The sequence below is a fragment of the Ranitomeya imitator genome, chromosome 1 (genome assembly GCF_032444005.1).
Source record: "Ranitomeya imitator isolate aRanImi1 chromosome 1, aRanImi1.pri, whole genome shotgun sequence".
NCBI lineage: Eukaryota > Metazoa > Chordata > Amphibia > Anura > Dendrobatidae > Ranitomeya > Ranitomeya imitator.
The window spans coordinates 340,100,770-340,222,665 of NC_091282.1; the positions used below are offsets into that span (position 1 = coordinate 340,100,770).

Below are 121,896 nucleotides of genomic sequence, written 5' to 3' on the forward strand. Positions count from 1 at the left end.
GGCTACTATTTTCAGAAAAGGTCTTTCTGAAACCCTTAAAGATGTTATGGTGGGCTTTCCTACGCCTGCCGGTTTGAGAGAATCTATGTCTCTAGCCATTCAGATTGATCGGCGTCTGCGCGAGCGCAAAGCTGTGCACCATATGGCAGTATCCTCTGAGCAAAGTCCTGAACCTATGCAATGTGATAGGATTTTGACTAGAATAGAATGGCAGGAATTCAGACGTCAGAATAGGCTGTGTTTTTACTGTGGTGATTCGGCTCATGTTATCTCTGATTGCCCTAAGCGTACTAAGAGAGTCGCTAGGTCTGTTACCATTAGTACTATACAGCCTAAATTTCTCTTATCTGTGACCCTGATTTGCTCATTGTTGTCCTTTTCTGTCATGGCATTTGTGGATTCAGGCGCTGCCCTGAACTTAATGGACTTAGAATTCGCCAGGCGCTGTGGTTTTTCCTTGCAGCCTTTGCAGAGCCCTATTCCTTTGAGGGGTATTGATGCTACACCCTTGGCCAAGGATAAACCTCAGTACTGGACACAGATGACTATGTACATGGCTCCTGCACATCAGGAAGATTGCCGTTTACTGGTGTTGCATAACCTGCATGATGTTGTTGTACTGGGATTTCCATGGTTACAGGAACATAATCCGGTGCTGGATTGGAAAACTATGTCGGTGACTAGTTGGGGTTGTCGAGGAGTACATAGTGACGTTCCTTTGATGTCAATTTCCTCTTCCCCCTCTTCTGAGGTCCCTGAGTTTTTGTCGGATTTCCAAGATGTATTTGATGAACCCAAATCCAGTTCCCTTCCTCCACACAGGGACTGTGATTGTGCTATTAACTTGATTCCTGGTTGCAAGTTCCCTAAGGGCCGACTTTTCAATCTGTCTGTGCCAGAGCATGCCGCCATGCGGAGTTATGTTAAGGAGTCTTTGGAGAAGGGGCATATTCAGCCCTCTTCGTCACCATTGGGAGCGGGTTTCTTTTTTGTTGCTAAGAAGGATGGCTCCTTGAGACCCTGTATTCATTATCGTCTTCTTAATAAGATCACGGTCAAATTCCAATACCCCTTGCCTTTGCTTACTGATTTGTTTGCTCAGATTAAGGGGGCTAGTTGGTTTACTAAGATTGACCTCCGTGGGGCATATAATCTTGTTCGTATTAAACAGGGTGACGAATGGAAAACTGCATTTAATACGCCCGAAGGCCATTTTGAATACCTTGTGATGCCATTTGGGCTCTGTAATGCTCCATCTGTGTTCCACTCTTTCATGCATGATATTTTCCGCAATTATCTTGATAAATTCATGGTCGTATATTTGGATGATATTTTGATTTTTTCCGATGATTGGGAGTCTCATGTGAAGCAGGTCAGGATGGTGTTCCAGATCCTTCGTGATAATGCTTTATTTGTGAAGGGGTCTAAGTGCCTATTCGGAGTTCAGAAGGTCTCTTTTTTGGGTTTTATTTTTTCTCCCTCGTCTATAGAAATGGATCCTGTTAAGGTCCAAGCTTTTCATGACTGGAACCAACCCACATCTGTGAAGGGTCTTCAAAAATTTTTGGGCTTTGCTAATTTCTATCGCCGTTTCATTGCCAACTTTTCCAGTGTGGTTAAGCCCCTTACTGATTTGACGAAGAAAGGCGCTGATGTGACGAATTGGTCCTCTGAGGCTGTTGAGGCCTTTCAGGAGCTTAAACACCGATTTACTTCTGCCCCTGTGTTGCGTCAGCCGGATGTTTCTCTTCCTTTTTTTGAGGTTGAGGTCGACGCTTCTGAGATTGGGGCAGGGGCCGTTTTGTCTCAGAGGGAGTCTGATGGCTCTTTGATGAAACCGTGTGCTTTTTTTTCCAGAAAGTTTTCGCCTGCGGAACGCAATTATGATGTCGGCAATCGGGAGTTGTTGGCTATGAAGTGGGCGTTTGAGGAGTGGCGACATTGGCTTGAGGGAGCTAAACACCGTGTTGTGGTTCTGACCGATCATAAGAATCTGATTTACCTTGAGTCGGCCAAGCGGCTGAATCCTAGACAGGCTCGATGGTCCCTGTTTTTCTCCCGTTTTGATTTTGTGGTCTCGTATCTTCCGGGATCTAAGAATGTTAAGGCTGATGCCCTCTCTAGGAGTTTTTCACCTGATTCTCCTGGAGTCCTTGAGCCAGTTGGCATTCTTAAGGAGGGGGTGATTCTTTCTGCTATCTCCCCTGATTTGTGGCGGGTGCTTCAGGAATTTCAGGCTGATAGGCCTGACCGCTGTCCAGTTGGGAAGCTGTTTGTTCCTGATAGATGGAAAAGTAAGGTTAATTCTGAGGTTCATTGTTCAGTGTTGGCTGGTCATCCTGGGATTTTTGGTACCAGAGATTTGGTTGCTAGGTCCTTTTGGTGGCCTTCCTTGTCGCGCGATGTCCGTGCTTTTGTGCAGTCCTGTGGGACTTGCGCCCAGGCCAAGCCTTGCTATTCCCGCGCTAGTGGGTTGCTTTTGCCTTTGCCGGTTCCTGAGAGGCCCTGGACGCATATTTCCATGGATTTTATTTCGGATCTTCCTGTTTCCCAGAAGATGTCTGTTATCTGGGTTGTTTGTGACCGGTTCTCTAAAATGGTCCATCTGGTACCTTTGCCTAAGTTGCCTTCCTCCTCAGATCTGGTTCCATTATTTTTTCAGCATGTGGTTCATTTGCATGGCATTCCGGAGAATATTGTGTCTGACAGAGGTTCTCAGTTTGTCTCTAGATTTTGGCGGGCCTTTTGTGCTAGGATGGGCATTGATTTGTCTTTTTCTTCGGCGTTTCATCCTCAGACTAATGGCCAAACTGAGCGAACTAATCAGACCTTGGAGACCTATTTGAGATGCTTTGTGTCTGCTGATCAGGATGATTGGGTGTCTTTCTTGCCGTTGGCCGAGTTTGCCCTTAATAATCGGGCTAGTTCGGCTACTTTGGTTTCACCTTTCTTTTGTAATTTTGGTTTTCATCCTCGTTTTTCTTCTGGGCAGGTTGAGCCTTCTGATTGTCCTGGTGTTGATTCTGTGGTGGACAGGCTGCAGCAGAATTGGACTCATGTGGTGGACAATTTGACGTTGTCTCAGGAAAGGGCTCAACGTTTTGCTAACCGCCGTCGGTGTGTTGGTCCCCGGCTTCGTGTGGGGGATTTGGTTTGGTTGTCTTCTCGTCATGTTCCTATGAAGGTTTCTTCTCCTAAGTTTAAGCCTCGGTTTATTGGTCCTTATAAAATTTCTGAAATTATTAATCCGGTGTCTTTTCATTTGGCTCTTCCAGCCTCTTTTGCCATTCATAATGTTTTCCATATATCTTTGTTGCGGAGATATGTGGTGCCCGTTGTTCCCTCGGTTGACCCTCCTGCCCCGATGTTGGTTGAGGGAGAATATGAGGTTGAGAAGATTTTGGATTCTCGTTTTTCAAAGCGGATTCTTCAGTATCTTGTCAAGTGGAAGGGTTATGGCCAGGAGGATAATTCTTGGGTTGTTGCCTCCGATGTCCATGCCACCGATTCGGTTCGTGCTTTTCACTTGGCTCGTCCTGACCGGCCTGGGGGCTCTGGTGAGGGTTCGGTGACCCCTCCTCAAGGGGGGGTACTGTTGTGAATTCCGCTCTTGGGCTCCCTCCGGTGGTTGTAAGTGGCACTTTTGTGAGTTCTGCTCTTGGGCTCCCTCTTGTGGTTTCTAGTGGTATGGCTGCTCCTAGGAGTTAGCTGTCTTCAGCTGCCTCCACTTATCGTCTCTTCTGCTCGGCTATTTAGGCCTGGCTCTTTCTTCAGCCAGTGCCACTTGTAAATGGTTCCTGGTTGGATTCACATCTCTTTGGAGTTCCCTGTTATCCTGACCAGTTCAGCAAAGCTAAGTTTTTGCTTGCTCTTTTCTGTCCATAGATTGTGGACTTATCCATTCTGTGCTTTCTATGTTTGCCCAGCTTATCAGTGTGAATTATTTCTGTCTTGCTGGAAGCTCTGGGAGGCAGATTTGCCCTCCACACCTTTAGTCAGGTGTGGAGATTTTTTGTAAACTCTGCGTGGATTTTTGTAGTGTTTTATACTGACCGCACAGTATTCCATCCTGTCCTATCTATTTAGCTAGACTAGCCTCCTGTGCGCATCCTGGTTTCATTCTGTGTATGTCTTTTCCCTCTCCACTCACAGTCATTATTTGTGGGGGGCTAATCTATCCTTTGGGGATTTTCTCTGAGGCAAGATAGCTTTCCTGCTTCTTTCTTTAGGGGTAGTTAGCTCTTAGGCTGTGATGAGATGCCTAGGGAGAGTTAGGAGCATTCCACGGCTACTTCTAGTAACATAGTAAACATAGTAACATAGTTAGTAAGGCCGAAAAAAAGACATTTGTCCATCCAGTTCAGCCTATATTCCATCATAATAAATCCCCAGATCTACGTCCTTCTACAGAACCTAATAATTGTATGATACAATATTGTTCTGCTCCAGGAAGACATCCAGGCCTCTCTTCAACCCCTCAACTGAGTTCGCCATCACCACCTCCTCAGGCAAGCAATTCCAGATTCTCACTGCCCTAACAGTAAAGAATCCTCTTCTATGTTGGTGGAAAAACCTTCTCTCCTCCAGACGCAAAGAATGCCCCCTTGTGCCTGTCACCTTCCTTGGTATAAACAGATCCTCAGCGAGATATTTGTATTGTCCCCTTATATATTTATACATGGTTATTAGATCGCCCCTCAGTCGTCTTTTTTCTAGACTAAATAATCCTAATTTCGCTAATCTATCTGGGTATTGTAGTTCTCCCATCCCCTTTGTTAATTTTGTTGCCCTCCTTTGTACTCTCTCTAGTTCCATTATATCCTTCCTGAGCACCGGTGCCCAAAACTGGACACAGTACTCCATGTGCGGTCTAACTAGGGATTTGTACAGAGGCAGTATAATGCTCTCATCATGTGTATCCAGACCTCTTTTAATGCACCCCATGATCCTGTTTGCCTTGGCAGCTGCTGCCTGGCACTGGCTGCTCCAGGTAAGTTTATCATTAACTAGGATCCCCAAGTCCTTCTCCCTGTCAGATTTACTCAGTGGTTTCCCATTCAGTGTGTAATGGTGATATTGATTCCTTCTTCCCATGTGTATAACCTTACATTTATCATTGTTAAACCTCATCTGCCACCTTTCAGCCCAAGTTTCCAACTTATCCAGATCCATCTGTAGCAGAATACTATCTTCTCTTGTATTAACTGCTTTACATAGTTTTGTATCATCTGCAAATATCGATATTTTACTGTGTAAACCTTCTACCAGATCATTTGTTGTGTTGTGTTGAGCTTAGGGACTGCGGTCAGTACAGTTACCACTTCCTTCAGAGCTCGTTCCATGTTGCTCCTAGACCACCGTATCATAACAGATCCCATATATATACAGTGGGGCAAAAAAGTATTTAGTCAGTCAGCAATAGTGCAAGTTCCACCACTTAAAAAGATGAGAGGCGTCTGTAATTTACATCATAGGTAGACCTCAACTATGGGCGACAAACTGAGAAAAAAAAATCCAGAAAATCACATTGTCTGTTTTTTTATCATTTTTTTTGCATATTATGGTGGAAAATAAGTATTTGGTCAGAAACAAACAATCAAGATTTCTGGCTCTCACAGACCTGTAACTTCTTCTTTAAGAATCTCCTCTTTCCTCCACTCATTACCTGTAGTAATGGCACCTGTTTAAACTTGTTATCAGTATAAAAAGACACCTGTGCACACCCTCAAACAGTCTGACTCCAAACTCCACTATGGTGAAGACCAAAGAGCTGTCAAAGGACACCAGAAACAAAATTGTAGCCCTGCACCAGGCTGGGAAGACTGAATCTGCAATAGCCAACCAGCTTGGAGTGAAGAAATCAACAGTGGGAGCAATAATTAGAAAATGGAAGACATACAAGACCACTGATAATCTCCCTCGATCTGGGGCTCCACGCAACATCCCACCCCGTGGGGTCAGAATGATCACAAGAACGGTGAGCAAAAATCCCAGAACCACGCGGGGGGACCTAGTGAATGAACTGCAGAGAGCTGGGACCAATGTAACAAGGCCTACCATAAGTAACACACTACGCCACCATGGACTCAGATCCTGCAGTGCCAGACGTGTCCCACTGCTTAAGCCAGTACATGTCCGGGCCCGTCTGAAGTTTGCTAGAGAGCATTTGGATGATCCAGAGGAGTTTTGGGAGAATGTCCTATGGTCTGATGAAACCAAACTGGAACTGTTTGGTAGAAACACAACTTGTCGTGTTTGGAGGAAAAAGAATACTGAGTTGCATCCATCAAACACCATACCTACTGTAAAGCATGGTGGTGGAAACATCATGCTTTGGGGCTGTTTCTCTGCAAAGGGGCCAGGACGACTGATCCGGGTACATGAAAGAATGAATGGGGCCATGTATCGTGAGATTTTGAGTGCAAACCTCCTTCCATCAGCAAGGGCATTGAAGATGAAACGTGGCTGGGTCTTTCAACATGACAATGATCCAAAGCACACCGCCAGGGCAACGAAGGAGTGGCTTCGTAAGAAGCATTTCAAGGTCCTGGAGTGGCCTAGCCAGTCTCCAGATCTCAACCCTATAGAAAACCTTTGGAGGGAGTTGAAAGTCCGTGTTGCCAAGCGAAAAGCCAAAAACATCACTGCTCTAGAGGAGATCTTCATGGAGGAATGGGCCAACATACCAACAACAGTGTGTGACAACCTTGTGAAGACTTACAGAAAACGTTTGACCTCTGTCATTGCCAACAAAGGATATATTACAAAGTATTGAGATGAAATTTTGTTTCTGACCAAATACTTATTTTCCACCATAATATGCAAATAAAATGTTAAAAAAACAGACAATGTGATTTTCTGGATTTTTTTTTCTCAGTTTGTCTCCCATAGTTGAGGTTTTCCTATGATGTAAATTACAGACGCCTCTCATCTTTTTAAGTGGTGGAACTTGCACTATTGCTGACTGACTAAATACTTTTTTGCCCCACTGTATATATATATATATATATAATGTTTTTCTGCTTTTAAATAATAAAAACAATGTTATCGATGAAAAAAAAAGGATTCCTGCACATTCCCTCTTCAAGACCAGTGTGAGTAATAATGGTTTTGCGCCCTTAATCTTTTTCAGTTGTGTCACTTACACCTCTACCTGTTCAGCCCTGGAAGATATTTTACAAGAATGTCTTCACAAGAACAACTTTTTCCTGATTTATTGGTTAAGATGAAAAGTCAGTCTTTGTGCACAGAAGACATTGGGCAGAAGAAAATGAAGAAAATGATGGAAATGCCTAGCCATGTTGCTGCCTCTGAAAGCCGTGGTTGTGGGGGCAATGGTGGTGGTATTAGCACTCTGAGTCAGAGCAAATCTAAATTTGTAAATTGGCTTGAGGGCAGGGAGCCTAGGTCATTTCCCCAAGTGAGACAACTGTGAGCCGAGTTATGGATAATGCTAAAGATGATTGAAAAGCAGATCATGGTGCCAAGGAGGTGATGTCATCAGAGAGACAGGGTTGTGGAATCAGCAATGAAAAGTAGAGCCGATGTCTAGCCTTCAGAACTTCTGGAGAAAGATCAGTTCAGAAGTAGGTGATCTTGTGATTGATGTTAGTGCAGAAGACTTGACAGTGCAAGTAAGCTCTAGAGGTTGTTGTGGTGGGTGTCAAGTCCTACGTGTTGGCATCTCAGGTGTGGGAATTCTTTTGCCAGTTGTCATCAGTTAGCCTTTTGTGTGCCAAAGAAATATGCGTTCAGTTGTCTGTTTTTCTGAAAACTAAACTCCCACATGTCCAAGTTCACCGCTATTGATGCAGAATACTCTGGATTGTGCTATCGTTCATGAAAGAATCACTTGCACTTATCCTCAATGGAAGACACATAGCTGTTATAATTTATTGAATAAAGTAATCTCTGCTTTATACTGTTTTCTTCAAAGGACATCTCCAGCGATAGGGTATACCATTGTATCAAATTTCAATCAGAATGTCTCCTAGTTAACTACAACTGGGCCACCATGTAAGCGACAATGCAAGAAACATCGTGGCTGCCATATAATTAGGCACCGTAACACATGCTTGTAGCATGGTGCACTGCACATACTTAATTTGGCTGTGCAATATTTTTTTTAAATAAATACCCCCTGGAAAAAAGTTGTGCTCATTTCCAGAAGAATGTGTGGGCACCTTAACCATTCTTAGATGGGGTTAAAGGCCATCAGGATTTACAGCACAAGTGTGGTAAGACTGAGCCACCTGCTGATTTGCAAAATTGAAACATGATGGAATTCAGCACTGCATGTGTTACAACATAAGTATAAGCAACATCAGATGGGCGGTGACATGATGGATAATTTTGAGTTGGCCCCTATGTAGGAAATTTTAGTAATTCTCATGACCTTAAAGACATTGACAGAATAGTGTGCCTAATCAAAAAAGACTATGACAGATAATTTTAGGACAGTTTCTTTTTGAAAGAATGGATGAAAACTCTGTCTGTGCTGTGTGTGATTAAGACTGTTGGTTACCTCCTGTAAGGAGGGCAGGAGTCCTTAGGGCAGAGTCAAATGACCATATATAATTAAGAGTGAGATTGAAACGCAGTGCACGGACTGGCTGGCGGCTCTCCTGACCTGAGCATGACAGCTGTATGTATTTCTAGGTGTGGCTCACTCTGCCCATAGCCATCTGTATGCTGAGTTTACTTAGACGTTACTAGGGCTGTGTTTGCATTGCGGAACGAAAAAGGGGTTAAATTCAGTCCTAGGAAACCTCTGAGTGTTACACACATCTTTTCCTGGCAGTTAGCAGTGTTGAGTATCGATTAGCTGCAAATCAAATTTTTCTGAAAACTTCATCAACCCAAGCTAATTTGAATTTAAAACGATTTGATAATCTCTAAATATTTCTGTTATGTTATTATTATGTCATCTTTTTAGAATTATGTAAAATTACATAATGAGAAGAACATTACAGATGAGAAGAACAGTGCAGTGACGCATAGTAACAGGCTAAAACTAAATTCACCATCCATCAGAGCATTGTGATTCTCCAACAATTACTTCTGTATCTAGTCAGTGGTCTTTGAATACCATGATGTCTTACAGATGTCATGCGACTTCCTGTGTCAGTTTAGGAGAACAATGGTAATACTAAGAAGCATGGAATATGAAGAATAAAGAGTTGCTTCTCAAATCAAAAATGTACATATATCCTAGTCAGTGTTGCATGGATGCATTTTGCTTCAATGTCACAATCATATTTTTATAATATTCACTAAATATGATTTCCAATACATATAAATATTATTCCTTTCCTCCATGTTTTCTACCGTTCCTATCAGCTCTTTCATTTGCCCGAAAAATGTCTATTCATGTATGCCTTACATCCATGTGTCAGCATAAAAGCTAAGGCCGGTTTCACTCAAGCATATTATGTATGCACTTTTGGTGCCTATATTATGGTTTAGCGTTCAGCCTGATTGCGGGTTTAATGAATTGAACTGACAGATGTTTTAAAAATGAATTATTCCACAAGATAAATTTTTGTTATTGTCCATAAGGTTTAAAAGACCCCCAGTGGATCACCATTTTGATCTAATTTTGTTTTCTACTCAGTTACACCAGGAGCCCCCTTAAAAATCACAGGGTCTCCCACTGTATGTTTATGATTTGCTAAGTGATCAAAAACACTTCCTATTCAATTTAATAAGTAATAAGTTGTAGAACTTAGCAGCAGCCAATTAACCAAGCACAGATACACGATGTGCTTCCCCATGCATTGCTCCCAGAGCAAATTTCAGCTGATCTGCTGGGGGTGCAGGGTGTTGACAACCGTACTCGCTTCACAGGATCTCAAATTGATAGGATATGTCATCAATTGTTTACCTTTTGCGCCTCGCTTGCTTAGAGCTTGGGGTCTAAGGGGTAACTTGGAGAGTAAAAAGAAAATGATTCAGCTCACCCTTGTGATGGTATTCTCACAGCCCATGAGAAATTTGATCCGAGAATGGAAACGTCACTGCTTGATGCCAGGAACTTGTGCCTGAAAATGATGGTATCCAGCTCAGGAAATAAAATCAAAAGTCTTAATTTGGACAAATTTAAAAAGTAAGCTGCTTGACAAACCAGTGCATACTGGAGGAAGGAATGTCTTGAATAACTGGACGCGTTTCGAACACGTATAGTGCTCTTAGTCCTCTGGAATTTAAATCCCACCAAGGACAACATCTGTAAGGAGTTTGTATGTTCTACCTGTGTTTGCGTGGGTTTCCTACTGGTCTTCTGGTTTTCTCCCACATTCCAAAGACATACTGATAGGGAATTTAGATTGTGAGCCCCATTGAGGACAGTGATGATAATGTACGGAAAGCGCTGTGGAATCTAATAGCACTAAATAAGCAAAGCATAATAAATAATAATAATTATTATTTAATTCAGAGTACCATTGACTGCATGGTGCTGTACATGTGAAATCAGTCAGAATGAGTGTTTTTAATTATTCAACCTAAAAATATGACTTCATTAATGGAAAAATGTCTCAGTCTGCCACTGAGGGCACAAAATATTGAAGTAACATGTTTTTATTGTGCAAAAGTAGAAAAAAAACACAAAAGAAAATAAGTTAGGTATTGCCATATTTGTTCTGACCATGAAAAGTAAGTGACATTTATTCATGACAATCAACACTGTTAAAAAAACAGAATAATTGTTTTTCTGTTGCGCTCATCTTTAAAAAAAAAACATAAAAAAACCTGGAAAATGGAACCAATGAAAATAACATCTTATCCTGCAAAATTCCAGGCCTAACATAGCTCTGTCAAAAGAAAAATAAAAAGATATGGCTCTCAGAACATGGCGACACAAAAACAAATTAGTTTCCTTCCAAAAGTGTTTTATCAGCATAATAGCTTCAATTCCATAAAAAGGAAGAAGAAACTATAGAGAAATTGCTTTTTTTTTTTCAATTTCCAACAAAATAAACTAATACTATTTTTCAATACATTTTAAGCACCCTAAAATGGTGTTGTTAAAAAGATGTCAACTGAAGATGAAGTCAACAGGAGGTCAACCTAGTGGAGCAATAATGATACCTACTTATCCTTGTAATGAGGTCTATGGGTAGAAAGTAATGTAGTATTCTGGAAGAACTTTTAACCCCTTAACCCCCAAGCGTGGTTTGCACGTTAATGACCGGGCCAATTTTTACAATTCTGACCACTGTCCCTTTATGAGGTTATAACTCTGGAACACTTCAACGGATCTGGATGATTCTGACATTGTTTCCTCATGACATATTGTACTTCATGATAGTGGTAAAATTTCTTTGATATTACTTGCATTTATTTGTGAAAAAAAACAGAAATAAAAAAAACAGAAATTTGGTGAAAATTTAGCAATTTTCCAACTTTGAATTTTTATGCCCTTAAATCACAGAGATATGTCACACAAAAAACATAATAAGTAACATTTCCCACATGTCTACTTTACAGCAGCTCAATTTTGGAACCAAATTTTTTTTTGTTAGGGAGTTATAAGGGTTAAAAGTTGCCAAGCAACTTCTCATTTTTACAACACCATTTTTTTTTAGGGACCACATCTCATTTGAAGTCATTTTGAGGGGTCTATATGATAGAAAATAACCAAGTGTGACACCATTCTAAAAACTGCACCCCTCAAGGTGCTCAAAACTACATTAAAGAAGTTTGTTAACCCTTTAGGTGTTTTACAGGAATTTTTCACAAAAAATTTATTTCAGCTCCAATTTGTTTTATTTTACCCAGGGTAACAGGATAAATTGGACACCAAAAGTTGTTGTCCAATTTACTAAGAGAACTAAGTAATGTAATAGATAAACCATTATTTCTTATTTTTAGTGACTCTATAGCGACAGGGTCTGTTCCGCAGGACTGGCGCATAGCAAATGTGGTGCCAATATTCAAAAAGGGCTCTAAAAGTGAACCTGGAAATTATAGGCCAGTAAGTCTAACCTCTATTGTTGGTAAAATATTTGAAGGGTTTCTGAGGGATGTTATTCTGGATTATCTCAATGAGAATAACTGTTTAACTCCATATCAGCATGGGTTTATGAGAAATCGCTCCTGTCAAACCAATCTAATCAGTTTTTATGAAGAGGTAAGCTATAGGCTGGACCACGGTGAGTCATTGGACGTGGTATATCTCGATTTTTCCAAAGCGTTTGATACCGTGCCGCACAAGAGGTTGGTACACAAAATGAGAATGCTTGGTCTGGGGGAACATGTGTGTAAATGGGTTAGTAACTGGCTTAGTGATAGAAAGCAGAGGGTGGTTATAAATGGTATAGTCTCTAACTGGGTCGCTGTGACCAGTGGGGTACCGCAGGGGTCAGTATTGGGACCTGTTCTCTTCAACATATTCATTAATGATCTGGTAAAAGGTTTACACAGTAAAATATCGATATTTGCAGATGATACAAAACTATGTAAAGCAGTTAATACAAGAGAAGATAGTATTCTGCTACAGATGGATCTGGATAAGTTGGAAACTTGGGCTGAAAGGTGGCAGATGAGGTTTAACAATGATAAATGTAAGGTTATACACATGGGAAGAGGGAATCAATATCACCATTACACACTGAACGGGAAACCACTGGGTAAATCTGACAGGGAGAAGGACTTGGGGATCCTAGTTAATGATAAACTTACCTGGAGCAGCCAGTGCCAGGCAGCAGCTGCCAAGGCAAACAGGATCATGGGGTGCATTAAAAGAGGTCTGGATACACATGATGAGAGCATTATACTGCCTCTGTACAAATCCCTAGTTAGACCGCACATGGAGTACTGTGTCCAGTTTTGGGCACCGATGCTCAGGAAGGATATAATGGAACTAGAGAGAGTACAAAGGAGGGCAACAAAATTAATAAAGGGGATGGGAGAACTACAATACCCAGATAGATTAGCGAAATTAGGATTATTTAGTCTAGAAAAAAGACGACTGAGGGGCGATCTAATAACCATGTATAAGTATATAAGGGGACAATACAAATATCTCGCTGAGGATCTGTTTATACCAAGGAAGGTGACGGGCACAAGGGGGCATTCTTTGCGTCTGGAGGAGAGAAGGTTTTTCCACCAACATAGAAGAGGATTCTTTACTGTTAGGGCAGTGAGAATCTGGAATTGCTTGCCTGAGGAGGTGGTGATGGCGAACTCAGTCGAGGGGTTCAAGAGAGGCCTGGATGTCTTCCTGGAGCAGAACAATATTGTATCATACAATTATTAGGTTCTGTAGAAGGACGTAGATCTGGGTATTTATTATGATGGAATATAGGCTGAACTGGATGGACAAATGTCTTTTTTCGGCCTTACTAACTATGTTACTATGTAATTTGTCCTGAGTACGCTGATACCCAATATGTGGGGGTAAACCACTGTTGTGCCTAAGCATTGAAACCCTCCACAAGTGACACCATTTTGGAAAGTAGACCCCCTAAGGAACTTATCTAGATGTGTGGTGAGCACTTTGACCAACCAAGTGCTTCACAGAAGTTTATAATGCAAAGCCGTAAAATAAAAAATCATATTATTAAAACAAAAATTATATTTTCACCCCCAATTTTTTATTTTTCCAAGGGTAACAGAAGAAATTGGACCCCAAAAGTTGTTGTGCAATTTGTCCTGAGTACGCTGATACCCCATATGTGGGGGTAATCCACTGTTTGGGTGCATGGCAGAGCTCGGAAGGGAAGGAGCGCCATTTGACTTTTCAATGCAAAATTTACTGGAATTGAGATGGGACGCCATGTCGCATTTGGAGAGCCCCTGATGTGCCTAAACATTGAAACCCCCCACAACTGACACCATTTTGGAAAGTAGACCCCCTAAGAAACTTATCTAGATGTGTTGTGAGAACTTTGAAGCCCCAAGTGTTTCACTACAGTTTATAACGCAGAGCCGTGAAAATAAAAATTATTTTTTTTCCACAAAAATTATTTTTTAGCCCCCAGTTTTGTATTTTCCCAAGGGTAAGAGGAGAAATTGGACCTCAATAGTTGTTGTCCAATTTGTCCTGAGTACGCTAATACCCCATATGTGGAGGGGAACCACCGTTTGGGTGCATAACAGAGTTCGGAAGGTAAGGAGCGCTGTTTTGAATGCAGACTTAGATGGAATGGTCTGCAGGCGTCACATTGCGTTTGCAGAGCACCGATGTACCTAAACAGTAGAAATCCCCACAAGTGATCCCATATTGGAAACTAGACCCCCCAAGCAACTTATCTAGATGTGTTGTGAGAATTTTGAACCTCCAAGTGTTTCACTACAGTTAACAACGTAGAGCCGTGAAAATAATAAAACATTTTTTTCCACAAAAATTATTTTTTAAACCCAGTTTTGTATTTTCCCAAGGGTAACAGGAGAAATTGGGCCACAAAAGTTGTTGTCCAATTTGTCCTGAGTACACTGATACCCTATATGTGGAGGAGAATCACCGTTTGGGCGCATGGCAGCGCTCGGAAGGGAAGGAGCGCCGTTTGGAATGCAGACTTAGATGAATTGGTCTGCAGGTGTCACATTGCATTTGCAGAGCCCCTGATGTACCTAAACAGTAGAAACACCCCATAAGTGACCCCATATTGGAAACTAGACCCCCCAAGGAACTTATCTAGATGTGTTGTGAGAACTTTGAACCCCCAAGTGTTTCACTACAGTTTATAATGCAGAGCCGTGAAAATAAAAAAAAAAAATTTCCACAAAAATTATATTTAGCCCCCCAAATTTTTATTTTCCCAAGGGTAACAAGAGAACTTGGACCCCAAAAGTTGTTGTACAATTGGTCCTGAGTACGCTTATACCCCATATGTTGGGGTAAACTCCTGTTTGGACACACGGCAGAGCTCGGAAGGGAGAATTGGATGGAATTGAGATTGGACGCCATGTCGTGTTTGGAGAATTCTGACTGAAACCCTAACCCAAACACACCCGTAAACCTAATCCCAACCCTAACCATAACCCTAATCACACCCTTAACCCAAACATGCCCCTAACCCTAATCCCAACCACACCACTAACCCCAACACACCCCTAACCCTGACACACCCCTAACCCTAATCCCAACCATAAATGAAATCCAAACCCTAACTTTAGCCCCAACCCTAACCCTAACTTTAGCCCCAACCCTAACCCTAACTTTAGCCCCAACCCTAACTTTACACTCAACCCTAACTTTAGCCCCAACCCTAACCCTAACTTTAGCCCCAACCCTAACCCTAATGGGAAAATGGAAATAAATACATTTTTTTAATTTTATTATTTTTCCCTAACAAAGGAGGTGATGAAGGCGGGTTTGATTTACTATTTATAGCGGGTATTTTAGTGGATTTTTATGATTGGCAGCTGTCACACACTAAAAGACGCTTTTTACTGCAAAAAATAGTTTTTGCGTCCCCACATTTTGAGAGCTATAATTTTTCATATTTTGGTCCTCAGAGTCATATGAGGTCTTGTTTCTTGCAGGACGAGTTGCTGTTTTTATTGGAACCATTTTCGGGCACGTGACTTTTTTATTGCTTTTTATTCCAATTTTTGTGAGGCAGAATGACCAAAAACCAGCTATTCATGAATTTCTTTTGTGGGGGGCGTTTATACCATTCCGCGTTTGGTAAAATTGATAAAGCAGTTTTATTCTTCAGTTCAGTATGATTACAGCGATACCTCATTTGTATCATTTTTTTAAAGTTTTGACGCTTTTATACAATACAAAGTATTTTATAGAAAAAATAATTGTTTTTTTCTTTATTTAGGAATTTTATTTTTTTTACACGTGTATATTTTTTTTAACTTTTTATCTTTGTCCCAGTGTGGGACATCACGCTATAGTGTCAGATCGCTGATCTGACACTTTGCAGTGCACTGTGTCATATCAGCGATCTGACAGGCACTGCAGAAGGTTTGCAAGCCGCTTCCCTGCAGGATCCGGAAGGAGCCCCGTGGCCATTTTGGAGCCAGGGCCTGCAGGGAGGAGGTAGGAGACCCTCGGAGCAATGTGATCACATCGCTTTGCTCTGAGGGTCTCAGGGAAGCACGCAGGGAGCCCCCTCCCTGCACGATGCTTCCCTGTGCCGCCGAAGTGCTGCAATCATGTTTGATCGCAGTGTACCGGGGGTTAATGTGCCAGGAGCAGTCCGTGACTGCTTCTGGCACATAGTGCCGGATGTCAGCTGCGATAGTTGGCTGCAACCCGGCCACAATCGGCTGAGCTCCCCCCGTGAGCGCTGCTAATCGCGCTGGACATACTATCCCATCACTGGGAATTAAGTCCCAGGTCACCTCGATGGGAAAGTACATCCAATGGGATTAAGGGGTTAAGATTCAAAAGGTGTCCAATAGATAACTGACTATATCATATTGTTTTTCACTCCAATACATAATGATCCCTCTTGCATAAATGTCACAAATTTAACTCTCACTGTGTTAGAGCTAGCGGAATGCACCAAGTATAGGAAGGAAACAACAAGGTGCATTCGCAGCCCGGGGTCCACCGTGTACAGATATCTGCTGCAAAGTAATTGGCGGCACTATATGGTGGTATAAGCGAACTCTGTTAACTTCACAGAATTGCAAAGATATGAAAACGCTGTGCCCTGTTAACCTCACAGAGGATCACAGCTACCTAACTGAGCAAAGCAAAGAGTGGTCATGCGGTCAGCATAGCACACAAACAACTCCTCACTGGAGGTACCGGTATTCTAGGGGCTTATTTAAGCCGGGCCCTGAATCCAAGCATACAAAACTCCTCACTGGAGGTGCCGGTATTCTAGAGGCTTTTTTCAGCCAATCCTGACCACATGCAGACATGACCACCAAGTAGCAAATCTCATAAGATAGGCTGGTACTAGCGGCCATGCGAACCTTATATAGCTGCAGCAGACAAGGACCTTCCTAGTGGTCCAATTAGAGCTCTTACAGGACCTGAGCGTGTGACCCCGACCTCCAATGAGAGGTCCTCCTGTGGGCATGCTCAGTGTGTGCAAAGCAGGACTTCTTGCCAGAAAAGCCTGCTCGCCGCTGACCAGTGCTGGCTACAAAAGCAGAGCCTGGAAAGGCAGCAGTAACCCTTTGCACAGTATCAGGCTGAGCGAGACGCTGCAACTGACTTCTCTGCTAAGCAGGCTCCACTCCGGCTGATACAGAATGGGAGACTGCAGCAGACATGGCTCGAGATTCCCCCTGTGCAGCGGTGGGAACTGGACCCCTAACACACCGTTTGTCATTTGCCAAGAAATAAAGGATATAGCTAAGCTAGTATAACTAGATTGGCATCCATCTTTTCCAAGTCGCCAGATCTCCTTATTAATTTAAATCATAGATCATGATCCTTACCTCTGTCTTACAATTTCCATTATCTGCCTCTTTCTGTCTTGTTTTTTCCCATGTTTCCTTCTCTTTTCGTCAAGTTTTACTGTGTCACTATTTATTTTTTATTAAGTTTTCTTTTTATGTTTAATTCCATTGCTAGGACATTTGACAGTATATCTCTGTCCAACGTAACCTTACTTAACCCCTTCACAGCATCCGCCATACATGTACATGTGTCGTAAATGGGTGTATGGAACAGACTCACAGGGTGAGCCTGCCTCATACCTGGCAGGTGATGACTGTGTGCTACAACTAGGACTGCCAATAACAATCACGGGTGTAGAGGAGCTCCGCCTGCAATCAGTATCCCATTAAATGCTGCTGTCAAACTCTGACAACGGCATTTAACACGTGCTGCTATGACGCCCCAGGGTCCTGGTTGTCACAGTGGCATTGCTTTCCTCACAGGGAGAGTGATGTCATGCTTGGAAGTAAGGGAAGATCTCTTCTCTCAGGTAAACACATACATGCAACATGTTCGCGCTCCAGGCCAGAAGGGGCAGCTCTGAACCCGGCTTTCCAGGGAGCTGCTCTTGATATATATTCTGGCTGGAGGGGAAGTCAGTGAGCAGTCTGTCAGGAGGACTGGAAGAGAGCAGTCAGACAGTGAGTGTTGGAAAGACTGAAGGGGCCGTATAGCCAGAGTTGCTACAGCTCCTGGAGAAAAAGAACTGAGAAGGAAAGGACAGTTTGTAGAAAGTGTGCAGGAGAGCAAAGCACAGGAGAGAGACATCAGGGGAGGATAGCTGTGACTGGGCTACCTCCCTGGCAGAGCGCAGATTCCGGTAGCCGGGAGACCGAGGTTCTGCCGAACTCTAAGAGGGACAGCAGAAACCGGCAGGACAGCTGGATTACATATCACCTACCTGCCCTAATACCCACAAGGCACAGTGGCACATAGAGCCCGGGTCAAGATAGAGACCCTATAAAAAACCTGTCATACGGGTGTGTGTCCTAACCTATATGGAGGACAGAGAAAACTGTGAGGACCTTGCCAGAAGCCATAGGCAGTAAGGGACTACAATACCACCACGCTAAGAGGAAAGCTTTCATCTCCACCTGGTAGAGGGGACTCTGAACTTGCTTCCAAGCCAGCCAGACCTTGCCTATACCTGTGATCTGGTGCCCTGTACTGTGGATACCTGAAGTCTTCAGTAAACCAGGGAAAGAGACTGCAAACCTGTGTCCTCGTTCTTTACTGCACCACTCACCATCCTCATCTACACATCAGGAGCCCTGGGGACCTACTTCACCTGTGGGAAGTTATACCATCTAGCTGCCATAACATCACCCCAGAGGACCCCTTTAAGCAGCGTCGGTCCCTACTGACCGAATACCACAGGTGGCGTCATGAACACAAACTTTATTACCACTCCCTTTAAAAGACCTTTCCCCTTTAACTGGATGCCCAGGGTCACGGACTGGGTCACAGCCACAGTCACATCCCCTTTAAGTATCGGACCCGGTACCGAGTACCCCACAGCCCTGGCAGGCGACTTACCGGCATGGTGGTGTGTCATTCCATTTGCCCATCGGCATGCCCATGACTTGATCGCAGGTTACCGATGGGTTGCCATGACAGCTGAAGGTCTATTGATGATCCTCATGCCTGTCATTACAGAGCTCATTTGAAATCCTACCTTTGGCCAGGCTTCAATGGAGATGATGATTTCTGCTATAAACTGGCATTGCTGTGTATAACACAAGAGATGATGATCGCAGTTTCAAGTCCCTTAAGAGAACTAACAAGAACAGTGAAAAGTAAAAACTTTTTTAAATATGAAAAATATAACAAAACATAAATCACCCTTTTCCCTCATCTACTATATTATTGTCTAAGGGTCACTTCCGTCTTTCTATCTGTCCTTCTGTCTGTCTGTCACGGATATTTATTGGTCGCGGCCTCTGTCTGTCATGGAAATCCAAGTCGCTGATTGGTCGTGGCAAAACGCCCACGACCATTGCCACGACCAATCAGCGACGGGCACAGTCCGCCGGCAAAATGGCCGCTCCTTCCTTCCCGCAGTCAGTGTCCCGCTCCATACTCCCCTCCAGTCAGCCCTCACACAGGGTTAATGCCAGCGCTAATGGACCGCGGTGTAACGCACTCCATTAACGCAGCTATTAACCCTGTGTGACCAACTTTTTACTACTGATGCTGCGTATGCAGCATCAATAGTAAAAAGATCTAATGTTACAAATAATAATAATACAAAAATGTTATTCTCACCCTCCGACGTGGCGTCCTGTCCTCGGCAGTGCAAGCGGCATGTTCCGGTGCCAAGGATGCTATGCGAGAAGAACCTGCCATGACGTCACGGTCATGTGACCGCGACGTCATCACAGGTCCTGCGCTCATACCAACCCTGGGACCGGAAGCTGCACACAGGTGCCAGGGACCTGGCACACAGGTGCCAGGACTACAAGGGCTCCCTCGGAAGGTGAGAATATGTTTATTTTTTATTTTAAGTCTTTTTTTAACCTGCTACATATGTGGCTGGGCAATATACTACGTGACTGGCCAATATACTACGTGACTGGGCAGTATACTACGTGTCTGTGCTGTATACTACGTGGCTCTGTGCTGTATACTACGTCGCTGTGCAATATACTACGTGGCTGGGCAATATGCTACGTGGCTGGGCAATATACTACGTCACTGGGCAATATACTACGTGACTGGGCAATATACTACGTGACTGGGCAATATACTATGTGGCTGGGCAATATACTATGTGGCTGGGCAATATACTATGTGGCTGGGCAATATACTACGTGACTGGGCAATATAGTACGTGACTGGGCAATATACTACATGGCTGGGCAATATACTACGTGGCTGGGCAATATACTACGTGGTTGGGCAATATACTATGTGGCTGGGCAATATACTACGTGGTTAGGCAATATACTACGTGGACATGCATATTCTAGAATACCCGATGCGTTAGAATCGGGCCACCATCTAGTTAAAAATAAAAATGTTACAAAAATTAAAATACACATATGTGGTATTGCAGCATTCAGAAAAGTCCAATCTATCAAAATATAAAAATAACTAACCTGATCGGTAAACATCGTAAATAAAAAAAAATTCAAGGGAAACAAACAAAGTTCCCTTCTCGCTCTGATTTTATTTCAGAAGGTAATCATATTTTCAGAATGGAGCAATTGATAGGTCAAAGCACTGGAAAATTCAGACAAGATCTACAATATATGGACACCTTGGATTGCATTTTGGAGGCTGAGGAACGGACCGTCTGGTTAAATAAAATGGCATAACGGAAGAAAACTAACTTATGCTTTTTAATACTCCCTAATGTGAAAATTTAGACCATGACTAGTAGTAATAACTACAGAAACAAGATGTGTTGAACGAAAAACCAGATCTTTCCCCCACCTTCTCCTCCTAAACCCCCTTGCTGTCACCCAATTTCTCCTGCTACTATACCCCTTTCTCAACTATCTCTAGCCTATTCTACTCCATATTTTTTTCTCATCCCCCCCCTTTTTTTTCTTCATTTTATTTTTATTTTTTATATTTTTTTAAATAAAATGCCCATTTACTTATCGTTTAATTATAGCTCATGCCATTTCTAGTGATAGTTTGTTAGGGGAACATACTTATTAAAAGTTATAAAGTTTTTGAAGTATTCTATAAATCTTCAGTTACACTTCTTCTGTAACCTAATAGTTGAACAATAGATATCTGACTCAAAATACACAGTAGAGTCGATGTTGTTATCTCAGGATTTCCTTTATTGATTTCATTGCAAAACATGTTATATCAATGACTAAGAGGTTGTGTTACATAGATGTTAAATATAAATCTACTTTCTGTCAGAATTGCATTTTTTTCTCAATTTCTCCTCACTTGGAATTCTTTTTTACATTCACCACTACATTATGTTTTAAAATTAATGGTGTCATTCAAAAGTGCAACTCGTCTTGCAAAAAAAGCTCTCATATGGCTATGTGGACAGAAAAATAAAAGTTGTGGTTCTGGAAAAAAGAGGGGCTAAAGTCTCAGGGTGTGTTTCCACGTTCAGGAAACGCTGCGTGTTTGACGCTGCATAGAGACGCAGGGTCAAACACGCAGCGTCCAGATGTTACAGCATAGTGGAGGGGATTTAATGAAATCCCGTCTCCACTATGCGTGGTAACACGCATCCGGCGGCCCTGCGATTCCGGACATGCGGCTGGTCTTTTTAGATTGCAGCATGTCCATTTACCTTGCGGCGACGCTGCGACGCCGCAAGGTATAACACAGGGCCCTATGTGTGGGGTGCGATGATACCGGATGTGTGCAATGAACACATCCGGCATCATCGCGTCCCCAGAAGGGCGAGGAGCTTTGGGCAAAGCGATTTTGCCGCTCCGTCCAATCCACCGGCCATCCTGAACGTGGACACGTACCCTAAGCTTGCTTCAAAATCATCATTCTGGGCAGCACATTGTCATGTGTAAAACAGGACCTGTGCTACAATGATACAAGGTGCTACAATATCCAATGCACACAGAACAATCATGAACAATCAGTACTTCCATGTGCTCACCGAAGTGCGGTTGGCCTGTCTAAACGATTGTGCCTAAAAATCTTCATTCTTGGCAGCACCTGAGTAAGCAGGGAATGCACCACTGATAACAATGATATCATATGATATTCTGTATGCACAGAATGAGCATATTAAGGCTATGGTCACACATTCAGTATTTGGTCATTATTTACATCTGTATTTGTAGGTGAAAATGAGGAATGGCTGAAAAATCAGAAGTGATGACGTGTTTCTATTATACTTTTCCTTTAATTGTTCCACTCCTGGTTTTGGCTTACACATACTTATGTAAGATACTGACCAAATTCTGAACTTGTGAAAGTGGCCTAACAATTATTCTGTGCTCTTGGAGGCATGGTCAGAGTGTTTAATTGGCTATTTAATGACCACAGACCAGCTTACATGTAGTTGATCGGCGGTCGTTTACCGGTCACAATCAGGAAGTGTAATTGCAGGATCCATTACAGGTTTAGGCAAAAATACCAGATGAAAAAGTAAAAAATACCAGAAAAAATACTCTATTTTTTTTCAAGCAAAATGTATAAATTAAAGATGTAAGTGAATCGTATGGCATTAATAGGGCAGTAGCTTGATATTTAATGTCTGAAAATATCAGCGGAGCGCATAGCCTGGAACAACATAACTTAGCATACACGTTAGACACAGGATTTTCTCTAAATAGTGCACATTATACACCGACAAACACCATGCGCAATAATCGGTAGAAGTTCATTGTTATGTGCACCTTGTATCTCTATCCTGTTGTTTGTGGGACCACTGATGACGCTGTGATAATAACACAACATGTTGGGTTTGTCCACAGTGTATGTAGGTTTTTAGCTAATCACAAGATAGACTCTGCATGCATAAGTATACATTAGGGAGATAAGATAAATAGCTTTCAAAGAAAGCTCCAAAAGGGAAGAATTGAGCTTAGTTCTTTTGTGAAGCACCTGAAAAGAAGTATATAAGTGAAAGACTTATCAAATGATACAGGGGCCGCTACTGGTAGCCAGCGGCATCTGTGCAATGTGTATGTCTCTGATTTTTATAAAAAGGTTTTCCTTTTTTTATGCCCATAGGCCTGCATTAGGGAAAAGTAATAAAGCACAGTTACTTATCCTCCCCGGGGTTTCTCCACTACTGTATCGGAATTTGTTAACAGACTGCAAAAATTGCATTAAACACATTGGCATAGAGCACATACCACACACATCACCCAAGCACAGCGCACACATCACACAAACACAACACACATCAAGCAAAGTGAACACATTAGAGATCTCATCCACACATTAGACACATAGTACAAGCACAGCGCACACATCACACAAACACAACACACATCAAGCAAAGTGAACACATTAGAGATCTCATCCAAGCAATGCGCACACATTAGACACATAGCACAAGCACAGCACACATATCACATAAGCAAAGAGCACACATCAGACATCTCACACAAGCACAGTGAACACCCCAGACACATCACACAAAACATAGTGCAAATACTGTACAGTCATGGCCAAAAGTATTGACACCCCTGCAATTCTGTCAGATAATACTCATTTTCTTCCTGAAAATGATTGCAATCACAAATTCTTTGGTATTATTATCTTCATTTAATTTGTCTTAAATGAAAAAACACAAAAGAGAATGAAGCAAAAAGCAAAACATTGATCATTTCACACAAAACTCCAAAAATGGGTCAGACAAAAGTATTGGCACCCTCAGCCTAATACTTGGTTGCACAACCTTTAGCAAAAATAACTGCGACCAACCGCTTCGGGTAACCATTAATGAGTTTCTTACAATGCCCTGCTGGAATTTTAGACCATTCTTCTTTGGCAAACTGCTCCAGGTCCCTGATATTTGAAGGGTGCCTTCTTCAAACTGCCATTTTTAGATCTCTCCACAGGTGTTCTATGGGATTCAGGTCTGGACTCATTACTGGCCCCCTTAGAAGTCTCCAATGCTTGCTCTCAAACCATTTTCTACTGCTTTTTGAAGTGTGTTTTGGGTCATTGTCCTGCTGGAAGACCCATGACCTCTGAGGGAGACCCAGCTTTCTCACACTGGGCCCTACATTATGCTGCAAAATTTGTTGGTAGTCTTCAGACTTCATAAGCCATGCACACGGCCTTTGCCCAAAAAGCTCTACTTTTGTCTCATCTGACCAGAGACCATTCTTCCAAAACATTTTAGGCTTTTTCAGGTAAGTTTTGGCAAACTCCAGCCTGGCTATTTTATGTCTCGGGGTAAGAAGTGGGGTCTTCCTGGATCTCCTACCATACAGTCCCTTTTCATTCAGATGCCGACGGATAGTACGGGTTGACACTGTCGTACCCTCGGACTACAGGGCAGCTTGAACTTGTTTGGATGTTAGTCGAGGTTCTTTATCCAAATCCACACAATCTTGCGTTGAAATCTCTTGTCAATTTTTCTTTTCCGTCCACATCTAGGGAGGTTAGCCACAGTTCCATGAGCTTTAAACTTCTTGATGACACTGCGCACGGTAGACACAGGAACATTCAGGTCTTTGGAGATGGACTTGTAGCCTTGAGATTGGTCATGCTTTCTCACAATTTGGTTTCTCAAGTCCTCAGACAGTTCTTTGGTCTTCTTTCTTTTCTCCATGCTCAATGTGGTACAAGGACACAGGACAGCGGTTGAGTCAGCTTTAATCCATGTCAACTGGCTGCAAGTGTTATTTAGTTATTGCCAACACCTGTTAGGTGCCACAGGTAAGTTACAGGTGCTGTTAATTACACAAATTAGAGAAGCATCACATGATTTTTCGAACAGTGCCAATACTTTTGTCCACCCCTTTTTTATGTTTGGTGTGGAATTGTATCCAATTTCGCTTTAGGACAATTCTTTTTGTGTTTTTTTCATTTAGGACAAATTAAATGAAAATAATAATACCTGGCCATGACTGTATATCAGGCACATTACACAAGCATACTGAACACATCAAACAAGAAAACACATCAGGCACAATGCAACCACATTGTGTACGTCACACAAGCACGAAGATTGGGCAAGAATTTCAGTCTCTCAATGTACTAAACTGATAGAGACATACCCCAAGTGACTTGCAGCTGTAATCACAGCAAAAGGTGGCATAACAAAGTATTTAGTTAAAGGGGCCGAATAATATTGCACACCCCACTTTTTAGTTTTTGAATTTCCACAAAAATTTAAAATAACCAATAAATTTCGTTCAACTTCACAATTGTGTTCCACTTGATGTTGATTCTTCATCAAAAATTTATATTTGGTATCTTTATGTTTGAAGCATGATATGTGGGAAAAGGTTGAAAGTTCCAGGGAGCCGAATACTTTCACAAGGCACTGTATCACAAGTACAATGTATGCATCACACAACCATAGCCACATACTGAACATGTCACACAAGCAAAGCAGACACACAAACGCAGAGCACACACATGAGAGGTATCACACAAGCACTGCTGTCAGGTGCTCAACTGATTACATAGATTCTCTAGGTCAGGGTGAACAACAGAGACTAAAAGTGATTGCAGAAATATATAGCAAGGTCAACCATCAGCACTCAGACAGCGGATGCACGCTCCAGAGTCCAAGGATCCAATCGGACAAAAATGTACATGAAAAAGGAAGAGCAGCATCCATACCAGGTGATGAAAATCCAAAACGTATCTTTATTCTGCCATGGTAAAATACAACGTTTCGGCCAGGTTGGCCTTTGTCAAGTATACACAATATCAAAAGTGGCCATCTTAAATAGTGTGGAGCTCACATGAGCACCAATCACCATCCAGAAGCGGCCTTTATTCAATATACATCAAAATTTGCTTAAATATCTACTAATATACCTATATATAACCAATTACATTTAAATAATGTCCCCACTATCCATATCGCATAGAAATGTACACACAGAAGGGCATAATACTTAAAATCCCATATATAAACAAACATGTCATACATCATTGATCCAATGGTTGTGTCTGTTGTCAGGTTGCTATGGTGGCACCTCCACCAATCACACGATGTCCATGAGTCAGTCCCCTTTATCCTCCACAGGATGCTAAGAAAAAGAGCGCACAAAATAAATCCAACCAATCAGGCTGGGCAGGGATATGTCCAATGGTCGGAGGACGCCGGCGCATGCGCACAAGGTGCACCACAGCCCGGCCACATGACCGCCCCATAGTACACCCAAGCACGCACGCGCCAGGCGTCCCAGACGCCAAAGACCGCCCGCGCCTGCGCACCCGGCGCACCGCAGAGACAACCACCCGGCCGCCCCGCAATGCAAACGAACGCGCACGCGCGAAGCGCCCCCAACCCAGTACCACCCTAAGACACAGGACACAGTAACCAGTCACATGACCGGGCCGGACACCACAGTGAAAACACTGTGTTAACCAACCCGCCTACACACCGCACTGAGCCTGCGCTACAGGGGGAACGCAGACATAGCCATATCTATGGCAACCACCACTGCCGCACAAGCATAGCCTGCCAGGCAATAAGCCCAGGAAAGAAACCAGCTCATAATAATAAAGAATACAAACCATTTGCGGAGTAAAGAGGAGAATGAGCTTCCCCACCTATACTCAAATGAAAAATCAACATTTAATTCAATAACGCAGAAAAGAAAAAAGATATAATAAAACTAAATACATATAAATCTCAATAACAAAAAACAAAAAGAAAACAAATGTAAAAGCAAATAAAATACACGGAAGAGGACACGCTCACTAAGAGAGTGGGGGGGAAAACACAACATCCATAAATACAACTGCTGGATTAGCCATAGCTCATCAGACCCAAATGTCATTACGACAGTTATGTCATACAAATCTGAAGATTATACTCTAAATTGAGCCCCCTGGGCTGCAATGTTCCCAACATTGAAATCCACCTTAGTTCTTTTTGTTTCAGTTTGAGTTTCCTATCACCCCCTCTCCTCAGGGCCGGGACCCCATCAATTACTCTAAAGCGCAGCTGGTTAATAGAATGTCTACACTCACTGAAATGCTTAGGGATTGGTAGATCGGTCAAATTAGTACGTATCATGCTCTTGTGCTTGCTTATTCGCTGTCTCACTTCCATTGTCGTTTCTCCGACATACATGAGTCCACACGGGCACACTATCAGGTACACAACAAATTTTGATGAGCACGTGTACCGATCCTTAATAAGAAATTTTTTCCCAGTTTGCGGATGGCAAAAACTGTCTCCCATAAGCATATTGCCACAACAGGCACAATTGAGGCAGGGAAAGTTGCCCATCCGGGGAGGAACCAAAGTCCTCTGGATGGCCCCTCTCCCTGTCCCAATATCTGACTTGACCAATAGATCTTTAAAATTACGTCCCCATCTATACGAAAGGATAGGGCGTGAGCCGAAATCTTGAATCTGAGGTAAACCCTTGTGTAAAATCCCCCAATGCTTATTGAGGATATTAGCAATGCCATTGCTGGCCGGACAATAGGTAGACACAAATGGCACACGTTTTTGTTTATCTCTACTCTGATGGGTTTGTAGGTCATCATCGGTCAATCTCGCCGCTTTTTCCCTATGTCCCATAACTTTCACCAATGGGTACCCTCTCCGTATAAATTTGTCACACATTTCGTCCAACCTTTTATCACAAATCCCTGTATCAGTCACAATTCGACGTACCCGAATAAGCTGGCTCCAAGGTAACGAATCCATCATTCGTCTAGGATGGTAACTATCATAGCACAAGAGGCTGTTCCTATCCGTCACCTTTGTATACAAATCAGTACATAGTTTATCATCCTGTTTGTAGACCATGGTGTCTAAAAATTGCACCTTCTCAGTTGAGCAGGTCATAGTGAACTTTAGCTCAGAATGAATACTATTGAGTTCTACCACAAAGTCAAGGAGGTCCTCACGAGTACCTTCCCATATACAAAAGATATCGTCGATGTAGCGCCACCAGGCCCGGACATGACGCCAGAAGGTGGATCTGTACACATGTTGGTCCTCGAGCACCGCCATGTAGATGTTAGCATACGTAGGGGCCACATTGGACCCCATGGCGGTGCCCCGTAACTGCTGGTAGTAATCATCCCCAAAGAGAAAAAAATTCCTCCTGAGGATGAACTCCAGCAGTGTGAGGACCAACTGTGCACAATCCGGCGGCACGTCCGAGTCCGAGCTCTGTGATTGCAGAGCAGGCAGGACTAGCCAAATGGCAGGTGAATAAGTGAGGACCTTAATAGCAGGGTATGCAGGCAGAGAAATAGAGCAAGAAACGTCAGAATACACAGAGCAAGTACTATAGACATTCACAAAAACTGTAAATGTATAGTTAGTTCAGGACATGAAGCAGACAGATGGTCCTTGGCGGGAAAGTAGGTAGGAGTGATGAACAGCGCCAAAATGAACACTTGATATAAAGCAGACATACACAGTTGCAGCAGCATTTGTAGTGTGAACAGCACCAGATAAGAGTTTGTTATGTAACTAGACTCTGATAGGCCCCGCTGCAAGATTTGTTCCTGCCCCCCCATCCTGAATAAATTATATATTATATATATAGTGAGATAGTGCACCCTGAGTGCGTTGGGGGACACTCACTTGGCAATGGGATTCAGACACAGTAACGGTTTCTTACAAAAAACAGTCTATTTGGTTTATTTACTCAACAGAAACCACATCACAAACAGTTCATTAATGTCTACGGAACACCACAAGCACCGACAGGCTGTTCCAATGGCAGATACTTCTCTGCCCGTAACACCCTTTGTATGGAGTTACCTTACAGGAGCTCCTGTCCGTCCTCTCTCCTGGAGAAAGCTGCCTTACTGGAATCACCGTCCTTGTGACCAGAGCACTCACGACAGTTCAGATGAACTGTAGCTCCTCAATGCAGTGCCATTACAGACTCTGCACATACGGCCTCTCCATGTGCTTTCCAGGAAGTCCACTCCTTGGACCTTCCAACACATAGGCCTTCAGTCCTTGACCTCACCAGGTGCTTTCAGGAATCCAGTCCACTCCAGGACATTTCAACACACAGGCCATCCAGGACCTTACACACTGACCATTCCATTCCGGTCCATACACTCTGAACATGTGACCCACACCCTGGTCACATTATGTAGCTGTAACCACCCCCATAGATGAGAGGTGTGTGGTTAGTCAGTCCCGCCCAGCTCTCCAACTAACCCTGTAAGCCCCCTTTATAAATAAACTAACACTTGGGGGACTACAGGTTCCAGAGCAACAATATTTCGGGCTTACAGTACAGAGGACAACCTCTGTCATTGTGACAAATATCGGTGATTCACAATGACACCAGTCACTGTATCACAATATATGTCCACCATCCTGGTATATATGTCCCTCATCCTGGCAACATTTTTATACAATATATATCGCTCATTTTGCTATATGTCCCTTTTCCTGGGCTCCATCCTGGTATATATTTCTCACCTTTGTATATGTTCCCCGTTCTGCCTCTGTTTTTTAATGTATCAAAGAAAATATACCAGTATACTCACCAGGGAAGTACATAGAAGTCATGGGGCTCAATAGAAGAATAATCCATCCCCCATAGCTCTCTATATATTATAATGCATCCCATAGTCCTCCATATAATCTATTGCACAGCTCATAGTCATTCATATAGTATAATGGACCCCCATAGTCATCCATAAAGTACAATGCACCCCCCATAGTCATCCATAAAGTATAATGCGCCTCTATAGTAATCTATAAAGTATAATGCACCCCATAGTCATCTATAATGTACAATGCACCCCATGGTCATCCATAAAGTACAATGCACCCCTATTGTCATTTATAAAGTATAATATACCCCTTAGTCATCCATATAGTAAAATGCACCCCATAGTCATCCATAAAGTATAATGCACCCCCATAGTCATCAATAAAGTATAATGCACCCTCATAGTCACCCATAAAAGATAATGATTTAAAAAATAAATACTCAACTTTCCTTGCTCCCCTGCAGCACCCGTCTTTTTATGAAGCCGGCAGCTGACTTTGAGTGGGAGCATTTGACATCATTGCCATGCGCCCTGTCATGTGCATGCTGATGTCAGCTGCAGGCCTCCAATTGGCCGGAGTGTATAGTGTGACGTGCAGACCCAATGTGTTTGTGCGCTGCAATACACATCAATTATACAGAGGACTATGGAGTGCATTATACTTTATGGACTATGGGGTACATTATACTGTATGAACTATGGGGAGTGCATTATACTATACAGAGGACCATGGAGTGCATTATACTGTATGGAGGGCTGTGTGGGGGTCACCAAAGTTTTCTGGGCTGGTTAAGGGATGGGGTATAGTAGGGTTATCATACTCTGCATGTGGAGGGTACTATGGATGAATTTACTTTGGGGGTATCTTAGTGTTTGTGGGGCACTTTTGTTGACATCATACTTTGACAACAATGAAAGCGGAATCTAGAGCTCCAGTAGGAGGAAAATTAGAGGGCACACAGTACCACACAGTAGGTGCAGTAATACAGACACATATGGCAGCAGCGGCTCAGTATTGGGATATCAGCTGGTTGCGGAGTTTGTGCAGGTTGGGGATAGATGGAGAAGGTGCCTGAAATGTGAGAAGTCAAATGTGTCTTTGTTGTATTCTCTGCAGCCGAGTGCTGGCTGAAATAAGTCATGTCGGTCTGGGCCAGATGAAAAAGGTAGGAAAAATTAATTAATTACTCCACAATTAAGAACGCCAGCTGTAAGTCACCATCTATATCTGTACTGTAATCTCCTATATGTTCTGCAGGACTGGTATCTACCACTATATGTCACCATATGGCAGTAATATCAGTTTTCATGTGAGTCAGAAGAGGACAACGATAGAAATTTGAGCAGATGGTGATCCTTCAGTTTGTTACTAAACTTACAGAACACTGCATATACATTTACACAGGCTGAGGCAATAAAAAAATGTGTTACAGTGGTTCTTTAAAGAAGGTCCGTCACCCGTATAAAAATTTTTTTAAATGGTCTATACCGTATTGTAGGGAATTTAGCCCTTATTACTTACTAGATGTTGGCCCGATTCTAACGCATCGGGTATTTTAGAATATGCATGTCCCCGTAGTATATGGACAATGATGATTCCAGAATTCGCGGCAGACTGTGCCCGTCGCTGATTGGTCGAGGCAACCTTTATGACATCATCGTCGCCATGGCCACCATTATGACATCTACGTCGATACTGTGCCCGTCGCTGATTGGTCGAGGCGAATTCGCGGCAGACTGCGCCCGCCGCTGATTGGTCGAGGCAACCTTTATGACATCATCGTCGCCATGCTGTGCCCGTCGCTGATTGGTTGAGGCCTGGCGGCCTCGACCAATCAGAGACGCGGGATTTCCAGGACAGACAGACAGAAAAACCCTTAGACAATTATATATATAGACTAGATTGTGGCCCGATTCAAATGCATCGGGTATTCTAGAATATGCATGTCCCCGTAGTATATGGACAATGATGATTCCAGAATTCGCGGCAGACTGTGCCCGTCGCTGATTGGTCGAGGCAACCTTTATGACATCATCATCACCATGGCAACCATTATGACATGTACGTCGATACTGTGCTCGTTGCTGATTGGTCGAGGCCTGGCGGCCTCGACCAATCAGAGACGCGGGATTTCCAGGACAGACAGACCGAAAGACAGACAGACAGACAGACGGAAAAACCCTTGGACAATTATATATATAGATTAGTACAGTTTCTGATGAAATAACTTTTAATTGGCATAGCTTGCAACCATCCCAGATCCAGTGGGGCAGTCCTTGATTGGAGTCACTTTCCCAGGCGGTGGGCCAAGTGTCCCGCCTTGTCCTGATCAGTGTGGTGCAGTGTGAGCAATGACCTGTTGAGCTCACACTGGACAGTGATCTACAGAAGACCCAACAATGCTGCCAGCAGGTGAGGAGCTACAGTGTCCTCTGAAAACACAGCGGTTTATCACCACTATCTGTATTTTCTTCTGCAGGCACATACCGCATACAGCTCTGTGTGCTGAATAGACGCTTCCACACAGCCAAGGCTTCTATTACATTGCTGGGTCCTAGCTGCCCCAGATCATCTCTGCTAGTGACATCACTGGACATTTTCCATGTAAGGCTATGTTCCCACTTTGAGCTTTTGTTGAGTTTTTGACGCTGCAGGATTTCTGCACCATTTCTGCACTTATTGTTTAAACTAGGTAATTAGCATTTTTTCATTGCGCTATTGTGTGCAGTTTTTTAACATGTGTTTTTAATGCCTTTTTAACGTTGCGGTTCTTTGTCTCTTGTTGGTGTGCCATGCTTTAAATAAAGCTGCTTTATTTTTTATTCTTCCTGGTACTTAGTTTTGACAAAACTTTATTGACATAATCAGCAGTGGAGTATATTCATTTTTCCACTGTGGAAACACAAACAAAACTCATGTGCGTTTTTTATCTGCAGAATTTCCACACCTAATGCAAGTTTATGGGGAAATTCTGCACAGAGAACTTAGAATACCCACAAAAGAAATTGACATGTGGAGGTTGGTTTATGCTGCGTTAAAAAGAAATTTCTATAAACCCCATCCACTTTGCTGTAACTGTAAGACGCCGTGCATCTGACACAGAAAAAATATGCAGCATTAAACGCGCACCTAAAGCTCTCTGAGGGAACGTAGCCTAACTAAGACTCCCGGAGATGTCTCATCTACAGTGGGAAATATGTGTAATGCCCAAAAGTTGTGGTGTATGTGCCTTTAACATGTAGCAGAGATGGCAGCTACCTCATTAGATATGCACAATGTTCACATTTCCTTTGCAGATAATGTACCTTAGAATATAGTCCATAGAAATGGCTTATACATGCACAAAGTGATGGACTTATTATGTTCTGCTACTAGGAGGTTGTTAAGAGGTAACAAAGAAGCCCTGTTTTCCATATATGGCAATAATGTCGCATGGTTAGGCCACATGATGGTCCTGGGCTTAACACTGTTAGGCCGGGGTCACACTACTGTACAATACGGGCAAGTGCTATGCGAGGAAATGTGGCGCCCCAGGGTCCTGGAAGTCACAGTAGCATTGCTTTCCTCACGGAGAGAGTGATGTTACGTTGGAGGCAAGAAGGGATAACTGTCACCAGGTAAACACAAGCATGCAACACATTCACACTCCAGGCCACCAGGGGGAGCTTTTGATCCTATTTACTAGGTGACTCCCCATATATATGGTAGTTTGTAGGAAACGTTAGTCAGTTCTTGCCAGAAGACAGACTGGAGTAGTCTGAGGCAGAAGAGGGTGTACGGAGCTGTGTAGCCGCAGTGCTGCAGCTCCTGGAAAGAGACATACAGAATGTCGAATATATTGCAGTGAGCGTGAAGGAGAGTGAAGCACAGGAGAGGAACACCAGTGGGAGACCAGCCACGAGCAGGCTGTCTCCTTCTGAGGTGCAGAGACCGGTAGCCGAAACACCGAGGTTGTAAGGGCCTCTACGACTTACATCAGAGACCGGCAGGACAGCTGAACTCCAAGTTACCTGTCTGCCTTAATACCCAGGAGGCACGGTGACACCCTTAAAGCCAGGGGCATGCTAGAGTCCCTATAAACAAGCTCAAGTCACCAGTCATACGGGTTATGTCCTATCCTATACGGGGACAGAGAGAAAACATCTGTGAGGACCTTATCTGAAGCCAGTGGCAGTAAGGGACTACAACACCATGACGCTGGAGGAAGGCTTTGATTGCCACCTGGACAAGGAGACTCCTAACTTGCCTCAAAGCCGGCCGGACCCTGCCTGCCCTGTGATCTGGTGCCCTGGACTGTGGCTGCCTGAAGTCTTCAGTAAACAAGGTAAAGAGACTGCAAACCTGTGTCCTCGTACCTTACTGTGCCAATTACCATCTTCCATCTACACACTGGGAGCCCTGGGGATACACTTCACCTGTGGGAAAGTATACCATTTAGCTGCCATAACATCACCCCAGAGGACCCCTTAAAGCAGCGTCGGTCCCCACTGACCGAATACCACAGGTGGCGTCACGAACATAAACTTTATTCCCTTTAAAGACCTTCCCCTTTTACATGGAGGCCCAGGGCCACGGACCAGGTCGCCACCGTGACATCCTCCTGTGTACCACCGGACCCAGGACCGAGTACCCCATGGCCCTGCCAGGGCGACTCAAAAACATTGCAAAAAACTCAGACCAGTGTTAATCTATGGGGAAGCTCACATCACTGTATTTTTTCTCGGGCGTATTCGACGTGCGTATAAAATCGCAGCATTCTGCAATTGTACACGTATATCGTCTGAGACTCGCCAATGCAAGCTTATGGGTGCGAGAAACTCGGACACCACACAGACCATTCGTCTAGCTTGGGACAAATACGCACACATTTTCCTCATTTCAGACCATTGAGCCATTAAACTCAATGGGGAAAAGCAGTGAGAAATGGAAAGCCACATGCATGTCATACAGATGCATAGGTGCAAGAAAATGGCATCATCGCATTGCAAACGCATTGCACATGGATGGCCATACGGAGAACACTTGTGTTACTCTCGGCAGGGAGACTCAGACCGATTTTTCATACGTTAAGTGTGACCCCAGCCTTAGAGAAGGAGACATTTTGTGTACCAGTGTGTTGTTCATGAAACTGAACGAGCAGCAGGAAACCAGTAGAACTCCTGTGAAAGAGAAGCCACAGCTTCAGCTCAGATAGCTGTGAGAAACGGACTGTGCATATAGTTACATAAGTTGAAAAAAACCTAGGTTCATCAAGTTCAACCTTTCTACACCAATTGTAAGCAGAATCACTGCACCATTGCTATATTTGCATCATTATTAGAGATGAGCGAATATTTCAATATTCGGTTCAGCTCACGATCACTGAATTTGCAATATTTGCTGATTTAATTGCCAAATATAGCCAAACATACACAACACAAAAGCCGTTCTTTCCTGATGCTCTCTGACAGGTCCTAGAGGTTCACGGCCAATGAACCCACCTTTCTGACGTCAGTGCGAGCACTGTGGAAAAATTTCCCATGGGGCTCGCGCCGACGTCACATAGGTGAAGTGAGTTCATTGGCCATGAACTTGCAGGACCTGTCAGACGGCACCGCAAACAGGAGAAGTTTCTCACGCTCGTGGTGCCCTCAGACAGGGAATAGTGAGTTGCTTGCTACGGCCGTGGGGTACTCAGTAACAGGTCAGTTACTTAAAGGGATGTGTCACGGTGGCAGCGACCCGGTCCGTGGCCCTGGTCGCCCATGTTAAAGGGAGGGTCTTTAAAGGGGTTTTTAAATTAGGAAAGTTTGTGTCACCACCTGTGGTATTTGGTCAGGGATGACCAATGCTGCTTAAAGGGGTCCTCTGTGGTGATGTTATGGCCGCCAGATGATGTAACTTCCAACAGGTGAAGTAGGTCCCCAGGGCTCCGGGTGAATAGATGGAGGATGGTGAGTGGTGCAGTAAAGAACGAAGGACACAGTTGTGCAGTCTTTTTACCTGGTTTACTGATGGTAGCAGTTAGCCACAGTCCAGGGCACCAAATCACAGGTACAGACAGGGACCAGCCGGCTTGAAAGCGAGTTCAGAGTCCAGCTTCATCATGTGGAGTTAAAAGCCTTCATTCTAGCGCTGTGTTGTTATAGTCCCTTACTGCCTATGGCTTTGCAGCAAGGTCCTCTCAGTTATCTCTGTCCTTTGTTGAACTGGGACAAAAACCCGTATGACAGGTGACTCGAGCCTTTTTACAGGGTCTCTATCACGACTAGGGCTCTATGTGTCACTGTGTCTCCTGGTGTTAGGGCGAACAGGTAACATAGTAACATAGTAACATAGTTAGTAAGGCCGAAAAAAGACATTTGTCCATCCAGTTCAGCCTATATTCCATCATAATAAATCCCCAGATCTACGTCCTTCTACAGAACCTAATAATTGTATGATACAATATTGTTCTGCTCCAGGAAGACATCCAGGCCTCTCTTGAACCCCTCGACTGAGTTCGCCATCACCACCTCCTCAAGCAAGCAATTCCAGATTCTCACTGCCCTAACAGTAAAGAATCCTCTTCTATGTTGGTGGAAAAACCTTCTCTCCTCCAGACGCAAAGAATGCCCCCTTGTGCCCGTCACCTTCCTTGGTATAAACAGATCCTCAGCGAGATATTTGTATTGTCCCCTTATATACTTATACATGGTTATTAGATCGCCCCTCAGTCGTCTTTTTTCTAGACTAAATAATCCTAATTTCGCTAATCTATCTGGGTATTGTAGTTCTCCCATCCCCTTTATTAATTTTGTTGCCCTCCTTTGTACTCTCTCTAGTTCCATTATATCTTTCCTGAGCACCGGTGCCCAAAACTGGACACAGTACTCCATGTGCGGTCTAACTAGGGATTTGTATAGAGGCAGTATAATGCTCTCATCATGTGTATCCAGACCTCTTTTAATGCACCCCATGATCCTGTTTGCCTTGGCAGCTGCTGCCTGGCACTGGCTGCTCCAGGTAAGTTTATCATTAACTAGGATCCCCAAGTCCTTCTCCCTGTCAGATTTACCCAGTGGTTTCCCATTCAGTGTGTAATGGTGACATTGATTCCTTCTTCCCATGTGTATAACCTTACATTTATCATTGTTAAACCTCATCTGCCACCTTTCAGCCCAAGTTTCCAACTTATCCAGATCCATCTGTAGCAGAATACTATCTTCTCTTGTATTAACTGCTTTACATAGTTTTGTATCATCTGCAAATATCGATATTTTACTGTGTAAACCTTCTACCAGATCATTAATGAATATGTTGAAGAGAACAGGTCCCAATACTGACCCCTGCGGTACCCCACTGGTCACAGCGACCCAGTTAGAGACTATACCATTTATAACCACCCTCTGCTTTCTATCACTAAGCCAGTTACTAACCCATTTACACACAATTTCCCCCAGACCAAGCATTCTCATTTTGTGTACCAACCTCTTGTGCGGCACGGTATCAAATGCATTGGAAAAATCGAGATATACCACGTCCAATGACTCACCGTGGTCCAGCCTATAGCTTACCTCTTCATAAAAACTGATTAGATTGGTTTGACAGGAGCGATTTCTCATAAACCCATGCTGATATGGAGTTAAACAGTTATTCTCATTGAGATAATCCAGAATAACATCCCTCAGAAACCCTTCAAATATTTTACCAACAATAGAGGTTAGACTTACTGGCCTATAATTTCCAGGTTCACTTTTAGAGCCCTTTTTGAATATGTGATAATAGGTGATGTATAATCTAGCTGTCCTGCTGGTTTCTGCTATGGGTCTTAGAGTCCCACAAAAGACTCGGTCTTCCGGCTACCGGTGTCTGCGCTTAATCAGGGATGTAGCCCAGTTGCAACTATTCTCCCTTGTTGTCACTCTCCTGTGCTTCGCTCTCGGCATGTTAGCTAAAGGCTGTTCTTCCCTCTGTCTCTCGCTATCTAAGGGCTACAGCACCTCAGGCTCTACGGACCCTCACTCGTCCTGCTCCAGTCTGCTGTCCGGCACCAACTGACAAACTCTTCCTAACTGCCTAGCAACAGCCCAGCAACTAACTCCTCCTCCCCACCAAAGAGAGAGCAGCTCCCCTGAAGTTGGGTGTAGAGCTCCCCCTTCTGGCCTGAAGTCAGAATGGTGTTGTATGTGCTAATTACCTGTTAAAAGGAATCCTCCATTGCTTCCAAACGTGACATCACTCTCCCGGTGAGGAAAGCAATGCCACTGTGACAACCAACCCTGGGGCGTCACACTCCCCCCCCACCCCGATAAATATCCAGTACTCCTTTACTGGGAAAAGAAAACAGCGGTTACAGGTTATTAACCCCTTTCTGCCATTAGATGTACTATTCCGTCCATGTGGGGTGGGCTTTACTTCCCAAGGACGGAATAGTACGTCATAGGCGATCGGCCGCGCTCACGGGGGGAGCGCGGCCGATCGTGGCCGGGTGTCAGCTGCTTATCGCAGCTGACATCCGGCACTATGTGCCAGGAGCGGTCACGGACCGCCCCCGGCACATTAACCCCCGGCACACCGCGATCAAACATGATCGCGATGTGCCGGCGGTGCAGGGAAGCATCGCGCAGGGAGGGGGCTCCCTGCGAGCTTCCCTGAGACCCCCGCAGCAACGCGATGTGATCGCGTTGCTCCGGGGGTCTCTTACCTCCCTCCCTGCAGCAAGTCCCGGATCCAAGATGGCCGTGAATCCGGGTCCTGCAGGGAGGGAGGTGGCTTACCAAGTGCCTGCTTAGAGCAGGTACTTGGTAACGCTGCAGCGCTGTTTGACAGATCGGTGATCTGTCAGAGTGCTGTGCAAACTGGCAGATCACCAATCTGTATTGTCCCCCCCTGGGACAAAGTAAAAAAGTAAAAAAAAATTTTTACAAGTGTGTAAAAAAAAAAAAAAAAAAAAAACTAAATAATGAAATAAATATATAAATATTATTCCCATAAATACATTTCTTTATCTAAATAAAAAAAAGAAAACAATAAAAGTACACATATTTAGTATCACCGCGTCCGTAACGACCCGACCTATAAAACTGGCCCACTAGTTAACCCCTTCAGTAAACACCGTAAGAAAAAAAAAAAAAAACGAGGCAAAAAACAACGCTTTATTATCATACCGCCGAACAAAAAGTGGAATAACACGCGATCAAAAAGACAGATATAAATAACCATGGTACCGCTCAAAGCATCATCTTGTCCCGCAAAAAACGAGCTGCCTTACAGCAACATCAGCAAAAAAGTAAAAAAGTTATAGTCCTCAAAATAAAGCGATGCAAAAATAATTATTTTTTCTATAAAATAGTTTCTATCGTATAAAAGCGCCAAAACATTAAAAAAATGCTATAAATGAGGTGTCGCTGTAATCGTACTGACCCGAAGAATAAAACTTTCAAAATCAATTTTACCAAACGCGGAACGGTATAAACGCCTCCCCCAAAAGAAATTCATGAATAGCTGGTTTTTGCTAATTCTGCCTCACAAAAATCGGAATAAAAAGCGATCAAAAAATGTCACGTGCCCGAAAGTGTTACCAATAAAAACGTCAACTCGTCCCGCAAAAAAAAAGACCTCACATGACTCTGTGGACTCAAATATGGAAAAATTATAGCTCTCAAAATGTGGTAACGCAAAAAATATTTTTTGCAATAAAAAGCGTCTTTCAGTGAGTGACGGCTGCCAATCATAAAAATCCGCTAATAAACCCGCTATAAAAGTAAATCAAACCCCCCTTCATTACCCCCTTAGTTAGGGAAAAATAAAAAAAATTTAAAAAATGTATTTATTTCCATTTTCCCATTAGGGTTAGGGCTAGGGCTAGGGTTAGGGTTAGGGCTAGGGTTAGAATTAGGGCTAAGGTTAGGGTTAGGGCTAGGGTTAGGGCTAGGGTTAGGGCTAGGGTTAGGGTTAGGACTAGGGCTAGGGTTAGGGCTAGGGTTATGGTTAGGGCTAGGGTTAGGACTAGGGTTAAGGCTACAGTTAGGGTAAAGGCTACAGTTAGGGTTAAGGCTACAGTTAGGGTTAAGGCTACAGTTAGGGTTAAGGCTACAGTTAGGGTTGGGGCTAAAGTTAGGGTTAGGGTTTGGATTACATTTGCGGTTGGGAATAGGGTTGGGATTAGGGTTAGGGGTGTGTCTGGGTTAGAGGTGTGGTTAGGGTTACCATTGGAATTAGGGTTAGGGGTGTGTTTGGATTAGGGTTTCAGTTATAATTGGGGGGTTTCCACTGTTTAGACACATCAGGGGCTCTCCAAACGCGACATGGCGTCCGATCTCAATTCCAGCCAATTCTGCGTTGAAAAAGTAAAACAGTGCTCCTTCCCTTCTGAGCTCTCCCGTGTGCCCAAACAGGAGTTTACCCCAAAATATGGGGTATCAGCGTACTCTGGACAAATTGGACAACAACTTTTGGGGTCCAATTTCTCCTGTTACCCTTGGGAAAATACAAAACTGGGGGCTAAAAAATAAGTTTTGTGGGAAAAAAAAGATTTTTTAATTTTCACGGCTCTGCGTTATAAACTGTAGTGAAACACTTGGGGGCTCAAAGTTCTCACAACACATCTGGATAAGTTCATGGGGGGTCTAGTTTCCAATATGGGGTCACTTGTGGGAGGTTTCTACTGTTTAGGTACATTATGGGCTCTGAAAATGCAATGTGACGCCTGCAGACCATTCCATCTAAGTCTGTATTTCAAATGGCGCTCCTTCCCTTCCGAGCCTTCCCATGCACCCAAACGGTGGTTCCCCCCCACATATGGGGTATCAGCGCACTCAGGACAAATTGCACAACAAATTTTGGGGTCCAATTTCTCCTGTTACCTCGGGATAATACAAAACTGGGGGCTAAAAAATAATATTTGTGGGAAAAAAATTTTGTTTTATTTTTACGGCTCTGCATTATAAACTTCTGTGAAGCTCTTGGTGTGTCAAAGTGCTCACCACACATCTAGATAAGTTCCTTAGGGGGTCTACTTTCCAAAATGGTGTCACTTGTGGGGGGCTTCAATATTTAGGCACATCAGTGGCTCTCCAAACGCAACATGGCGTCTCATCTCAATTCCTGTGAATTTTGCATTGAAAAGTCAAACGGCGCTCCTTCCCTTCCGAGCTCTCCCATGCGCCCAAACAGTGGTTTACCCCCACATATGGGGTATCAGCTTACTCAGGACAAATTGTACAACAACTTTTTGGTTCCAATTTCTTCTCTTACCATTGGGAAAATAAAAAATTGGGGGCGAAAAGATCATTTTTTTTCACAAAAATTATTTTTTATTTTCACGGTTCTGCATTATAAACTTCTGTGAAGCACTTGGTGGGTCAAAGTGCTCACCACATCTCTAGATAAGTTCCTTAGGGGGTCTACTTTCCAAAATGGTGTCACTTGTGGGGGGTTTCAATGTTTAGGCACATCAGTGGCTCTTCAAACGCAACATGGCGTCCCATCTCAATTCCTATCAATTTTGCATTGAAAGGTCAAACGGCGCTCCTTCCCTTCCGAGGTCTCCCATGCACCCGAACAGTGGTTTACCCCCACATATGGGGTATCAGAGTACTCAGGACAAATTGTGCAACAACTTTTTGGTTCCAATTTCTTCTCTTACCATTGGGAAAATAAAAAATTGGGGGCGAAAAGATAATTTTTGTGAAAAAAAATATTTTTTATTTTTACGGTTCTGCATTATAAACTTCTGTGAAGCACTTGGTGGGTTAAAGTGCTCACCACACCTCTAGATAAGTTCCTTACCACCCTTGGGGGTAAAGGGGTTAAAAGACATGAAAGATTTTTGTAAATGCTGAAAAACAGGTTAAACATATGTAAACTTGAGCTTCCCTTTATGGGAGGTAATTTCTTCAACGTTACATAAAACAAGTGCAAACATTTTTCAGGTGCACAACATTACATTAATAACATTTTTGCTTCTTGTTTTAGGGTAGGTCCTCCCACCTGCATCCTCCTGGACTGGAGGTCAGCTGGATCTTCTCCTTTGAGGACACTTGCATGGACTGCACAATTTTGGTTAACGGCATAGTCAAAATATACTGTCCTGCACCCTCTGTTTACATCCAAAGAATCTCACCCTCATTTCTGCTGCAGTGCGAGTGTCAAAAGTGTCTTTCAGTTTGGCTAATATTTGCTCAACAGTTCCTTTTCCAATATCCGGCCAGGATTTTAATTCTATTTCTGCAACACCAATTAATTGGCCAGTTAGGATGCTGACTTTTTGTTGTTCTAACAGGGGGTACACCTGAAATAAGCTGCAAAGTCTTTCTTTAAAGTCACTGAATGTATGGGACTCTCCGGAATATTGGGGTAGCCAGGTTGCTCCAGGAATATGGCATGGACAGCAGCATTATGGGCGATGTAGCCATGGCGTGGTCTGGCCAGAGTATTGGAGCTGCGGGCATTGCAGGACCTGGTGGTGGTATGGGTCCTGCAGCTGCATCCACCGCTGGGCCTGGGGGCATCATGGGACCTGCGGCTGTGACCACCACCAATCCTCCTCCCAGGGCAGACATGGCTTTTCCCCCCTGCTAACTTTATAGGGGCCGGCGTCTCTCTTCCAGAGGCTGTAGTGGTCCCTCTGGTGCATGGTCTGCAGCGGTTCCTCTTGTCAGTGGTCAGGCGCTTCTCCCGGCGCAGGCGTGTACTACGGAGGACAGAGAATGAACTTCAATCCAATATTGCGGCCAACATGCAGCCAGCGGGAAAGGGTGAATCAAACACCCGAAAACTCCGCCCATATGATGCAAAACCGGTCCTGCCAAATTCAGGTGGCAGGTTCCCTTTAACTCCATATCAGCATGGGTTTATGAGGAATTGCTCCTGTCAAACCAATCTAATCAGTTTTTATGAAGAGGTAAGCTGTAAACTGGACCAAGGTGAGTCATTGGAGGTGGTATATCTTGAATTTTCCAAAGCGTTTGATATCGCGCCACACAAGAGGTTGGTACACAAAATGAGAATGCTGGGTCTGGGGAAAAATGTGTGTAAATGGGTAAGTAACTGGCTTAGTGATAGAAAGCAGAGCGTGGTTATAAATGGTATATCCTCTAACTGGGTCGCTGTGACCAGTGGGGTACCGCAGGGGTCGGTGTTGGCACTTATTCTGTTCAACATATTTATTAACAATCTGGTAGAAGGTTTACACAGTAAAATATCGATATTTGCAGATGATACAAAACTATGTAAAGCAGTCAATACAAGAGAAGAAAGTATTCTGCCAAAGATGGATCTGGATAAGTTGGAAACTTTGGCCGAAAGGTGGCAGATGAAGTTTAACAATGATAAATGTAAGGTTATACACATGGGAAGAAGGAATACATATCACCTTTACACACTGAACGGGAAACCACTGGGTAAATCTGACATGAAGAAGGACTTGGGGATCATAGTTAATAATTAACTTACCTGGAGCAGCCAGTGCCAGGCTGCGGCTGCCAAGGCAAACAAGATCATGGGGTGCATTAACCCCTCTCTGACCTTAGATGTACTATCCCGTCGAGGTGCCCTGGGCCTATCTGACCCTCGATGGGATAGTACGTCATAGCGATCGGCCGCGCTCACGGGGGGAGCGCGGTCGATCGCGGCCGGGTGTCAGCTGCCTATCGCAGCTGACATCTGGCACTATGTGCCAGGATCGGTCATGGACCGCCCCCGGCACATTAACCCCCGGCACACCGCGATCAAACATGATCGCGGTGTGCCGGCGGTATAGGGAAGCGTCACGCAGGGAGGGGGCTCTCTGCGGGCTTCCCTGAGACCCCCGCAGCAACGTAATGTTATCACGTTGATGCGAGGGTCTCCTTACCTCCCTCCCTGTAGCAGGCCCGGTTCCAAGATGGCCGTGGCATCCGGGTCCTGCAGAGAGGGTGGTGGCTTACCAAGTGCCTGTTCAGAGCAGGCGCTTGGTAAAGCTGCAGCACTGTAAGTCAGATCACTGATCTGACAGAGTGCTGTGCAAACTGTCAGATCAGTGATCTGTGATGTCCCCCCCCCCCCCCGGGACAAAGTAAAAAGGTAAAAAAAAAATTTTCCACGTGTAAAAAAAAAAAAAAGAAAAACCTAAAAAATGAAAAAAAAAATATTATTCCCATAAATAAATTTCTTTATCTAAATAAAAAAAACAAACAATAAAAGTACACATATTTAGTATCGCCGCGTCCGTAACGACCCAACCTATAAAACTGTCCCACTAGTTAACCCCTTCAGTAAAAACCGTAAGAAAAAAAAGTGGAATAACATGCGATCAAAAAGACAGATATAAATATCCATGGTACCGCTGAAAACATCATCTTGTCCTGCAAAAAACGAGCCGCCATACAGCATCATCAGCAAAAAAATAAAAAAGTTATAGTCCTCAGAATAAAGCGATGCAAAAATAATTATTTTTTCTATAAAATAGTTTTTATCGTATAAAAGCGCCAAAAAATAAAAAAATAATATAAATGAGGTATCACTGTAATCGTACTGACCCGAAGAATAAAACTGCTTTATCAATTTTACCAAACGCAGAACGGTATAAACACCTCCCCCAAGAGAAGTTCATGAATAGCTGGTTTTCGGTCATTCTGCCTCACAAAAATCGGAATAAAAAGCGATCAAAAAATGTCACGTGCCCGAAAATGTTTCCAATAAAAACCTTAACTCGTCCCGCAAAAAACAAGATCTTACATGATGTGGTAACGCAAAAAATATTTTTTGCAATAAAAAGCGTCTTTACGGTTGGGAATAGGGTTGGGATTAGGGTTAGGGGTGTGTCTGGGTTAGAGTTGTGGTTAGGGTTACCATTGGGATTAGGGTTATGGATGTGTTTGCATTAGGATTTCAGTTATAATTGGGTGGTTTCCACTGTTTAGGCACATCAGGGGCTCTCCAAATGCAACATGGCGTCCGATCTCAATTCCAGCCAATTCTGCGTTGAAAAAGTAAAACAGTGCTCCTTCCCTTCCAAACTCTCCCGTGTGCCCAAACAGGGGTTTAACCCAACATATGGGGTATCAGTGTACTCAGGACAAATTGGACAACAACTTTTGGGGTCCAATTTCTCCTGATACCCTTGGTTAAATACAAAACTGGGGGCTAAAAAATATTTTTTGTGGGAAAAAAAAGGATTTTTTATTTTCACGGCTCTGCGTTATAAACTGTAGTGAAACACTTGGGGGTTCAAAGTTCTCACAACACATTTAGATAAGTTCCTTGAGGGGTCTAGTTTCCAATATGGGGTCACTTGTGGGGGGTTTCTACTGTTTAGGTACATTAGGGGCTCTGCAAACGCAATGTGACGCCTGCAGACCAATCCTTCTAAGTCTGCATTCCAAATGATGCTCCTTCTCTTCCGAGCTCTGCCATGCGCTCAAACGGGGGTTCCCCCCACATATCTGGTATCAGCGTTCTGAGGACAAATTGGACAACAACATTTAGGGTCCAATTTCTCCTGTTACCCTTGGAAAAATACAAAACTGCGGGCTAAAAATAATTTTGGGGGGAAAATTTTTTTTTAATTATTTTCACGGCTCTGCGTTATAAACTGTAGTGAAACACTTGGGGGGTCAAAGCTCTCACAACACATCTAGATGAGTTCCTTAGGGGGTCTACTTTCCAAAATGGTGTCACTTGTGGGGAGTTTCTACTGTTTAGGTACATTAGGGGCTCTGCAAACGCAATGTGACGCCTGCAGACCATTCCATCTAAGTCTGCATTCCAAATGGCGCTCTGTTATGACCTGGTGGTTAGGAGCACCCGGAATGACCTGATAGTTAAACCTCATACAGGACGAGCTTTGGGATGTGGGAGCTCTGCTGACCGCAAGCCCTAATCCTATCACACACACTAGAAATAGCCGTGGAGCGCTCCTGACCAGACCTAGGCGCCTCGTCACAGCCTAAGAACTATCTAGCCCTAGAGATAGAAAATAAAGCCTACCTTGCCTCAGAGAAATTCCCCAAAGGTAAAGGAAGCCCCCCACATATATTGACTGTGAGTAAAGATGAAAGTCACAAACGCAGAAATGAAACAGGTTTCAGCAAAGGGAGGCCAGACTTACTAAATAGACAGAGGATAGGAAAGGTAACTTTGCGATCAGCACAAAAACCTACAAAAGACCACACAGAGTGTGCAAAAAAGACCTCCGCACCGACTCACGGTGCGGAGGGGCCACTCTGCATCCCAGAGCTTCCAGCTAGCAAGACAAAATCATGAAAACCAGCTGGACAGGAAAACAGTGAACAAATAATGACTATCAGGAACTTAGCTTCTGCAGGAGAAGGCAGGTCACCAGAGAGATCCAGGAGCGAACTGAGCAAATGCAAAAACATTGACAGCTGGCATGGAGTAACGATCTGAGAAGAGTTAAATAGAGCAGCCAACCAAAGAATAACCCACGTCACCTGTGTAAGGAACCTCAGAAGCAGCAGCTTCACTCATAGCCACCAGAGGGAGCCCATAGACAGAACTCGCTGAAGTACCATTCACGACCACAGGAGGGAGTTCGACAACAGAATTCACAACAGCGCTCCTTCCCTTCCGAGCCCTCCCATGCGCCCAAACGGTGGTTCCCTCCCACATATGGGGTATCAGCATACTCAGAACAAATTGGACAACAACTTTTGGGGTCAAATTTCTCCTGTTACCCTCGAAAAATACAAAACTGGGGGCTAAAAAATAATTTTTGTGGGAAAAAAATGTTGTTTTATTTTTATGGCTCTGCATTATAAACTTCTGTGAAGCATTTGGTGGGTCAAAGTGCTCACCACCACACATCTAGATAAGTTCTTTAGGGGGTCTACTTTCCAAAATGGTGTCACTTGTGGGGGGTTTCAATGTTTAGGGACATCAGTGGCTCTCCAAACGCAACATGGCGTCCCATCTCAATTCCTGTCAATTTTGCATTGAAAAGTCAAACGGCGCTCCTTCCCTTCCAAGCTCTCCCATGCGCCCAAACAGTTGTTTACCGCCACATATGGGGTATCAGCGTACTCAAGACAAATTGTACAACAACAGTTAGGGTCCAATTTCTTCTCTTACCCTTGGGAAAATAAAAAATTGGGGGCAAAAAGATAATTTTTGTGAGAAAATATGATTTTTTTTATTTTTACGGTTCTGCATTATAAACTTCTGTGAAGCACTTGGTGGGTCAAAGTGCTCACCACACCTCTAAATAAGTTCCTTAGGGGGTCTATTTTCCAAAATGGTGTCACTTGTGGGGGGGTTCAATGTTTAGGCACATCAGTGGTTCTCCAAACGCAACATGGCGTCCCATCTCAATTCCTGTCAATTTTGCATTGAAAAGTCAAATTACCCTCCTTCGCTTCCGAGCTCTGTCATGCGCTCAAACAGTGGTTACCCCCACATATGGGGTATCGGCGTACTCAGGACAAATTGTACAACAACTTTTGTGGTCCATTTTCTCCTGTTACCCTTGGTAAAATAAAACAAATTGGAGCTGAAGTAAATTTTTTGTGAAAAAAAGTTAAATGTTCATTTTTATTTAAACATTCCAAAAATTCCTGTGAAACACCTGAAGGGTTAATAAACTTCTTGAAGGTGGTTTTGAGCACCTTGAGGGGTGCAGTTTTTCAGAATGGTGTCACACTTGGGTATTTTCTATCATATAGACCCCTCAAAATGACTTAAAATGAGATGTGGTCCCTAAAAAAAATGGTGTTGTAGAAATGAGAAATTGCTGGTCAAATTTTAACCCTTATAACTCCCTAACAAACAAAAATTTTGGTTCCAAAATTGTGCTGATGTAAAGTAGACATGTGGGAAATGTTACTTATTAAGTATTTTGTGTGACATATCTCTGTGATTTAATTGCATAAAAATCCAAATTTGGAAAATTGCGAAATTTTCAAAATTTTTGCCAAATTTCCGTTTTTTTTCACAAATAAACGCAGGTAATATCAAAGAAATTTTACTACTATCATGAAGTACAATATGTCAAGAGAAAAAAAATGTCAGAATCACCAGGATCAGTTGAAGCATTCCAGAGTTATAACCTCATAAAGGGACAGTGGTCAGAATTATAAAAATTGGCCGGGTCATTGACGTGCAAACCACCCTTGGGGGTAAAGGGGTTAAAAGAGGTCTGGATACACATGATGAGAACATTATACTGCCTCTGTACATATCCCTGGTTAGACCGCACATGGAGTACTGTGTACAGTTTTGGGCACCGGTGCTCAGGAAGTATATAATGGAACTAGAGCGAGCACAAAGGAAGGCAGCAAAATTAATAAAGGGGATGGGGGAACTACAATACCCAGAGAGATTAGCAAAATTAGGATTATTTAGTCTAGAAAAAAGACGACTGAGGTTCGATCTAATAACCATACATAAGTATATAAGGGGACAATAAAAATATCTCTACGAGGATCTGTTTATAAGGAAGGTGACGGTCACAAGGGGGCATTCTCTGCATCTGGAGGAGAGAAGGATATTCCACCAGCATAGATTCTTCACTGTTAGGGCAGTGAGAATCTGGAATTCCTTGCCTGAGGAGGTTGTGATGGCGAACTCAGTCGAGGTGTTCAATAGAGGCCTGGATGTCTTCCTGGAGCTTTACAATATTTTATCTTACAGTTATTAGATTCTTTAGAAGGACGTAGATCTGGAAATGTACTCTGACGGGATATAGGCTGAACTGGATGGACAAGCGTCTTTTTTAGGCCTTGCTAACTATGTTACTACTAGATGGTGGCCCGATTCTAACGCATCGGGTATTCTAGAATATGTATGTAGTTTATTTATGAAGATTTTAGAATAATACAATGAATACACATGATTCGGCTGGCTGGGCGTGACCAATTAGTGAAGCGTGGTTCAAATCCCGCGCCAATTTGCGGCCGGAGTGCACCTGTCGCTGATTGTTCACGGCTGGCCACGTAGTATATAACACAGCCACGTAGTATATAACAGCCCATGTAGCATATAACACAGCCCACGTAGTATATAGCACAGCTACATAGTATATAGCACAGCCATGTAGTAAATTGCACAGCCACATAGTAAATTGCACAGCCACGTAGTAAATTGCACTGCCATGTAGCATATTGCACAGCACACGTAGTATATAGCACAGCCCACGTAGTATATAACACAGCCCAGGTAGTATAAAGCACAGCTCATGCAGTATATAGCATAGCCCACGGATGTTATTGCACAGCCACGTAGTATATAGCACAGCCAGTAGTATATAACAGCCCACATAGCATATAACACAGCCATGTAGTATATAACAGCCCACATAGCATATAACACAGCCCACGTAGCATATAACAGCCCACGCAGTATATGACACAGCACAGGTAATGTATAACACAGTCCACGTAGTATGTAGCACAGCCCACATAGTATATTGCACAGCCACGTAGTATATTGCACAGCCATGTAGTATATTGCACAGCCACGTAGTATATTGCACAGCCACATAGTATATTGCACAGCCCACATAGTATATTGCCCAGCTACGTAGTATATTGCATAGCCACATAGTATATAACACAGCCACGTAGTATATAGCACAGCCACGTAATATATTGCACAGCCACATAGTATATTGCACAGCCACGTAGTATATTGCAGAGCCCACGTAGTATGTAGCACAGCCCATGTAGTATGTAGCACAGCCCACATAGTATATTGCACAGCCACGTAGTATATTGCACAGCCACATAGTATATTGCACAACCATGTAGTATATTGCACAGCCCACGTAGTATATTGCACAGCCACGTAGTATATTGCACAGCCCATGTAGTTTATTGCACAGTTACGTAGTATATAGCACAGCCCACGTAGTATATTATATAGCCACGTAGCATATTACACAGCCAATGTAGTATATAACACAGCCCACGTAGTGTATAACACAGCCCACGTAGTATATTGCACAGCCACGTAGTATATAACACAGCCCACGTAGTATATAGCAATATGGGCACCATATCCCTATTTAAAAAAAGAAAAGAAAAAATAGTTACATACTCACCTTCCATCGGCCCCCGGATCCAGCCCAGGCCTTTCCTGCTCGTTGCGCCCTGCTCCGGTCCCAAGAATGCATTGCGGCAATAACACGTGATCATGTAGCGGTCTCGCGAGACCACTACGTCATCTCCGGTCATTGCTGCATTGCATTCTGGTGACCGGAGTGGCACGCGAGGAGCGGGAAAGGCCTGGGCTGGATACGGGGGCCGCCGGAGGGTGAGTATATAATCATTTTTTATTATTTTTAACATTATATGCTTTTACTATTGATGCTGCATAGGCAGCATCAATAGTAAAAAGTTGGTCACACAGAGGGTGAATGGCAGCGTTAACGGACTGCCTTACACTACGTTATGCCGCGGTGTAAGGCAGTCCGGTTAACGCTATGTGGGCGCTGACTGGGGGGAATATGGAGGGGGCACTGACTGCAGGGGAGTAGGGAGGGGCCAATTCACGGCCGGACTGCGCCCGTCACTGATTGGACGCGGCCTCAGGCCACGACCAATCAGCAACGTGGGATTTCTGTGACAGACAGACAAACAGACGGAAGTGGACCTTAGACAATTACCGTATATACTCGAGTATAAGCCGACCCAAGTATAAGCCGACCCCCCTAATTTTGCCACAAAAAACTAGGAAAACTTATTAACTCGAGTATAAGCCTAGGGTGGAAATGCAGCATCTACCGGTGAATTTTAAAAATAAAAATAGATCATTCTTGCCCCATAGCTGTGCCATATAGTGCTCTGCACCATTCATTATTGCCCCATAGCTGTGCCATATAGTGCTCTGCACCGTTCATATTTCCCCATAGCTCTGCCATATAGTGCTCTGCACCGTTCATATTGCCCCATAGCTCTGCCATATAGTGCTCTGCACCGTTCATATTTCCCCATAGCTGTGCCATATAGTGCTCTGCACCATTCATATTTCCCCATAGCTGTGCCATATAGTGCTCTGCATCGTTCATATTTCCCCATAGCTCTGCCATATAGTGCTCTGCACCGTTCATATTGCCCCATAGCTCTGCCATATAGTGCTCTGCACCATTCATATTTCCCCATAGCTGTGTGTTATGCTGTGCTATCAGGCAACACAGTGTGCAGTAATCAGCGCACATACAGTGATATGGCAATAACCCAAAAACAATAGAACAAGCTCTGAGACGTGGAATCTCTGCAGACTGCAATACCTGAACCTATCCTCACACAACTAAAAGCAGCAGTGGATTGCGCCTAACACTACCTATGCAACTCGGCACTGCCTGAGGAGCTGACTAGCCTGAAGATAGAAATACAAGCCTGACTTGCCTCAGAGAAATACCCCAAAGGAATAGGCAGCCCCCCACATATAATGACTGTTAGCAAGATGAAAAGACAAAACGTAGGAATGAAATAGATTCAGCAAAGTGAGGCCCGATATTCTAGACAGAGCGAGGATAGCAAAGAGAACTATGCAGTCTACAAAAAACCCTAAAGCAGAACCACGCAAAGGGGGGCAAAAAGACCCACCGTGCCGAACTAACGGCACGGCGGTGCACCCTTTGCGTCTCAGAGCTTCCAGCAAAAGAGAATAGCACAGCTGGACAGAAAAAACGGAAACAAAAACAAAGTAATACTTATCCAGCAGAGCAGCAGGCCACAGGAAAGATGCAGTAGCTCAGATCCAACACTGGAACATTGACAAGGAGCAAGGAAGACAGACTCAGGTGGAGTTAAATAGCAAGGCAGCCAACGAGCTCACCAAAACACCTGAGGGAGGAAGCCCAGAGGCTGCAATACCACTTGTGACCACAGGAGTGAATTCAGCCACAGAATTCACAACAGTACCCCCCCCTTGAGGAGGGGTCACTGAACCCTCACCAGAACCCCCAGGCCGACCAGGATGAGCCACATGAAAGGCACGAACAAGATCTGGGGCATGGACATCAGAGGCAAAAACCCAGGAATTATCCTCCTGAGCATAACCCTTCCATTTGACAAGATACTGGAGTTTCCGTCTAGAGACACGAGAATCCAAAATTTTCTCCACAATATACTCCAATTCCCCCTCCACCAAAACAGGGGCAGGAGGCTCCACAGATGGAACCATAGGTGCCACGTATCTTCTCAACAACGACCTATGGAATACATTATGTATGGAAAAGGAGTCTGGGAGGGTCAGACGAAAAGACACCGGATTGAGAATCTCAGAAATCCTATACGGACCAATAAAACGAGGTTTAAATTTAGGAGAGGAAACCTTCATAGGAATATGACGAGAAGATAACCAAACCAGATCCCCAACACGAAGTCGGGGACCCACACGGCGTCTACGATTAGCGAAAAGCTGAGCCTTCTCCTGGGACAAGGTCAAATTGTCCACTACCTGAGTCCAGATCTGCTGCAACCTGTCCACCACAGAATCCACACCAGGACAGTCCGAAGACTCAACCTGTCCTGAAGAGAAACGAGGATGGAACCCAGAATTGCAGAAAAATGGAGAGACCAAGGTAGCCGAGCTGGCCCGATTATTAAGGGCGAACTCAGCCAACGGCAAAAATGACACCCAATCATCCTGGTCAGCAGAAACAAAACATCTCAGATATGTTTCCAAGGTCTGATTGGTTCGTTCGGTCTGGCCATTAGTCTGAGGATGGAAGGCCGAGGAAAAAGATAGGTCAATGCCCATCCTACCACAAAAGGCTTGCCAGAACCTCGAGACAAACTGGGAACCTCTGTCAGAAACAATATTCACAGGAATGCCATGCAAACGAACCACATGCTGGAAGAACAAAGGCACCAAATCAGAGGAGGAAGGCAATTTAACCAAGGGCACCAGATGGACCATTTTAGAAAAGCAATCACAGACCACCCAAATGACCGACATCTTTTGAGAAACGGGCAGGTCAGAAATGAAATCCATCGAAATATGTGTCCAAGGCCTCTTCGGGACCGGCAAGGGCAAAAGCAACCCACTGGCACGTGAACAGCAGGGCTTAGCCCTAGCACAAATCCCACAGGACTGCACAAAAGCACGCACATCCCGTGACAGAGATGGCCACCAGAAGGATCTAGCCACTAACTCTCTGGTACCAAAGATTCCTGGATGACCAGCCAGCACCGAACAATGAAGTTCAGAGATAACTTTACTAGTCCACCTATCAGGGACGAACAGTTTCTCGGCCGGACAACTATCAGGTTTATTAGCCTGAAATTTCTGCAACACTCTCCGCAAATCAGGAGAGATGGCAGACACAATGACTCCTTCCTTGAGGATACTCGCCGGCTCAGATAACCCCGGAGAGTCGGGCACAAAACTCCTAGACAGAGCATCCGCCTTCACATTTTTAGAGCCCGGAAGGTACGAAATCACAAAATCAAAACGAGCAAAAAATAACGACCAACGGGCCTGTCTAGGATTCAAGCGCTTGGCAGACTCGAGATAAGTAAGATTCTTATGATCAGTCAATACCACCACGCGATGCTTAGCTCCCTCAAGCCAATGACGCCACTCGTCGAATGCCCACTTCATGGCCAGCAACTCTCGGTTGCCCACATCATAATTACACTCAGCAGCAGAAAATTTCCTGGAAAAGAAAGCACATGGTTTCAACACTGAGCAACCAGAACCTCTCTGTGACAAAACCGCCCCTGCTCCAATCTCAGAAGCATCAACCTCGACCTGGAACGGAAGAGAAACATCTGGTTGACACAACACAGGGGCACAGCAAAAACGACGCTTCAACTCCTGAAAAGCTTCCACGGCAGCAGAAGACCAATTAACCAAATCAGCACCCTTCTTGGTCAAATCGGTCAATGGTCTGGCAATGCTAGAAAAATTACAGATGAAGCGACGATAAAAATTAGCAAAGCCCAGGAATTTCTGCAGACTTTTCAGAGATGTCGGCTGAGTCCAATCCTGGATGGCCTGGACCTTAACCGGATCCATCTCGATAGTAGAAGGGGAAAAGATGAACCCCAAAAATGAAACTTTCTGCACACCGAAGAGACACTTTGATCCCTTCACGAACAAGGAATTAGCACGCAGTACCTGGAAAACCATTCTGACTTGCTTCACATGAGACTCCCAATCATCAGAGAAGATCAAAATGTCATCCAAGTAAACAATCAGGAATTTATCCAGATACTCACGGAAAATGTCATGCATAAAAGACTGAAAAACAGATGGAGCATTGGCAAGTCCGAACGGCATCACCAGATACTCAAAATGACCCTCGGGCGTATTAAATGCCGTTTTCCATTCATCTCCCTGCCTGATTCTCACCAGATTATACGCACCACGAAGATCAATCTTAGTAAACCAACTAGCCCCCTTAATCCGAGCAAACAAGTCAGATATCAATGGCAAGGGATACTGAAACTTAACAGTGATCTTATTAAGAAGGCGGTAATCAATACACGGTCTTAGCGAACCATCCTTCTTGGCTACAAAAAAGAACCCTGCTCCCAATGGTGATGACGATGGGCGAATATGTCCCTTCTCCAGGGATTCTTTGACATAACTGCGCATAGCGGTGTGTTCAGGCACGGACAAATTAAATAAACGACCCTTAGGGAATTTACTACCAGGAATCAAATTGATAGCACAATCACAATTCCTATGCGGAGGTAGGGCATCAGACTTGGGCTCTTCAAATACATCCTGAAAGTCAGACAAGAACTCTGGGATGTCAGAAGGAATGGATGACGAAATAGACAAAAATGGAACATCACCATGTACTCCCTGACAACCCCAGCTGGTTACCGACATAGAGTTCCAATCTAATACTGGATTATGGGTTTGTAGCCATGGCAACCCCAACACGACCACATCATGCAGATTATGCAGTACCAGAAAGCGAATAACTTCCTGATGTGCAGGAGCCATGCACATGGTCAGCTGGGCCCAGTACTGAGGCTTATTCTTGGCCAAAGGTGTAGCATCAATTCCTCTCAACGGAATAGGACACCGCAAAGGCTCCAAGAAAAATCCACAACGTTTAGCATAATCCAAATCCATCAGATTCAGGGCAGCGCCTGAATCCACAAACGCCATGACAGAATACGATGACAAAGAGCATATCAAGGTAATGGACAGAAGGAATTTGGACTGTACAGTACCAATGACGGCAGAGCTATCGAACCGCCTAGTGCGCTTAGGACAATTAGAAATAGCATGAGTGGAATCACCACAGTAGAAACACAGCCTGTTCAGACGTCTGTGTTCTTGCCGTTCAACTTTAGTCATAGTCCTGTCGCACTGCATAGGCTCAGGTTTACTCTCAGACAATACCGCCAGATGGTGCACAGATTTACGCTCGCGCAAGCGACGACCGATCTGAATGGCCAAGGACATAGACTCATTCAAACCAGCAGGCATAGGAAATCCCACCATGACATCCTTAAGAGCTTCAGAGAGACCCTTTCTGAACCAAGCCGCCAGTGCAGATTCATTCCACAGAGTGAGTACTGACCACTTCCTAAATTTCTGACAATATACTTCTACATCATCCTGACCCTGGCATAAAGCCAGCAAATTTTTCTCAGCCTGATCCACTGAATTAGGCTCATCGTAAAGCAATCCGAGCGCCTGGAAAAACGCATCAACATTACTCAATGCAGGGTCTCCTGGCGCAAGAGAAAACGCCCAGTCCTGTGGGTCGCCGCGCAAAAAAGAAATAATAATCAAAACCTGTTGAATAGGATTACCAGAAGAATGAGGTTTCAAGGCCAGAAATAGCTTACAATTATTTTTGAAGCTCAGAAACTTAGTTCTGTCACCAAAAAACAAATCAGGAATAGGAATTCTTGGTTCTAGCATAGATTTCTGATCAATTGTATCTTGAATCTTTTGTACATTTATAACGAGATTATCCATTGAGGAGCACAGAGCCTGAATATCCATGTCCACAGCTGTGTCCTGAAGCACTCTAATGTCTAGGGGAAAAAAAAAAAAAAACTGAAGACAGAGCTGAGGAAAAAAAAAAAAATGATGTCAGGACTTCTTTTTTCCCTCTATTGAGAATCATTGGTTTGGGCTCCTTGTACTGTTATGCTGTGCTATCAGGCAACACAGTGTGCAGTAATCAGCGCACATACAGTGATATGGCAATAACCCAAAAACAATAGAACAAGCTCTGAGACGTGGAATCTCTGCAGACTGCAATACCTGAACCTATCCTCACACAACTAAAAGCAGCAGTGGATTGCGCCTAACACTACCTATGCAACTCGGCACTGCCTGAGGAGCTGACTAGCCTGAAGATAGAAATACAAGCCTGACTTGCCTCAGAGAAATACCCCAAAGGAATAGGCAGCCCCCCACATATAATGACTGTTAGCAAGATGAAAAGACAAAACGTAGGAATGAAATAGATTCAGCAAAGTGAGGCCCGATATTCTAGACAGAGCGAGGATAGCAAAGAGAACTATGCAGTCTACAAAAAACCCTAAAGCAGAACCACGCAAAGGGGGGCAAAAAGACCCACCGTGCCGAACTAACGGCACGGCGGTGCACCCTTTGCGTCTCAGAGCTTCCAGCAAAAGAGAATAGCACAGCTGGACAGAAAAAACGGAAACAAAAACAAAGTAACACTTATCCAGCAGAGCAGCAGGCCACAGGAAAGATGCAGTAGCTCAGATCCAACACTGGAACATTGACAAGGAGCAAGGAAGACAGACTCAGGTGGAGTTAAATAGCAAGGCAGCCAACGAGCTCACCAAAACACCTGAGGGAGGAAGCCCAGAGGCTGCAATACCACTTGTGACCACAGGAGTGAATTCAGCCACAGAATTCACAACAGCTGTGCCATATAGTGCTCTGCACCGTTCATATTGCCCCATAGCTCTGCCATATAGTGCTCTGCACCATTCATATTTCCCCATAGCTGTGCCATATAGTGCTCTGCACCGTTCATATTGCCCCATAGCTCTGCCATATAGTGCTCTGCACCGTTCATATTTCCCCATAGCTGTGCCACATAGTGCTCTGCACCGTTCATATTGCCCCATAGCTCTGCCATATAGTGCTCTGCACCGTTCATATTTCCCCATAGCTGCCATATAGTGCTCTGCACCGTTCATATTTCCCCATAGATGCTCCACATATATCTGTGCCATTGCTGCTGCTGCTGCTGCAATAAAAAAAAAAAAGCCATACTCACCTCTCTAGCTTGCAGCTCCCAGCGTCCGGTCCCGGCGTCTCTCCGCTCTGACTGATCAGGCAGAGGGCGCCGCGCACACTATATGCGTCATCGCGCCCTCTGACCTGCACAGTCAGTGCAGATAGACGCCGGGAAGATGGAGCGGCGCCCGGCGACTGGAACGTGGACAGGTAACTATGCTATACTTACCTGGTCCCGGCGTCCGGCTCCTTCCCCCGTACAGCTGTCTTCGGTGCCGCAGCTTCTTCCTCTATCAGCGGTCACCGGCACCGCTGATTAGAGAAATGAAAAAGCAGCTCCACCCCTATGGGAGGTGGAGCCGCTTATTCATTTCTCTAATGAGCGGTCCCACGTGACCGCTGAACAGTGGAAGAACTGCAGCACCGAAGACCGTGGGACAGGCGGGGAGCGTCAGGATCGCTGGAAGCAGGTAAGTATGCCTCAGCACCCTTACCCGCCGACCCTGCCACCCACCTTGACTCGAGTATAAGCCGAGAGAAAATCTAGGCTTATACTCGAGTATATACGGTATATAGTAGATATGACAGTTTTCCATTTAAATTTAAAAATAACAAACACAGTTATACTCACCTAATGCCTATTCCACCCAGGCCTTTATCTACTGTAATAAAACTAAAATAAAAAAGAATATCCCTCACCTCTCTGTCCCACGCCGTAATCCATGTCTGGGGATAAATAGTTTTCAGCCTAGATTGTGTCAAGATGCGACCGTCCAGGCTGAAAACCACTTATGAATGAGCTGCTGCTAGCACAGCATCATTGACCAGCGGTGACATCATCGTGGTTACCACGGGCCACTGAGAATTCATTCTCAGCAGGGTTGAACTTCGGTGACCTCAGCACTATGGGATAAAGTCAGTGATGAGGTCACCATAATTCAAACTCAGTGTCTTCATAGCAGATCACCGTGAAAATTTTACACCGTAGTTTGCTATGAAGACACTGAGTTTAAACTGCGGTGACCACATGCAGTGTTAGTGTCAGTACGTGTGGTAACAGTTTTCACGTGTAGTGACAGGGAAGTGTGAAAGAGCCCAAACAGCCGAAAATCATAAAGCCGCAGGGACTCAAACATAATATATGAGCACTCCCAGATGCTCGGATAACACCCATAAGAAGTTATCCAAGCACGTTCGCTCATCAACTAATGAGGACATAGGGTTTCAGTGGTGTTTTCCAACTACTGCTTATTACATTTTGTAATGTCTGTGCCAGGTATTGTAGCTCCTACACCTTTATCAGTTTAATGGTGAGGATGCAAGGAGTTTTACTCTCTCAGATCTGATATTAGCGACTAATTCATATCAAAGAGAAAAGGCAGCTGACGGCACATCAGATGAGAAATGGGATGCACGCTCCAAGTCCATTGACCCAATTGGACATAGTAACTCCAAAATAGAATGAGGAACAGCATCCAATCCAGGTGAAAAAATAGAAATAACTTTATTCCGCCATCATACAACGTTTCGACCAATAGTGGTCTTTATCAAATATACAACATAGAGCAAATGGCAGCCTTAAATAGTGTGGATACACACATGCACCAATCACCTACAAGGTACTGCCCACCAACATATAATACAGAAAAACATTATATTCATAAAAATTCACATAATAAATACATCTGTGTCAAACCAATATATAATACATACAATCAAATGAAAAAACAAGTAAAAAATCATAAATAGGAGAGATGCCACTGTCACAGAGATCATCTCCCTGTATACAGCGGCCAATCCGTTACATGCATAGTAGTAGTCATATCAAAGTCTCAGAAAACCTCTTGGGCTATGCTCACACGTAGCATTTTTTTATGCGTTTTTTCCAGCAGGCAAAACCTGCTCCCTTGGCAGTAAAGAAGCAACATCAAAAAAGCAGGTTTTGTTGGGTGTTTGCTGCGTTTTTTGCAGCGTTTTTTGCTCCATTTTTTTACTGTGTTTTGTCAGGATACATTTGTCTCTTGTGCATGCTGATAAAGTTTAGTACATAAAAATAATCTGATTCAACTTCATCAGGGTTTGGCACACAGCAAAACCTGATACCTGCGTTTTTGCAGCATTTTGTGCACCACTCATTGCTTTCAATGGGTGAAAAACGCTGAAAGAAGTGACATGCAGTATTTTGCAAAAAAGCAGCAGTTTTACAAATCAATCTGGAAAATAAAACCAGACTTTGCTGGTACTGTAAAACTCAGATTGAAATTTGCATTAAAAAAAAACGCAGAACGAAAACGCTGCAAAAACGCAACGTGTGAACATAGCCTTAAGGATATCTTTCCCCACAGTATAAACAGGGTCAGCAATATCAAAAACAATGCCCTCCAATGCTCTGCAATTGACATATCAAACCGTTTTACATATAATTTGTACTACATAACACATAACAAAACCATTCTGCCATAATTGTGCTAATATTAAAGGAGAACAAAAGGAGCGTTCAAAAAGACAAACGTAAAAAAGTACAAAATTTATTGAAACATATAACAGACAACATATACAGACACATATATGAAATTAAGGACACTAAAACAACCCCAAGCACCCGCATTGGTCATCAGAGCTATATAAAGTGTATATGGTATAGGCACAAAGGTAACGTAAGTGGCACAGAATGGATGACCATATCCCTATCCAGCCCCATGAACCCCAGCTAAAGTCCCCCTGGTTCCAAAGTATAGACCTAGATGGGGCTAGCAGAAAGTACTGCAAAACTGACAGTCCATGGGACCGGACACACTCCAGGAGACTGATATCACTACCGGTCAAATAAAAGCATATAGCATCACAGGCACAGTGAGACCAGTATCCAAAAGGTACTTCTTACCCGGGTGCAGGGATCGAAAAGAGAAGGGCGACACCCCCGACGCGTGTTTCGCTCCAGCGTTGTTTGCTTTATCAAGGGGACTTCGATTAGTGTCCTTAATTTCATATATGTGTCTGTATATGTTGTCTGTTATATGTTTCAATAAATTTTGTACTTTTTTACGTTTGTCTTTTTGAACGCTCCTTTTGTTCTCCTTTAATAATAGTATCTTTTGGAGTAGGATTTATAGTGTCCAGGACATGGTATTTGGACACTTTGCATTATGAGCCTGGGGGTATATTTAATCATAATTGTGCTAAGCATAATGGAAACATTAAAGCGCTCATAGAATATTTACTATTTAAATGGATTCTGTCATCAGATTTTTGCTACCTAATCTGAGGCAGCATAATGTAAAGACAAAGAGCAGCAAATTATAGAGACCATGATTCCAGCGATGTTTCGCTTACCGGATTGTGTGCTGTAGTTTTGATAAAATCACAGATTCAGCAGAAGGCAATGTACATAGAAAGTTGTCCGTTAGTGGTGTAGTCGGGATTATACACAGCTCTGAGCTCAGCATTGAGATAACTGGTAGATCTGAAGCAGATAAAACAGTTATTTCATCAAAACTGCAGCAAGCTGCTCAGTAAGAGATACAGCACTGGAATCAATGCTTCTCTCAGATGGTATACCAAAAACCAGGTGACAAATTCCTTTTAATCCCTTAACGACCTATTAACGGCAGCAGTTAAGGGTACTTATTCCTCAGCATCGCTTTTTAATGCCATGGCACTGAGAAATAAGGTTATAACGCCCCCCAGTGCTGGGGAGAGATTCACCCCAGAGAACATGATTCTCCATTTTATTTCTCTCTCCTCTGACATGATCTAGTACATCAGAGAAGAGAGAAATGGGGGCGCCCCCTTCCAGCACCTCTGGTGTCCCTGGACCTTCCTGCATCCCCGGTCCTGTCCCCCAGCTGTTGCCGTTTTTTTCCGTTTCAGGAAGAAAATGGCGGGCGCATGCCCAGTGCGCCTGCCGAGATCTGCCAGCCGGCACCCAGCAACAATAGGAAATTTATCCTATTGGTTCTTTTTGATCACTGTGATAGACCCTATCACAGTGATCAAAATAAAAAAAAGTAAATCAAACCCCCTTTATCACCCCCTTAGTTAGGTAAAGATATTAAAATAAAAAAGTATTTATTTCCACTTTTACATTAGGGTTAGGGTTGGGCTAGGGCTAGGGTTAGGGTTAGGGTTGGGGCTAGGGTTAGGGTTGAAGCTAGAGCTAGTTAAAAGGGTTGGGTTAGAGTTAGGATTAGGGTTGCGGTTAGGTTTGTGTTGTGGTTAGGGTTGTGGTTAGGGTTATGGTTGTAGTCATGGATGGGATTACGGTTAGTGTTGGGATGAGGTTAGGGGTGTGTTGGGTTAGGGTTGTGGTTAGGGCTATGGTTAGGGTTGGGATTAGGGTTAGGGATGTGTTGAGGTTAGGGTTGAAGTTAGAATTGGGGGAGTTCCACTGTTTAGATACATCAGAGGGTCTCCAAACGCGACATGGCGCCCACCATTGATTCCAGACAATTTTGCGTTCAAAAAGTAAAATGGTGCTCCCGCCCTTCTTAGCGCTGCCATGCACCCAAACAGTGGCTTTCCCCCAAATACCGGGTATCGGCGTACACAAGAGAAGTTGCACAACAGTTCTTGTGAAGCACCTGAAGGGTTAATAAACTTATTGAATGTGGTTTTGCGCACCTTGAGGGCTGCAGTTTTTAGAATGGTGTCACTTTTGAGTATTTTCTGTTATATTGACCCCCAAACACACTTCAAATGTGAGGTGGTCCCTAAAAAAACATGGTTTTGTAAATTTTGTTGGAAAAATGAGAAATCGCTCGTCAGCTTTTAACTCTTATAACGCCCTAACAAAAAAAATTATGTTTCCAAAATTGTGGATCACTCTGATGCTGCAGTGCAGACGAGTCATATCACGCTTGAGGAAAGAGGCAGAAGGAGGCGGAGGGAGATGGGGACAGCCGCAGATACTAACTGCGCATGTGCCAAATTCCCAGCCCCGCAGTGTGAATACATCAGAACACACTGCGGGGTAGGATCACTAAATCAGCTGATGGGACTTTTAGGGCAGCGCGCACAGTGCATGACAGAAAAATAAGCGAGCACAGCATAGGTGCTGGGTATGTGCATACAAACAGAGGAGGTGGCGCCCGGTGCACTGAGGGGCTGACTGATGGCTGCGAGGTGGTTGAGTCCAAAAGATGTGCCCCCCGGGACAGAATACAGGTATGGCGTGAAAATTATAAAACTTAATATTGCAGCGTTTGTAGGGAGCAAAAAAAGAAGAGCCACTTTGACAGAATGCAAAGTTAGTGCTGCAGAAGGTGGCTCTTTTACTTAAAAATGCCCAGGGGGTGACAGTTTCCCTTTAAAATTTTGAGGACGTCGCTTGGCAACTCGGAGCTTCAACTCCCTCCATAAGTTTTCTATGGGATTAAGGTCTGGAGACTGGTTAGGCCACTCCATGACCTTAATGTGCTTCTTTTTGAGCCACTCCTTTGTTGCCTTGGCTGTATGTTTTGGGTCATTATCTTGCTGGAAGACCCAGCCACGACCCATTTAACTGTCCTGACAGAGGGAAGGAGGTTTTCACTCAGGGTTTTACGGTACATGGCGCCATCCATTCTCCCATGGCTGTATGGCTTGACCCCAATAAAATTGTTGCCTTTTTTAATAGATTTCCAATGAGCCAGTCACAAGAAATATAGCATAGAAAACACATGCAAAAGAGGCTGAAAGTCCACTGGAAGAATGTCAATGAACTTGTAAAAAGTCCAAGTGGTCTTGCCAATTTCTGAAAATTCATGGACAGTCTGCAAAAAACGGTGCTTTTTTCTGCTATCCATAGCATTCAGCAGAAATAGCACTGCCCGTGAATTTTGTTCCCTGAAGATTGTACTTTATATGCAGCAAATGGGCAGTACAAACACACTAACCACCACACTGATGAGTCAGAAGAGGAAGGAGAGGACTAGGAGGAGGAGCATGTGCTCTTCTATTGTCTTCAGTTCTTTGAATTCTGAGCATGGTCTTCTTTTTAGCAAAGGAATGGGAGTCAAGGGGAAACAGGTGAAACAACCAAGGAGATTTGACAAGGTAAATCCTAACCAACATGGTTCCCATCCATCATGATGTGTGTTGTGTCTTTTGCTGTACCCCTTCACAATACCACTTCTCTTGTCCTATGTGCTGGGTAAAATTAGTAATGAATAAAAAATAAACCGCACAGTACATTTCTTTAGTCCTGTATGCAGCATGAAATTATTCGTGATAGTATTTGCACTTAGACTACAGCAACATGGCGACTTTGTCAACGCAACTGTAGTTGTTGTAGCTGTAGTTTCTTTAAATGTACTTGCTGGTGCGTCTCCCAAAAAAGATTGCTTCATCATAACAAAGCCAATCATGTTATAGCTAGAGTGATGACTTGTCTAATGACCTCACAGGTCCGCTCAACGCATCATCAAGTGAGGCCAATAGACAAGCCTCGGCTCCAGCTAAAACATGATTTGCTGTTATGTACCAATCTTTCATGGGGGACTAGCTACAGCTAGTGCTATTGGTGCATAACAACATGGGAGGACCCTCGCAAGTTTAAAAGTCTTTGCAAACTTAGGGTCCACGCCAATACACTTTAGCCCATTGACAAAACAGTGAAACATGTCGGGGGCTGCGATCTTGTTTTATTTGCAGGCAAACGGACATTATTTGTGAGCAGCACCGCAGGCACGCTACCTACTACTCACTATCTAATACTCATTGCTTTAGAGGTAACATTACATCTATACATGAGCCACATTATATCTATACATCAGATGCTAGGCTAGTATACTTGTAGATAGGTTACATACAACCACTTTAGTGTGGCAGCATTTTTTTTATATACTCTCTTTCTTTAGCAATATACTGTATCTTCTTTTATTTTTACGGATAATTTTAAACAGTATAGAGAGACAAAGAAGTGTTGATCAATATAAAAAAGTTACATTTTACATATTCATCAGGTGGGGGAGGCAAGGTATTATTTGTCCAATAGTGTGCTTTATATAGCTAACCACCTTCTGAAGGCCCAAATTATTTTCTTGTATATGATAGACTCTTTTTTAACTCACAATTTTTAATATGCCTATTTTTAGGATAGTTTCACAACAAAACAACTTAATGTGACCCTTAGAGCTAATGCATGCTGTCCGATCCACAGGCAGTGTGTATCAGATACTGTCAGTATGTTTGTCTCTGAAACGCTGCAGTATTCCAGAGAAGAACATACTATATAGCATCTGGGAAACTTTTTACTGATATTTATGTTAAATGCCCCCCCAAATTTCATACAGCACGCTATTATAGCATTTAATTTGATGTAAGATTCCATCTGTTTCCGTGATCTGTAACTGTTGAATTTTTCATTTTGACGGATTGTATTACATTCAGTCAGTACTCATAATTAAGGTAATAATAACACCTTATATAATTTAAACTTGATGTTATCAATAAAAGTAATATTTTTAAATATATTTGATCATGTTTCTCCTTCTTCATCGCTATTAGTGTATAGATAATTATATTGAAGGGATCGGTACCTAATTGGGCTAATATGGGCTTTCTCTTTTGGATTTTAGGATTTTAGTTGGATAGGCAAGGCCCCAGTGGCTTCTACCCACTCGCTGCCCTGCTGTGATGGGTCTCTCTCTATATATGGATGCAGGGAGAGACCTGTCACTCAAAGGGATCAGGTGAGGAAAAATTACTAGGAACCTGTCTGACTAGCATATATATATCTGGAACGCTGATGCGTTTCAAAGTCAAACATACATAGCAGAAGCCATACAGCCACTGCCTGATACATGCTGGCTGTGGATCGGACAACATGTTTCAGCTGTCAGGTCCCTTTAAGACACTACCATTGTAAGGGGACTCCAGCTCCTGTCCATCCAGGTTCATCTATAATCATAATTGCAGTCAATTTAGTGTTTAGTGATTAGATCAGCCATCTAGTCTACCACTGAAGTCATAATTTTCCTTCATTTCAATCAATCAAAAGGCTTAAAGGAATGTTCCCGGAAATCTCTTTACTTTGAGCACTGACCACGCACATAGTGCAAAATGTCTCTTTTGTAGCTGTTAGTAACATGTAAAGAATAAAAAAATCTTTTCTAGAGAATCTAACGCAGATGCAGTGTCTGTTTAACCAGTGTAATGGTTTAACACTGACAAAGGCTGTGTTCATCTTTATATAATGATTTTCATGATCATTTAATCATTAGTTTTTATTATTTTAGAATATTATGAAAGCTTATCGTAGGATGCTTGCTTTTCTGCATGTAGACAATACAACTTGGTCATTTTCTGTCGCCAATTTTTTTTTTTTTTTAAAGCAATCTCTCTGCATTTTTTCCATCCACATACAACTAATTGTTACATTGCTATTCATTAACATTATCCTTTGCAGGCTAATTAACAGAAGGAGGGGGTGGATGGGCTGCCTGAAAGATTAGTTAGTGACTCTAATGAAGTTTTTATAATTATACTTTTAAAAGATTTGAACTGGTTTGTATTAAATAAAAATTAACTATAAATGGTTGGTGAAGACAGTGTTTTATGGAGGATGGGCGAACATTAATAACTAATAAAAGGGAGCGGTGCAGCCATTATACCTAATTAACAGTGTGTGAGGCGTTGGTAGCAAAATCCTGCCCCCTTCTGTACTGACCCTGCTGACAATAAAGTGTTAATGTGCAATATTTTATGGGAGTAAAGAAGAGTTGAAAATAATATATAAAGATTAAAACTTGAAAGTATGCGATGTTAAAGGGTAGTGCATGATATCTAACATAACAAAAGTGTTATACAGACATCGATCTCCTCTTTCTACTATGCCGTAATAAAACATTTATAGTAATAAGTGACATTCAGAGCCATGGATATTCGTGTGACTCGCTAAGTAATTTGCAAGCTACAACATTGTTGTGCGTATCAAGAGCTGGATTTCTTGCAGCGCACAAAAATAATTTAATTAACTTGGAAAGCCCTGTAATTAATGGCTATTATTAGCACTATAATTAGACCTCTTTATTTAAAGGTTCCTTCCTATCCTTCTGGTTAGAAATTTAATGGTTACCCCCTGCAACCTTTCTCTGTGTTCAGAGGGAGGTACTGGACATTTTACCCCCACACTTAATCAAAATGGATTGCAATTAACTAATTATAAGCTGATAAGCTGAGAATTTGACCATCTTCACTTCGTTAGCAGTTGCACTTACAAGGGACTTGAACAAATCCCATTTTTTTCCCAATTAGTTTACATTGTAAGTAAATGAGCAGAGGCAACTCACCTGTCAAAATTGGAAGTGTTTTCAATGATTGCATTCATCTTGTTACAATAATAATAATAATAATAATACAATAAATAGGTATGTGCCTGCGCATATATATACAATAAAACAAAAATGATCGGCGTAAATCAAAATTAATATCCCATTGGAGATCTGGATTTGGAATCATAATCAAAATCAAAGTGTACAATCAAATTACAGACTTTAGTGGAAATACCTCAAGACAAGGAAAATGATGCTCATTAGTGTGTGTGGCCTCCAAGTTTATGACCTCCCTACAACACCTGGGCATGCTCCTGATGAGACGGTGGACATTCTCCTGAGGGATCTCCTTCCAGACCTGGATTAAAGCATTAGTAAACTCCTGGACAGTCTGTGGTTGGTGAATGGAATGAGACATGAATTCCCAGATCGATTGGATTCAGATCTGGGGAACAGGCAGTATAATCCATAGCAACAATGCCTTCATCATGCAGGGACTGCTGACACACTTCAGCCAGATGAGTCCTAGCATTGTCATGCATCAGAAGGAACCAAGGGCCCGCTGCACCTGAATATGGTCTCACAATGGGTCCGAGGATCTCATCCCGGTACCCAATAGCAGTCAAGGTACCTCTGTGTGGCCCTGCAAAGAAATACCTCCCCACACTATTACTGACCCACTACCAAATTGGTCATGCTGGAGGTTGTTGCAGGCAGCAGATTGTTCTCCATGGCATCTCCAGACTCTGTCACGTCTGTCACATGTGCTCAGTGTGAACCTACTCTCACCTATGAAGAACATAGTGTGAAAACGTCGAATCTGCCAATCTTGGTGTTTTCTGGCAAATGCCAATTGCCCTGCAATGTGTTGGGCTGTAAGCACACCACCCACTTGTGGATGTCGGGCCCTCATAACACCCTCATGGTGTCTGTTTCTGACAATTTGAGCAGACACATGGATGTTAGTGACCTGCTGGAGGTCATTTTGCAGGGCTCTGGAACTGCTCCTCCTTTTCCTCCTTGCACAAAAGAGGTGGTAGCGGTCCTGCTGCTAGGTTGTTGCCATCCTATGGTCCCCCCCACTTCTTCTGTTATTTGCTCCATTCTCTGGACACCGTACTGACAGACACAGCTACCCTTCTTTCCACTGCTGGCGTTGGTGTGCTATCCTGGATGAGTTGTAATACCTGAACAACTTCTGTGGGTTGTAGATATCGCCTTATGCTACTGTACAGTATCTCTAGGGTGAGCAATGTCAAAATGTAAAAGTGAACAAAACCACAGTAAAAAAGTATGAGAACAGATAAATGGTCTGTAGTCACCCCCTGCAAAAACACTCCTTTGTATGAGTTGTCTTGATTATCATTTCTATCTGGTTGTCTATTTCATTACCACAATAGCAGGAGAAATTGATTCACAATCATGTTGCTTCATAACTGCACAGATTGATTTCATAGACGTGTGATTGACTTGGAGTTACATTGTGTTGTTTAAGTGTTCCCCTTACTTTTTTGAGCAGTGTATATATGTGTATGTATGAAAAAACTTCCTTCTCATCCCTCTTTTTAGTCCTTTCTCATTCTCAGTCCTCTACCAAAGGCCTGGGAGTTTGAGGGTTCTGCGCAGGATCTTAGTTGTTCCCAGCATTGCGCTTTTATTGACAGAGAGCACAGATGTTGCTCCTGGGATCTGTTGTAGCCATTTTCCCAACTTAGGGGTCACTGCTCCAAGTTCTCCTATCACCACTGGAATCACTGTTGCCTTCACCTTCCACATCTCCAGTTCTGTTTTGAGGCCCTGGTATTTCTCCAGCTTCTCATATTCCTTCTTTCTGATGTTGCTGTCATTTGGCACTGCCACATCTATTATCATTGCTGTCTTCCGATCCTTGTCTACTATCACAAAGTCCGGTTGGTTATCCAACACCTGCTTATCCATCTGGTTCTCGAAGTCCCACAGGATTTTAGCCCTTTCAGTCTCAACCACTTTTTCTTGAGCCTCCCATCGGGACTTAGGGGAACTGAGCCCATATGCTGTACAGGCGTTCCTGTATATAATTCCCACTACTTGGTTGTGGTGTTCATTATACATTGTTCCTGCTTGCATTTTGCATCCTGCCACTATGTGTTGGACTGTTTCTGATGTTTTTTTTGCATAGTCTGCACCTTGGGTCTTGTCTTGTGTGGTAAATTCCAGCTTCTATGGATCTGATACTTAAGGTACTGTCACACTAGACGATATCGCTAGCGATCCGTGACATTGCAGCGTCCTCGCTAGCGATATCGTCCAGTGTGACAGGCAGCAGCGATCAGGCCCCTGCTGGGAGATCGCTGGTCGGGGAAGAAAGTCCAGAACTTTATTTCGTCGCTGGACTCCCCGCAGACATCGCTGAATCGGCGTGTGTGACACCGATTCAGCGATGTTTTCACTGGTAACCAGGGTAAACATCGGGTAACTAAGCGCAGGGCCGCGCTTAGTAACCCGCTGTTTACCCTGGTTACCAGCGTAAAAAAACAAACAGTACATACTTACATTCAGCTGTCTGTCCCTTGCCGTCTGGTTCCTGCCTTGACTGCTGGCCGTAAAGTGAAAGCAGAGCACAGCCACAGCGGTGAGTCACCGCTGTGTGACTCACCGCTGTGCTGTGCTTTCACTTTCACTTTGCGGCCAGCAGTCAGTGCAGGAACCAGACGGCAAGGGACAGACAGCTGAATGTAAGTATGTACTGTTTGTTTTTTTACGCTGGTAACCAGGGTAAACAGCGGGTTACTAAGCGCGGCCCTGCGCTTAGTTACCCGATGTTTACCCTGGTTACCGGGGACCTCGGGATCGTTGGTCGCTGGAGAGCGGTCTGTGTGACAGCTCTCCAGCGACCAAACAGCGACGCTGCAGCGATCCGGATCGTTGTCGGTATCGCTGCAGCGTCGCTTAGTGTGACGGTACCTTTAGTGTTTGCTCTTGTGCCACTATGATTAGTGCCTCTTTGCTGTCTCAGAGTCCAGCTTTCTTCAGCCATTGGTAGGATTTCTCCATGTCAACCACCTCCATTATCTGTCGATGGAACATCCCATGCAGCGGCTTGTATTGCCATGGTGCTTCATGTTCCTTTTCTACCTTCCAGATCTGTTGTTGTTGCTGCCTTAGGCTTTCTCTCAGCATCTTATCATTTGGTGCCATTTTTCTGATGTATTCCTGGATACTTCTTGTTTCATCTGTGATGGTGGCTTGGATGCTTATCAAGCCTCATTCACCCTCCTTTCTGTTGGTATACAGTCTTTGGGTGTTAGACTTAGGGTGGAGATCTCCATGCATTGTGAGGAGCTTCTGTGTCTTCACATCTGCAGCTTCCATCCCTTCTTTGGGCTAGCACACTATGCCAGCAAGGTATCTGATAACTGGCAGGGCATATGTATTGATGGTGTGGATTTTATTCTTCCCATTGAGCTAGCTCTTCAGGACCTGTCTTACCCTTTGATGGTATTTGAATGTTGCTGCTTTCTTTGCCTCCTCATTAAGGTTATCATATCCCTGTAGGATGCTGAGGTACTTGTAGCATGTCTGTACATAGCATGTCTGTACATCTGCTATGTGGCCTGTTGGTAATTCCATTCTATCAATCTTGACTACCATGCCTCTCTTTATTACCAACCGGCCACACTTCTCCAGTCCAAAGGACCTCCCGATGTCTTTGCTGCAGATCCTTGTCAGGCAGATCAGTGAATTGATGTCTCGTTCATTTTTCGCATACAGTTTGAGGACATCCATGTAGAGGAGGTGGCTGATGGTGCTTCCACTTTTGAACTTGTATCCATAACCACATTCTGTAATTATCTGACTGAGGGGGTTCAAGCCTATGCAGAACATCAATGGGAAAAGTGCAACACCTTGGTATATGCCGCATTTGATGGTCACTTGTGCTAGTTGTCTTGAGTTGACTACCAATGTTGTTGTCCATAGCCCCATTGAGTTGCTGAGGAAGATTCTTAATTTCCTGTTGACATTGTAGAGAGCCAAGCATTCACAGATCAATGTGTGTGGCATTGAGTCACAGGCTTTCCCGTAGTCAATCCAGGCTGTGCTGAGATTGGTCTCTCTGGATCTTGAGTCTTAAGCGACTGCTCTATTTACTAGGAGCTGTGCTTAGAGCCTCTGGTGTGGGTCTCAATGCCTTTCTGAGCTGCACTCATGTACCAAGAAACAATGAAAACCCTATATTAAGGGTTACAAATCTAACCCAAGAAGAAGTGCGAAACCGGCTAAATAAGATTAAAATAGATAAATCTCCGGATCCGGATGGCATACACCCACGAGTACTAAGAGAACTAAGTAATGTAATAGATAAACCATTATTTCTTATTTTTAGGGACTCTATAGCGACACGGTCTGTTCCGCAGGACTGGCGCATAGCAAATGTGGTGCCAATATTCAAAAAGGGCTCTAAAAGTGAACCTGGAAATTATAGGCCAGTAAGTCTAACCTCTATTGTTGGTAAAATATTTGAAGGGTTTCTGAGGGATGTTATTCTGGATTATCTCAATGAGAATAACTGTTTAACTCCATATCAGCATGGGTTTATGAGAAATCGCTCCTGTCAAACCAATCTAATCAGTTTTTATGAAGAGGTAAGCTATAGGCTGGACCACGGTGAGTCATTGGACGTGGTATATCTCAATTTTTCCAAAGCGTTTGATACCGTGCCGCACAAGAGGTTGTTACACAAAATGAGAATGCTTGGTCTGGGGAAAAATGTGTGTAAATGGGTTAGTAACTGGCTTAGTGATAGAAAGCAGAGGGTGGTTATAAATGGTATAGTCTCTAACTGGGTCGCTGTGACCAGTGGGGTACCGCAGGGGTCAGTATTGGGACCTGTTCTCTTCAACATATTCATTAATGATCTGGTAGAAGGTTTACACAGTAAAATATCGATATTTGCAGATGATACAAAACTATGTAAAGCAGTTAATACAAGAGAAGATAGTATTCTGCTACAGATGGATCTGGATAAGTTGGAAACTTGGGCTGAAAGGTGGCAAATGAGGTTTAACAATGATAAATGTAAGGTTATACACATGGGAAGAAGGAATCAATATCACCATTACACACTGAATGGGAAACCACTGGGTAAATCTGACAGGGAGAAGGACTTGGGGATCCTAGTTAATGATAAACTTACCTGGAGCAGCCAGTGCCAGGCAGCAGCTGCCAAGGCAAACAGGATCATGGGGTGCATTAAAAGAGGTCTGGATACGCATGATGAGAGCATTATACTGCCTCTGTACAAATTCCTAGTTAGACCGCACATGGAGTACTGTGTCCAGTTTTGGGCACCGGTGCTCAGGAAGGATATAATGGAACTAGAGAGAGTACAAAGGAGGGCAACAAAATTAATAATGGGGATGGGAGAACTACAATACCCAGATAGATTAGCGAAATTAGGATTATTTAGTCTAGAAAAAAGACGACTGAGGGGCGATCTAATAACCATGTATAAGTATATAAGGGGACAATACAAATATCTCACTGAGGATCTGTTTATACCAAGGAAGGTGACGGGCACAAGGGGGCATTCTTTGCGTCTGGAGGAGAGAAGGTTTTTCCACCAACATAGAAGAGGATTCTTTACTGTTAGGGCAGTGAGAATCTGGAATTGCTTGCCTGAGGAGGTGGTGATTCCGAACTCAGTCGAGGGGTTCAAGAGAGGCCTGGATGTCTTCCTGGAGCAGAACAATATTTTATCATACAATTATTAGGTTCTGTAGAAGGACGTAGATCTGGGGATTTATTATGATGGAATATAGGCTGAACTGGATGGACAAATGTCTTTTTTTCGGCCTTACTAACTATGTTACTATGTTGCCGGTTCATATGGTTCTGTAGCTTGGTGGCTATGATGGCTGACAGGAGTTTCCATGTTGTTGTAAGGCAGGTTATTTGGCGGTAGTTGGATGGAACTGTTCCTTTGTGTGAATCATTCATGATCAGCACTGTTCTTCCTTGTGTTAGCCAAGCTGTGTGATGGCCTGCTTATAGCAGTTGGTTTATCTGCTTTGCCATGCGTTCATGTAACGCTGTTAATTTCTTTAGCTAGTAAGTGTGGATCATATCTGGGTCAGGTGCTGTCCAGCTCTTCATGTTCTTGACCCTCTGTTGGTTGTCTGCATCTGTAATGGTGACTGGTTTTTGCTCTAGGTGGTTGCTGTGTTTCATTCTCAGATATTGCAGCCACATTTCACTGGTGTTTGTTTTTTTCTTCTCCCATATGTTCCTGCAGTATGGTTCAGTCTCTGCTATTGGTGGAGTTGCTGCCTTTGTGCTGCTACTCTGTAGGTGAGATGTACACCTTGGACGGTTCTTTGGAGAACAGGGCATTTATCTTTTTGGCTTCAGCTTCTCTAGTGTATCTCCCTAGTCTTGCAGTGTGAGCTGTGAGCCTTTGTTTAGAAGTCGCTAGGGATTCAGTTGGGGTCAGCTTTTTACAGACTATGGCTTTTGCTGTAAAATGCAACTAGGAAAAGGTCAGGAAAATCCTACTAGAAGAACTAAACTTTATCTGCTGTTATTCAGAATCACTGTAAATGATGACCGCTGTGTATTAACTGTTATTTAATATGAGTTTAAATGTGGTTTGCTAATTTTAAACACAATCACAACCCCAATTCTAAAAGGGTGTTAATACTTATGCTGCCAAATTATTTTATTTTATTTCTACTCCCAAAATAAAATAATTTCAGTTTGTTTCTCAATGAATTTATGCAGATTATCGATATGAAGCGCCCCCAGACACAGGGCCACGAGTTCTCGATACCGGCGGGCCCCTCAGTCTCTGTATTGGGGTCGTCACGGTGGCTAGACCCGGTCCGTGACCCTGCTAAGGGGCGCCCAATGAAAGGTGATGGTGTGATGCATGGTGCGAGGCGCGATGAATAACGAGGACACAGGGTTGCAGTCTCTTTACCTCTTTACTGAAGGCTTTGGGATCTGCAATCCAGAGCACTGCTAACAGGGCTGGCTGAGACCGGCCGGTCCGAAGGCACATCCAGAGTTTCCTTTGCAGGTGGGAATCAGTGCCTACCCACTAGCACCTGTGTGTTGTAGTGCTTCCCTGCTGAGCACCACGGGATAGTCCTCACAACTGTTGTGTCTGTGTTCATTGTTCTTTCTCTCTCTCTTCATCCCCCAGATGATATGGTTAGGACGCAGCCGTATGACGGGACCCTAGAGACGCCCCTCTCCCACAGTTGCCTCCTTTGTCTGCTTAGGTAACATACATAGTAACATAGTTAGTAAGGCCGAAAAAAGACATTTGTCCATCCAGTTCAGCCTATATTCCATCATAATAAATGCCCAGATCTACGTCCTTCTACAGAACCTAATAATTGTATGATACAATATTGTTCTGCTCCAGGAAGACATCCAGGCCTCTCTTGAACCCCTCGACTGAGTTCGCCATCACCACCTCCTCAGGCAAGCAATTCCAGATTCTCACTGCCCTAACAGTAAAGAATCCTCTTCTATGTTGGTGGAAAAACCTTCTCTCCTCCAGACGCAAAGAATGCCCCCTTGTGCCCGTCACCTTCCTTGGTATAAACAGATCCTCAGCGAGATATTTGTATTGTCCCCTTATATACTTATACATGGTTATTAGATCGCCCCTCAGTCGTCTTTTTTCTAGACTAAATAATCCTAATTTCGCTAATCTATCTGGGTATTGTAGTTCTCCCATCCCCTTTATTAATTTTGTTGCCCTCCTTTGTACTCTCTCTAGTTCCATTATATCCTTCCTGAGCACCGGTGCCCAAAACTGGACACAGTACTCCATGTGCGGTCTAACTAGGGATTTGTACAGAGGCAGTATAATGCTCTCATCATGTGTATCCAGACCTCTTTTAATGCACCCCATGATCCTGTTTGCCTTGGCAGCTGCTGCCTGGCACTGGCTGCTCCAGGTAAGTTTATCATTAACTAGGATCCCCAAGTCCTTCTCCCTGTCAGATTTACCCAGTGGTTTCCCGTTCAGTGTGTAATGGTGATATTGATTCCCTCTTCCCATGTGTATAACCTTACATTTATCATTGTTAAACCTCATCTGCCACCTTTCAGCCCAAGTTTCCAACTTATCCAGATCCATCTGTAGCAGAATACTATCTTCTCTTGTATTAACTGCTTTACATAGTTTTGTATCATCTGCAAATATCGATATTTTACTGTGTAAACCTTCTACCAGATCATTAATGAATATGTTGAAGAGAACAGGTCCCAATACTGACCCCTGCGGTACCCCACTGGTCACAGCGACCCAGTTAGAGACTATACCATTTATAACCACCCTCTGCTTTCTATCACTAAGCCAGTTACTAACCCATTTACACACATTTTCCCCCAGACCAAGCATTCTCATTTTGTGTACCAACCTCTTGTGCGGCACGGTATCAAACGCTTTGGAAAAATCGAGATATACCACGTCCAATGACTCACCGTGGTCCAGTCTATAGCTTACCTCTTCATAAAAACTGATTAGATTGGTTTGACAGGAGCGATTTCTCATAAACCCATGCTGATATGGAGTTAAACAGTTATTCTCATTGAGATAATCCAGAATAACATCCCTCAGAAACCCTTCAAATATTTTACCAACAATAGAGGTTAGACTTACTGGCCTATAATTTCCAGGCTCACTTTTAGAGCCCTTTTTGAATATTGGCACCACATTTGCTATGCGCCAGTCCTGCAGAACAGACCCTGTCGCTATAGAGTCACTAAAAATAAGAAATAATGGTTTATCTATTACATTACTTAGTTCTCTTAGTACTCGTGGGTGTATGCCATCCGGACCCGGAGATTTATCTATTTTAATCTTATTTAGCCGGTTTCGCACCTCTTCTTGGGTTAGATTGGTGACCCTTAATATAGGGTTTTCATTGTTTCTTGGGATTTCACCTAGCATTTCATTTTCCACCGTGAATACCGTGGAGAAGAAGGTGTTTAATATGTTAGCTTTTTCCTCGTCATCTACAACCATTCTTTCCTCACTATTTTTTAAGGGGCCTACATTTTCAGTTTTTATTCTTTTACTATTGATATAGTTGAAGAACAGTTTGGGATTAGTTTTACTCTCCTTAGCAATGTGCTTCTCTGTTTCCTTTTTGGCAGCTTTAATTAGTTTTTTAGATAAAGTATTTTTCTCCCTATAGTTTTTTAGAGCTTCAATGGTGCCATCCTGCTTTAGTAGTGCAAATGCTTTCTTTTTACTGTTAATTGCCTGTCTTACTTCTTTGTTTAGCCACATTGGGTTTTTCCTATTTCTAGTCCTTTTATTCCCACAAGGTATAAACCGCTTACACTGCCTATTTAGGATGTTCTTAAACATTTCCCATTTATTATCTGTATTCTCATTTCTGAGGATATTGTCCCAGTCTACCAGATTAAGGGCATCTCTAAGCTGTTCAAACTTTGCCTTCCTAAAGTTCAATGTTTTTGTGACTCCCTGACAAGTCCCCCTAGTGAAAGACAGGTGAAACTGCACAATATTGTGGTCGCTATTTCCTAAATGCCCAACCACCTGCAGATTTGTTATTCTGTCAGGTCTATTAGATAGTATTAGGTCTAAAAGTGCTGCTCCTCTGGTTGGATTCTGCACCAATTGTGAAAGATAATTTTTCTTGGTTATTAGCAGAAACCTGTTGCCTTTATGGGTTTCACAGGTTTCTGTTTCCCAGTTAATATCCGGGTAGTTAAAGTCCCCCATAACCAGGACCTCATTATGGGTTGCAGCTTCATCTATCTGCTTTAGAAGTAGACTTTGCATGCTTTCTGTTATATTTGGGGGTTTGTAACAGACCCCAATGAGAATTTTGTTACCATTTTTCCCTCCATGAATTTCAACCCATATGGACTCGACATCCTCATTCCCTTCGCTAATATCCTCCCTTAAAGTGGACTTTAGACAAGACTTTACATAGAGACAAACCCCTCCTCCTCTCCGATTTTTACGATCCTTTCTAAACAGACTGTAACCCTGTAAGTTAACTGCCCAGTCATAGCTTTCATCTAACCATGTCTCGGTTATTCCCACTATGTCAAAGTTACCTGTAGATATTTCTGCTTCTAGTTCTTCCATCTTGTTTGTCAGGCTTCTGGCGTTTGCGAGCATGCAGTTTAGAGGATTTTGTTTTGTTCCAATCTCCTCACTGTGGATTGTTTTAGAAATGTTCTTACCTCCCTTCTGAGTATGTTTTCCTGGGTCGTCTTTGTTCGAGTCTAATGTTTTTCTTCCCGTCCCCTCTTCATCTAGTTTAACGCCCTCCTGATGAGTGTAGCGAGTCTTCTGGCGAATGTGTGTTTCCCAGGTTTGTTGAGGTGTAGTCCGTCTCTGGCGAGGAGTCCATCATACCAGTAATTCACACCGTGGTCCAGGAATCCAAATCCTTGTTGTCTGCACCATCGTCTTAGCCAGTTGTTTTGTGATTTAGGTGAGACAGCCAACCTATAATTAACTGTCCTGCCGTGTTAAAGTAATGCGTAAAGTCTCTTACTTTCTCGGTGCTCCGGCCACCGCTATGCGCCTCAGAAGGATGTTGCCACAGTCTCAGGGGCACGACTCCTTCTGGCTCTATCTCCTTTACACTGTGATCTCGTTTCTCACTTCTCCACAATCAACTTCGCTTCGTGTCCTTTCTTAGAATACCGCCGCGAGTAGTGCAGGCGCGACTCCGTAACGATCTGTTCTCTTTCTAGACCGCTGTCAGGATCCCACCCCTGACAGGTCCTCTCCCAAACTCTCCCGGGCTCTTTCTGTCTAACTTCCTGTCCAACCTCCAGTTTTACCAGAGTGTGAGGAGTGGCCTACTAGATAGAACCACTCCCCCTGGTGGCCGGAGTGTGAAGTGTCATGTGTGTTTGTGATACCTGGTCAGAACTCCTTTAGTGCCATCAGACGTACCATCACTCCCCTTAGCGGCAGAGCGTCATACTGCAACGACCAGGTCTCTGGGGTGCTGCGGATATATATATATACACTATAATAATATATATATATACACCTCCATATATATTACACGCCATAAATTACATTTTTACAATGTCAAATTTGTTGGTAAATGTGGATGTGATACTGGACTGGTATTGTGAGGATTAAAAATTTGTTATGAATATGACATTTCAAATTGAAATATACATTTGACTAATGTAAAAATTGCTATCAGAGGGACATGGATGATGAAACAAGAGCCAGAGAAGTGGTGTACTTGACCTGTAACGATGTTTGGGTAGGTGGTGCATGTCAAAGCAGAATCCAGACCATTGCCTAGAGCAGTGCTCCCCAACTCCGATCCTCAAGAGCCACCAACAGCTCATGTTTTCAGGATTTCCTTAGCATTGCCCAGGTGATGATTGCATTACCTGGAAAGGCATTACCTGTGCAATACTGAGGAAATCCAGAATACATGACCTGTTGGTGGCTCTTGAGGACTGGAGTTGGGGAACACTGGCCTACAGCATCACACTGCCTATTTCGGCTTGTATTCTTACCAAAGTGCATTCTAGTTCTACAGGTGCTTCTCACAAAATTAGAATATCATCAAAAAGTTAATTTATTTCAGCTCTTCAATACAAAAAAGTGAAACTCATCTATATATATATATATAAGAGGCATCGTGATTACTCGCTAATCCCGCCCCCTGCACAGTAGCTCTACCCCCACCACATCACCACACATAATCCCGCCCCCACACATTACCACACGAGGCTCCGTCCTCACACATTACCACACGAGGCTCCGTCCCCACACATTACCACATGAGGCTCCGTCCTCACACATTACCACACGAGGCTCCGTCCTCACACATTACCACACGAGGCTCCGTCCTCACACATTACCACACAAGGCTCTGTCCTCACACATTACCACACGAGGCTCCGTCCCCACACATTACCACACGAGGCTCTGTCCTCACACATTACCACACAAGGCTCCATCCACACACATTACCACACGTTAATTTACCACCTGCGTAAGCGCTATTGAATGTTGTAATTATTTACTTTAGTTTAATCACCAGCAGCGTTAATTAGATAGCAATGAGCGTGCTGAGCGTTAGCTGGCTGGAAACACCTAGTATATTATATAGAGTCATTACAAACAGAGTGATTTATTTCAAGTGTTTATTTCTGTTAATGTTGATGATTATGGCTTACAGAGAATGAAAACCCAAAAGTTATTATCTCAGGAAATTAGAATACTTTATAACACCAGCTTGAAAAATGATTTTAACCAATTCGCAACCCAGCCTGTTTTCACCTTTCTGACCCAGCCAATTTTGACAATTCTTAGCATTGTCCGTTTATGGGGTAATAACTCTGGAATGCTTCAACGGATCCCACTGATTCTGAGAATGTTTTCTCATGACATATTGTACTTTAGGATAGCAGTAAAATCTCCTCGATATGACTTGAAATGGAGAAAATGTTGAAAATTTAGTAATTTTCCAAATTTTAATTTTTGTGCCCTTAAATCAGAGAGTCATATCGCACAAAATAGTTAATAAATAACATTTCCCACATGACTACTTTACATCAACACAATTTTGGAACCAATTTTTTTTTACGAAAACATTTTTTTAGAGACCACATCACATTTGAAGTCACTTTGAGGGGTCTATATGACAGGAAATACCCCAAAGTGACACCATTCTAAAAACTGCACCCCAAAACCACATTCAAGAAGTTTATTAACCCTTCAGGTGCTTCACAGGAATTTTTGGAATGTGTAAAAAAAATGAAAATTTAACTTTTTTCACAAAAAATTACTTCAGATCAAATTTGTTTTATTTTACCAAAGGTAACAGGAGAAATTGGACCTCAAAAGTTGTTGCACAATTTGTCCTGAGTACGCTGATACCCCATATATGCAGGTAAACCACTGTTTGGGCTCATGGCAGAGCTCGGAAGGTAAGGAGCGCCGTTTGACATTTTCAACGCAAAATTGGCTGGAATTGAGATCGGATGCCATATCGCGTTTGGAGAGCCCCTGATGTGCCTAAACAGTGGAAACCCCCAACAAGTGACACCATTTTGGAAAGTAGGCCCCCTACTGAACTTATCTAGATGTATAGTGAGCACTTTGAACCCCCAAGTGCTTCACAGAAATTTATAATGTAGAGCCGTAAAAATAAAAAATCTTATTTTCTTCACAAAAATGATCTTTTTTCCCCCAATTCTATATTTTCCCAAGGGTAACAGGAGAAATTGGACCGCAAAAATTGTTGTACAATTTGTCCTGAGTACGCTGATTGTTATGAAAGGCAATTCAGAATCACAATGGACATGGAGGTCAGAGCACATACAGTGAACTGACAATAACCCAAAATAATAGAACGAGCTCTGAGACGTGGGAACTCTGCAGACCGCAATCCCTAAGCCTATCAAACCACACTAAAGGTAGCCGTGGAGCGCTCCTGACCAGAACCTAGGCGCCTCGTCACAGCCTGAGAAACTAGCTAATCCTGAAGATAGAAAAATAAGCCTACCTTGCCTCAGAGAAATTCCCCAAAGGAAAAGGCAGCCCCCCACATATAATGACTGTGAGTAAGATGAAAACACAAACATAGAGATGAAACAGATTTAGCAAAGTGAGGCCCGACTAGCTGAACAGAACGAGGATAGGGAAGATAACTTTGCGGTCAGCACAAAAACCTATAAAAAACCACGCAGAGGGGACAAAAAGACCCTCCGCACCGACTAACGGTACGGAGGTGGTCCCTCTGCGTCTCAGAGCTTCCAGCAGGCGAGAAAAACCAATAAAGCAAGCTGGACAGAAAAATAGCAACAAAATAACATAAGCAAAACTTAGCTTTGCAGAGCAGCAGGCCACAGGAATGATCCAGGGAAAAAACAAGTCCCACACTGAAACATTGACAGGAAGCATAGATCAAAGCATCAGGTGGAGTTAAGTAGAGAAGAAGCTAACAAGCTCACCAGATCACCTGAGGGAGGAAACTCAGAAGCTGCAGTACCACTTTCCTCCACAAACGGAAGATCCCAGAGAGAATCAGCCAAAGTACCACTTGTGACCACAGGAGTGAACTCTGCCACAGAATTCACAACAGTACCCCCCCTTGAGGAGGGGTCACCGAACCCTCACCAGAGCCCCCAGGCCGACCAGGATGAGTCACATGAAAGGCACGAACAAGATCGGGAGCATGGACATCAGAGGCAAAAACCCAGGAATTATCCTCCTGAGCATAACCCTTCCATTTAACCAGATACTGGAGTTTCCGTCTTGAAACACGAGAATCCAAAATCTTCTCCACAATATACTCCAATTCCCCCTCCACCAAAACCGGGGCAGGAGGCTCAACAGATGGAACCATAGGTGCCACGTATCTCCACAACAATGACCTATGGAATACGTTATGTATGGAAAAATAATCTGGAAGGGTCAGACGAAAAGACACAGGATTAAGAACCTCAGAAATCCTATACGGACCAATAAAACGAGGTTTAAACTTAGGAGAGGAAACCTTCATAGGAATATGAAGAGAAGATAACCAAACCAGATCCCCAACACGAAGTCGGGGACCCACACGGCGTCTGCGATTAGCGAAAAGTTGAGCCTTCTCCTGGGACAAGGTCAAATTGTCCACTACCTGAGTCCAAATCTGCTGCAACCTGTCCACCACAGTATCCACACCAGGACAGTCCGAAGACTCAACCTGTCCAGAAGAGAAACGAGAATGGAACCCAGAATTGCAGAAAAACGGTGAAACCAAGGTAGCCGAGCTGGCCCGATTATTAAGGGCGAACTCAGCCAAAGGCAAAAAGGACACCCAGTCATCCTGATCAGCAGAAACAAAGCACCTCAGATATGTTTCCAAGGTCTGATTGGTTCGCTCGGTCTGGCCATTAGTCTGATGGAAAGCCGAGGAAAAAGACAAGTCAATGCCCATCCTACCACAAAAGGCTCGCCAAAACCTCGAAACAAACTGGGAACCTCTGTCAGAAACAATATTCTCTGGAATGCCATGCAAACGAACCACATGCTGGAAGAACAAAGGCACCAAATCAGAGGAGGAAGGCAATTTAGACAAGGGTACCAGATGGACCATGTTAGAAAAGCGATCACAGACCACCCAAATGACTGACATCTTTTGAGAAACGGGAAGGTCAGAAATAAAATCCATAGAGATATGTGTCCAAGGCCTCTTCGGGACCGGCAAGGGCAAAAGCAACCCACTGGCACGAGAACAGCAGGGCTTAGCCTGAGCACAAATCCCACAGGACTGCACAAAAGCACGCACATCCCGCGACAGAGAGGGCCACCAAAATGATCTAGCCACTAACTCTCTGGTACCAAAGATTCCAGGATGACCAGCCAACACCGAACAATGAAGTTCAGAGATAACTCTATTCGTCCACCTATCAGGGACAAACAGTTTCTCCGCTGGGCAACGATCAGGTTTATTAGCCTGAAATTTTTGCAGCACCCGCCGCAAATCAGGGGAGATGGCAGACACAATTACTCCTTCCTTGAGGATACCCGCAGGCTCAGATAAACCCGGAGAGTCGGGTACAAAACTCCTAGACAAAGCATCCGCCTTCACATTTTTAGCCCGGAAGGTACGAAATCACAAAGTCAAAACGGGCAAAAAACAACGACCAATGAGCTTGTCTAGGATTCAAGCGCTTGGCAGACTCGAGATAAGTTAAGTTCTTATGATCAGTCAATACCACCACGCGATGCTTAGCTCCTTCAAGCCAATGACGCCACTCCTCGAATGCCCACTTCATGGCCAGCAACTCTCGGTTGCCCACATCATAATTACGCTCAGCAGGCGAAAACTTCCTGGAAAAGAAAGCGCATGGTTTCATCACTGAGCAACCAGAACCTCTCTGCGACAAAACAGCCCCTGCTCCAATCTCAGAAGCATCAACCTCGACCTGGAACGGAAGAGAAACATCTGGTTGACACAACACAGGGGCAGAAGAAAAACGACGCTTCAACTCTTGAAAAGCTTCCACAGCAGCAGAAGACCAATTGACCACATCAGCACCCTTCTTGGTCAAATCGGTCAATGGTTTAGCAATACTAGAAAAATTGCAGATGAAGCGACGATAAAAATTAGCAAAGCCCAGGAACTTTTGCAGACTTTTCAGAGATGTCGGCTGAGTCCAATCATGGATGGCTTGGACCTTAACAGGATCCATCTCGATAGTAGAAGGGGAAAAAATGAACCCCAAAAATGAAACCTTCTGCACACCAAAGAGACACTTTGATCCCTTCACAAACAAAGAATTAGCACGCAGGACCTGAAAAACCGTTCTGACCTGCTTCACATGAGACTCCCAATCATCCGAGAAGATCAAAATGTCATCCAAGTACACAATCAGGAATTTATCCAGGTACTCTCGGAAGATGTCATGCATAAAGGACTGAAACACTGATGGAGCATTGGCAAGTCCGAACGGCATCACGAGATACTCAAAATGACCCTCGGGCGTATTAAATGCAGTTTTCCATTCATCACCTCGCTTCATTCGCACCAGATTATACGCACCACGAAGATCTATCTTTGTGAACCAACTAGCCCCCTTAATCCGAGCAAACAGATCAGATAACAATGGCAAGGGGTACTGAAATTTAACCGTGATCTTATTAAGAAGTCGGTAATCTATACAAGGTCTCAGCGAACCATCCTTCTTGGCTACAAAAAAGAACCCTGCTCCTAATGGCGACGATGACGGGCGAATATGCCCCTTCTCCAGGGATTCCTTCACATAACTGCGCATAGCGGTGTGCTCAGGCACGGACAAATTAAACAATCGACCTTTTGGGAATTTACTACCAGGAATCAAATTGATAGCACAATCACAATCCCTATGCGGAGGTAGGGTATTGGACTTGGGCTCATCAAATACATCCCGGTAATCAGACAAGAACTCTGGGACCTCAGAAGGAGTGGATGACGAAATTGACAGAAATGGAACATCACCATGTACCCCCTGACAACCCCAGCTGGACACCGACATGGATTTCCAATCTAATACTGGATTATGGGCTTGTAGCCATGGCAACCCCAACACGACCACATCATGCAGATTATGCAACACCAGAAAGCGAATAACCTCCTGATGTGCAGGAGCCATGCACATGGTCAGCTGGGTCCAGTATTGAGGCTTATTCTTGGCCAAAGGCGTAGCATCAATTCCTCTCAATGGAATAGGACACTGCAAGGGCTCCAAGAAAAACCCACAACGCTTAGCATATTCCAAGTCCATCAAATTCAGGGCAGCGCCTGAATCCACAAATGCCATGACAGAATATGATGACAAAGAGCAGATCAAGGTAACGGACAGAAGAAATTTTGATTGTACAGTACCAATGGTGGCAGACCTAGTGAACCGCTTAGTGCGCTTAGGACAATCAGAAATAGCATGAGTGGAATCACCACAGTAGAAACACAGACCATTCAGACGTCTATGTTCTTGCCGTTCAACTCTGGTCAAGGTCCTATCACACTGCATAGGCTCAGGTTTAAGCTCAGGTAATACCGCCAAATGGTGCACAGATTTACGCTCACGCAAGCGTCGACCGATCTGAATGGCCAAAGACATAGACTCATTCAAACCAGCAGGCATAGGAAATCCCACCATGACATCCTTAAGGGCTTCAGAGAGACCCTTTCTGAATATTGCTGCCAGCGCAGATTCATTCCATTGAGTGAGCACTGACCACTTTCTAAATTTCTGACAATATACCTCTATCTCATCCTGAGCCTGACAAAGAGCCAGCAAATTTTTTTCTGCCTGATCCACTGAATTAGGCTCTTCGTACAGCAACCCAAGCGCCAGGAAAAACGCATCGATATTACTCAATGCAGGATCTCCTGACGCAAGAGAAAACGCCCAGTCCTGAGGGTCGCCGCGCAAAAAAGAAATGACGATCCTAACCTGTTGAATTCGGTCACCAGAAGAGCGAGGTTTCAAAGCCAGAAATAGTTTACAATTATTTTTGAAACTCAGAAATTTAGTTCTATCTCCAAAAAACAAATCTGGAATAGGAATTCTCGGTTCAAGCAAAGAATTCTGGACCACAAAATCTTGAATATTTTGAACTCTTGCCGTGAGCTGATCCACACATGAAGACAGACCCTTAATGTCCATTGCTACACCTGTGTCCTGAACCACCCAAATGTCTAGGGGAAAAAAAAGACAAAACACAGTGCAAAGAAAAAAAAATGGTCTCAGAACTTCTTTTTTCCCTCTATTGAGAATCATTAGCACTTTTGGCTTCCTGTACTGTTATGAAAGGCAATTCAGAATCACAATGGACATGGAGGTCAGAGCACATACAGTGAACTGACAATAACCCAAAATAATAGAACGAGCTCTGAGACGTGGGAACTCTGCAGACCGCAATCCCTAAGCCTATCAAACCACACTAAAGGTAGCCGTGGAGCGCTCCTGACCAGAACCTAGGCGCCTCGTCACAGCCTGAGAAACTAGCTAATCCTGAAGATAGAAAAATAAGCCTACCTTGCCTCAGAGAAATTCCCCAAAGGAAAAGGCAGCCCCCCACATATAATGACTGTGAGTAAGATGAAAACACAAACATAGAGATGAAACAGATTTAGCAAAGTGAGGCCCGACTAGCTGAACAGAACGAGGATAGGGAAGATAACTTTGCGGTCAGCACAAAAACCTATAAAAAACCACGCAAAGGGGACAAAAAGACCCTCCGCACCGACTAACGGTACGGAGGTGGTCCCTCTGCGTCTCAGAGCTTCCAGCAGGCGAGAAAAACCAATAAAGCAAGCTGGACAGAAAAATAGCAACAAAATAACATAAGCAAAACTTAGCTTTGCAGAGCAGCAGGCCACAGGAATGATCCAGGGAAAAAACAAGTCCCACACTGAAACATTGACAGGAAGCATAGATCAAAGCATCAGGTGGAGTTAAGTAGAGAAGAAGCTAACGAGCTCACCAGATCACCTGAGGGAGGAAACTCAGAAGCTGCAGTACCACTTTCCTCCACAAACGGAAGATCCCAGAGAGAATCAGCCGAAGTACCACTTGTGACCACAGGAGTGAACTCTGCCACAGAATTCACAACAGCTGATGCCCCATTTATGCAGGTAAACCATTGTTTGGGCGCATGGCAGAGCTCAGAAGGGAAGGAGTGCCATTTGACTTTTTCAATGCAAATTTGGTTGGAATTGAGATCGGACACATATCGCGTTTGGAGAGCCCCTGATGTGCCTAAACAGTGGAAACCCCCAATTCTAACTCCAACCCTAACCCCAACACACCCCTTACCCTAATCCCAACCCTAACCATAACCCTAACCCCAAACCTAACCCTAACACACCCCTAACCCCAACCCTAACCCTAATAGGAAAATGGAAATAAATACATTTTAATTATTTTATTATTTTTCCCTAGCTAAGGGGGTGATCAAGGGGGGTTTGATTTACTATTTATAGCGGGTTTTTATGTTTGGCCGCTGTCACACACTAAAAGATGCTTTTTATTGAAAAAATTGTTTTTGCATCACCACATTTTGAAAGCTATAATTTTTCCATATTTTGTCCCACAGACTTATGTGAGGTCTTGTTTTTTGCGGGATGAGTTGACATTTTTATTGGTACCATTTTCAGGCACATGACATTTTTTGATCGTTTTTTATTCAGATTTTTGGGAGGCAGAATGAACAAAAACCAGCAATTCATGAATTTCTTTTGGGGGGGGCATAAAATTGATAAAGCAGTTTTATTCTTCAGGTCAGTACAATTACAGTGAGACCTCATTTATATCTTTTTTATGTTTTGGTGCTTTTATACAATAAAAACTATTTTATAGAAAAAAAATTATTTTTGCTTCGCTTTATTCTGAGAGCTATAACTTTTTTATTTTTCCTATGTTGGAGCTGTATGGAGCTTGTTTTTTGCAGGACAAGATGATGCTTTCAGCAGGACCACATTTATTTATATCCGTCTTTTTGATCGCGTGTTATTCCACTTTTTGTTCGGCGGTATGATGATAAAGCATTGTTTTTTTTGTCTTTTTTTGTAATGGTGTTCACTAAAGGGATTAATTAGTGGGACAGTTTTATAGGTCGGGTCTTTATGGACAAGGTGTGACGGGGTGTACGGCAGAGCAAGAAGGGACAACAGGCCGAGGGATGATTCAACAGATTTATTATCAAGAACGCTGGAACAACACATGCAGGGAGATCTACAGAGTCCACAATTAGTCCAATGGAACAGGTTCGGGGGCACCTCCCGATAATCCTTGTGCCAGGTAACAAAGCAATAGTCCACAATTAGTCCAACGGAACATATTCGGGGGCACCTCCCGATAATCCTTGTGCCAGGTAACAAAGCAATAGTCCACACTTAGTCCAAGGGATCCCAAAACAATCTCACGAACGACGAGATATGTCCTCAGCTCAAGTCTCGCCCCGTTCGCTTCCACAGTCCTAGATGGGCGTGGGGTCTTGCCTCAGCTAAGAATCCCCACTCCTTCTCCTTCAAGGATCAACTCACATCTGATCTCAAAATAAGAATGGATTGTCTGAGCTCCTGGGATCCGCCCATGAAGGGGTAGGGGTTGCACCTTCTATTCAATGGTTGGGTCCACCAGAAGATTCTAGACTGGTGGGCTCCAGGCAGTCTATGTAATATGTACATTTGACTAGCCACCTGCTGTGAGGAAGAATGGCTATTCCTCCACTAGTGATGTTGACAAAGCTTAATTACATTAGAGCTTAGGGCTGCAAGTATTGGGGGAAGGAGACATTGTTACAGGTGAACTCCCAGCCAAGAAAATACATAAATTACAGCTAATAGAAACCAGAGAACAGTTACATACATCAAATGGCATATTATTCAAATACAGGACAGGGCAAAAGTACATATCATGACAATCCCTTCCCCTCCCAATTTGTGTACGTACCAGGGACCTCTACAGGTCGCTGGTTAAGTACACACAGGCGGAGCGTAACTTACATGTGGCTTCATGCAGCCACGAATTGGCATCGTAGCTCTCCCACATCATTGCCCAGGAGAACATCTGCAGGCAGACCACCCATCACCCCAACCACACATCGCCTGACCCCAAAACCAAAGTTCAGATCCACAGTGGCTGTGGGAATAGTCCTCCATTGTCCACCAGCCAGTTCAATGACAATCCCAGGTCCTCGATGGATTGCCTCAGGCCGAACCACTCGGGGATCAGCCAGTGTGAGGAAAGCCCCTGAGTCACAAAATCCAATAAGTCTCTGTCCATCCAGCACGACCTCCTGCAAGTGCTTACCTCGATGAGCAGAAGTCGTCATAGCTGCAGGTCGCACACCATAAACTCCTAGTGGTGCAATATGGGTGGGTGAGGCACTAGGCCAGTCCTCACGTAGTGGTGACACGTCGTCCTCCATGGCGCTTGGCTGTACATAATTAATAATACGACTGGGTACAGGATCAATCCTCATTTGAACAGCTGGGCAGGAGGCTTGCAGATGCCCCGGCTGTCCACATCGATAGCATCTGTGCTGGGTCTCACTCCATCCAAGGCGTCCTCTTGTGCGAGGGGTAAGGGAACCTGGAGGCCGGCTCCCACCTGAAGGTGCTGTAGGGGTTTGAGGACGTCTTCTCCATGAGCTGGCTGGGCATGAGGCCTGCAGATGCCCCAGATGCCCACAACCATAACACCTGCGCTCTGCTACTTCCTCTCCTCGTTGTATTCCAGAAAACGCAGTAGAAGCAACTGGAGGCACATTTACACGCGTATCAGCATGAGGTGGTGGCTTAGAGGAACGGGGAACAATGGGGACAGAAGAACAGGGGGCCACCGGTGTTGTGGAGCTGGTAGGCCTCTCTCCATCCTCCAACAGAACCCTCCACTGAGGCTTGATGGTGAGAGCCTCATCAGCTAGAGCTGCAGCTTCCTCCACAGTGGCTGGTCTCCTCTCACGCACCCATTCCCGGATCTCAGCAGGGCACTTGAAGTAAAACTGCTCTTTTAGACTAACCTGGAGCAAGGTCTCCCAGGTTAAGGCCTCATCTGCCTCCAGCCAGCGATGACATATCTGTTTGAGTCTGTGGGCATACATCTTGAAAGACACTTCCTCATCACAGGCTAAAGTACGGAACTGAGTCCTGTAAGTGTCTGGGGTAACAGCATAATGTTCTAGAATAGTCTGTTTAATCTCCGCATACTCACAGTTTCCCCGAGGGTCCATAGCTCTGTAGGCTGCGGCAGCTCCACCCTCTAAGAGCCCCACCAGATGTCGGACTCGCTCCCTTTCTGGGACTTCCATTAATCGACACTGATGCTCAAAGTCCTGGAAGAAGCCCTCAATGTCGCCTGCAGCCTCATTAAAGGGCTTGAAGTCTTTGCGGGACACTCTGGGGAGTTCCCTCATGGTGGGTGCTGGGGTTAGAGTCTGTCTGGAGCTTCTAGCTGCTTCCAAAGCGATCTGCCTTTCCAGCAATGCCATCTCCTGAGCTCTGTCCTCGGCTCTGTGAATGGCCTCCCTCTCCCTCTCGGCTCTGTGAATGGCCTCCCTCTCCCTCTCCTGAGCTCGGTGAATGGCCTCTTTCTTATAGTCTATGGTGGCCTCTTCTCCCAGCAATGCCAACTCCTCCTCGTACCACACCACCCACTGACTCCTTTGGGCATTTACCTCCGGCTGCAGTCTTTCCTCCATTTGCTGTGAGAATCCTTCATCAGCGTCATCTTGCAGGTGAACTCCTTCCAAAGCCTCAATGAGCTGCTCCTTGGAGAGTCCCTTGTAGCTGACTCCCAGTTCACGGGCCTTTGTTTGTAGGTTCACCGCAGTCCAGTTGTTGTACTCTGCGGTGCTGGTTCCCGATGTTGATGGGCCTTTGTCCTTCATTCCTTCTGCTCTGGTCCCACTGCTTGCCACCAGTTTGTGACGGGATGTACGGCAGAGCAAGAAGGGACAACAGGCCGAGGGATGATTCAACAGATTTATTATCAAGAACGCTGGAACAACACATGCAGGTAGATCTACAGAGTCCACAATTAGTCCAATGGAACAGGTTCGGGGGCACCTCCTGATAATCCTTGTGCCAGGTAACAAAGCAATAGTCCACAATTAGTCCAACGGAACATATTCGGGGGCACCTCCCGATAATCCTTGTGCCAGGTAACAAAGCAATAGTCCACACTTAGTCCAAGGGATCCCAAAACAATCTCACGAACGACGAGATATGTCCTCAGCTCAAGTCTCGCCCCTTTCCCTTCCACAGTTCTAGATGGGCGTGGGGTCTTGCCTCAGCTAAGAATCTCCACTCCTTCTCCTTCAAGGATCAACTCACATCTGATCTCAAAATAAGAATGGATTGTAACATAGTAACACATAGTAACATAGTTAGTAAGGCCGAAAAAAGACATTTGTCCATCCAGTTCAGCCTATATTCCATCATAATAAATCCCCAGATCTACGTCCTTCTACAGAACCTAATAATTGTATGATACAATATTGTTCTGCTCCAGGAAGACATCCAGGCCTCTCTTGAACCCCTCGACTGAGTTCGCCATCACCACCTCCTCAGGCAAGCAATTCCAGATTCTCACTGCCCTAACAGTAAAGAATCCTCTTCTATGTTGGTGGAAAAACCTTCTCTCCTCCAGACGCAAAGAATGCCCCCTTGTGCCCGTCACCTTCCTTGGTATAAACAGATCCTCAGCGAGATATTTGTATTGTCCCCTTATATACTTATACATGGTTATTAGATCGCCCCTCAGTCGTCTTTTTTCTAGACTAAATAATCCTAATTTCGCTAATCTATCTGGGTATTGTAGTTCTCCCATCCCCTTTATTAATTTTGTTGCCCTCCTTTGTACTCTCTCTAGTTCCATTATATCCTTCCTGAGCACCGGTGCCCAAAACTGGACACAGTACTCCATGTGCGGTCTAACTAGGGATTTGTACAGAGGCAGTATAATGCTCTCATCATGTGTATCCAGACCTCTTTTAATGCACCCCATGATCCTGTTTGCCTTGGCAGCTGCTGCCTGGCACTGGCTGCTCCAGGTAAGTTTATCATTAACTAGGATCCCCAAGTCCTTCTCCCTGTCAGATTTACCCAGTGGTTTCCCATTCAGTGTGTAATGGTGATATTGATTCCTTCTTCCCATGTGTATAACCTTACATTTATCATTGTTAAACCTCATCTGCCACCTTTCAGCCCAAGTTTCCAACTTATCCAGATCCATCTGTAGCAGAATACTATCTTCTCTTGTATTAACTGCTTTACATAGTTTTGTATCATCTGCAAATATCGATATTTTACTGTGTAAACCTTCTACCAGATCATTAATGAATATGTTGAAGAGAACAGGTCCCAATACTGACCCCTGCGGTACCCCACTGGTCACAGCGACCCAGTTAGAGACTATACCATTTATAACCACCCTCTGCTTTCTATCACTAAGCCAGTTACTAACCCATTTACACACATTTTCCCCCAGACCAAGCATTCTCATTTTGTGTACCAACCTCTTGTGCGGCACGGTATCAAACGCTTTGGAAAAATCGAGATATACCACGTCCAATGACTCACCGTGGTCCAGCCTATAGCTTACCTCTTCATAAAAACTGATTAGATTGGTTTGACAGGAGCGATTTCTCATAAACCCATGCTGATATGGAGTTAAACAGTTATTCTCATTGAGATAATCCAGAATAACATCCCTCAGAAACCCTTCAAATATTTTACCAACAATAGAGGTTAGACTTACTGGCCTATAATTTCCAGGTTCACTTTTAGAGCCCTTTTTGAATATTGGCACCACATTTGCTATGCGCCAATCCTGCGGAACAGACCCTGTCGCTATAGAGTCACTAAAAATAAGAAATAATGGTTTATCTATTACATTACTTAGTTCTCTTAGTACTCGTGGGTGTATGCCATCCGGACCCGGAGATTTATCTATTTTAATCTTATTTAGCCGGTTTCGCACCTCTTCTTGGGTTAGATTGGTGACCCTTAATATAGGGTTTTCATTGTTTCTTGGGATTTCACCTAGCATTTCATTTTCCACCGTGAATACCGTGGAGAAGAAGGTGTTTAATATGTTAGCTTTTTCCTCGTCATCTACAACCATTCTTTCCTCACTATTTTTTAAGGGGCCTACATTTTCAGTTTTTATTCTTTTACTATTGATATAGTTGAAGAACAGTTTGGGATTAGTTTTACTCTCCTTAGCAATGTGCTTCTCTGTTTCCTTTTTGGCAGCTTTAATTAGTTTTTTAGATAAAGTATTTTTCTCCCTATAGTTTTTTAGAGCTTCAATGGTGCCATCCTGCTTTAGTAGTGCAAATGCTTTCTTTTTACTGTTAATTGCCTGTCTTACTTCTTTGTTTAGCCATATTGGGTTTTTCCTATTTCTAGTCCTTTTATTCCCACAAGGTATAAACCGCTTACACTGCCTATTTAGGATGTTCTTAAACATTTCCCATTTATTATCTGTATTCTCATTTCTGAGGATATTGTTCCAGTCTACCAGATTAAGGGCATCTCTAAGCTGTTCAAACTTTGCCTTCCTAAAGTTCAATGTTTTTGTGACTCCCTGACAAGTCCCCCTAGTGAAAGACAGGTGAAACTGCACAATATTGTGGTCGCTATTTCCTAAATGCCCAACCACCTGCAGATTTGTTATTCTGTCAGGTCTATTAGATAGTATTAGGTCTAAAAGTGCTGCTCCTCTGGTTGGATTCTGCACCAATTGTGAAAGATAATTTTTCTTGGTTATTAGCAGAAACCTGTTGCCTTTATGGGTTTCACAGGTTTCTGTTTCCCAGTTAATATCCGGGTAGTTAAAGTCCCCCATAACCAGGACCTCATTATGGGTTGCAGCTTCATCTATCTGCTTTAGAAGTAGACTTTCCATGCTTTCTGTTATATTTGGGGGTTTGTAACAGACCCCAATGAGAATTTTGTTACCATTTTTCCCTCCATGAATTTCAACCCATATGGACTCGACATCCTCATTCCCTTCGCTAATATCCTCCCTTAAAGTGGACTTTAGACAAGACTTTACATAGAGACAAACCCCTCCTCCTCTCCGATTTTTACGATCCTTTCTAAACAGACTGTAACCCTGTAAGTTAACTGCCCAGTCATAGCTTTCATCTAACCATGTCTCGGTTATTCCCACTATGTCAAAGTTACCTGTAGATATTTCTGCTTCTAGTTCTTCCATCTTGTTTGTCAGGCTTCTGGCGTTTGCGAGCATGCAGTTTAGAGGATTTTGTTTTGTTCCAATCTCCTCACTGTGGATTGTTTTAGAAATGTTCTTACCTCCCTTCTGAGTATGTTTTCCTGGGTCGTCTTTGTTCGAGTCTAATGTTTTTCTTCCCGTCCCCTCTTCTTCTAGTTTAACGCCCTCCTGATGAGTGTAGCGAGTCTTCTGGCGAATGTGTGTTTCCCAGGTTTGTTGAGGTGTAGTCCGTCTCTGGCGAGGAGTCCATCATACCAGTAATTCACACCGTGGTCCAGGAATCCAAATCCTTGTTGTCTGCACCATCGTCTTAGCCAGTTGTTTGCATCAAGGATCCTGTTCCATCTCCTGGTGCCATGCCCGTCTACTGGAAGGATAGAAGAAAAAACTACCTGTGCATCCAGTTCCTTTACTTTCTTCCCCAACTCTTCAAAGTCCTTGCAGATTGTTGGTAGGTCCTTCCTTGCCGTGTCATTGGTGCCAACATGTATCAGAAGAAATGGGTGGACGTCCTTGGAGCTGAAGAGCTTTGGTATCCTATCGGTCACATCCTTGATCATCGCACCTGGAAGGCAGCATACTTCTCTTGCAGTTATGTCCGGTCTGCAGATGGCTGCTTCGGTGCCTCTCAGTAGTGAGTCTCCCACCACCACCACTCTTCGTTGCTTCTTGGCTGTACTTTTTGCTGTCACTTGTTGCTGTGTGCCCTTTTCTTTTTTGCTTGCTGGTATTGCTTCATCCTTAGGTGTGCCATCTTCATCCTCTACAAAGATTTGATATCGGTTCTTCAGTTGTGTGGTTGGTGATTTCTCCATGGTCTTCTTGCTTCTTTTGGTCACATGCTTCCACTCATCTGCTTTTGGAGGTTCTCTGACACTTTTTGCACCTTCTGTGACCAGTAGAGATGCTTCTGTTCTGTCTAGAAAGTCTTCATTCTCTTTGATGAGTTTCAAAGTTGCTATTCTTTCTTCCAGACCCCGCACCTTTTCTTCTAAAAGGGCCACTAGTCTACACTTCTGACAGGTGAAATTTAATTCTTCTTCTGGTCGATCTGTGAACATGTAGCACATGCTGCAGCTCACCATGTAGGTTGTCACATCTGCCATGTTGCTCCTAGATCCTGCTGACTTGCTGTGTGTTTTCCTTCTTGTGGAATCTACTCAGCCAAGCTCTCTTGCAATAATGTCCTACAGGCAAAAATTCCGGCGCGCGGTTTGGTGATTCTTTCCAAGCAGCTGGTCCCGGCTGTACTCAATGATCTTCTAGCTTAGGGAGACTCTTCGCTTTTCCCAGAAGGCACCTGGAATATGCAAATTAGCCTCCTCAAGCTTGAATCGCTGGTTTGGTGATTCTTTCCAAGCAGCTGGTCCCGGCTGTACCCAACGATCTTCTAGCTTAGGGAGACTTCGCTTCTCCCAGAAGGCACCTGGAATATGCAAATTAGCCTCCTGAAGCTTGAATCCCTGGTTTGGTGATGCTTTCGAAGCAGCTGGTCCCGGCTGTACCCAACGATCTTCTAGCTTAGGGAGACTTCGCTTCTCCCAGAAGGCACCTGGAATATGCAAATTAGCCTCCTCAAGCTTGAATCCCTGGTTTGGTGATTCTTTCCAAGCAGCTGGTCCCGGCTGTACCCAATGATCTTCTAGCTTAGGGAGACTCTTCGCTTTTCCCAGAAGGCACCTGGAATATGCAAATTAGCCTCCTCAAGCTTGAATCGCTGGTTTGGTGATTCTTTCCAAGCAGCTGGTCCCGGCTGTACCCAACGATCTTCTAGCTTAGGGAGACTTCGCTTCTCCCAGAAGGCACCTGGAATATGCAAATTAGCCTCCTGAAGCTTGAATCCCTGGTTTGGTGATGCTTTCGAAGCAGCTGGTCCCGGCTGTACCCAACGATCTTCTAGCTTAGGGAGACTTCGCTTCTCCCAGAAGGCACCTGGAATATGCAAATTAGCCTCCTGAAGCTTGAATCCCTGGTTTGGTGATGCTTTCGAAGCAGCTGGTCCCGGCTGTACCCAACGATCTTCTAGCTTAGGGAGACTTCGCTTCTCCCAGAAGGCACCTGGAATATGCAAATTAGCCTCCTGAAGCTTGAATCCCTGGTTTTGTCTAAGCTCCTGGGATCCGCCCATGAAGGGGTAGGGGTTGCACTTTCCATTCAATGGTTGGGTCCACCAGAAGATTCTAGACTGGTGGGCTCCAGGCAGTCTATGTAATATGTACATTTGACTAGCCACCTGCTGTGAGGAAGAATGGCTATTCCTCCACTAGTGATGTTGACAAAGCTTAATTACATTAGAGCTTAGGGCTGCAAGTATTGGGGGAAGGAGACATTGTTACAGGTGAACTCCCAGCCAAGAAAATACATAAATTACAGCTAATAGAAACCAGAGAACAGTTACATACATCAAATGGCATATTATTCAAATACAGGACAGGGCAAAAGTACATATCATGACACAAGGCGATACCAAATATGTGTACTTTTATTGTTTGTTTTTTTATTTACATAAATATATGTATTTATTGGTAAAATATTTTTTTTTCTTTATTTAGGAATTTTTTTTAATATATTTTGACACATTATAATTTTTTTTAAACTTTATTACATTGTCCCAGGTTGGGACATTACTATATAAAGTCAGATCGCTGATCTGACACTTTGCATAGCACAGTGTCAGATCAGCAATCTGACAGGCAGTGTAGGAGGCTTGCCGGCTCCTGCTCAAGCAACCTCACTGAAGAACACGGGAGGACCCCGTAGCTATCTTGGAGCTGGGGGTCTCCAGGGAGACCACAGTAACAACGCGATCGCATCGCGTTTTTCCGGTGGGATTGTTCTTTATGCCGCTGTCAGCACTGACAGAGGCATCAGAGGGGTTGTGCGCTGTGTCAGGAGTCTGACGGGTCTTAAAGGTACATGTCATGGGTATTGATCCCGTCTTCTCACTCTTTGCACCTTGTCTCTGTTTTATCTTATCAGTTCACCATATTGCACTATGACACTTTGAACTGTGTTACCACATTGATGGGATTTTTTTTCTTACACATTGCACTGATATGTGTAATTAGTTAATTTTTTCACTCCTTGTTCATGCATTTTTTTAAAATATTTTATATGTTTGGAATTTTTTTTATACCTGGATCATGTATTTGCATATTTAATAGATTTTATTTTATGTTTTTGGCCCGTCATACCTATGTTTTAGAATAATATTTTTTTCATTTATTTATTTATCCGAGCACAGGCACTTGTTTTTAATAATTCGCACTACCAGTCGTCATTTGTATAAATAAAGGGATTTTAATTGAATTGCTTGCGGTTCGTTACATTATTTTTTACAAGTGTTATGTTTTTGGGTTAATCCTTTTTAGCTTATAATTGAGTGATATCCACTATTTCCTTTCAGCACACCTGTATTTAATTTATTAATATATTTTGATCCAATTTTGGTGTTATTGATTATTGTGGGCCCCCCAAGTGTGTTGTTGTTGTTGTTTATGTTTAACAAGAAAAACAGCCTTTATGGCTCTAACGAAAGTAAACAGTTCATACAGAGTCCTGCCCTGTACTTTTGGGACATCACATACTGTATGACAGTTCTCTCAGGAGCTTCAGTATGGAGGCTTCCTCTCCTCCACACAATACAGAGATAAAAAAAACTGACTGGACATTTAACTCCCTCTAGCCACACCCTGGAGGTGGAGATATGGTGGATAGGAGTCTCGTTCATCTGTGACCTACCATCATGAAAGTCATGCCCATATAGCAACTGGATTGCTCTCAGCACATATCATGCTGGAGAAAACACGGCTTTCACATCACGCAAGAAAGCAACCTTTGTGACACAAATCTCCCCTCACACATGAAACCAGTGACCCTGTCACAATATATATATATATCTTGTACTACCACTCAGATGGGTAGACCATGACCATGAGTAAGACATGAGTTGAAACACGTCCGTCCCATCATCAGCTTCTGAGATACACCATTGCCAATGTTTTGGAGCTTTTTTAATGGCTTAATAAATGCTATGTTTTATATTCAAGTAGTCAAGCCCTTTTTTCGCTGGATCACTTCTCCTTCTAATGACCAACAAGGCTTTAGTTCAAATGTATTTTCCAGCCTCTATTCTCACTGTCCATAGCTGTGACTCTATCAATGAATTGGTTCTTACAGCAAGTTTGTAACTGTCAAGGTATAGTCACATGTTGTTGTGAATTCTGTTGTCGAACTCCCTCCTGTGGTCGTGAATGGTACTTCGGCGAGTTCTGTCTATGGGCTCCCTCTGGTGGCTGTGAGTGAAGCTGCTGCTTCTGAGGTTCCTTACACAGGTGACGTGGTTTATCCTTTGGTTGGCTGCTCTATTTAACTCCACTCAGATCGTTACTCCATGCCAGCTGCCAATGTTCCTGCATTGGTTCAGTTCGCTCTTGGATCTTTCTGGTGACTTGTCTTCTCCAGCAGAAGCTAAGTTCCTGATAGTTATTATTTGTTCATTGTTTCCTTGTCCAGCTGGTTATCATGATTTTGTCTTGCTAGCTGGAAGCTCTGGGATGCAGAGTGGCACCTCCGCACCGTGAGTCGGTGCGGAGGTCTTTTTTGCACACTCTGCGTGGTCTTTTGTAGTTTTTTGTGCTGACCGCAAAGATACCTTTCCTATTCTCTGTCTGTTTAGTAAGTCTGGCCTCCCTTTGCTGAAACCTGTTTCATTTCTGCGTTTGTGACTTTCATCTTTACTCACAGTCAATATATGTGGGGGCTGCCTTTTCCTTTGGGGAATTTCTCTGAGGCAAGGTAGGCTTTATTTCCTATCTCTAGGGCTAGCTAGCTCTGAGGCTGTGAAGAGGCGTCTAGGGAGAGTCAGGAACGCTCCACGGCTATTTCTAGTGTGTGTGATAGGATTAGGGCTTGCGGTCAGCAGAGCTTCCACATCCCAGAACTCGTCCTTTGTGAGTTTAACTATCAGGTCGTGCCGGGTGCTCCTAACCACCAGGTCATAACACACGTTGTATTTTCCCTCATGTTTTTGCCACAAAACCGCAGCACTTCACTGTCCCGCCAAAGTGAATGAGATTTCTGAACTCTCATGCACATGCTGCTTAATGTTTCTTTGCAGATTTGAAGCAGCATGTCAATTTTTGCAATGTTTTTGTAGTGTTTTTCACACTTTCTAATAACCCCACTCACATTATCTGTGATCCTGCGGACCTTAAAGGTATATTGCCCCCAAATTCTTTTCCCCCATCTTTGCACATTTTGCAGTGGGAACGATCCAGTATGGGTCTGCACCATTTATTTTGACTTTGCTACACTTGGATTGTCACCATAATGGATTGAGTTTTATTGTTTTATTTAATTAATAGCTAACTATTGCCCATTTATACATCACTAGATGGTAGCCCGATTCTAGAATATGCATGAGGTTTATTTATGAAGATTTTAGAATACATTGAATACACAGGATTCGGCCGGCCGCGACCAATTAGCGAAGTGTGGTTCAAATCCCGCCTACAATTCACGTCCGGACTGCACCTGTCGCTGATTGTTCGTGGCCAGCCACGTAGTATATAGCACAGCCACGCAGTATATAACAGCCCACATAGTATATTGCACAGCCACGTAGTATATTGCAAAGCCACATAGTATATAGCACAGTCACGTAGTATATAGCACAGCCCACGGAGTGTATAACAGCCCACATTGCATATAACACAGCCACCTAGTATATAACAGCCCACACACGCAGTATATAACACAGGCCACGTAGTGTATAACACAGGCCACATAGTGTATAACACAGCCCACATAGTCTATAACAGCCCACGTAGTGTATAACAGCCCACGTAGTGTATAACACACCCCACGTAGTGTATAGCACAGCCATGTAGTATATTGCACAGCCCACGTAGTATATTGCACAGCCCATGTAGTATATTGCACAGGCCACGCAGTATATTGCACAGCCCACGCAGTATATTGCACAGCCCACCCAGTACATTGCACAGCCCACGCATTACATTGCACAGCCCACGTAGTACATTGCACAGCCCACATAGGACATTGCACAGCCCACGTAGTACATTGCACAGCCCACGTAGTACATTGCACAGCCCACGTAGTACATTGTACAGCCCAAGTAGTACATTGCACAGCCCACGTAGTACATTGCACAGCCCACAGAGTATATTGCACAGCCCATGCAGTGTATTACACAGCCCATGCAGTATATTGCACGGCCCAAGCAGTATATTGCACAGCCCACGCAGTATATTGCACAGCCCACGCAGTACGCAGTATATTGCACAGCCCACGTAGTATATTGCACAGCCACATAGTATATTGCACAGCCCACCTAGTATATTATTGCACAGCCATGTAGTATATTGCACAGCCACGTAGTATATTGCCCAGTCACGTAGTATATAGCACAGCCACGTAGTATGTAGCACAGCCCACGGAGTATGTAGCACAGCCCATGGAGTATATAGCAGCCCACGGAGTATATAGCAGCCCACGGAGTATATAGCAGATCCACATAGTATATAGCACAGCCCACGGAGTGTATAACAGCCCACATAGCATATAACAGCCACGTAGTATATAACAGCCCATGCACACAGTATATAACACAGGCCACGTAGTGTATAACACAGGCCACGTAGTGTATAACGCAGCTATTGCACAGCCCACGTAGTACATTGCACAGCCCACGTAGTACATTGCACAGCCCACATAGTATATTTCCCAGCCCACGTAGTATATTGCCCAGCCCACGTAGTATATTGCACAGCCCATGTAGTATATTGCACAGCCCATGTAGTATATTGCACAGCCCACGTAGTATATAGCAATGTGGGCATCATATCCCTGTTAAAAAAAAAAATTAAAATAAAAAATAGTTAAAAACTCACCTTCCGTTGGCCCCCGGATCGAAGCGGTTACCGACACTCCTCGCGCGTTCCGGTCTGAAGGGTGCATTGTGGTATCGCGAGATGATGATGTAGCGGTCTCGCGAGACCGCTACGTCATCATCTCACGAGATCGCAATGCATGGACCGGATACCGGAGCGTCGCGAGGAGCGGGAAAGGCCTGTTCTGGATCCAAGGGGCCGATGGACGGTGAGTATATAACGATTTTTTATTTTTTTAATTATTTTTAAATTAGATCTTTTTGCTATTGATGCTGCGTAGGCAGCATCAATAGTAAACAGTTGGTCACACAGGGTTAATAGCAGCGTTAATAAAGTGCGTTACACCGCGGCATAACGCGGTCCCTTAGCGCTGCCCTTAACCCTGTGTGAGCGCTTACTGGAAGGGAGTACAGAACAGGCACTGACTGCGGGGTGTAAGGAGCGGCCATTTTGCTGCCGGACTGTGCCCGTCGCTGATTGGTCGTGGCTGTTTTGCCGCGACCAACCAGCGACTTGGGATTTCCGTTACAGACAGACAAAAAGACAGGCAGACGGAAGTGACCCTTAGACAATTATATAGTAGATGTTACACTTACATTTTGCACTATTGTAATTCACTTGTGGCTATTTTATTTATTAACTTTTGCACATATTTTTATATATATTAATTATTCATTTTATATTATTTTAATATAAAAATATATTTTCTGCTTTCACTTCTTTTTCTTTATGCTTTTTTTATCCTGTATTTTTTATATTGTATATATATATATATATATATATATATATATATATATATATATATATATACTAGATTGTGGCCCGATTCTAATGCATCGGGTATTCTAGAATATGCATGTCCCCGTAGTATATCGACAATGATGATTCCAGAATTCGCGGCAGATTGTGCCCGTCGCTGGTTGGTCGAGGCAACCTTTATGACATCGTCTGGCGGCCTCGACCAATCAGAGACGCGGGATGTCTACGTCCTTTATGACATCATCGTCGCTGTGCCCGTCGCTGATTGGTCGAGGCCGCCAGGCACATCAGAGACGCGGGATTTCTACGTCGATACTGTGCCCGTCGCTGATTGGTCTGGCAGCCTCGACCAATCAGAGACGCGGGATTTCCAGGACAGACAGACAGACAGAAAGACAGACAGTCAGACGGAAAAACCCTTAGGCAATTATATATATAGATATATATACTGTATATATATTATGTGATCTCTTTGGTCCGGCATCCGTTTTAATGGTTTTATGGTTATTACATTATATTCATTATATATATATATTTTATTGTTTGATGTATGGTCCTGATACGTGCAGATGTCTTTTATCTATCTAGTACTACTGTTTGCCACTATCTGTGTAATAAAGGCAATTTTTTATTGAATATATCTTGTCCGGTATTTTTATGATAATCCGTTTTTCTGGGGTTTTCTTTTAAGGTACTGTCACACTAGACGATATCGCTAGCGATCCGTGACGTTGCAGCGTCCTCGCTAGCGATATCGTCCAGTGTGACAGGCAGCAGCGATCAGGCCCCTGCTGTGCTGTCGCTGGTCGGGGAAGAAAGTCCAGAACTTTATTTCGTCGCTGGACTCCCCGTAGACATCGCTGAATCGGCGTGTGTGACACCGATTCAGCGATGTCTTTGCTGGTAATCAGGGTAAACATCGGGTAACTAAGCGCAGGGCCGTGCTTAGTAACCCGATGTTTACCCTGGTTACCATCCTAAAAGTAAAAAAAACAAACACTACATACTTACCTACAGCCGTCTGTCCTCCAGCGCTGTGCTCTGCTCTCCTCCTTCTCTGGCTGTGAGCGTCGGTCAGCCGGAAAGCAGAGCGGTGACGTCACCGCTCTGCTTTCTGGCTGCCCGGCGCTCACAGCCAGACCAGAGAAGCAGAGCGCCGAGGACAGACAGCGGTAGGTAAGTATGTAGTGTTTTTTTTTTTTTTTACTTTTTAGGATGGTAACCAGGGTAAACATCGGGTTACTAAGCGCGGCCCTGCGCTTAGTTACCCGATGTTTACCCTGGTTACCGGGGACCTCGGGATCGTTGGTCGCTGGAGAGCGGTCTGTGTGACAGCTCTCCAGCGACCAAACAGCGACGCTGCAGCGATCCGGATCGTTGTCGGTATCGCTGCAGCGTCGCTATGTGTGACGGTACCTTTAGTCTCTCTTTTGAGTGGTCACCACTCTTTACCACTGAGCACCTGGGGCTTTCACTATATTATGTATTATACATTATTTCATTTGTAGTTCTAGAATTTATATGAGTGTGTGCCTTTAAGGGTCTCTGTTATTTATAACGGCTTACAATTTTACAAAACGCCAAATACTCTCCGTGTCTACTCTTTTATTCCTTTGTTTTTAAAGTACAGTACTTGTTTATTGAATTTTTTAAATTAACTTAAACTCAAACATCTTTTAAAGCACAGATAAAGATACAAGTTTTCTCATCAAACAAGTTTACAAGGTACACCTTTAAGATAAGAAAAGGTCTAAGATTCATCAGATCAAATAATCACATTATATGGGATGATTCAAAAAGGAAGTTGCAAAATTATTGCCTCGGTATTCACAATCGAAAGAACATAACACAAATTAATTAACATGTAAAGATTTGCTATCTATCCAAGTATTATCTATGCACTACCTATATTCATAGCGATTTCCATTGGTGACACGGCACAAGTCTAGTTGGTAGACCAGTTCTGTTCAGACGTGGCCAGCATATACTCGGATATGGACTGTATTGTTTCAGTGATGTGTTGTCTAAGGTCATTCAGATCTTGGGGCTGTTGGGGCAAATGCACTGAATCTTTGATATAGCCTCTCAGAAAAAAGTCAGAGTGTGTTAGCACTGGCGATTGTGGAGGCAAGAGCAACATTGGTAAATCGTTTCCGACATGGCAGATCCAACGTCCAAAGGGAAATGTGGAGGTGCACCACCATGCTAATATACTATTGATGGCAGATCTTTCTCTATCTTTATCTCTTTGGAATAAGCCATTCCTCTATTGCATTCAGCTAATAGTTGCCAGTGAGAAGTAGACTCTGCAAAAAAGAACACACTGTAGTGTCGGCTCATTGCACAGGACACATTTAATTTAGATAAGTCACTCATGCTCAATAAGGGCACCTGGTTTTTCTGAGCCCCAGCGCGCGTAGTATATTGCATAGCCCGCGTAGTACATTGCCCAACCCGTGTAGTATATTGCCCAGCCCACGTAGTATATTGCACAGCCCGCATAGTATATTGCACAGCCCGCGTAGTACATTGCCCAGCCCGCGTAGTATATTGCCCAGCCCACGTAGTATATTGCACAACCCACGTAGTATATTGCCCAGCCCGATTGTATCTATTGCACAGCCCGTGTAGTATATTGCACAGCACACGTAGTATATTGCCCAGCCCGTGTAGTATATTGCCCAGCCCACGTAGTATATTGCACGACCCACGTAGTATATTGCACAGCCCGTGTAGTATATTGCACAGCACACGTAGTATATTGCACAGCCCGTGTAGTATATTGCCCAGCGCACGTAGTATATTGCCCAGCCCATGTAGTATATTGCCCAGCCCACGTAGTATATTGCACAGCCCACATAGTATTTTGCACAGCACGCATAGTACATTGCCCAGTCCGCGTAGTATATTGCACAGCCCACGTAGTATATTGCCCAGCCCACATAGTATATTGCCCAGCGCGCGTAGTATATTGCACAGCCCGCGTAGTGCATTGCCCAGCCCGCATAGTATATTGCCCAGCCCGCGTAGTATATTGCACAGCCCACATAGTATATAGCAATGTGGGCATCATATCCCTGTAAAAAAAAGAATTAAAATAAAAAATAGTTATATACTCACCTTCCGTTGGCCCCTGGATCCAGGAAGCGTTTACCGACGCTCCTCGCGTGCTCCGGTCTCAAGAGTGCATTGCGGTCTTGCGAGATGATGACGTAGCGATCTCGCGAGACCGCTACGTCATCATCTCTCGAGATCGCAATGCATGGACCGGTCACCGGAGCGTCGCGAGGAGCTGGAAAGGCGCCGGAAGGTGAGTATATGATGATTTTTTATTTTTTGTAATTATTTTTAACATTAGATCTTTTTACTATTGAGGCTGCATAGGCAGCATCAATAGTAAAAACGTTGGTCACACAGGGTTAATAGCAGCGTTAATGGAGTGCATTACACCGCGGCATAACGCGGTCCCTTAGCGCTGCCATTAACCCCGTGTGAGCGCTGACTGGAGGGGAGTACGGAGCGGGCACTGACTGCAGGGAGGAAGGAGCGGCCATGTTGCCGCCGGACTGCGCCCATCGCTGATTGGTCGTGGCAATGGTCATGGTCATTTTGCCACGACCAATCAGCGACTTGGATTCCATGACAGACAGAGGCCGCGACCAATGAATATCCGTGACAGAAAGACAGACAGAAGGACAGACAGAAAGATGGAAGTCACCCTTAGACAATTATATAGTAGATCTTCCATCAAAGGTTCCATCTGAATCATGAATTTTAGAGATTTACACGGAAAACCCTGATGTAAGCTTTTGGAATAGAGCGCTAGATGAATGTGCGCCGAGCCTTACTGCGATATTTCGGTGGCAGGATGGAAAAAATCAACAGCAGGTGAAGAGTTGGCTTTATTTTTTACACCGTTCCTCATGCAGTATAAATGATAAGACGATTTTATTCTGCGGGTCGGCACAATTATAACAATACTAGACTACTAGACTTATATTGGGTTTTTATGTTTGGCAGCCGTCACACACTAAAAGATGCTTTTTATTGTAACATAGTAACATAGTAACATAGTTAGTAAGGCCGAAAAAAGACATTTGTCCATCCAGTTCAGCCTATATTCCATCATAATAAATACCCAGATCTACGTCCTTCTACAGAACCTAATAATTGTATGATACAATATTGTTCTGCTCCAGGAAGACATCCAGGCCTCTCTTGAACCCCTCGACTGAGTTCGCCATCACCACCTCCTCAGGCAAGCAATTCCAGATTCTCACTGCCCTAACAGTAAAGAATCCTCTTCTATGTTGGTGGAAAAACCTTCTCTCCTCCAGACGCAAAGAATGCCCCCTTGTGCCCGTCACCTTCCTTGGTATAAACAGATCCTCAGCGAGATATTTGTATTGTCCCCTTATATACTTATACATGGTTATTAGATCGCCCCTCAGTCGTCTTTTTTCTAGACTAAATAATCCTAATTTCGCTAATCTATCTGGGTATTGTAGTTCTCCCATCCCCTTTATTAATTTTGTTGCCCTCCTTTGTACTCTCTCTAGTTCCATTATATCCTTCCTGAGCACCGGTGCCCAAAACTGGACACAGTACTCCATGTGCGGTCTAACTAGGGATTTGTACAGAGGCAGTATAATGCTCTCATCATGTGTATCCAGACCTCTTTTAATGCACCCCATGATCCTGTTTGCCTTGGCAGCTGCTGCCTGGCACTGGCTGCTCCAGGTAAGTTTATCATTAACTAGGATCCCCAAGTCCTTCTCCCTGTCAGATTTACCCAGTGGTTTCCCGTTCAGTGTGTAATGGTGATATTGATTCCCTCTTCCCATGTGTATAACCTTACATTTATCATTGTTAAACCTCATCTGCCACCTTTCAGCCCAAGTTTCCAACTTATCCATATCCATCTGTAGCAGAATACTATCTTCTCTTGTATTAACTGCTTTACATAGTTTTGTATCATCTGCAAATATCGATATTTTACTGTGTAAACCTTCTACCAGATCATTAATGAATATGTTGAAGAGAACAGGTCCCAATACTGACCCCTGCGGTACCCCACTGGTCACAGCGACCCAGTTAGAGACTATACCATTTATAACCACCCTCTGCTTTCTATCACTAAGCCAGTTACTAACCCATTTACACACATTTTCCCCCAGACCAAGCATTCTCATTTTGTGTACCAACCTCTTGTGCGGCACGGTATCAAACGCTTTGGAAAAATCGAGATATACCACGTCCAATGACTCACCGTGGTCCAGTCTATAGCTTACCTCTTCATAAAAACTGATTAGATTGGTTTGACAGGAGCGATTTCTCATAAACCCATGCTGATATGGAGTTAAACAGTTATTCTCATTGAGATAATCCAGAATAACATCCCTCAGAAACCCTTCAAATATTTTACCAACAATAGAGGTTAGACTTACTGGCCTATAATTTCCAGGTTCACTTTTAGAGCCCTTTTTGAATATTGGCACCACATTTGCTATGCGCCAATCCTGCGGAACAGACCCTGTCTCTATAGAGTCCCTAAAAATAAGAAATAATGGTTTATCTATTACATTACTTAGTTCTCTTAGTACTCGTGGGTGTATGCCATCCGGACCCGGAGATTTATCTATTTTAATCTTATTTAGCCGGTTTCGCACCTCTTCTTGGGTTAGATTGGTGACCCTTAATATAGGGTTTTCATTGTTTCTTGGGATTTCACCTAGCATTTCATTTTCCACCGTGAATACCGTGGAGAAGAAGGTGTTTAATATGTTAGCTTTTTCCTCGTCATCTACAACCATTCTTTCCTCACTATTTTTTAAGGGGCCTACATTTTCAGTTTTTATTCTTTTACTATTGATATAGTTGAAGAACAGTTTGGGATTAGTTTTACTCTCCTTAGCAATGTGCTTCTCTGTTTCCTTTTTGGCAGCTTTAATTAGTTTTTTAGATAAAGTATTTTTCTCCCTATAGTTTTTTAGAGCTTCAATGGTGCCATCCTGCTTTAATAGTGCAAATGCTTTCTTTTTACTGTTAATTGCCTGTCTTACTTCTTTGTTTAGCCACATTGGGTTTTTCCTATTTCTAGTCCTTTTATTCCCACAAGGTATAAACCGCTTACACTGCCTATTTAGGATGTTCTTAAACATTTCCCATTTATTATCTGTATTCTCATTTCTGAGGATATTGTTCCAGTCTACCAGATTAAGGGCATCTCTAAGCTGTTCAAACTTTGCCTTCCTAAAGTTCAATGTTTTTGTGACTCCCTGACAAGTCCCCCTAGTGAAAGACAGGTGAAACTGCACAATATTGTGGTCGCTATTTCCTAAATGCCCAACCACCTGCAGATTTGTTATTCTGTCAGGTCTATTAGATAGTATTAGGTCTAAAAGTGCTGCTCCTCTGGTTGGATTCTGCACCAATTGTGAAAGATAATTTTTCTTGGTTATTAGCAGAAACCTGTTGCCTTTATGGGTTTCACAGGTTTCTGTTTCCCAGTTAATATCCGGGTAGTTAAAGTCCCCCATAACCAGGACCTCATTATGGGTTGCAGCTTCATCTATCTGCTTTAGAAGTAGACTTTCCATGCTTTCTGTTATATTTGGGGGTTTGTAACAGACCCCAATGAGAATTTTGTTACCATTTTTCCCTCCATGAATTTCAACCCATATGGACTCGACATCCTCATTCCCTTCGCTAATATCCTCCCTTAAAGTGGACTTTAGACAAGACTTTACATAGAGACAAACCCCTCCTCCTCTCCGATTTTTACGATCCTTTCTAAACAGACTGTAACCCTGTAAGTTAACTGCCCAGTCATAGCTTTCATCTAACCATGTCTCGGTTATTCCCACTATGTCAAAGTTACCTGTAGATATTTCTGCTTCTAGTTCTTCCATCTTGTTTGTCAGGCTTCTGGCGTTTGCGAGCATGCAGTTTAGAGGATTTTGTTTTGTTCCAATCTCCTCACTGTGGATTGTTTTAGAAATGTTCTTACCTCCCTTCTGAGTATGTTTTCCTGGGTCGTCTTTGTTCGAGTCTAATGTTTTTCTTCCCGTCCCCTCTTCTTCTAGTTTAACGCCCTCCTGATGAGTGTATTGGAAAAACTAATTTTTGCATCGCCATATTTTGAGAACTATAATTTTTCCATATTTTGGCCCACAGAGTCATGAGACATCTTGTTTTTTGCGGGATGACTTGACGTTTTTATTGGTACTATTTTTGATCACATGACTTTTTAATAGCTTTCTATTCCTATTTTTGTGGAGGCAGAATGATCAAAAACTAGCAATTCAGGAATTTTTTGTTGGAGTTTTTTTTCCACTCTGCTTGTGGTATAATTGATAAAGCAGCTTTATTCTTCAGGTCAGTATGATTACAGCGATACCACATTTACATAGTTTTCTTGTGTTTTGGTGCTTTTACACTATAAAAACATTTATAGAAAAAAAAATATTTGAGTTGCTTTTTTCTGGGAGCTAGAACTTTTTTATTTTTCTGCTGATGGAGTGGTATGATGCCTTGTTTTATTGCGGGACTAGATGTTATTTTTAGAGGTACCATTTTTATTTACATTCGTTTTTTTTATCACTTTTTATTCCACTTTTTTCCAGCGGTATGATGATAAAGCATAGTTTGCTACTTTTTTGTGTTTTTTTATGGTGCTCACTGAAGGGGTTAATTAGCGTGACACTTTTATAGATCGGGTTGTTCCAGATGCGGCGATACCAAACATGTACTTTTATTTAATTTTTTTACATACAAATGTGTATTTATAAGGGTATGTGCACACAATCAGGTTTTTTTGTGTTTTTTCACGATAAAAACGCTATAAAAACGCATTAAAAATGCAGACATATGCATCCTATCATTTAGAATGCATTCTACAATTTTTGTGCACATGATGCGTTTTTTTTCCGCGAAAAAAAACGCATCGCGGTAAAAAAAGCAGCATGTTCATTAATTTTGCGTTTTTTTCGCTTTTTTCACGCTATTTAACACTAGGACTACTGGTATAGTCATTTTGACTACTTGCACTTCAGTAGTTCTAGTCGGGGTCACGAGTCCAGTAGTCCTAGTGTTAATGCATTGGGGAAAAACGCAAAAAAAACGAGAAAAAAACGCGCGAAAAAATGCATGCGGATTTCTGGCAGAAATGTCCGGTTTTTGTCAGGAAATTTCTGCAAGAAATCCTGACGTGTGCACATAGCCTTTAGTGTAAGATTTTTTTTACATTTGTTTTCTTTTAGCTTTTTTTTAACTTTTTTACTTAGTCCCGCTTTAGAGCTTTCACTTGTTTTACTTTGATTGCAGGTATTACACCTATACTGAAATCGGGCCCCTGCCATGACATCACGGGGGGGTGGCTATCTGAAGGCAGGAGCTCCCGTCCCTCCGCCTGCCTCCTGAATGTTGCGATTGTGCTCGATCATAACATTTAAGGGGTTAACAGCTGGCACCGCTCATGGCTGCTAGTGCAGAAGGTCAGCCACTGAAAGTGTTGAGCTCATACATTAACCTAGATGGTAGTCCTGATATTTGAGCATCTCCTGCGCGATCACAGAGATCTGGGTGCAGGGACTGACGGTATGGGTCCCTGCACCTCTCAGCTGTCACTGACAGCTGTTGGAACTGAACTGTCGCTGCGTGTTCAGTGTCATGACGGAGATAACACAGCAAGGAGAGAGTTCTGACATCTGCTCATGACGTGCTATGTCCGTCATTGAGCGTTAAGGGGTTAAGCTAGCAATTATTGATAAACATAAACTCCAAAGATATAGACATTAGGGGGTTGATTTTTCCAGAAAACTGGTGTAAAACACTTTGAAAACTACCACAATTTTTGTGCACTGTGAAGTTACGCAGGCATTTTGTTACGTTTAGTGCTTTCACAGCAGTTTGAAACCGCCAATGTAGGCAGCGCTGGGTAGATAACGGGATGGGGGAAGGGCACATCTACCCATCAAATTGAGCAAAAATGTTGATGCTTCTTTTGCCAGAAATGCTGCTCCAGTCAGTAGCATTTCTGGTAAGTCACGCAGTGGCGAAAAAGCATGTGCCTCTTAATGAAATTGGCACATAGTATTCCAGTGAGCCCTTCATTAAGACTGGTATGTGCACTGCCAGTTTTAATGAATCAGCCCCAATGTGTATAGTCCGTAAGTTTCATTGCAAATTCAGGGGAAGAGTTGAATGTCTGATGAAAAACATGGTTTCTAGTTTACAAGGAGGACAGCTCCTCCGTGTACTAAATACAGTCCACCTCTTCTAGCCTCAGTTTTGCCTTTGACAGAGCAGGCTGGTTCCATCAAGTTAGAATCAGATTTTGCTGCTTAGCAAAGCAGGCGAAACAACTCTAGAGTAGGTTTTGACATGCATGGGAGCAGAATGTGTAAACAGAGAGCCATTGGTGTGGGAACAGACCCAAGTGAGCTGCTTTTTTAATAAAACTGAATGGCTGGGCAGCTCCACCATATGTGTAGATAGCTACCAGCAATCCCCAGCAATTTTTTAACCTAAAATAAAGTCATAATTTTAAGGTTCGCAGGGGTAAGGCAAAACCTTGAGATAAGTTTTAGAAAATCATTGTGTATTTGCATGCAGTTTGATACTCCACGGGACAGATTACGACCTGAAAAAAATCTTCTAGTCTGTTAAAGATGCATTTAAATTGGACTCTATTTCCTCGAGCAACATGACAGCGCAGGCCCGTGCTATAGACCCCCGACTGTCAAGTACAGTCACTGTGAGCAGAGACCTACAGTGTGCCAGCTGGCTCCTGCATCCGAAAGTGCCAGACGCTCCGAGCCGGTTTTTGCTGCACGCGTGCCGCCTGAGACAGGCAGGGTGACTTGCATAGGACTGTTTCCTACCTCACCCATAGTGTTCTGCACAGCTGAACCATTGCTCGGGCATCATAGACTATTCTTCACTCCTCACGGCAAATCCAGACCCAGGATCCCACTCGAGACAGCGAGGACTGGCCGCCACCGTTAGGCACCAGATCTGCAACTTCTTCAGGCCTACATTGGGATCATCATGCACCAGTTGTGAAGGTGCCACTGTTGAGCATTAGGATTCTGCAGCTAAGAAGCCGTCGGACTGATAAGTTTAACCTCTCATGAACAGTTGCTTTATCTATTGCCATTGTTACTTTAACCCGCTCTTATACTGGGCCTTTTCCTCCTGCCATATCCCTGTTTACCCATCACCTCCCTGCGTGGAGTAATCCCTTAGTTAATAAACCTGTTAATTCTTGTTCTGCCTCCTGACCATCAACGCATCCTGGTACCTGCTCACATGAGTACCAGGCCTAAAGGCCTAGCAATGGATCACAATTTCCTTAGGGTTGCACAGGTGAAGGAAATACAACCTGTGCAATACTAAGGAAATCCTCAAAACATGATCTGTTGGTGGGCCTTGAGGCCTGGAGTTAAACAACACTGTTCTAGAGGGTAGACTAAGAGCTTGTAAATGGCTATAGATCACAGACAACAAATTATAAGTGATGAGCGAGCTCTAATATGCTCGAGTGCAAAGTTCTCAAATCGTGCTGGTCGGACGCTCAGACTGGCTCTACTCGAGTAACAAGTATAATGAAAGTCAATGGGAAACGCAAGCATTTTTCCTACAGATCCTAACAGTAGGGCATGGGGGCAGGGATATTGTTGAAATTCATGGAAACAGCGTTCAAATTGAAAGGGAACAGCATGAGAAAGACTCCTGATCGCATCTCTGACTCCCTGGTTGCTGCTGGGAACAATGTTAACAAAGTAATACGCCACTTTTACGGACTGACAATAAATAATATAAAACCAAATATAAAATGGATTTTACAGGAAAAAATATTAGGAAACATTAATGTATAATAACATATATATGGCAAAATTAAAAAAGAGAAAAAAACACCTCTACCGTATTTCCCCATCGCATATGACTACAGTAGATGATATAGTAAAGAGATAAATAAATCTACACCCACCAGTAGTCACCGCTAAATGTAATTTTTACATTTTACTTCCTTATATCATCATGTTGTGCGTGTGTCATGATCAGACACATCCTGTTTCATTTATGAAGCCAGGACACATAGCCCATGCTAACAATGCACGAACTGACAAAAGTTAGAATGAAGAGGGACTCTGATACAACCTGTACTAGACATAAAGGAGGGCTCATTCAGTTAAAATTGTAGTAGTGGGACTCCTAGACTCGTAAAGCCTATATACTAAGTGCAAGGGCTGCTAAAAATTAGGAGGGACTGCAATACACCTTGGAAGACACGTAGAAGAGGGCCTCAGAAAACATTTTTTCCCATTTTTAAGGAGTGGGACTCCTAGACTGGTAAAGCCTATGCACTAACTGCAAATGCTGAAAAACATTTAACCCTCATATATAATGCGAATTGCAGAGGTAGGCTTCATATTCATCCTGTAAACATTTTGAATGAGGGCATTATACACACCCTGTAAAAATTAAGAACGAGGGTCTCATGATGACCCTCTAAAAAATTCAAAGTTCAAAAATGCATTAATATTATATTGCTCATTGTAGTGCAGCAGGGTTGGTGCAGTGTGACACACAGGCAGTGACCACAGGAAAGTTCAAAGCAAAGTCTCTTTAATGTTCAGCGTACTCACAAAACGGAAAACAAATGGTATCTTCCGGATCACAGCCAGGAAACAAGACAGTCCGTATACAAGACCGTAAATATGTCTAAAAATTAACCATACGGCGCTGCTTAGTTGCTCCAGGTGAATAAGCAGCAAATATATGGACAAAATCACTCCCAATCGTCCCAGAAGTGGTTAATCAAAGAAAACTATATGTGATATTTGCGCTAAGTTCACCTATATGAAGCCATAAATAGTTAAAATAATGTCATAAACAAGGTTCCCCATACAGGACTGTGATTAACAAGATGTGTTTACCTTAATATCAAAGAAAAGGAAATCTGTGTCCAGTGCTGACATGCGGAAAGGCCCTTCACTCATGCACTGAAAGGTTGGTATCTGAAGCCTTCTCTGAATCTCTGTTCCAAAAATATCCAATACTGTATGTTGCAGAGCAAATAGTAGTATAGGAGACGCTGTCCCGGCCGGTGACTAGCGTACTCCCCCAGAGCTTGGTAAATGCCGTGCACAGGCAGTGGCGGCCGCGTGTATAGAGCTGAAGCTGACAAGGTGCAGGACCTTGTGTGACGTCACAGTCACGTGATGTGTACACGTGACCAGCTTCAAAGCTGCGGAGCTACGAATAGCACACAGGATCAACTATACACGCGGCCGCCACTGCCTGTGCACGCCAGTTGCCAAGCTCTGGGGGAGTACACTAATCACCGGCCGGGACAGCGTCTCCTATACTACTATTTGCTCTGCAACATATTGGATATTTTCAGAACAGAGATTCAGAGAAGGCTTCAGATACCAACCTTTCAGCGCATGAGTGAAGGACCTTTCCGCATGTCAGCACTGGACACAGATTTCATTTTCTTTGATATTAAGGTAAACACATCTTGTTAATCACAGTCCTGTATGGGGAACCTTGTTTATGACATTTCCCAGTATTTTAACTATTTATGGCTTCATATAGGTGAACTTAGCGCAAATATCACATATAGTTTTCTCGTGTACAAGACCGGTTGCCGTGGGCAACTGCATCGCCATGTACGCTGAGAAGGGTGCCAAGTCTTTTGGCATTGACCTCAAGGGGCATTGATTCCCTTGAGGTCAATATCCGTGGGGGGAAAGTATCATAGAGATTGGCACAGCTCGAATCCCGTTGGATATGGACGCTAAATACATTACATCCCAGTGGGCTTAACGAGCAAATCAGCTTTGTCCCCTTCCTTTGACACTTGACGCTTGCATAGTCTATTTTTTCCATCTGTGCTATACCAATTTTCTTTTGTTTTTGTTTTTAATCTTTGTGCTATCTAATTTTAGTGTTTTTCTATTTTAGATATAGGACTTCTAGTTCCATATTGGTGTCCCCGGTCAATGTCCATTATTCCATGTGCACAGCGTATTTTGCATGAAGATTTCTCATCTGCATCTTAAAGACTATTATATTAGGACTAGATGGTGGCCCGATTCTAATGCATCGGATATTCTAGAATATGCATGTCCACGTAGTATATTGCCCAGCCACATAGTATATTGCCCAGCCACATAGTATATTGCCCAGCCACATAGTATATTGCCCAGCCACATAGTATATTGCCCAGCCACGTAGTATATTGCCCAGCCACGTAGTATATTGCCCAGCCACGTAGTATATTGCCCAGCCACGTAGTATATTGCCCAGCCACGTAGTATATTGCCCAGCCACATAGTATTGTAACGCCCACAGGGTGGGACAAGGTATAGTGGACTCACTGGTGCAGTGGCGGCTGTATACCCGATACTCAAAAGACAGGAGAGTGGATCTCATAAACCAAAAGATATTTATTAACAAGGTAAAAACAAAAAGGAAAATGGAGTCAGAGGGAAAGAACCTCTGGATCATAACACTGTACCACGTAGTGGAGCACCGGGCTAGGTGTACCCCTATTCTGGGATTCCCCCGTCACAACACCAGGTGGCCTGAATGCCACGAAACCAGGACCAGAGGACGACCCGTACTGACAAACTAGCAACACAGTAGAATACTTGGGCCTGCTGGTGGAGAGAATCCTAGAAGCTCCATGAAGTCCAGAAAGGTTGATCCCACCGGTAGCTGGGTCAGGAGGGTTCCGTGAGAAGAGGCAAGACAACTTGGAGTGGGAACCAGAGAGACCAGAGGAGTCCAGGATGGGAATCGCCAGAAGAGAACTCTGTGAAAATAGAGGTATCCTTAAGGTGCAGAGCACAGCAGATTGTGGCCTGACGCTAGGGCAACTATCCAGAGAATGAACACGTTGCCTAGGCACCTCCCATAAGGGGAGGGTGCTTTTTATGCACAGAGCATCATGACACAGACAGCCCTAATAGCGAACAGGTGTCCTGCTGTTTTAAGTATGTGCAGGAAACGGGGCGCGGCTCCTAAGAGCATTTCCAGGATACCTGCCAAGAGGATGCATGTTCTTAGCAGAGAAAGGAGCCGCTGAACATCTGGAGCAACAGACAGGGTGAGCAAAGCTGTGTAATAGGCGCCGGTCTCCCTGCGCAGCGGAGACTGGATCTACGGCTGAAGGCATGACAGTACCCCCCCTTACACCCCCCCTTCTTCAAACCTGCCAGGAGCCTTCTAAGAAGAACCGGGGCATTAATGTTCTCCACAGGCTCCCTGGATCTCTCTTCAGGACCGTATCCCTTCCAGTCAACCAGAAAGAGTGACCTGCCCCCTCTTTTCTTCATGGCCAGGATGTCCTTCTCTTCATAGACGTCCTCGGAACTGACAGGAGAAAACTCTGTGAAAATAGAGGAATCATTAAGGTGCAGAGCACAGCAGAGTGTGGCCTGACTGTTGTGAATTCTGTTGTCAAGCTCCCTCCTGTGGTCGTGAATGGTACTTCGGCTGGTTCTGTCCATGGGCTTCCTCTGGTGGTGGTGAGTGAGGCTGCGGCTTCTGAGGTTCCTTTCACAGGTGACGAGGTTAATTCGTTAGCTGGCTGCTCTATTTAACTCCACTTAGATCTTTGCTCCATGCCACCTGTCAATGTTCCAGTATTGGTCTAGTTCACTCCTGGATCGTTGTTGTGACCTGTCTTCCCAGCAGAAGCTAAGTTCCTGCTTGTTTTTCTCTGGTTTGCTATTTTTCTGTCCAGCTTGCTATTTTGATTGTTGTCTTGCTTGCTGGAAGCTCTGGGACGCAGAGGGAGCGCCTCCACACTGTGAGTCGGTGCGGAGGGTCTTTTTGCGCCCTCTGCGTGGTCTTTTTGTAGTTTTTTGTGCTGACCGCAAAGCTGCCTTTCCTATTCTCTGTCTGTTCAGTAAGTCGGGCCTCACTTTGCTAAATCTATTTCATCTCTGTGTTTGTAATTTTCATCTTTACTCACAGTCATTATATGTGGGGGGCTGCCTGTTCCTTTGGGGAATTTCTCTGAGGCAAGGTAGGCTTTATTGGAGCGCTCCACGGCTATTTCTAGTGTGTGTGATGGGATTAGGGATTGCGGTCAGCAGAGTTCCCACGTCTCAGAGCTCGTCCTATATTATTAGTAACTATCAGGTCATTCCGTGTGCTCTTAACCACCAGGTCCATTATTGTCCTGGTCACCAGGTCATAACAGTACAGGTGGCCCAATGTACTAATGCATCTTAATAGAGGGATAAGAGAAGTTCTGAGACCATTTTTTTTTCTTTGCAGTGTGTTTTGTCTCTCTTTTCCCCTTTACCTCTGGGTGGTTCAGGATACAGGTGTAGATATGGACATTCAAGGTCTGTCCTCTTGTATGGATAATCTCACTGCAAGGGTACAAAACATTCAAGATTTTGTGGTTCAGAATCCAATGTTAGAGCCTAGGATTCCAATTCCTGATTTGTTTTTTGGGGATAGATCTAAGTTTCTGAATTTCAAAAATAATTGTAAATTGTTTCTTGCTTTGAAACCTCGCTCCTCAGGTGACCCTGTTCAACAAGTGAAAATCATTATTTCTTTGTTACGTGGCGACCCTCAAGACTGGGCATTTTCCCTTGCGCCAGGAGCTTCGGCATTGCGTGATGTTGATGCGTTTTTTCTGGCGCTCGGATTGCTTTATGATGAACCTAATTCAGTGGATCAGGCAGAGAAAATCTTGCTGGCTCTGTGTCAGGGTCAGGATGAGGTAGAGATATATTGTCAGAAGTTTAGGAAGTGGTCTGTACTCACTCAGTGGAATGAATGTGCCCTGGCAGCAATTTTCAGAAAGGGTCTCTCTGAAGCCCTTAAGGATGTCATGGTGGGATTTCCCATGCCTGCTGGTCTGAATGAGTCTATGTCTTTGGCCATTCAGATCGATCGACGCTTACGTGAGCGTAAAGCTGTGCACCATTTGGCGGTATTATCTGAGCATAGACCTGAGCCTATGCAATGTGATAGGACTTTGACCAGAGCTGAACGGCAAGAACACAGACGTCGGAATGGGCTGTGTTTTTACTGTTGTGATTCCACTCATGCTATCTCCGATTGTCCTAAGCGCACTAAGCGTTTCGCTAGGTCTGCCACCATTGGTACGGTACAGTCAAAATTTCTTTTGTCCGTTACTCTGATCTGCTCTTTGTCATCCTATTCTGTTATGGCATTTGTGGATTCAGGCTCTGCCCTGAATTTGATGGACTTGGAGTTTGCTAGGCGCTGTGGTTTTTTCTTGGAGCCCTTGCAGTATCCTATTCCATTGAGAGGAATTGATGCTACGCCTTTGGCCAAGAATAAGCCTCAGTACTGGACCCAATTGACCATGTGCATGGCTCCTGCACATCAGGAGGATATTCGCTTTTTGGTGTTGCATAATCTGCCTGATATGGTCGTTTTGGGGTTGCCATGGCTACAGGTCCATAATCCAGTATTGGATTGGAAATCTATGTCTATGTCCAGCTGGGGTTGTCAGGGAGTACATGGTGATGTTCCATTTTTGTCTATTTCGTCATCCACCCCTTCTGAAGTCCCGGAGTTTTTGTCGGATTACCGGGATGTATCTTATGAGCCCAAATCCAGTGCCCTACCTCCTCATAGGGATTTAAATTGTGCTATCGATTTGATTCCTGGTAGTAAGTTTCCTAAGGGCCGACTGTTCAATTTATCTGTGCCAGAGCACGCCGCTATGCGGAGTTATGTTAAGGAATCCTTGGAGAAGGGTCATATTCGCCCGTCATAGTCACCATTGGGAGCAGGGTTCTTTTTTTGTGGCCAAGAAGGATGGTTCTTTGAGACCTTGTATTGATTACCGCCTTCTTAATAAGATCACAGTCAAATTTCAGTACCCTTTGCCGCTGCTGTCTGATTTATTTGCTCGGATTAAGGGGGCTAGTTGGTTCACCAAGATAGATCTTCGTGGTGCGTATAATCTTGTGCGTATTAAACAGGGCGATGAATGGAAAACAGCATTTAATACGCCCGAGGGCCATTTTGAGTACCTGGTTATGCCATTCGGGCTTTCCAATGCTCCATCAGTATTTCAGTCCTTTATGCATGACATCTTCCGAGAGTACCTGGATAAATTCCTGATTATATTTGGATGATATTTTGGTCTTCTCGGATGATTGGGAGTCTCACGTGAAGCAGGTCAGAATGGTGTTCCAGGTCCTTCGTGCGAATTCTTTGTTTGTGAAGGGGTCAAAGTGTCTCTTTGGAGTTCAGAAGGTTTCATTTTTGGGTTTCATTTTTTCCCCTTCTACTATCGAGATGGACCCTGTTAAAGTCCAGGCCATTTATGATTGGACTCAGCCGACATCTGTGAAGAGTCTGCAAAAGTTCCTGGGCTTTGCTAATTTTTATCGTCGCTTCATCAGTAATTTTTCTAGTGTTGCTAAACCGTTGACTGATTTGACGAAGAAGGGTGCTGATGTGGTCAATTGGTCTTCTGCGGCTGTGGAAGCTTTTCAGGAGTTGAAGCGTCGTTTTTCTTCTGCCCCTGTGTTGTGCCAGCCAGATGTTTCGCTTCTGTTTCAGGTCGAGGTTGATGCTTCTGAGATTGGAGCAGGGGCTGTTTTGTCGCAAAGAAGTTCTGATGGCTCGGTAATGAAACCATGTGCCTTCTTTTCTAGAAAGTTTTCGCCTGCTGAGCGCAATTATGATGTTGGCAATCGAGAGTTGTTGGCCATGAAGTGGGCATTCGAGGAGTGGCGTCATTGGCTTGAAGGAGCCAAGCATCGCGTGGTGGTCTTGACGGATCACAAGAATTTGACTTATCTCGAGTCTGCCAAACGGTTGAATCCTAGACAGGCTCGTTGGTCGCTATTTTTCTCCTGTTTTGATTTTGTGGTTTCGTACATTCCAGGCTCTAAGAATGTGAAGGCTGATGCCCTGTCAAGCAGTTTTGTGCCCGACTCTCCGGGTGTTCCTGAGCCGGCGGGTATTCTCAAAGAGGGGGTAATTTTGTCTGCCATCTCCCCTGATTTGCGGCGGGTGCTGCAAAAATTTCAGGCTGATAGACCTGACCGTTGCCCAGCAGAGAAACTGTTTGTCCCTGATAAATGGACTAGTAGAGTTATCTCTGAGGTTCATTGTTCGGTGTTGGCTGGTCATCCGGGAATCTTTGGTACCAGAGATTTGGTGGCTAGAACCTTTCGGTGGCCGTCTTTGTCGCGGGATGTGCGTTCTTTTGTGCAGTCCTGTGGGACTTGTGCTCGGGCTAAGCCCTGCTGTTCTCGTGCCAGTGGGTTGCTTTTGCCCTTGCCGGTCCCGAAGAGGCCCTGGACGCATATCTCTATGGATTTTATTTCGGATCTCCCTGTCTCTCAAAAGATGTCGGTCATTTGGGTGGTTTGTGATCGCTTCTCTAAGATGGTCCATTTGGTACCCTTGTCTAAATTGCCTTCCTCCTCTGATTTGGTGCCATTGTTTTTCCAGCATGTGGTTCGTTTACATGGCATTCCGGAGAACATCGTTTCGGACAGAGGTTCCCAGTTTGTTTCGAGGTTTTGGCGAGCCTTTTGTGCTAGGATGGGCATTGATTTGTCTTTTTCCTCGGCTTTCCATCCTCAGACAAATGGCCAAACCGAACGAACTAATCAGACTTTGGAAACATATCTGAGATGCTTTGTTTCTGCTGATCAGGATGATTGGGTGTCCTTTTTGCCTTTGGCTGAGTTCGCCCTTAATAATCGGGCCAGCTCGGCTACTTTGGTTTCGCCGTTTTTCTGCAATTCTGGTTTCCATCCACGTTTCTCTTCAGGGCAGGTTGAGTCTTCGGACTGTCCTGGTGTAGATACTGTGGTGGATAGGTTGCAGCAGATTTGGACTCATGTGGTGGACAATTTGACATTGTCCCAGGAGAAGGCTCAACGTTTCGCTAACCACCGGCGCTGTGTGGGTCCCCGACTTCGTGTTGGGGATTTGGTTTGGTTGTTGTCTCGTTATGTTCCTATGAAGGTTTCCTCTCCTAAGTTTAAGCCTCGTTTCATTGGTCCGTACAAGATTTCTGAGGTTCTCAATCCTGTGTCGTTTCGTTTGACCCTTCCAGCTTCTTTTGCCATCCATAATGTATTCCATAGGTCATTGTTGCGGAGATACGTGGCGCCTGTGGTTCCATCCGTTGATCCTCCTGCCCCGGTGTTGGTTGAGGGGGAGTTGGAGTATGTGGTGGAGAAGATTTTGGATTCTCGTATTTCGAGACAGAAACTCCAGTACCTGGTCAAGTGGAAGGGTTATGGTCAGGAAGATAATTCCTGGGTCTTTGCCTCCGATGTTCATGCTGCCGATCTGGTTCGTGCCTTTCATTTGGCTCGTCCTGGTCGGCCTGGGGGCTCTGGTGAGGGTTCGGTGACCCCTCCTCAAGGGGGGGGTACTGTTGTGAATTCTGTTGTCAAGCTCCCTCCTGTGGTCGTGAATGGTACTTCGGCTGGTTCTGTCCATGGGCTTCCTCTGGTGGTGGTGAGTGGGGCTGCGGCTTCTGAGGTTCCTTCCACAGGTGACGAGGTTAATTCGTTAGCTGGCTGCTCTATTTAACTCCACTTAGATCTTTGCTCCATGCCACCTGTCAATGTTCCAGTATTGGTCTAGTTCACTCCTGGATCGTTGTTGTGACCTGTCTTCCCAGCAGAAGCTAAGTTCCTGCTTGTTTTTCTCTGGTTTGCTATTTTTCTGTCCAGCTTGCTATTTTGATTGTTGTCTTGCTTGCTGGAAGCTCTGGGACGCAGAGGGAGCGCCTCCGCACCGTGAGTCGGTGCGGAGGGTCTTTTTGCGCCCTCTGCGTGGTCTTTTTGTAGTTTTTTGTGCTGACCGCAAAGCTGCCTTTCCTATCCTCTGTCTGTTCAGTAAGTCGGGCCTCACTTTGCTAAATCTATTTCATCTCTGTGTTTGTAATTTTCATCTTTACTCACAGTCATTATATGTGGGGGGCTGCCTGTTCCTTTGGGGAATTTCTCTGAGGCAAGGTAGGCTTTATTGGAGCGCTCCACGGCTATTTCTAGTGTGTGTGATGGGATTAGGGATTGCGGTCAGCAGAGTTCCCACGTCTCAGAGCTCGTTCTATATTATTAGTAACTATCAGGTCATTCCGTGTGCTCTTAACCACCAGGTCCATTATTGTCCTGACCACCAGGTCATAACACCTGACGCTGGGGCAACTATCCAGAGAATGAACACGTTGCCCAGGCACCTCCCATAAGGGGAGGGTGCTTTTTATGCACAGAGCATCATGACACAGACAGCCCTAATAGCGGACAGGTGTCCTGCTGTTTTAAGTATGTGCTGGAAGCGGGGCGCGGCTCCTAAGAGCATTTCCAGGATACCTGCCAAGAGGATGCATGTTCTTAGCAGAGAAAGGAGCCGCTGAACGTCTGGAGCCATGGACAGGGTGAGCAAAGATGTGTAATAGGCGCTCGTCTCCCTGTGCAGCGGAGACCAGACCTGCGGCTGAGGGCATGACAAGTATATTGCCCAGTCACGTAGTATATTGCCCAGTCACGTAGTATATTGCCCAGCCACGTAGTATATTGCCCAGTCACGTAGTATATTGCCCAGGCCACGTAGTATATTGCCCAGCGATGTAGTATATTGCCCAGTCACGTAGTATATTGCCCAGCCCACGTAGTATATTGCCCAGCCACATAGTATATTGCACAGCAACGGAGCATACAGCACAGAGCCACGTAGTATAGAGACTTAAAAAAATAAATAAACATATACTCACCTTCCGAAGGCCCGTTGAAGTCCTGCTATACTCACCATCCGCCGCCTTTCCCGCTCCTCACGACGCTCCCGGGACCTCACCGCTCCATTGCCAGCCGCAGCTTCCAGTCCCAGGGCTGGTATGAGCAGGACCTGTGATGAAGTCGCAGTCACATGACCGTGATGTCACGGCAGGTCCTTGTCGCACACCAGCCCTGGGACTGGAAGCTGCCGCTGGCAATGGAGCGGTCCCGGGAGCATCGCGAGGTTGCGGGACCGGCGGCGGATGGTGAGTATAGCAGGTTTTTTTAAAAATTATTTTTACATTACATATTTTTACTATTGATGCTGCATAGGCAGCATCAATAGTAAATAGTTGGGGACACACAGGGTTAATAGCAGCGGTAACGGAGTGCGTTACACCGCGTGCCGTTACCGCTGCCATTAACCCTGTGTGAGCGGTGAGTGGAGGGGATTATGGAGGGGGCGCCGGGCAGTGAGTGCAGGGGAGTAGAGGAGGGACTAATCGGACTGTGGCTGTCGCTGATTGGTCACAGCAGCTATGACAGGCAGCTGCCGAGACCAATCAGCGAATGAATAATCGTGACAGAAGGACAGACAGACAGACGGAATTGACCCTTAGACAATTATGTATATAGATACTTTCCATCTATTTAGCGCTATGATTATGTTATGTTTATTCTGACATGATGCTGTTTAACATTGGTATCATGATATCTTGATGACGGTACATGTGAAATATCTATTCTCTACCAAACATCTATTCAGCTGACCACCAAACTGATCTATTCATTATTGGATCTAAAAATTGCTGGCAGCTGACTTCTCTGATAGAACGGGTTGGTGTTTTCCTGGCTGAGTACACATGCGGGCCATGTCCTGCCGTGTCTGCTAGCTTTCGGTGTCTCCTGGGAGATGTGATGCCGCGTCACAAGGCTGTGTCCTAGCTCCGAACTCCTTTGATGCCGACACCGTCTGACAGGGACTGGACTCTGACCACACATGCGTCACCATCGGCGTAGAGCACCAACCCATACCGTAAATATCTTTCGGCCATCCGCGGTCTTGATGTCTCCCTCACCCTTCATGCCAGCGCTGTGTGGATTTTTTCCCGACGTGGCTGAGGTTGTTGAGGTGATGACAGATGGCGCGGTATGTTGCCATGACAACTGTACATTACTTCCGGGTGTACACCGATTGGTTCTGGTTCTGTTTTTAAGCAGCACAGTTTTGATTGTATCCATGTCCCCTGACGAAGGCTCCACCGAAATGCACGTCGGGGTGACATGGGGACTACTGGCACTCTTTCTCCCCCTCATTTCCTTGGTGACCCACCGAACTTTGATATAGGTATGCAAATCTTCGTGATCTTGCTTTGATTTCTTTAAACACTGC

At 44.0% G+C, this 121,896-nt stretch overlaps 1 protein-coding gene across 1 annotated transcript; it reads right to left on the reverse strand.

The window, feature by feature from the left end:
• Positions 1-69,274: 69,274 nt before the first annotated feature.
• Positions 69,275-121,589, reverse strand: LOC138664335 (uncharacterized). Its single transcript, XM_069750991.1, has 8 exons — positions 121,539-121,589; positions 120,503-120,633; positions 120,102-120,199; positions 113,966-114,142; positions 111,684-111,805; positions 89,765-91,051; positions 69,770-69,821; positions 69,275-69,681 (listed from the first exon to the last, which is right to left on the reverse strand). The coding sequence occupies exons 1-8, from the start codon at positions 121,587-121,589 to the stop codon at positions 69,275-69,277; spliced, it is 2,325 nt and encodes a 774-aa protein (XP_069607092.1).
• Between the last annotated feature and the right edge of the window lie 307 nt (positions 121,590-121,896).

Excerpts from the sequence above, each read along its gene's own strand:
- LOC138664335 (XM_069750991.1), bottom strand. The coding sequence starts at position 121,589 with ATGAAGGGTGAGGGAGACATCAAGACCGCGGATGGCCGAAAGATATTT. Across the intron at positions 120,634-121,538 it reads ATGGCCGAAAGATATTTACG|GTCCTGCTCATACCAGCCCT; the intron begins GTATGGGTTGGT and ends ACTTCATCACAG. Across the intron at positions 91,052-111,683 it reads TCCTTTTCTTTGATATTAAG|AAGGAGAGTAAAACTAATCC; the intron begins GTAAACACATCT and ends AAGCACATTGCT.